The sequence below is a fragment of the Apium graveolens genome, chromosome 3, assembly GCF_009905375.1.
Source record: "Apium graveolens cultivar Ventura chromosome 3, ASM990537v1, whole genome shotgun sequence".
NCBI lineage: Eukaryota > Viridiplantae > Streptophyta > Magnoliopsida > Apiales > Apiaceae > Apium > Apium graveolens.
The window spans coordinates 165,950,775-166,094,953 of NC_133649.1; the positions used below are offsets into that span (position 1 = coordinate 165,950,775).

Here is a 144,179-nt window from a genome sequence, read left to right on the forward strand (position 1 = left end):
TCCAAATCAAAAGACTGTGAAGTAGAAGAAAAGAAGCTTTGCTCCAGAAAGGCAAGAAGCTATTAAATAAGAAGTAGAGAAACTCTTAGAAGCTGGTTTCATTGAGGATATACAGTTTCCGGAATGGTTAGCAAACCATGTGATGGTAAAGAAGGCTAATGGAAAATGGAGGATGTGTGTATATTTCACTGATTTGAATGACGCATGTCCAGAGGACTATTTCCATTGCCAAGGATAGATACATTAATAGATGCTACTGCTGGTCATGAGATGCTGAGCTTCATGAATGGATTCAATGGGTACAATCAGATCAAGATGCACAAGGATGACATCCCAAAGGTATCATTCATTAATGGCTTTGGTGTTTTTTGTTATCTTGTTATGGCGTTTGGTCTCAAGAATGCAGGAGCCACCTATCAAAGGCTGGTAAATAATATTTTCAAGGATCTTATCGGCAAGATCATGGAAGTTTATGTCGATGACATGTTAGTCAAGAGTCTAGTGAAGACTAACCATATAACCCATTTGAGAGAAGCTTTTGAGGTCCTGAGATACCACAAAATGATGCTAAATCCTGCAAAGTATGCTTTCGGAGTGGGGTCTAGAAAATTTTTGGGACTGATGGTCTCCAAGAGAGGAATCGAGGCCAATCCCGATAAAATAAAGGCAATTTTGGACATGGAGCCCCCTAAGACTATCAAAGATGTTCAAAACCTCACTAGAAGGGTTGCTGCATTAGGGCGATTCATCTCCAAATCTGGAGACAAGTGTTTGTCATTCTTCAAATCCTTGAAAAGGGTTAAGGATTTTGTATGGACTGAGGAAAGCCAGAAGGCATTCAAAGAATTAAAGAAATATATGGCTCAGGCCCCGTTATTGGCTAAGCCAGCTCTGAATGAAACTTTATACTTGTACCTGGCCATTTTAGAAAATGTCTTGAGCGCTGTATTGGTTAAGGAGGAACTTAAAATCCAGAAACCCGTATACTATGTTAGCAAAATTCTGCATAGAGTTGAGTTGAATTATTCAACTATTGAGAAGTTTGTTTTAGCCTTAATAATGGCTTCAAGGAAGTTGCGTCCTTACTTTCAGGCTCATAAAATTAAAGTGCTAACAAATCAGCCCTTGAGAAATATTATTCATAGTCCCAAAGCTAGTGGGAGGCTTATTAAGTGGGCAATGGAATTGGGAGAATTTGATATCAAGTACAAGCCACGAACGGCAATAAAAGCCCAGACATTGGCATACTTCATGGTGGAATATAACATAACCAACCAAGAAGTCGGGGGGCAGGAAGATACTATACCACAAGGTACAGAAAGTGATAAAGGAGACAAAGAAAAGGACGTTAAGGAGAAGGAATATTGGGTTCTCTATTTTGATGGGGCATCAAAAACAAATTTAAGCGGAGCAGGGCTAGTTTTGTAAAGCCCCGATGGGTTTTTGATTGAATATGCTATGAAGCTAGACTTCCCAACTACAAACAATGAAGCAGAGTATGAAGCTCTGATAGCTGGGCTCGGCCTAGCAGGAACACTGAGAGTCAAGAACTTAAAAGTCTGTGGAGACTCGAAGTTGGTCATATCCCAGGTCAAGGGAGAGTTTGAGGTAAGGGATGATACAATGGCTAAGTATGTCCACCTAGTAAGGGCAGTGATGACTCAATTCGATGAATGCCATGTTGAGCACATCCCAAGAGAGGAAAATACTAAGGCGGATGCACTATCAAAGTTTGCTTGATCTGAGATAAAGGAAAGTTCAGGAAGTGTACACTTCCGCGTTTTCAAGACACGGAGCATTTATGTTAAGCTTGTAGCTCCTAGAGGGCTGAGGATATCATAGATACATCCCATTAAGGTTCATATTCAAACTGGTTGGCTGCCAAATAACGTGACTAAAGCACAAAAGTTGGCTGTTCGAGCACTGAGATACTCCTTGATCGATGGGATTTTGTATAAAAGATCTTATGTGGTTCCTTACTTAAGATGTCTCAGGCCCGATGAGGCACGCTTGGCTATTAAGAAGTACACGAAGGTATCTGTGGGCAACACCTGGGGGCAGAGCACTGGCTCATAAGATAACCCGTTTAGGCTTATATTGGCCAGAGATGATGGCCGATGCCAATGAGTATGTAAAGAAGTGTGATCGCTGTCAGAAATGTGCACATGTTGTTCGACAACCCCCCGAGATTTTAACCTCCATCAACTCTCCCATCCCCTTTGCCATATGGGGAATGGATATACTTGGACCCTTCCCCATGGCCACGCATAAAGGAAGTTCCTGATTGTAGCCATTGATTATTTTACTAAGTAGATTAAAGCCAAGCCTTTGGCCAAGATCACAACTAAGCAGGTTGCCCAATTCCTGTGGGAAAACATCATGTGCCGATATGGAATTCCCCGTATCCTAGTTACCGATAATGGAACACAATTCAATAATGAGGGATTCAAGAAGTATTGTGAGGAGAATAGGATCGAGTTGCGATTTACCTCCGTAGCTCACCCGCAAGCCAATGGGCAGGCTGAAGGGCAAATTGAATAATCCTAGATGGACTAAAGAAGAGGATCGAGAAGTAGAGGAATAACTGGGTGGATGAAATACTCCCAATTTTATGGGCCTATAGAACTACTTGTAGAGTCACAACTGGAGCAACTCCCTTCATGTTAGCATATGGGGTAGAAGCGGTTATTCCTGTAGAGATATCACATTCATCTCCCAGGGTCCCAGCTTTTAATGCTGAGGAAAATAAGGAGGGGCAAAGATTAGCCGTAGATCTAATTGATGAAGTGCGAAATGAGGCACATGCGAAGATAGTGGAATACCCAGAAAAAGGCTTTATTCTACTACAACCTAAGGGTTAAAGAAAGGTTCTTCAAGCAAGGAGACTTAGTTTTGAGGAAGGTGGAAGCTTCCGGTGTTGGGAAGAAGGGAAAACTTGCCCCGAGTTGGGAAGGGCCATACAAGGTCAAAAGTGTTCAAGGAAGAGGAACCTACAAGCTGGAGACTATGGATGGTTTTGAAGTCCCGGGAACTTGGCATGCATAAAATCTAAAGATTTACTATGTGTAAGATGGTTGATCAAGATTCTCACTTGTCAAAATAACAAGTAAGTTGAAAAGCACCTGGAAGCTTTGCTCGCTTAAGATTATTATGTTTTAGTTTTATCAGGGCTGAACCTATTTCATGTAAGGCGCTAAAAATAACAAGTTATAATGGAAAATGTTCAGTTTAATCAAAGTATTGTTGTATTGTTAGATTCTGAAAAGCAAACCAAGTTATAAACTTGAGTTCAGGAACTTGAAAGGTTAAACTATGATAATACTTGATTACTAGACAAGACAAGAAACATGCAAAGTCTATGACAAAGTCTGAAAATGTCTGAAGAAAATTAAAATACATAAGGCAAGGGAGTTAGGCCTTACAAGGCTCATATTCTTTGGAACCACTATTTGAAGTTTCCTCAGACGTCTCCTGAGTTGGCCCCTCAGAAGTTTCTTCAGAAGTTTCCATAGAGGTCTCCTCGGAACTACCCTCAGACGCCTCAGATCCTTAGGGGACGCTGGTTTTGGAGGCTCTTCCACCCTGTCCTTCTTCACATTAGGCTCGACCACTTCCTCAGAAGAACATTCCTCCTTTCCGGAGCTGGACTCAGGCTCCTTCCTCTTCTGACCTTAGCCCTGACTCCCTGATGGCACTTTGGCTGGGGACGCATAAGTACCCTCCTTAATGAGATCCTCTAGCTTGTTAACAATGCCTCCAAGTGTTGGTACCTTTACAGGATAGGGGAAGGGAGCTTTTTCAAGAATTTCAGGAAACTCGTCCTGGATAGCCTCTACGGCAGCATCCCAGCCTTCCTTATAACTAACCGGCTGAAGGAGGGCGTCATGCTCCACCATCAAGTCTTGAAACTCCTTAGTGACCATCCAGGTGTCAAAGGCTTTCTCTTTTTTATTTTTGAGAATCACAATATCAGCCCGAGCCGTTTCCAAGTCAGAGGTTGAGGAGGCAAGTTGGGCCTTGAGATGTTCAATTTCTTGGTTGACCTCTTCCAATCTCTTGGTTGTATCCTTTAGGCCAACCTTCCAAGCCTTAGCTTGGTGAAGCTCCCCTTGGAAATGGACGTTCGCCTATAAGAGATAAAGAGAAAGTGAAAAATAAGGAAAATCATGACAAAAAGCTATGGATAACAAAAGGAAAAAGATGTACCATCCCTAGGGCCTGACCACCGAAAAGCTCATTAGCCTCCAAGTCCTGTTGGAGGACAAGATCATGATAGTCTGTAGGGGAAATATACTGGATGGACCATTCCTTGGTGAGTTTTGTATTGCCAACAATCGAGTCCTTTCCCCAGATTCCCCAGGAAGGCTGGAAGAAGGCCCCTGGTTTGTGTTTTGTACGCGAGGGTTCGATGGGGCCTCCCTCGTCTCCTTCCTTTACCTGAAGAAGGAACTCCGGGAAGCAATCCCAAGGTGCGGGTCCTTGAAGACCTTTCCAGCGCGCTTCATCCTGGTTATTTCCAGGTTTTTAGGCTTGGTAGCCTCTTCGATCTTCTCATCCACTGTTCAAATTAAAGGAAAAGAGATTGAAAAGATAATAAAAGGCAAGGGAAACAGAAAACAACTAAAGTGAAGGAAACATACCTTGTTTAGAAATAGGAGAAAGACCGCGTTCAACAAGAACCGTCTCTCTAATAAGGTCCCAGGAATGTGATGCTACATTATCCTGGGTAAGGAGGTTGAAAGCCCTGGTCTTCTCCTCAGTCAAAACAATGTCGTTCGGGCTCCCATCCACAGCTTGCCCAAAGGACGAGCAAAAGAGAGTCCCCCAGTCGTTGCCTTCCTAGGGGACATAAAGAAACTCTTTTTTCCACCCCCAAGTTGTTGTTAGGGATGGACTTCCCATTCACTATGTGAGGGACAGTGGGGCACTGGTTTAAAGAAACCCACCCCGGATTCTTGTCAGGGCTATTTTTGAACTGGAATATCTTTCTAAACACGGCGACCGTAAGAGGAACGTCATGCTTGGCACATTGCGATAAATAGTAGAGTATCAACCTCCTTGGGAGGAAGTTGGCAAGGGCCGATGCCCACATCTGTGAGTAAGACTGGAATGAAAGGATGAAAAGGAAGTCTAATACCTGCCCTCAATGTGTCTCTAAAGACGCATAAGGCGTCCTTCTTCCAATAGCAAGCCCTGTTAGCTGGACCTGCGGGAATCAGCTTGTACGGCTCCTTGATCTTGAAGAAAGATTTCTTTTTGTCCAACTCCTTTGGATCCCGAAAAATATTGACGTGATCAAACGCATCCAGATGTACGTCTGGCGGGTACTAATCCTCTCGGGTATTAATCATGTCTATTAAGTAAGTATACCTGGACCGGATGGGGAACTTGTTAGACTTTTTGGCCACATTCATCTTGGCCAAATGGGTCATTCTCTTATCTGCCATCTGAAAAAGGGTGGAAAAGAAAACAATTTTAAACACAAACTTTATACAAAGGCGTGCATGAAAATAAAAGTAAGAAAGAGGGTATTTACCTGAAATAATGCTGGAGACTGGTTTGCTAAAAGCGGAAGCTTCCAGGCTCAAAAACTCCGACCTGCAGTTATACTTTTAGCTCTAAGATCTTTGAGAGAATAAGAGAGAAAGAATTTGGAAATGAGAAGTGAGGAGTGATTGACTCTACCCACTCCTTTATATAGGGAAGGAAGTGAAGATGAAGAGGCGAAAAGGCCCAATAAGTTGCAAGCCCAAAAGAAAAGGCCCACATTCCAGAACCTTCTGGAATGTCCTTGGAAATTCTTAAGGAATTATAAAATAATTAGAGGAAAATATAAATCCAAATAGAATTTGGAAAAAGCCCAAGAAAAAGCCCAATATAAATCCAAATATAATTTGGAAAAGACCTAATTCAAAGTCCAAATCCAAATCAAATTTGGAAAAAGCCCAAGCAAAGGCCGAAATCAAATTAGGGAAGGCCTGGTGAAATCAACTCGCCAGACAGATCAAAATTAAGGTCGAATATGAGGTCATGAAACCTTGTTAGGAATATATTGTGTACTTGATGATAAGCTAAACAAAAGACATTAGTAGATTTAACTTAGTGAATTTTGTAGCACTCGATGGATGATCAATTATAGTCCCAACGGATGATTCAATATAGTCCCGATAGATGACTAATTGATATCCACCGGGTGAGTAGCTTATGTAACAATAAGTATTGTAGCACATTTCTGCAAACAACTTTGTATAGATTCTGTAGTAGCTTATGAATCATGTAGACTGCTAGTAGATGTGCAGAATAGGTTGATTAAATGTATATATAAGATGTCTTGTAATTCTGCATAAACGAAATAGAGTCAAGTGATAAATTGCTAGCCGACGGATGATCAACAAAGCTTACCCGACGGATGATCAACAAGGCTACCCGCGGATAACAAGCATGTACCCGACGAATTATCAATTTAAATATCTGTTGACAGTGACAACACTGTCACATGCGTCGAGTGTTTGCAAAAGGAATGTGGCAGCCTGTTTAGCAGGGTTTTGAGAACAAAGAAGCATTACCATTTCCATGCTATTATGAGGATATTCAAAGATGCTGGAATAGAGTAGTGAAGCAGCATGGAGTTAAACTTGATAGGTTTTGTTTTATTATCTTGTCTTATTATCATGTAAACTTGGTGATATATAAACCAAGTGTAGCTAGTAGAACAAATTAACTAAGCAAACACATTTTCAGCAGAGAAACATTTGTAAGCTGTATTCTGTAGAATTTCTCTGTAGTTTGTTTGTTCACTTATAAAGCAGATGTGAGTATTCAAGCTTCACAGGGTTTTCTTGATATATAAATATATATATATATATATATATATATCTGGTGGATACATTCAAATCCACCAGAAAGTTTTAAAGACCTGAGTTTTTATTACTTCATGTTTGATTAACTTAACTCTGTATTCCGCACTTTGCAAATCAAACAGTTAGATATAAATTGAGTTAGAACCATTTTTCATAAATCCCAAAAAGAAGCTAGAATTATATTCAACCCCCCTTCTGTAATTCTTGTTGTTTTGTTAGGGAATAACATTTGGTATCAGAGCAAGCTCTTGAAGTACAAAGAGTTTAAATATCACAACAAAATAGCAAGATGAACAAGAAGGATGTTGGAGTCAAGATTCCATTTCTGGACAAAGACAATTATCACCACTGGAAGGTGAAGATGCACCTACACCTTCTTTCTCAAGATGAGGCCTATGTGGATTGTATAGAGAGAGGTCCTCATGTACCAATGAGAGCTGCAACAGGGAATGAACCATTTGTTTCCAAGCCCAGGCATGAATGGTCAGATCCTGATATTGAGCAAGTCAGGAAAGACAAGAAGGCCATGAATATATTGTTCAATGTAGTTGATGGTGATATGTTTGATAACATCATTAACTCCAAAACGGCCGAGGAAGTTTGGGACACAATTCAGATTATCTGTGATGGTACTGAGCAAGTAAGGGAGAATAAGATGCAGCTGCTAATTCAGCAATATGAGCATATGCATTGTGAAGATCGTGAGTCTCTCACTGAGATTTTTAGTAGGTTTCAAAAACTACTAAACGCTCTGAAGTTGCATGGAAGAGTTTATCAGGAAAAAGACTCCAATCTCAAGTTCCTTAGATCTCTTCCAAAGGAATGAAAACCAATGACAGTCTCACTGAGAAACTCTCAAGATTACAAGGAGTTTACTTTGGAGAGACTGTGTGGCATCCTGAAAACTTATGAGCTTGAAATAGAGCAAGATGAGAAGATGGAGAGAGGAAGGAAGAAATGAGGGTCCATAGCACTGGTTGCTGAGTTGGAGAAAGAGAAAGAGGTGAAGGTAGAAGTTGTTGAGTCTACTACAAAGGTCTGTGAGAATAAGGGCAAGGGGCTGGTAGCTGAAATTGAAGATCATTTGAGCCAAGATGATATGGATGATATTGATGAACATCTTGCAAAAGGAAAGGGCTTTCATTACACAAGAAAATGATTGGGCAGCAAATGCACTGGATGAGGATGAAGATGTCAGCTATGTAAATCTAGCTCTAATGGCCAAATATGATGAAACAGAAACAAGTTTTCAAGTAATCAGGTAATCACCACTAACCTAGCATATTTATCTAAAGCTGAGTGTAATGATGCAATTAATGAAATGTCTACAGAATTATATCATTTGCGTGTTACACTTAAGTCTTTCACTAAGGAAAATGCTAAAATCAAAGAAAACAATATGTTTTTAAGTGAGAGGAATAATGTGCTAGAGTCTCAGTTTATTGAATTTGAGAAATTGAGAATAGAATGTAAGATTTCTAAGGAGGAATTAACTGAGTCCTTGAAGAAAGAAGAGATTTTGAAGAAGCAAATTGAACGAGAACATGAGGTGATTAAGGCATGGAAATCATCTAGAGATGTTCATGCTCAAATCACCAAAGTTCAAGGTATTGAGTCCTTTTGTGATGCAGCCTGGAAAAAGAGTAAGGAGAAGCTGGAATCCAATTTGGTTGAAGGATTGCTAACAGATGTGGACTCGACGGATGATGGGAGTCATCCGTCGGATAATCAAAAGGATTATCCATCGAGTGACACAAATCTTCATCCGCCGGCTGTGAGCAAACCTGTGAGCAAAGCCAAACTTTTCAAGTTAAATGTAAAGTATGGACCAGTTTCCAAAAACTTTGTTCCAGGAGAATCAAGTCAAGTGAAGAAGGAGAAGAAAGTGAATGTTGGACATCTGTCTATCAAGCAATTGAATGACAGATTAGAAAAGATTAGAGTTAAAATAAAAAAGAAAAACAATAGAAATTGGAAAGTAGGGATTAATAAACATAACAACTACAAACCTGATAAATATGCTCCAAGAAAAATCTGTGTTAAGTGTGGTAGTGTTAATCATTTGTCTGTTAATTGCAAACTTGCTATGTCTACTCCTGTATCTGTACCATCTTCTTTTCCCAACGTGAATGTCATGCATTCTATGCCTATGAATGCTATGTCTGCACAGAATATGAATGCACAATTTGCTAATATGCCATTTGCACCTAATCCTTATTATGCTGCATTTAGTATGCCTCAAATGCCATTTAGAATGCCTTACTGGAATAACATGTTTGCAAACAGCATGCCTTTTTCTGTTAATCAAAATGTGCATGATAATTTTATTTTAATGACTGGTTTCAAAGGTCCAACTCAGATGACTAAGGATGAATCTGATATCCCCAAGTCAAATGAGATTAAACCTAAGAAACAAAAGAAGAAAGCTAACAAGGTAGGATCCAAGGAAACTTGGGTACCAAAATCAACTTGATTTGGTTTTGATGTGTGTAGGGAAACAGAAAGAATCTGTGGTGCCTGGATAGTGGTTGTTCAAGAAACATGACTGGAGATTCTACCTTCTCGCAGAGTTCAAGGAGAGAGCTGGCCCAAGTATTACTTTTGAAGATGACAGCAAGGGTTATACTGTGGGATATGGCTTGATTTCTAAAGGCAATGTCATCATTGAGGAGGTTGCCTTAGTGGATGGTCTCAAGCACAATTTGTTGAGTATAAGCCAGCTTTGTGATAAAGGCAATTCAGAAGCATGTGTTGTGAAAAACAAAAGGAGCAACAAAGTGGTTCTCACTGGAGTGAGAAAAGAAAATGTGTACCTAGTTGACTTCAACTCATCAAATGCAGAATCTGTCACTTGTCTTCTCATTAAAGCAAGTCAAGATGAAAGTTGGTTGTGGCACAAGAAGCTGTCCTATCTAAACTTCAAGACTATGAATGAGCTTGTCAAGAAAGAACTGGTTAGAGGTATTCCTCAAGTGGAGTTTTCTAAGGATGGACTGTGTGATGCCTGCCAGAAAGGAAAGCAGATTAAAGCATCATTCAGGAAGAAGCTTGATTCAACAATTGAATAACCTCTGCAATTGCTACACATGGATTTGTTTGGACCAGTCAATGTGTTGTCCATCTCAAGGAAAAGATTTTTCCTAATAATTGTAGATGATTTCTTAAAGTTCTCTTAGACATATTTCCTAAAGTCTAAAGATGAGGCTAGTGAAATCATCATCAATCACATAAGGCAAGCCAACAATCATCCTGATTTCAAACTTAGAAGAATCAGGAGTGACAATGGAACTGAGTTCAAGAATTCTGTTATGAGAGCATTTTGTGAAGAGAATGGGATTATGCATGAGTTTTCAGCAGCAAGAACTCCATAACAAAATGGAGTAGTGGAAAGAAAGAACATATCACTTATTGAAGCTGCAATGACAATGCTTGAAGAATCAAAGTTACCAACATACTTCTGGGATGAAGCTGTAAATACTGCATGCTACACTCAGAATATTTCTTTGGTTAATCAAGCAAAGTGTATGACACCCAACCAGTTGTTCAAGAATAAGAAGCCAACTCTAAATTTTCTTCATGTCTTTGGCTGCAAATGTTATATCTTGAGAAATCAAACTGATCAAAATGGAAAGTTTGATGCTAAAGCAGATGAAGGAATTTTTGTTGGATATGTTGTTGGTAAAGTATATAGAGTCTACAATCTAAGAACCAACATTGTTATGGAATCAATATATGTTGTGTTTGATAATAAGAAGATTGAAGGACTGCAAGATGGAGATTACCATGAGAGCCTCAAATTTGTTAATGTGGAGATGATTAGTGATGACAATGATACTCAAGAAGAATGTCTATATAGCAGCTTCCTATCTAAGTAAGCACCAAAGAAGGTAGAAGAAGCTTTATTAGATCCTGATTGGATTTTAGCTATGCAGGAGGAGCTAAACCAATTTGAAAGGAATAAGGTATGGAAGCTGGTACCCAAGCCTAAAGGAAAGAATCCAATTGACACCAAATGGGTATTCAGAAACAAGATGGATGAAAATGGCATAGTGGTCAGGAACAAAGCTAGATTGGTTGTTAAGGGCTATTTTCAACAAGAAGGAATAGATTTTGATGAAACGTTTGCTCCTGTTGCAAGACTTGAAGCCATCATAATTTTCTTAGCCTATGCAGCTCATGCCAATTTCAAGGTCTATCAAATGGATGTCAAAAGTGCATTTCTGAATGGAGATTTGGAAGAGGAAGTCTATCTTAGTCAGCCTCTTGGTTTTGAAGATCCAAATTTTCAAAATCATATCTACTATCTTTTGAAAGCACTTTATGGACTGAAGCAAGCACTTAGAGCCTGGTATGACACTTCATCAAAGTTTCTTTTGCAAAATCACTTTACAAGAGGTACTGTTAATAAGACTTTATTCTTTAGAAATGTTAATGGCTCTAGAATACTTGTTCAAATTTATGTAGATGATATTATATTTGGCTCTACAGATGAAAAACTTTGCAAAAAGTTTGCCAAATTGATGCAAAGTAAGCATGAAATGAGCATAATGGGAGAACTAACTTACTTTCTTGGTTGGCAAGTTAAGCAAGTTAGTGATGGAATATTCATTAGTCAGACTAAATACATTCATGATCTTTTAAAGAAGTTTGAACTAATTGATTGCACATCTGCAAAAACTCCCATGGCCACTCCAACTAAGCTTGAATTAAACACTACTTAAAAGTCTGTGGATATTTCAAGTTATAGGTATAACGACTCGTGTAATTCTGTATTATTTAAATACGTAATTATGGAATTATTAAATAAGCAAAATATGTGTATAGCTTCTGTCAGCTATGTGTTGTTTTATTATTATGTATGTGTGATTTTTGATGTACTGGAATTGTCCTCGTAATTAATTATGGACTTGTATTGAATTATTTTCACTTTTAAAAGTGGATTCATATACAAGATTATTTGTGTAAATATAAGGATTGTCTCTAAAATTGTTTTCATGACTTTATAATCGCAATATTTATTTTTAGGATTTTATAAAATTTAGAAATTAATATTTTATTAATTATTTAGCCCTGTATGATTTTCTGAGTGCATTTATTTGTAAAATCTGTATTTAATTCTAGAATTCTTCAAAAATTATGAAACTCATATTTATTTAGGTTTGGAATATTCTGAGAATTTTAAAATTATTTTGGGAATTTTCGGGATTAATTTCACCCGCGTGTTATTTCGTTAATTGTTAAAAAGTGGGTACCAGTTGCGTTTTAGAAATTGTTAAAAATTTCAAAATTTATGTTTTATAAACTTCAGAATATTTATAACATTTTAAGACTCTTTTCGTAATTTTCTAAAATTGTTTAGAGAGCGGCTCGGTCCATAAATTTGCGAGATTCGGGGCACTCGGGCCTTAAAAGCTCGTAATTATCCTTACAAACACACGCGTCAGTTTTTCAGATTAGGGGGGGACACGTATTGCTTCTCAATTGCACCATCTGTCAACCAACAAATAAAACAAAAACATAAAAAAAATAGAAAGAGATGAGAGGGGAGGAAGAGGGGATGGAAGAAGGGGGGTTCGATCGCGTGGTCTCCCTCTCAGCCCTTAATCTCTCTTATATTCTCGATCATTTCTTCCTCCTCCATGTTCTTTATTTTTCTCCCGACTGTCCTGTGACTCCCTTTATTTTTCGACGGGTTTCCGACCGCCTGGTTCAGGTTGGTTATGGTAGCTGTTGATTCTATGCCTGTTTGTTAATCCACATATATATATACTTGCTGGGTGTATGTGAAGGAATTAACGGATGAGCGGAAGCGTGAAATAACATTTATTCCGTAAAAACCATATACCGCACATATAGAAAAATGTATAAAAAGGAAAAATTGGGCAATCGTAACCATACCTTGTGAATCGAAGCTTTATAAAAATTGAGTGCTAGCAGTTGCTCCTCAGTGTGTGAAGCACTCTACCGGTATCCACCAAGAACGATCCTCTTCGATGAACCTTTTTATAAAACCGAGCTTTTATAAAAATGGAGTTTTTGGGAGAGAAAGAGAGGAAGAAGATGGAGGCTAGGGTTTTCATAAAACCAAAATTGTGTAAACTATTTTAATGATTATTCCTTTTTCTAAACTATTTAGAAAATAATTCTCTCTCTCATTATTTCATCATAGAAAATATTCTTTTATGGTGTGACCCTGTAGGTTCAATATTATTTCGGTAGTAGAAATAAATAATAATAAACTTTTATTAATTATTTATATGAATACTAAAATTCACTAAATATAATTAACTGATTAATTATATTTATTCTATATCGTGAGTGATGCTTCTCAACATATCGCGACTATCCGGATAATATGAATTCACTGCTTAGAATACCAAGAACCTGTCAGTGACTAGTTACCGTACAATGAATTCCTTCTACCCTTATAATATCGCGATTAAATACAAGGCATGGATCTTGTGTCAGGCCTATCAAATTTAATCATATGATTTCTTATTCATAATGCAAAGTTCATATTAATGCAAATTAGAAACTCCTTTCTAATTTCATACACTCTGGCCAGAGATTCCAGAACTCGCATACTAAGAATAACATAAGATATTCTCTTCCTATACTGGAAGGGGTAGATCCTTTATTGACGTTAACTTTCTCTGTACATAAATCCCTATGCCTAGAATAGACCTAATGGATGTCCTTGAGACAAAGGACTAAACCAAAGCACAGTTCATTATATACAAGATAACTTTAACGATCTCAAGTCTAAGGACACTTGTACAACTATTACTCAGTGAACCACTATTGACACGTGAGTAATCTCCATTAGTTGTTCAACTTATCGAGTCATGTTCACTGAACTTATTCCCTAATAAGTACCTACATACTAGCTATAGTGTCACCACACAAATGCCTATAAGACCAGACATCCTCCTGAAGGGAGCAAGCATAATATGTACCAATCTTTGCGGATCCACTAACATCCGATTAGTTATCCTATGATCAGGAACTGTTTAAGTCTAGAGTTGTCGTCTTCTAGATCTCACTATTATAATCTCATTATAATTCTAGAAGCTTTACTCTAAACTAAGGAACATCTTATTTAATACACTTTAAATAGATAAAGCCCATAATAAAAACATAATAAGTCTTTTATTAATTTCAATGAAATCAAATAGGAATACAAGAAAGTTCTTCCTAACTCATCATACATGATTGGATTTAGGACAAACACTTTCAATCGCCCACTTGAACTAAAGCCAATCACCCTGGTATATGATACCCATCTTCTCTTTATGATGATCAAAGTGAATCTGAGACAATGATTTTGTGAGTGGGTCTGCTACGTTGTTATGTGTGTCAACTCTCTCAATCTTGACATCTCCTCTTTCAATGATTTCCCTAATCAAATGAAAGCGTCACAAAACATGTTTGGAATTTTTATGAGACCTAGGTTCATTGGCTTGTGCTATTGCTGCATTGTTATCACAATATAACACAATAGGCTCCTCAATGCTAGGAACAACTCCCAACTCAGAAACAAATTTCCTCAACCAAACGGCTTCTTTTGCAGCCTCACTTGCAGCTATATACTCTGCTTCCGCTGTGGAGTCAGCCGTTGTAGACTGTTGGGAACTCTTCCAACTAATCGCACCACCATTCAGAGTAAACACGTACCCTAACATGGACTTGCTATCATCACTTTCTGATTGAAAACTAGGGTCAGTATAACCCTCTATTTTCAACTCAGATCCACCACCAAAAACAAGAAAAATATCCTTAGTCCTTCGCAAGTACTTAAGGATGTTCTTCACTGTTTTCCAGTGGTCTCCACCTGGATTGGACTGATATCTGATATCTGCTCGTCACACTAATTGAATAAGCAACATCAGGCCTAGTACATAACATCGCGTACATGATAGATCCTATTGCTGAAGCATAAGGAATCTTACTCATACGCTCTCTTTCCTCAGGTGTCTTAGGAGACATCTTTTCGGAAAGGGACATTCCATGGCTCATCGGTATGAGACCTCTTTTGGAGTTTTCCATGCTAAACCTTTTAAGCACTTTCTGGATGTATGTACCATGGGTAAGACCTATCATTCTTCTAGATCTATCTATATATATCTTCATACCGAGAATGTAGGATGCTTCTCCCAAGTCCTTCATAGTGAAGTTCTTTGATAGCCACACTTTGACTGACTGTAGCATCGGTATATCATTTCTTATAAGAAGTATGTCATCCACATACAATACAAGAAATGTTACCGCGCTCCCACTAACCTTCTTGTAGACACATGGTTCGTCTATGTTTTTGATAAAACCAAACTATTTGATTGTCTCATCAAAATGGATGTTCCATCTACGAGAAGCTTGCTTTAAACCATATATGGTTCGTAGCAGCTTACACACTAGGTGTTCATTTCCCTTGGAAAGAAAACCCTCTAGCTGTGTCATATACACTTCCTCTTCAAGTTTCCCATTGAGGAAGGCCGTTTTCACGTCCATTTGCCAGATCTCATAGTCGTAGTAAGCAGCAATCGCAAGCAAAATCCGAATTGATTTTAACAGGACTACAGGCAAAAAAGTTTCATCAAAGTCAATCCCTTGCCTTTGTCTGAATCCTTTTGCCACGAGCCTGGCCTTATAGGTCTCCACCTGGCCATCTACTCCAATATTTCTCTTGTATACCCATTTGCACTCAATAGGCTTCACACCCTCAGTTGCTTCAACCAAAGTCCATACTTGGTTGGTATACATAGATTCCATTTCGGATTTCATGGCACTTTGCCATTTCTCTGAGTCAACACTACTCATAGCCTCATTATAGGTCATAGGGTCGTCATCATCAATGATTGACAACTCATTGTCATTCTCAATGACAAGGCCATAATATCTCTCAGGTTGGCGAGACACTCTCCCTGACCTACGAATGGGCTGTTCCTCAGAAGGTTGTTCAGTCTGAACAGGTGTTTCCACTTGAACTGTAGTAGTTTGTGCTTCTTGAACTTCATCAAGTTTAATTTTTCTCACACTGTTTCCTTCAAGGATAAACTGCTTTTCCAAGAAGGTATCATGTCTGGAGACACACACCCTATGATCGGTGTAAAAGTAATACCCTAAAGTCTCTTTAGGATATCCCACAAAACTACATTTTATGGATCGAGATTCCAGCTTATCTGGGTCAACTTTCTTGACATAAGCTGGACATCCCCAAATCTTAACGTGTTTAAGACTTGGTTTCCTTTCTTTCCATATCTCATATGGAGTTTGAGAAACAGATTTGGAAGGCACCTTATTCAGTAAATATGTTGAGGTTTCCAATGCATAACCCCACAGGAATACTGAAAGATCCGCATAGCTCATCATGGACCGAACCATGTCTAACAAAGTTCGATTTCTCCTTTCAGATACCCCATTCAACTATGGAGTATATGGAGGAGTCCACTGAGAGACTATACTATTTTCTTTGAGATAATGTAGAAACTCTCCATTCAAGTATTCACCACCTCGATCTGATCGAAGAGTTATAATACTATGTTTGGTTTGTTTCTCTACTTCATGCTTATATTCTTTGAACTTTTCAAAGGCTTCAGACTTGTGTTTCATCAAATACACATATCCGAATCTAGATCGATCATCTATGAAAGTAATGAAGTATGAAAATCCACCCATGGCTTGCGTAGACATTGGGCCACATACATCTGTGTGTACCAATCCTAGCAAATCTGCAGCCCTCTCTCCATGTCCACTAAATGGAGATTTGGTCATTTTACCCAATAGACAAGACTCGCATGTAGGATATGATTCAAAATCAAAGGGGTCAAGTAACCCTTCCTTATACAATGTCCACAGTCTATTTTCACTAATGTGACCAAGTCTGCAGTGCCACAAAAAGGTGAGATTTTCATCATCCCTTTTTCTTTTATTAGTATATTCAATTTGTAGTAAATTATGCTCTACGTCACATACATACAGACCATTATTTAAAATACCACTTCCATAAAGAACGTTATCTCTAAGAATTGAACATTTATTATTCTGAATAACAAACGAAAATCCAGCCAAGTCTAACATGGGAATAGAAATAATATTCCTCACAATCAAGGGAACAAAATAACAATTATTTAAAACAATAGTCTTGCCCGTAGGCATATGTAAATGAAATGATCCTACAGCTTCAGTAGCAACTCTTGCTCCATTTCCCATCCGTAGAATCACCTCTTCTTCCTCATGAGTCATACTTCTCCTTAGTCCCTGCAACGAATTGCAAATGTGAGAACCACAGGCGGTATCTAATACCCAAGTAGAAATTTGATTTAATGACATATTCACTTCAATCATGAACATACCTGAAATAGAAGCAGTAGTCTCACTACCCTTCTTCTTTAATTCTGCAAGGTAAACCTTGCAGTTCCTCTTCCAGTGCCCCCACCTTGTTACAGTAGAAGTAAACAGATTTGCTCTTGGGGTCTTCAGCTTTTGGTGGAACATGATTTTTCTCACCTACTTTCTTCTTCTTGGAAGGGTTCTTTTTCCTTTTCTTAGGATTGGAACCTTCACCAATTAGCAGAACAGAGCTCTTCTTAGGGAGAAAATTCGATTCCACAGTCTTCAACATGTTGTGGAGTTCAGCCAGGCTGACATCCAGCTTATTCATGTGAAAGTTCGCAACAAACTGCGAAAACAAACCCGGAAGTGATTGCAAGACCAAGTCTTGGCTCAGCTCCCCATCCATGGCAAAACCAAGTTATCCAAGACGTTCAATCAAATTGATCATCTTAAGTACATAGTCATTCACAGATGATCCCTCAGACATCCTACAACCGAACAGCTCTTTCGATATCTCATATCGAGCTGTCTTCCCTGCCACATCATACAACTCTTGTAGATGCATAAGGATAGTGTGAGCATCCATATGCTCATGCTGCTTCTGTAGCTCAATGTTCATGGAAGCTAGCATGATGCATTGAACAACATTTGTATCATCTATCCACTTACAATACACAACATGTTCATCATTATGTGCATCGTTAGCAGGTTCAGTAGGCTTAGGTGAGTCAAGCACATATTCCAGCTTCTCAACCCTGAGAACAATTCTCAAGTTTCGAAGCCAGTCAGCAAAATTAGGACCAGTCAACTTGTGAGCATCTAGTATGCTCCAGAGTGATAGTGCAGAAGACATAACGTATATAGTAAATCTATAAATGATGAACACATAACAACACTTAGAAAATATTCAATTTCATTTTAAAATACTATATGAATCGGGTCTTTATTCATAAGTGGTTCCCACTAGTTAATCTAATTTATACAACCCCCTAAGTGAAAAATTAAGCATTCATAATGCTAGTGGGAATAGGGATCCTACATTCCATCACACAACCTCGGCTGTAGCACGAAATGTCATGTGATGTTCAATAGGCAGACAACTCTTGTCAATTACATCTTATGTTATTTCCTAATAAAACTTTAGCCTCTTGAATAATTGAGTCAGCGCTGTAGCACAACATACTCAATATTCTCAGTCAAGTCTAACCCAACATTTTGTACAATTGAATCAGTTTCCAACGGCCCACGGCTGCAGCACGTAACGACCTTTAGATTCTAATTCAATGTACACATCTCTATATAATAGACAAGTATTTCTTATTTCGAAATCAAAGCCCTTGGCTGTAGCATGAAATGACAATGATTTAAAAATAAGAACTACTTTCTACCATATTGGAAGGCTATGACCGACACAAGCTCGTTGTGTCATTGGCCAATTACTACTTGATATTATTTAATTTTAGAGGGATTATATTATGTTACAATCATAATCATATTATAAAGATATTCTTTCTTTTAAATTAAATATTTCAAATCAATAATCGATAATCAGATGATTCCTAGATCGGGGGGAGCATTGTCAAGAGGCGTCACTTAATACCCCTTTCTTACAGATCGAAATCTGCTTTTGACAGAATCATCCTTTCTCTCAAATTGAAAATTCATATTTAATTACGTGTTTCATAAACACAAGAATCTCATGATTGTATTCATAATATTATTATTAAGGCAAGAAACGATTCATATTCTAGATTTTCTAGAGCACGCCTTATATTGATTTAAGTTCACCTAAATCTATCATCGCATGGTAAACATAGGCATATATCTCATATATAAAAATAAATAAACAAGTAATCATGCAAGTAATATCATGTCACACATTGATATAATGATGTATGGATTTATTATAGCATTTAAAAGCAATTAAAATAATTAAAACATGCTTTAAAACACTTTCGGGAATATAAACAGTTCAAAAATTTTATATAAAAAATATTTGACCAGTTCATTAGATCCGTCTCGGAAAAACGAATCCAACAATATATTGCACGCCCAAAACAGAGTTACGAAACTCCCAAAAAATCAAATTTAATATGGACAGACAGGCTGTAACGCAGTACAGGAACGCGTTACAAGGGGTGTAACGCATTCCGTTAATGCATTACAGCACGGTTAGGCTAATATGTGTAACGCATTCCGTGAATGCGTAACAAGGTGTAACGCATTCCCGGAATGCGCAACACCCCCTGCGCGTGCGCTACACGCGCCTGCGCCTAGCCGACCGTTGCTGTAGCAGTTTTTTTTTCATCTCCTGCCAACCGTTAGTAAGCGTACACCCGTTAAAAAAAACTGAAATCCCCCCTTTTTTTCTTTACTCCCTTATTAATAACACTTTATTAATATATTATTATTTTAATTTTATTATTAATAAATTAATTAACATTTAATTAATAAATTAATAAAAATCAAAATAATATGATTTCTTAAATCAGGGAGTAGCAGAAAATTATCAAATCAGGCATGGGTCCTTGTGCAAATTTTAATCATAATTATTCACATGCATAATTATTTCATGAATTTTTAATTAAAACAATTTAAAAAAATTCATAACAAATAATCTACACATCACAAAATTATGAAAAAAATACCAAGATGATCTACAACACTTGTAGAACCCAGATCAGTAGTCAAGATATTATGCAAAAATTATTTCGAAATAATTCATAATTAAATCTAAATAAACTTGCAAAAATCATAACAAATTCATACATGCATTAAAAAATCTGAAAGTTTTTTATATGAATCTCTATATGCAGAACCTGGCTCTTGTACCATTGAAGGAATTAACGGATGAGCGGAAGCATGAAATAACATTTATTCCGTAAAAATCAAATACCGCACATATAGAAAAACATATAAAAAGGAAAAACTGAGCAATCGTAACCATACCTTGTGAATCGAAGCTTTATAAAATGGAGTGCTAGCAGTTGCTCCTCAGTGTGTGAAGCACTCTACCGGTATCCACCAAGAACGATCCTCTTCGATGAACCTTTTTATAAAACCGAACTTTTATAAAAATGGAGTTTTTGGGAGAGAGAGAGAGAGGAAGAAGATGGAGGCTAGGGTTTTCACAAAACCAAAATTGTGTAAATAGAATGAGCCATCTCATTCTATTTATAGGGCTCTCCTAGGGTTATAAAATATATCTTTATATATATATTAACCCCCACATTTTATCTTTATAAAATACTTTAATAATAATTAAAACTATTTTAATCATTATTCCTTTTTCTAAACTATTTAGAAAATAATTCTCTCTCTCATTATTTCATCAAAGAAAATATTCTTTTATGGTGTGACCCTGTCGGTTCAATATTGTTCCGATAGTAGAAATAAATAATAATAAACTTTTATTAATTATTTATATGATTACTAAAATTCACTAAATATAATTAACTGATTAATTATATTTATTCTACATCGTGAGTGATGCTTCTCAACATATCGCGACTATCCGGATAATATGAATTCACTGCTTAGAATACCAAGAACCTGTCAGTGACTAGTTACCGTACAATGAATTCCTTCTACCCTTATAATATCCCGATTAAATACAAGGCATGGATCTTGTGTCAGGCCTATCAAATTTAATCATATGATTTCTTATTCATAATGCAAAGTTCATATTGATGCAAATTAGAAACTCCTTTCTAATTTCATACACTCTGGCCAGAGATTTCAGAACTCGCATACTAAGAATAATATAGGATATTCTCTTCCTATACTGGAAGGGGTAAATCCTCTATTGGCGTTAACTATCTCTGTACACAAATCCCTATGCCCAGAATAGACCTAATGGATGTCCTTGAGACAAAGGACTAAACCAAAGCACAGTTCATTATATACAAGATAACTTTAACGATCTCAAGTCTAAGGACACTTGTACAACTATCACTCAGTGAACCACTATTGACACGTGAGTAATCTCGATTAGTTGTTCAACTTATCGAGTCATGTTCAGTAAACTTATTCCCTAATAAGCACCTACATACTAGCTGTAGTATCACCACACAAATGCCTATGAGAACAGACATCCTCCTGAAGGGAGCAAGCATAGTATGTACCAAACTTTGCGGATCCACTAACATCCGATTAGTTATCCTATGATCAGGAACTGTTTAAGTCTAGAGTTGTCGTCTTCTAGTTCTCACTATTATAATCTCATTATAATTCTAGAAGCTTTACTCTAATCTAAGGAACATCTTATTTAATACACTTTAAATAGATAAAGCCCATAATAAAAACATAACAAGTCTTTTATTAATTTCAATGAAATCAAATAGGAATACAAGAAAGTTCTTCCTAACTCATCATACATGATTGGATATAGGACAAACACTTTCATTATGTATGTCAGTATGTGGGTGATGGTGTTGTTGGTCCTGTTCTGGTTGCCGCCTGCGTTTTTTTCCCCTGTTCGATTTTCGGTTGTGTTTTGATGTTCCGATTGTTTTGTGCGGTTTCTTTTGGTTTGAATGGGATTATTATTAAATTTAAAATTCCATTCTGCAGGAATTAGCTGATTAAAGATTCGTGAAGTAAAATTTGTGTTGGAAATTTATGAATTGTAATCGGTGAATTACGCGTAGGAAACCCGAATTAATCGGGTACCCGCGGATTTACCGCCGTCCGCGATGAATTTCGACGAGCGGACGGTGGACGATGATGATGTATATATGAGTCTTAATATTTTAAAATAAATATTTTAGTTCGTATATTAATATTCGAATTGAAATAGAGTTAATTATTTTAGAAATTATATTGGCGTTCGGGTTATGAATTTGGTTTGGATTGTGAGTTGTAATTGAGAATTATGAACTGTAATGATTGATTATTGTGATTGACATCGAATTGCTTCGACGGGTAGTCCGATAAACAAAGGAGACGCTACCCAAATTCCGGGAGCATATCCTGTAAATTATCGGGGGATATTCGTCGAGTGTGTATAGTTATATACCTATAAATAAATATTGTACATGCCTATCTGCATATTGTAATAAGGGTTAATAACCTTGTTTTTACGAAGCGTATCTGCGTGTTGTTGTAATAATATATATTATAAGTTATAACTGACAACCCTATTTCGTAAAGCGACAAGTATATGTGATTTCTGAAAATGAATATTGAGCCAAGTCTGAGTACGTGAAACTTGAGAACTATATGTATCGAATTAATATGTATAATTATGAGACGGGATTTGATATCGAATGGGTAGGTTATAGCGAGGATATGTCAAGCATACCAAGACGTCTAACATAGGGTACTTCGGCTCTGTAGGTTCTAATCGAAGGACTCAAGAATTGATATCGAACTAAGATAATCTAGTGATCAGTTGAGAAGTGCCTCGAGGTTCCCAAGTGAAGAACCCTGAGAGTCTTGGATACTATATTGAGATAGATTGCTGCGAAGCAGAGATGTCTTCTAGTGAGACAATCATTTTTCCATGAGAGCCCAAACGTTCAAGTCTATCAAACCAGTCAGTGATAATTGTAAAGCTCTGCAAGGCAAGTACCCCTGGCCATTCTTTTATGGTTCAGTGCATATGAATAGCTAAATGCTTTATTTTCGTAATGGAACAGAAATGTTTTAAGTTACGTATCCCCGTAGTTATAAATCACTATTTTTAAATTGTTTTGGGAGAAAAGTAACTTCGAAAGGTACCTATCTCGAATGAAATGATTTGCGAAATGGATTTTATATGTGTGCTGGTTAAATAAATGATTTTGAAAATGAGATAGGTACAAGTGTTTTGAAAACTGGATAAAACGGTCAGATATGGGATATATTGGGGCCAGAGTAGGCCTATTAAAGTGGCGTAAGAGGCTAATTCGGTTGCGCGTACTATAAAACCGATTAGTCCAGTAGGTCAGAGACCTAGCTAGTCTCTGAGTTCCGGAACAGGTATATAGGATGGCAGTAAGAGCCGTCCAGTGTGGATAGCCTGATCAGCTGTCTTCACATATCCACTACATATCTGATTTGGGTTTTGTGGTTCCCGTAACGGAACAAGTGGTTTATATAGTGGATTTGGAAATGTAGATAGCATGCTAATATTAAACTCTGGTATTTATACACAGCACACTACTGATGATATTGTTTTATAGAGCATGCTAGTTTTGATATCCAGTTTATACCTGTTTTACATGTTTTTTGCAAGTTATGAATTCTGTTCCTATAACTGCTTTACTTTAAACTGTTCTACTTGTTATTCATATAGTGGTGCTGCTGAGCAAGCAATTGCTCACCCTTGCAGAATATCTTATATGTATTGCAGATGCCTAGGAGATTCTTATATGGTAGTCAGGGCAGAGTTCCAGCTCCTTTCGTGTTAGGCTCCTTTGAGTTAGTTGTATTCAGACCAGATGAGGTATGGTGAGTTGCTGCATTAAATTATTGGTCAGGATTGTGTAAGGTAATTTGAGTTGTGTTAGTTGAGTAACCTAAGTCATACTTAAACCTGGAAAAGGTCTTGGTAAAGGGATCTTAGTTATGTATTATTAATGAGTTGGACTGAATTATGATTGTTATTACTGTTATTGATGACGTCAACTCTGACCCCGGGGTTGAGGCCATCACAGTTGGTATCAGAGCTACAGGTTTGAGTCCCTGATTTAGGTTAAGAGTGGAGTCAGAAGTGTGCAATAAGGGTTATGTGTAGATGTGAGTCAGCAACTCAATCAGAGGAGCGAGTCTATGAGTTTAGTCAAGGGTTTCGGAAGCGTAACGCTGACGTTTGTTGAGGATTGACTGGAGCTGCCCTAACCTAGAGTACGTTCCCTTCGTATATATATTATTAGTAACGTTCGGTAGAGATTTCTAGTTTTCCCTCGAGAAAACGAGTCTGATTGCGAAGATTCAGCATTGAGCGGGCTCTTGTTGTGTCAGCTGAGAAGACGCCAACGTTATTTCTAGATATTTCCTTTTCTATGTCAAAGAATGTTATTGGCCCGGTTGTGTGACCTTGGTGAGTTCGGATAGCATGATAATAGCCTGTGGCCACTATAATAGCCAAGTGTGATAGTCAATGTGGATCAGAACGAGAGGTGGTATCTTTGAACCCTTCCATTTCTTTCTTGAAATGTAATTTTGTTCCAGAATAATTGTTTCCTATTCCCTAAGTTGTTTATTTTTCCTGTGCGAAAGTTGTAAGCCCGAAGTAAGCTACTTAGGGTTCTGTTGATCTCATTATAAATCAGGTTCACCCCTTCCTATTTGTGAATTTTCTTTTCAACATTGTTTTTTCTCTCGGAAGTTCTATCGGTTGGTTGGGGGCAAACAATGTATATGAGTTGACCATTTGTCTGTGTGGCAAAAGGGTCTGGTGGGACGCCACCGAGTTATGTGTTGTGACTGTGCGGTACTAAGACTGGCCATCTTATGTACTTGTATGGTTGCTCTCAGTCATGCTTATATCTTCCCCACTATTCTATTGATTTATTGGCTTTGAAATTTCATTTGAATCCCGAGGCAGTAAATTGTCAGTAGCTTTTGTAATTAGACAGTCCTGGTTATTGAAAGTAATTAAGAGTTGACCGTCTAGAGGAAATAAAATATTTACACCGGATTGCTAGCTATCTCAGAAATGATGATAGTAGAGAGGATTCATGATTCGATATTGTAGGTCGCAGCTTTAGAAAAGTTAACCCTGTGAAAGATAGGTTAATGGTAGGAGATAAGAAGTCGCCTTGGGAAGGAAAGGTAATTCAGTGATTGATGAATCACTTGAGGGTTATAAGAAATCATCCCTGGAGAAAAGTTGGTTGATATAGCCAGATAAGTCTCGTAGTATATCTGATTGGTGTTAACGTGATAATTAAGTAGGGGGCGGAAAGTTGGTCAGTTGTTGTTGTATCGAGGAGCTATGCTATGGTATTTGGTTTCTTTGTATTTTAGTTCCCTGAACTGTTGTTGATTCTGCTACTATCATTGTTACTGTGATTGCTAGTGCTATTAATCTAGATTTATTTGGTAAATGGGCCCTGGTATTAAAGACATAAGTATTTTATTGGGCAGCATTTTCCTGATACAGGTGCACTGTTTAAACGGTGATATCTTTTGTTAAACATTTTTCTATGTTTTAAATAAATTCATTTATATATTCCAGGAAAATGCCACCCAAGAAAGTTACCCAGTCTAAAGAAAATAGTAGTAGTTTTGTAGAGGGTCCAATTATAAATGAAATTCTAGACTTATTGCGCAAGCAGCAACAACAACAGTTGCAGCTAATCCAACAGGTTCAGCAACAGCAACTACAGTTACAGTAGCAACAGCAATGAGTGAACCCAAGTGTTTGTTTCAAATCTTATCAAAATGTTAACCTCTCTGAGTTTAAAAGTGAACCTAATCCAGTAACTGCTGGAGCATGGTTAAAAGAAATGGAGGAAGTTTTTAACCTCGTTCTAGTAAGTGATAACCTTAAGACGGATTATGCAAGCTATTTCTTGAAAAATGAAGTGAATTATTGGTGGGAGTCAATCAGAGTGTTAGAAGGAGAAGGCTCTGTTCTATGGGCTAGGTTTACTAAGTTATTCTTGGAAAAGTATTTCCCAGATTGTTTGCAGAGTCAAATGAAAATTGAGTTTCTAGAACTGAAACAAGGTGAAAGAAGTGTGTTGGAATTTGAGGCCAAATTTACAGAATTGGCCCGATTAGTTCCTGAGTATGTAAGCACAGAGAGTAAGAAGGCAAGGAGGTTCCAACAAGGGTTGAAGCCTGAAACTCGTTGAGGAGTTGTGGCATTGCAACTCAAGATATACTCCTCTATGGTTCAAGTCGCCCTGGTAATGGAAAGTGACCATAAATTGACTGTTAAGGACGAAAGTGATAAGAAAGGAAGTCGGAAAGTGTTAAGGATAAGGCAAACCAAGGAGAATCCACTTAGGGATTTGAGAATTAGTTTGGTCGGAATAGGAGTAAAAGATTACGGAGACAGAGTTTCTCTCAAGCTAGGTCTAGTGCTATTTCAGTTGCTTCCACTCCAGCCCAGTCAGTTAAGTGAGCAGTGGATTGCAAGTCCTGTGAAAGGAGACGCCGTGGTGCGTGCAAGAAGAATGTGCGATGTTTCAAGCGTGGACATAAGCGTCATCATGCATCGGAATGTAATCCAGAAAATTCAGGAGTTATGTATCGCAATTGTGGAGAGAGTGGCCATATGGCAAGGAATGGTTTAGAAGAAGTGAAGTATAAAGTGTACAGAAGCCAATAGTAAGGTAAGTTTCTGGATGCAATGTGGAACATCCGTTGAAATACAAAGTGCAGCATCTATTGAAAGACAAGGTACTACATTCGTTGAAAGACAAAGTGCATCATCCATTGAAAGATATAATACAACATCTGTTGATGATCATTCTTCAATAGGCACTGAAGGTCATTTTAGATCACTGTTTGACAGAATCCCATCTTCAAATAAAAGATCAACAAACTCAAGAGGAATATCAACTAGTCAAAACTCATTCACACATTAAGACAACAATGAGGCCACTTCATCTAGAGAAAATCTACCACCTCAAAGAAAATGGATTAAGAGTCATCCATTTGAACTTATCATTGGTGATATAACATCTAGAGTGCAAACAAGGAGAGCAACTCAAGATGAATGTCTGTACAGTAGCTTTCTATCACAGGAAGAACCGATAAAGGTAGAAGAGGCTCTAATGGATCCATCTTGGGTTTTAGCTATGCAGGAAGAGCTAAACTAATTTCAAAGAAATAAAGTATGTAAGCTGGTACCCAAACCTAAAAATAAGAATTCTATTGATACTAAGTGGGTATTCAGAAACAAAATGGATGAAAATGGCATAATCATAAGGAACAAAGATAGATTGGTTGCAAAAGGGTACTCTCAGTAAGAGGGAATAGATTTTGATGAGACATTTGCTTTAGTTGCAAGACTTGAAGCTATCAGAATCTTTCTAGCCTATGCAGCCCATGCCAATTTCAAAGTCTATTAAATGGATGTGAAAAGTGCATTTCTAAATGGAGAATTAGAGGAGGAAGTCTATGTTAGTCAACCTCCAAGTTTTGAAGATCCCAAATTTTTAGGCTATATATACTATCTATTGAAAGCACTTTATGGATTGAAGGAAGGACCTAGAGCATGCTATGAAACCTTGTCAAAGTTCCTTCTAGAAAATCACTTCAGTAGAGGTACTGTTGACAAAACTCTTTTCTTTATAATTATAAATGGCTCTGGTATACTTGTTCAAATTTATGTTTATGATATAATATTTGGCTCTATAGATGATAAACTTTGCAAAATGTTTGACAAATTGATGCAAAGCAAATATGAAATGAGCATGATGGGATAACTAACTTATTTTATTAGTTTACAAATTAAGCAAGTTAGTGATGGAATATTCATTAGTCAAACTAAATATATTTATGATCTTGTAAAGAATTTTGACTTAATGGATTGCACATCTGCAAAAACTCCCATGGCCACTGCCCTAAACTTAAATTGAACATAACTAAAAAGTCTGGGGACATTACAAGTTATAGAGGTATGGTTGGCTTACTTTTATATTTGATAGCTAGTAGGCCAGATACTATGTTTTCTACATGTGTTTGTGCTAGATTCTAAGCTAATCCTAGGGAATCTCATTTAGTAGCTATTAAGAGGATTTTCAGATATCTCAAAGGGATACCAAAACTTGGCATTTTGTACCCTAGAGATTCTGGTTTTGATCTAATTGGCTATTCAGATGTAGATTATGTAGGTTGCAAGATTGACAGATTAAGTACAACAGGGATATGTCAATTTCTAGGAAATAAGTTGGTGTCCTGGTTTAGTAAGAAATAAAACTCAGTTTCTACTTCTATAGTTGAAGTTGAATACATTGTTGCTGACAGCTGTTGTGCACAAATTCTATGGATGAGAAATTAATTATTGGATTATGGTCTACATGTGGATAAAATTACAATCTTCTGTGACAACACAAGTGCCATTGCCATTACTGAAAATCCTGTGCAACATTCAAGGAGAAAGCACAGTGACATCAAGTATCATTTCAAAAGAGAACATGTTATGAATGGTACTGTGGAACTACATTTTGTTCCTAGTGAGCAGCAACTTGCAGACATCTTTACCAAGCCACTTGATGAATCAACTTTTACTAGGTTGGTAATTTAGTTAGGTATTCTAAATTACTCTTAATTTACTATTATTTATTTCAATGCAATTTGTAATGCAGCTAGAAATAAATTTGATTTTCTTGATCAAGTCATGAAAATCTAAAATTTCGGCTAAGTCAAAATTACTCTTTCAATGGATAAGGATTATCCGTTGAAGGACATAAATATTTCTAGATACATTGTCCCATGATGGATAATGGTGTATTTGACATCCATTGATCAATTATAACCATTGATTCTAAAACATCATTCGTTAAAATATACTCACAGTCGTGTATGTATACGTTGATGGATAATTTTAGAATTTCTACAATTTACTTTATTTTTTAAACGGTTATTTTTGGAAAAAATCATTGGTTATTTATTTTTATTTTAATCATTTGTTTTTCTTAATTTGGGAAAGTATAAAAGCCAATTTCATTTACATATCTCACTTTTATCTTTCTCTAATTTTTCAAGGCAAATTTTACTCTCTCTTTCTTCCCCAAAACCCTCTTTCTCTTTGTAACTGCAAACTCAGCAAGAATGGCAAAAATTGTGAAGATTATGTCTCAGACAGGGTTCGTGTATAAGAAGAACAATTTCGTTGCTCTTGTGGACAAGAGTGTTGTTCATAAAGACTATCACATAATGATGTAGTTCATTAGCAACTGCAAGCTCAAGTATTTTATGCTCGAAGCACCAGTCATCTATTGTGAAGTGGTAGAAGAGATTTGGATCTTTGATGTCTTTGACTTTAAAGACATGACAATTGCCTTTACTCTCAAAAGTAACAATTACTATATCAATTCTAATGAGATCCAATGATGCTTTAAATTGTCTGAAAATAACACAGTTACTCCACACACTAACACTAATGTTATTAACATGCTTAAGTCCAATGGGTTATGCTTTAGACATTGCTATTCTAGGTAGCATTAAAATAAAAGGGCTTAAGAAAGAATGAAGTTACTTGTGTGATGCTTTTATTAAAGTATTTTCTGGTAAAATTAGCAATTTTGATGTTATTCCTTCTACTTTAATCAACATGCTTTATATGCTCTTTTCTGATAAGTACTATGATTTTAGCAACTATGTCATGTTAGAGATAAGGTATAAATTAGGGGATATTCAAAAGAGGCTTAGAAAGGTCTATTATGCTAGATTTTTCATGACGCTGGCTAACCATATTTCTAAGGATTTAAAAATTGAGAACCCAAATAACAAATTAGATTGTTGGGTTAAAGAGAAAAGGGTGCTTGCAGACCTTATCAGCAACAACCTCAACAGTGAGGTGCCTTTAAATTATCTTCCAATCTTTGAGGAACCTCAGGTAAGTCAGATAAACACCTCTATATCTGTTATAGATAAAAACTTAGGTTATATTTAATGCTAGGCATCGTGAGCTTCGAGGCTCGATTTGACTGCTCTTGTGTTTCGTGACTCGATCTGCCTTAACAAGATGCCTACGTACCTTGATGTATGCCAAGGATCAGGTCAAAAATATAGTTCTGATTGATGGGGGTGAGACCCTTTATATAGGTGTGGAACACCTTAAATTAGATTAGATTTAGGAGACTTAGTGGGCAAGTCTCAGAAGTAGAATGAACTTTGAAGTTCTAGGAAGTAGGAATCTGATTCCTTATCCTTCTAGGCCTCTTGAAGGCTAATCCACAAGGTTTCATACCTTTATCAGGACTTTTCTCAATAGATGATTTTTCCATGGTTTAGTAATTACGAAAATAATAAATATTTATGGTTATTGGGCCTTCTTTGTTCCATCAGGCCTGATCAATGTGTTAACCTTCTTGGGCCTAATCTAAGTGTTAACCTTCTTGGTTTGAATGTCATACACATGGCCTTCTTTAATGGGCCTTACAGCCCTAGATGTAATTAATGCAGAATTAATGACATAATTAAGGTTTATTTTATCCCCTATCATTTACCTCCCAACTTCTGGGAAACCGTAAAAGATTTTGCAGAAGTTAGGTTCATTTGTCCCCTTTCAGGGTATCGTTTTTGCGCAAAGTGTGGAGCGACCTACACATTCACAACAATTTTCCTTGTATGTGGCTTTAGGTTTATTTTGGAACCCCTCAATTATTTTCCTTACATCATTCCTAATTTTTAGGAGTTTTCTGGTATTATACCTTAATTTTTGGGATTTTCCCTCATTTTTAGGAATATTCCCTTAATTTTCAGGAATTTTTCCTTAACTTCTGGGATTTTTCCAATTTTTCAAGAATTTTTCCTTAATTTCTGGGATTTTCCTTTTTTCAGGAATTTTTCCTTAATTTCTGGGATTTTTCCAATTTTTCAGCTTTTTTCAACCAGGATTCTGCCTTAATCGACTAGGATTCCAGATTGATTTCAACCAGGATTCTGGTCGATTTTAGCTTAATTTTCCCCCCCTGGTCGATGAAAATTTCGACCAGGATTCTGCCTTAATCGACCAGGATTCCTGATCGATTTTGACCAGGACTCTGATTGACCTATACTTATGTTTGACACTGAGGTCTATCTAAAATTCGATCAGGAATATTCTCTCCATCGATCAGGACTCTGATCGACTTAAGTGAATTTCTATCCCTTTAATCAAATGAAAATTCGATCAGAATTCTTTCTTTTTTATCAGGACTCTGATCGACTTAAATGATTTTTTACCCCTCTAATCGAATGAAAATTTGACCAGGGTTCCCTTCACCATCGATCATGACTCTGCTCGATTCAAACACTTTTTTACCACTCTAATCGAATGAAATTTCAACCAAGATTCCCCTTTTTAGCCGAAATTCTGGTCAAAATCTGACCTTTCAGATTCTTTTTCACCTTCTAGATTGTCCTAGAAATATATTTTCTAGTGGGATTTCCTTGATTGGGCCTCGCCTTCATGGGCTTTTAGTCGATTCACTTTCCTAAGCTTCGGCTATATAAGCGTAGTGAGAAGTGAGAATTCTCATTTCATTTCTCACTCTCAAATTTCTCTCAAGTTTCTCTCAAGATCCTTTCTAAAGAAGGCGATTTCCGGCATTGTCTGCCACCGTAGCTTCATCAACTTCAAACTTTTTCCGGGTTTCAAGCCTCCTTCCCAAGAACATCAATAGCGGATCGCGACCTTTCTATGATGGCCAAGATGTACTCTTCAAAAAAAGGTACCGCCATTCAAATACGTTCTCCTTATACTTCTCTTACAAACATGATAAACACCAGAGGGGATGAATATCCATCTTTGTCTGATTTAGATTCTTACAATAATGGTAAAACATTTCATGAGCTAGATGGTAGGATAGAAGCTTTTAACACCATGTACAGACTCCCCCCTAACCTTAGAATTACTCTGGCTGCCCCTAGGGATAGAACCTACAACTGGGAGGGGGATACAATCTTTATTTATCGAGGAGCCTTAATCGCAGGTCTTAGGTTCCCCTTCCACGAATTCATTCTGCGTCTGCTTGCAGATGTGCAAATAAACCCATGTCAGCTCCCTCCTAATGCATGGAGGAATATTATTTTTTTTATGGTTTTATGTCTTAGGAATAAATTTCCTCTTTCAGTCGCTATTTTTAGAAAAAAAATTTAGTTCTATAACAGTTCTCTAACTCAACCGGGTTGGGTTTTTATTCGCCAACGGCCCAGAATCCCTCATATTTTTTATGGTGACTCTATTGTGAAAAATAACACAAAATGGAGAGACGAGTTTGTTAGGTTAACATGGGTTGAAGGCAATTGGGCTACCCTTTTTCGTAGGCCCTTTTGCAAGGTAGTAGATGGTAGCCCTGCTAGTATTAGGCTTACCAACGAGGAGGAGGTTGTTTATCAAACCCTCATTTCGGATGATGGCAAAATAGACACTTAGACTCTCTTAGAGGAGTTCTCCTTGAAGAAAGTGGGCCTTTCTCAGGCCAGTGATAGGGGTAGTCTTAACCTATTTTTTCCTTGTTCTTCCTTCATAATCTGCCAACATTTATAAATGTTAACTCCTTCCTTCTTTTATTTCAGCTTGCGAGGCCATCAACAATATGAAAAGGCCTAAGGAAGGGGAATCTGGCCGCCAGAAGAGGGCCAAGCTCAATAAGGACCCCAGGAGCAAGCCTGATGCTCCTTCTTTTCTTAAGCCCCATGTTCTGGTAGTGGAACTGGGATTTGATGTGGACTCTGAAGGCGCATTCCTTTAGGCCCAACTGGGGCTTTAGGAGAAGTGACACGGTGATTGGATCCACCAAACATGCTAAGGACTGGTCCTATCACTCCATCACTCCCCACGATTTTACTGATATCGCGACGGGGAGTGACATTGAGACCATCGAGCTTCTAGGTTCGAAGGCCTAGGCTTCGGTAATATTTCTATCTTTATCTTTTAACTTCAACTTCTTTTTCTTCTAGACACCTTTAATAAATCCTTCTCTCTTTGTGCAGAGTAACACTTACTTCCAGTCGGACCTTCATTAGGCTAGGTCCTTGAAGGAGAACTGTTAGGTCACACAATGCTGTAGAAGGGGGTTAAATACAGTATAGAATATAATCAAATCGATTTAGAACACAAGTAACAGAAAACATATGTATTCGATATAATAAACTCTGTTACAATGGAACTGTTCTCTCTCAGTGATGAACAAATATCACGGGAGCTACTAGGTTACAATGTATGATCTTCTCGATGATCGTAACATATATAGTGTAAACCTATGTCTGTGTTTATATAGACACACAGTTATAATATAACTTCTAATTGATATGGAATATAATTATATCTCCTAAAATACATCAATCAGATATCTTATATAATTCTTATAGTCCTCTAACTCTTTTCATGCATATCTTCTTATGTATTAGTCTCGATCTTCTTTCCTGTAAATCAGCTTCCTTCCTTAATTGTTAGTCCTCCGGTACTTAAGTTCTGATATCCATCTTCTGATATTATCTTCTGATAATCTAAGTCCTGATATCCTTAAGTCCTGACTTCCAGTAAGTCCTGATTCCAGTAAGAACTCATATTTCCTGTTTGTTAAGATCTGAAAACTAAACATGAAACATATTAGACATGACATCTCAAATATATCCAACAATCTCCCCCAACTTGTAAATTATGCAAGAATGTACAAGTTAATAGATTTGATGATGTCAAAAACATTTAAGTTCAAATGTAGTAAGAGTTTAATAAGACTATTAACTACAACTTATAAAACATCCAGCTTTACCAACATCACAGAATCAATCTGAATCATAATGATTCTTAACAAAATCATTTATCAGATTATCTTCAGCTTTCCTCAGAACTTCAGCTAACTATGCTTTGACCTGCATCAGTTCTTCTTCTTTACTATCACCAATTTGATAAATGGCTGTTCTGAGAGCTTGAATGGATGTTCTTTCAAGTCCATCACCAAGTCTGATAACCTTCGGATGTGAAGAGTTTTCATTATAACATAAGCATCTTCCTTTCAGAATAACTTCCACCTTAGCAGAATTCTTCAGCATAGGAATTTCTCTTCCATCACCTTCAGTAATCATTGGACTGTAATGAGAAGTCTTTGTAACAGAGATTCTGAATAGATCTCTTATAGTCTTCAAAATGTATTCTGACCATCTTCTTGTAACATCAGATTTTACTTCCAGAAGATAGTGAATATGTTGAAGCTCTCTGACACGCTTTTTTAGTACATCAGTATCAGCTAGTCTATAAGTCCTTCCATCATTGAGAAATAAGATCAATTTCTCATTTAGATTCTCTTTGTCATGAGCATCTATCACAATTTGAGCAGACAACACCTTGTCAAGGTGCCTTTGTTTGATTTGTTCATATGGTTTGTCTGTCAACATGAAATGATCTCTTAGAGTAACCTCTACTCCTGTTCGAATCTTCTCTTCATCAGAACCTAATCCAGCTCTATCTCTAGGTTGCTTGGCTCTTAACCCAAATGTAGCGAGTTGATTAATCATGATCTTGATTTTGGTTCAACTGGAGTAGCTTTCTTCCACAACAGCTTCTTCTTATCAGCAATTGTCATTTTATTCAAATCAACTTGAGCATTGTCAGTAGTTGATCTCTTGATAGCTTGATCAGAATTTGTTGTTTCTTCTGTACCTTGCTGTCCTTTATTCTGAACAACAACTTGAGCAGTGTCAGAGGTTGTTTTAGATTCTTCAATTATCTTTCTTCTTTTCAGAATTTGAACAGTTTCATCTTTAACAAGATTATCATCAGTTACTTGAACCATTTTGCACACTAGTTTCATCAGATCTTGAGAGGTTTTCAAGTCCAGTGACTTGGTTGGTTCATCAACTTTTCCTTTCCCTTTATCTTTGGGATCACTCTCAGTTTGTGATCTAGTCTTGAACTTTGAATTTTCAGAATTTGACTTTTCCTTGATCATAATGCCTTTTTCCTTAGGCCTTGGAGGTTTTTTTGCATCAGAAGCTTTAGACTTAAGATTTGTCTTCTCAGCAGTAAATCTAGCTTCTTCCTCCTTGAGAATTTCTAAATCCATTCCTGGACTGTGTTTCAGAAATAATCTGCTCGCTATCTCCTCATCAAGTGTCTGGATTTTAGGATCTTTGTAATAAACAGTAGTCTGCTTCCCCTTTAACTTCAGAGTTTATAAAAACTTCTGAGAGTCTTCAGATCCTGACTAAATCAAAATATCAGAATTTGACATCAGACTTTGTTTATCAGCACTTGACTTCAGTCTTTGAGCATTCACAGCATCAGAACTTGACTTCTTCTGAATAGAAGATTTTCCTTGAACTTTTCTTTGACCTCTGCTCTTTTCAGAGTTTCCCTGGTCATCACCTTTATCATCCTTTTTCTTCAGTTCATAAGTAGGTGAGCATTTGGACTTAACTACCTTCTCCTCCTTTTTGGCATCATTAGGAAGTAAGAGAAAATGAAGAAATTCAACTGAATATTGGATTTCATCCAATTGAGCTTTCTGAGAAGCTTGATTAACCAGGACCTCAGCAATTTTGGCATGTTGCTTCTCTTGAGTTTTCTCAATGGCTTCAACGTTTTCAGAAATAGGTCTGATATACCTGTTCTTGTCAAGCTTGAGCTTTAGATCGAGCTTATCAGCTTGTTCTCTGAGTGTATCAACCTTTTCATGAGTAGAAGTATGTAAACCTTGAAGATGTTTTGTAGACAGAGCTGTAATCTTGAGTTGTGTCATAAAATCAGCATTTGTGAGCAACTCATCAGCTTTTGCAATATGCTCTGTCAGAACTTTAGAACATGGAATAAAATCTGATTCATTCCACTTCTTAGTCCACTCAACACCTCTGTGAGTAGGGCTGAGCATTCGGTCGGTTCGGTCAGAAATCGAACCGAACCGAATTAACCGAAAACCGAATTGATAAATTTTTTGTAACCGAACTGAACCGATTTGATGCATAAACCGAACCGAAAACTGAACCAAATTATTTCAGTTTATTCGGTTCGGTTTATGAAAACTAAAATATTTAAAAAAAATATTTCTACAACACAAATAAAGTTGCACATTAGTTCTTATAGTCACTTCAAATTTTTTTTAAAAAAAATAAGATAAATTAAAGATAATTTACACGGCTTAATAAAAAGGAAATTAAAACAAAATTGTGATTTTAAAATTAAAAATATGCGAATTGAATTCACAGGTCACGGCCATTAAGTTTTAGTTTACAAACTAAAACATGTACTGACTACTTAATGTGTTCTATGGTTCAGTTATTCACCAATACAAACACAAAAGTTAATTTCCTGCACTCTTGTTCAATTACTATATTATATATATATATATAATTTATTTGAAAAATATATGTATGGATAATTCGGTTAATTCTGTTAAACCGAAATATTTTTTTGACAAACCGAACCGAACCGATATTATTTCGGTTTAAACTGAAAAAACTGAATTAACCAAAATTTTTGAAAAAACTCAAACCAAACTAAACCATAATTATACGGTTTGGTTCGGTTTTTCGGTTTCGATTCGGTTTTGCTCAGCCCTATCTGTGAATATCCTCCCAAGGAATAGGTGCTTCCTTTTCAACAAATTTCTTCACCAATTCTTCCTTGCCTAGAATAGAAACTGGATGCTCAGCAGAAACACTGTTATCAGAACTTGAGGAAGACTCATACTGTTCTAATAGCTCAACAGTGTGTGAAGCAACTGGAGATTCAGGAATATCATCATCTAAATTCTGAGGATCAGAATTTATCTCCAGAGCTGGTGTCTTTGATGTAGATGGAGCTTCCAGATAAAGAACTTCAGGTATATTCAAATTATGAATATCTATTTCAGAATTTTCAGTTTGTTCTTTAGCATCATCTGTAGCTTTAATATGAGAGACAGGAGGGGTAACAACTGTATCATTAGCAGTGTCTTTGGCTTGAGCTGGAAGAGCTTCAATGATAATTAGTTCTTGTGAGATTAGAGATTCCTGATCCCCTACCTCAGCTTCTTCAGTATCTTCTGATGGAGCCTTAGCCAAATACCTCCTAGCCTTCATTTTCTTCAATCTCCTTTCCAATGAAGGAGTTGCTTCAGCAGCAACAGAACTTACAGATTTCTTTATATTCAAAGTATCAGAACTTTGAGCTGCTGTTTCTTTCAGAGAAGTAACATTCTCAGCTTCATTTATCACAGGTTCAGATGCATGAACCCATGCTTCAATAGTTTCCTCAAATCATCAAAAATTGAATCAAAATATTCATCACAAGATAAAGTTAAAAATCGATGAAGTAAAGATTAACAAATTGCAATTAAAACATGCACAGTCATATAATTTGAGAAACAAAGACCAAATCTTGCAATTAAAGGAAATTTCGTTAATATATCAGATGAGTACATTTCATGAAATTTATCAATTACATGCAAAAATTACAAGATAGTCCTATTCTAAGATTCTTAACATCAACAGCCTTAGTCCTAGTCTAAGAAGCCTAACGACTAGTCCCTTCTGCTGCTGACCAAGAGCACTGCAAGACGGATGATCCGTTCTTCCTGACGGAGAGCTTCTCTCCTTTCCTCTTCCAAATGATAAAGATGGAGGTGGTAGTCCATCGAAAAGAACAAGAGGTCTGTGTGAACCTCTTGTGGAACTGAGTTCCAGAGCTCTTCAGGAATGGCGGTGACATGCCACTCCTGTTTCTAGTCATCACAACTCAACTCTATATTGAAGGTTTCATAGTTCATGAACAAGTTGAAACGAACCATTTTTATTGGTGAGAATAAAAAGAGAGTCAGTTTGTGAGAAAATGAAACATGACTTTTGCTTTGATGAGTAATCGGTTTAAATAGCCAATGGAAGACCAAGGGACGCGAGGACTGTTTAACTATTGAGAGTAAAAATAATGATGCCTCTTCTCCCTAGATCGATGTGTAATAATAACAGTCAGTAAAAGGTTAAAGTAGGAGTTAATGGGCACGGGAAATAATTAACAATTACTATGCACATGCAGTTTTTCAAGACATACACGTTTACCACTAACCCAAAATGATTATGACTGTTTTTATCTTACCCAAATATATTTTGATTTAAATATGAATGTTTCAGATTTTACCATAAATAAGTCAAGTAAAGAATAATGCCACGTAAGCATCAAGGATTCCATCAGGATTTAATATCAGAACTTAACTTATATCAGATGTTAACAGTCATCAGAACATGGCTTCTGTACTCAAAAAGTGAATATCTTTTTCTGTAATTCTTCATACAAATACTGACTTATTTTCTTCAGAGTTTAATCATCAAAACTTGTCCTCATAATTTATGCAAATGATACTTAATTGTTTGTTAACGACAACTTAATCACCACAGTAATTTTCATCATTCATATGGAGTGAAAGTGTGTGCATTCAGCAAAATATCAGATAAAGATTAAAGTCTAATAAACTTCAGTACATCTTAGAAATAAGGCATAACTCAGAAAAATGCTTAAAATCTGTCATCAGTCATGATGTCTACTATAGAACAAATTTATGCAAGAGTACACCTCAACTGTTTGTGCTCATTTTATGCATCTTTTGAAATTCGTTTTTACAGTGGCTTCTCAGTGTAAGTGAGTCACGACTGCTTATCAGAATTTATGATGTTATCAGAGTATTTCTCCAGTAATCATAGAATGTGAAAAGTCACCAAGAAAATTTTTTGCTTTTCTAATGCATATTACTTAATACCAGCAATGCACTTGGGTCTTCCCTTCCACATATTTACTCTAGATCTCAAAGGAGTACCTGATTTTTATTCTTTTCTTTTCTTTTCTTTTGATAAGTGAGGCTTATCAGCACTTAGTTCATTTTTAAGATTTACTGACATCAGAATTTTGACAGATAAGAAACAAGAATCTAGTTTGTGACTTAGTAATAAGATACACAAAGTAAACTTGACTAAGCTCAATATCAGAATCTGCTTGTGTTAATGAGTTTCCATATAAACAACTAATTCAAACATGGGATTTCTAGCATGTTAAAGACTACTAGGTCAGCATCTAGCACAGTTATCCTCATTGGATTGAATAGTCACAGATCATTCAAAACACTTCTCAGAGTATATAGATCCACATCAGATAACAATCAGCATTTAATGAATTTTCAAATTAAGCACAGATTACATACAGATAATACAATATGTAAACACTGATCATAAAGTCTGATGCATGAGAACAAAAACTAAGCAGATTTAGAGAAAGAACTTGAAACTATTCCAAGTTCATTTACCAATCTTATAAAAGTAGCTTCACATAGGGGTTTTGTGAAGATATCTGCTAGGTGTTGATCTGTTGGAACAAAATGCAATTCCACTGTACCTTCATCCACATATATGAAATAGTACCTAATGCTAATATGCTTTATCATTGAGTGTTGAACTGGATTACCTGTCATAGCAATTATACTTTGATTATCATAGTAAATAGGGATCTTAGAAAATTCTAACCCATAATCCAGTAACTAATTCTTCATTTAAAGAATCTGTGCACAACAGCTTCCTGCAGCAATATATTCTGCTTCTGCAGTTGATATGGAAATTGATTTCTGTTTCTTGCTAAACTAAGAAACCAATCTGCCTCCAAGAAATTGGCAGCTTCCACTAGTGCTTTTCCTGTCTATTTTGCATCCTGCAAAATCTGCATCTGAGTAACCAATTAGCTTAAAATCTGATTCCCTAGGATACCACAATCCTAGATCAGCTACACCCTTAAGGTACTTGAAAATTCTTTTCACAGCTATTAAGTGAGGTTCTCTTGGATCAGCCTGAAATCTTGCACAAAGACAGGTAGCATACATGATATCAGGTCTACTTGCAGTTAGATAGAGTAAGGAGCCAATCATACCTGTGTAGTTAGTAATATCTACTGATTTACCAGTATCCTTATCTAACTTGGTTGCAGTGGCCATGGGAGTGGATGCAGTTGAACAATCTTGCATTCCAAATTTCTTCAGTAAATTTCTGGTGTACTTGGATTGACAGATAAAAGTTCCTTCTTCATATTTCTTGACTTGAAGGCCCAGAAAATAGCTGAGTTCTCCCATCATACTCATTTGATATCTTGACTGCATTAGCTTTGCAAACTTCTCACAAAGTTTGGAATTTGTAGAACCAAATATGACATCATCAACATATATGTGTACCAAAAGTAAGTCCTTTCCATGGTTGAGGTAGAATAAAATCTTGTCAATTGTGCCTCTGTGAAATCCACTTTCCAGAAGGAATTGAGCTAAAGTCTCATACCATGCTCTTGGAGCTTGCTTAAGGCCATAAAGTGCTTTGTCAAGCCTGTAGACATGATTGGGAAATTTAGGATCTACAAAGCTTGGAGGTTGTTCAACATATACCTCTTCTTCCGATTCTCCGTTGAGAAAAGCACTTTTCACATCCATTTGAAAGACTTTAAACTTCTTGTGAGCAACATAAGCCAAAAAGATCCTTATGGCTTCTAATCTAGCAACTGGTGCAAATGTTTCATCATAATCAATACCCTCTTGTTGAGAGTAGCCTTTAGCAACCAGTCTTGCTTTATTCCTTATAATTATGCCATCACTGTCAGTTTTATTTCTGAATACCCATTTTGTGCCTACAACAGATCTGTTCTTTGGTCTTGGCACTAGGGTCCAAACTTTATTTCTTTCAAATTTATTTAACTCTTCCTGCATTGCTTGCACCCAATCAGCATCTTGAAGAGCTTATTCCACTTTCTTTGGTTCAGTCTGAGATAGAAAAGAATGATAGAGACATTCATTTGAAGTTGCATTTCTAGTTCTGACACCTGCTTCAGGATCTCCAATGATTAAATCAGGTGTGTGTGCTTTAGTCCATTTCCTTGCAGATGGAAGTTGATCTCTCGAACTGGATCCTCCCCCATGATCCATGTTGTCTCCATCAGCATTTTCTGATGCTCCCCCTGTAGTTATGCTCTCTGAGACTTTAGAATTTAAGTTTGATTTTTCAGGAGTTGAAGAATCAGAGCTTCCAGAATTATCAGTACTTGGCTCATCAGAACTAGATGAATCAGAACTTGAAGAGTCAGTGACAGGTTCTGATGCTTTTCGAGAGTCTTGAGATGTGGTAGGATCTTCAGCTTGCTCCCCCTGGATAGGTGCATTTTCCTTTGGAGTTGTTACCACAGTTTCAATGACATCAGAACTTAATCCAGCAGAACTTACAGGATCAGGATTTAAGTCATCAGAACTTCCAGAATCAGAGTTTAAATCTTCATTCTCAAATCTCAGATGATCATGATCATCGAAATCTTCAAGTCCAGTAATCTTTTTATCATCAAAAGAGACATTGATAGATTCCATGACAAACCTTGTTCTTAAATTGTAGACTCTGAAGGCTTTTGTGGAAAGTGGATATCCAACAAAGATTCCTTCATCAGCTTTTAGATTAAATTTTGACAGCTGTTTAGGATGAGTCTTAAGAACAAAACACTTGCAACTAAATACATGAAAGTATTTCAGATTTGGCTTCTTTTTCTTCACCATCTCATATGGTATTTTTCCATGCTTGTTTATGAGTGTAGCATTTTGTGTAAAACAAGCAGCCTGCACAGCTTCAGCCCAAAAATAGGTTGGCAGCTTTTCTTCATCGAGCATAGTTTGTGCAGCTTCAATTTGAGTCATGTAGTTTCTTTCTACAACTCCATTTTGCTGTGGAGTTCCAGGTGCAGAAAATCCCTGTTTGATTACATACTTTTTGCAGAACTCTTCCATAATTGAATTCTTGAATTCTGTGCCATTATCACTCCTTATTATTTTAACAGAATCTTTGACCAACTTATCCAGTTGTCTGACATAATCAGTTAGAGTAAATGCAATTTCATTCTTCTTGTGCAAGAAGTACACCTTAGTGTACCCTTTGAACTCATCCACTATAACCATTGCATATTTCTTCTTTGCGATAGACATGACATTGACTGGACCAAATAGATCAACATGCAGTAGGTGATAAGGCTCAAGAATTGATGACTCAGTTTTGCTCTTGAAAGAAGATTTTCTTTGTTTTGCCTTCTGACATGAATCACAAAGGCCATCAGGAGCAAATACTATTTTTGGCAGTCCTCTCACAAGATCTTTCTTTACAAGCTCATTTATATTGTTGAAATTTAAATGAGAGAGTTTCTTGTGCCAATTCCAGCTTTCTTCAATTGATGCTCTACTCAACAGACAGATAGCAGAACCATCAGTACTTGTTGAAAGTCTATCTTCATAAATGTTATCATGCCTGTAACCTTTCAGAACCACTTTGCCTGGAGAATTACTTATAACTTCACAGTGTTCTTCAAAGAAATCCACATAATAACCTCTGTCACAGATTTGACTTATACTCAACAGATTATGTTTAAGTCCTGAGACTAGAGCTACTGATTCAATAATGACATTCATAAGATTGATCTTGCCATATCCCGGAGTTTTCCCAATGTTGCCATCTCCATAAGAAACTCCTGGGCCAGCTTTCTCCACAAAGTCTAATAGCAGGGCTTTATTTCCAGTCATATGTCCTGAACATCCACTATTCATAACTAGGATGTTCTTCCTGTTGCCCTGCAATCACAAAGACCACCAATGGTTAGTTTTAAGGACCCATACTTGCTTGGATCCTTTGGCCTTATTAAGTTTGTTAACATTTGCAGCGGATTTAACATCAGAGTTTATGCTAACATTTTTCTTATCAGATTTAACAGTATCAGACTTTGCATCATACTTTATACTAGAAGGAATTAAAGCAACTTTCTTCAACGAAGGTTTTATCTGATAATAATCATAGTACAAACTATGATATTCCTTACAAGTATAAATGGAATGCCATATACTACCACAATGAAAACAAGGATTTTGTGGCTTAAACCTAACAGACTGACTCTTAACTCCTGACTTAGGAGGTAAAGAGTTTATATTCTTATTCATCCTGCAAAAAGAAGCAAGATGGTTAGAGTTTCCACAGTTATAGCATTTCTTTCTAGGAGCATTAGGAACAGGCATATAATTGTTGCTTTTATTCACACCTTTCTTTCCATTCCTATTTTTCCTAGCTTCCTTTACCTTGTTCACACTGGTAATTTCTTTCAGCTTATGTTTAAGTTGCTTCTTTGTCATTAAGCCTATGTTAACTTCAGTTGGTTTATCCTATTCTAATTTGTCAGAAGTTGACTCTGCTATCGCTTCTGTCTTAATATCTTTCATCTTTTCAGAATCAGACTTTATAGTTTTAGCTACAAATTTAACAGGATTTACCTTTTGCTTAGTAGTTTGGTTAACAATAATTGGCTTAACTTGTTCAGTTCCTTTTTCAATTTTCTCATCTCCATAACCTAAGCCCTATTTTCAGTTTCCACTACTTAATATATCCTGAGTTGCTCTACCAGAGTTAGTCCAAATCCTGATAATCTCTCTCTCCTTTTCTAACTCAGTTTTTAGATATTTATTCATTTTCAGCAATTCATCTCTAACATAAAAGGCATCATCTCTTTCTTTCTGAGTTTCATCGAACATGACTAACTCTTTTTCTAAATAATCATTCCTCTTTTTAAAAGCAAGATTTTCAGAAGTTAATCTTTCACATGTTAAAGTTTGATATATGTAACTAACAAACATGGTTTTAAGATATAATCTCAACTCAATAATATCATCAGTATGAAAGGCATAAGTTGTTTGAGGTACCTTTAACTCAGCAGCATCAGAATTGCTATCAGCATTTGCCATCAAGGCATAGTTCTCCTCATCTTTAGAATCTGAAGTGTCTGTCCAGCTTTTCTTCTTTGTGACAAGAGCCTTGCCTTGGTCACTCTTTCCTTTCTTGTAGTCAGGAGATATGTGGCATTTCTCACCACAGTTGTAGCATTTGACATTTGAGTAATCTCCTATATCAGACTTTCCTCCTTTTCCTTCAGATTTTCTGAAGCCCTTCTTATCAGGACTTCTACCTTTCCTGGAAAACTTCTTTCCCCTTCTGAATTTCCTGTAGGTTATCTTTGTGATACCCTTCACCATAAGAGAACACAATTTCATCATCTCTTCATCAGCATCTGCTTCAGGTAGACTTTCAGTTTCTGAATCATCATCATCAGAACTTGATGATTCTGAATCGGATTTTATGAAGAGAGCCTTTCCTTTGCCTTTCTTTGAGACAGCCACTTTGGGGGATTCCTCCTCGCCTTAAGAGCAACTGTCCTTAACTTTCTCCCATGTCTCTTGCTTCTTTGATCCATCTCAAGTTCATAAATCTTGAGCATACCATAAATTTCATCAAGAGTAGTTTCATCAAGAGCATAGTTGTCTCTTATAATAGTAGCTTTCAAATCCCAACTTTCGGGAAGAGCTAAAAGGAATTTTAGATTTGAGTCTTTAATATCATATTCCTTGTCCACCAGTGACAGATCATTCAAGAGTTTGACAAACCTGTCATATAAGTCAGTTAATGACTCATCACTTTTTGAGTCAAAGTGCTCATACTCTTGAGTGAGTATAGTCCTCCTGTTTTTCTTGATTGCATTAGTTCCCTGACACCTTGTTTCCAAAGCATCCTATATCTCCTTTGCAGTCTTGCATTGAATTACCATGTTTGACATAACATTATCAATGGCACTATGCAGCAAATGCCTTACCTTTGCATCCTTGGCAATAGATGAGATATCTTCAGCTGTGTATTCACTTTTCTCCTTTGTTATGGTATTTGCTGGTTGATCTGTAACTACAATAGAGAGCTTGGTTGGCTTATACGGTCCCTCATAAATTCTGTCAAGGTATTCTGGATCTGTAGCTTCCACAAACATAGCCATCTTCACTTTCCATATGGGATACTCAGAAGGTCTCAGCATGGGAATCCTGATAGTCTCATATCGACTCTGGATTTGAGTCTTTGGGTTTTCTTCAGTTTTTGCGGGCTTGGTTGGATTTTCTGCTTCTTCAAACATGATTGTTTTGGATCTTTACTGTATGTGTGTTAACAGATAGGCTCTGATACCACTTGTTAGGTCACACAACACTGTAGAAGGGGGTTGAATATAGTGTAGAATACAATCAAATCGATTTAGAACAGAAGTAACAGAAAACAGATGTATTCGATATCATAAACTCTGTTACAATGGAACTGTTCTCTCTCAGTGATGAACAAATATCACGAAAGCTGCTAGGTTATAATGTATGATCTTCTCGATGATCGTAACACATATAGTGTAAACCTATGTCTGTGTTTATATAGACACACATTTACAAGATAACTTCTAATTAATATGGAATATAATTATGTCTTCTAAAATATATCAATCAGATATCTTATATAATTCTTCTAGTCCTCTAACTCTTTCCATGCATATCTTCTTCTGTATTAGTCTCGACCTTCTTTCCTGTAAATCAGCTTCCTTCCTTAACTATTAGTCCTTCAGTACTTAAATTCTGATATCCATCTTCTGATATTATCTTCTGATAATCTAAGTCTTGATATCCTTAAGTCCTGACTTCCAGTAAGTCCTGATTCCAGTAAGAACTGATATTTCCTGTTTGTTAAGATCTAAAAACTAAACATGAAAAATATTAGACATGACATCTCAAATATATCCAACAAGAACTCTGATACTTATAAGAAGGAGATGAACAAATGGAAGGAGAGGGATGGGGTCTTGGATAAGAAGCTGAAGACAAAGGGGGAGGAGCTGTCAAAAGCCCATGATGAGCTGGTTAAGCTCATAAGTGATAAAGAAACCATCATTGATGACTACATGGATTCTAAAAAATTTAAGGATATTATGGATATTCATGATGAGGGTCTTTATCCTCTTCAGTTTACCCAAGGTTGGGATGCGGCGGTGAAGGCAATGTCTGAGAAGATAGATCCGAAGGACTTTATAAGTCCTGGACAGCCAGAGATCGAAGATAGCCTGGATGCTCTCTTCAATTCTCCCCCGAATGATGATCGCATCTTAGACCCTAGCACTACCTCTTCTCCAGCCTCTCCTGCAAAGGATATCGAGCCTTCTGTTAATGCTAAGAAGGGAGATACTGAGAAGGAGCAGGGGAAGGATGGCTCCAACATGGAGAAGTAATACTTTTAGTCTTTTCTGACTTTATGTTTGTCATTTTTATCCTAACTTATTATACTCTGAACTTATCTCCCTTCGGGGATTATTTATGTTACCCTAAGTTGTTTGCTTGCTTTTCTACTATTTTTTCTAAGTACTTGTACTATTTCATGGGAGTTAGATGGTTTACTAGCCTTTTCATAGCTTTCCTTTATATTTCTTCATACTTGTACTAAAATAGATAAGCAAACTCAACCATACACACTATGAACCATGTAATAACCCCAATTTTTGGGAAATTTTTGAAACCCTTATGAATAGTGTTTTTGCTGAATGAGAAAACTTTTCATGCCACACTATGTAGGGGTTCTGATATGGATATTCTGAGATTTTATTAGTACTTTATATGGGATATAAGTGTATGTAAAGATCGTCAGAATCCAAATCCGAACACTTTGATTTTTCCCGGAAATACACTAGATACGGAAAGATTTGAGAAAAAGGTAACAGGATAAAAATGATTTAAATTAAAGGATTATAGGAGAGGATCATAAAAGGAATATAATATATTGAGAAAGGTTAAGGGAACCTAATTAATAAGATCCCAGGTATGATCCCTCAAACGATAAACGAAAACGAAAGTTAAGCGAACCGTATAACAGATCAGCGGTCATTAGGCAAACGATTAGGAAGTTAATCAAGGGGATTAGTGGGGATGATGTCATCCAACCAATAGAAAGAGGACAAGGAGGGGAGGATGACATCATGAGGATGACACAAGCATGACATGGGAAGGAAGGAGATGTGGTGGCTTTTTAACCACACAAAATCAAGGGCAACTAGGTAATTTACTAAAACAAACACAAAAATCAAACCAACCAAGCCAAGCAAATCATTTTTCATCAAAATCAAAAAGAAACCAAGGCATTGTTCTTCATGCTCTCGGCCAAAACAGAACCAGAACACTAAAACTGCTGTATCTCCTTCATTTCTCACTCAAATATTGTGTTCTATAGCTCATTGGAAAGGTATTGAGATGGCCTACAACTCTTGTTCACAAGTCTCGTCCAAATAATCATGGTAAGACCCTCATTTTTACAGTTCTTTAAATCGGACTTTTAGAAACTTCAAAGCCTAACTTTGTGTTCTTGATTTCTTTGGAAAGATCAAGCTTGTAGGAGGCTCCCTAAGGCTTCCTAGCAACTTAACACCTCCCAAGGAAGGTATAAACTTCAAACCCTAGCCTTTACTTTATTTGTTAGTAAGTTTAATGGTTGGTGTTGTGAAATGAGAAGCATGGATTGTGATTATTAGTAGTTTGGTTTGATTTGGAAGTGTTTTTGGTAATTGAAGCTTGATTATAGTTCATAGGTCTTGATTGTGGTTGTTTGAGTTGAAAACCTTGGAGATTATGGACTGATGTGGTATGGTTTAGGTGAAGTTTTGTTGTATTGATGGTTATGAGTTGGTTGGTGGTTAATTGGAGTAGTTTAAACATTGGTAATCGCGTAAACATAGCCGTCGTAACGTCCGATTTTCTTTGGACTGTTTTTGTGCATAACATTAGGACCCGAGAACCCCCTGCTAGATTATGACCACTGCCATATTTAGATAGCTCATGTTACGATCTTCGTTTTGATATGTAGTTCGTTCGATTCCGATGCACGGTTTAGGAGAAACGACCGTTTCAAGTAACGGTGTTTCGCGAACGAAACTTTTCCCCTCGCCTTACTTTGAAACATAGGTTAAAGACCAAAAAGGGTTAATTAATGCATGAAACATTTATGGTAAGTGTGTTAGGCAGTTGGTAAAACACTCGCGAAGGAATCGCCTTAAAATTCGTAAAGGTTAAATTATTAAAAATGGTGGAGCTGAGGGTACTCGAGTGACTTAAGAGAATCAGTAAGCGCAAAACAAGCGTTAGAGTCTAAGTTAGTTAAAGTATAGATTTACAAGTGACTTTGGTTTAATTCCAACTTACTTGTTGTTTATAGGTTACCAGACTCGTCCCGAGCCATTCGTAACCCCCAGTCGCTCAGGCAAGTTTTCTACCCGTTATACTGTTGTGGTGATGTATATGTGTATATGCATGATCTTGCGATAAATGCATATTTGTTATTAGCAAATTCTTGCGATATATTGTAGCATGTGATATGGTATATATGCATGCCTGATTTATATTCTTGGTTTATATATCTGTTGGTTCAAATGCTTATAGTTGCATAATACCTATGCTAGAGATAAGCGGTATTTGAGTTTACCCTTAGTATAGGGGATAAAAGGTGAACATATTTCTAAACCGGGAGGCGAGGCTCCCGAGTATAATATATATTTATATATATATATATTGATATAGTTTTTAAAACTATTAATCGAATAAGGTTTATTCGATAACTTTATTTTATTTAATGAATATTATTACGAATATTCATTCGAGGACTTATGACTCCTTTTATTTTATTATTTGAATATTATTCGAATATTCATTCGAGGACTTATGACTCCTTTTATTTTATTATTTGAATATTATTTGAATATTCATTCGAGGGCTTATGACTCTTTTATATTATTTATTGAATATTATTTGAATATTCATTCGAGGGCTTATGACTCAGTTTATATTATTTAATGAATATTATTTGAATATTCATTTGAGGATCTATGACTCCGATTATTTGCTGAGATATATTCTGTATTTTATTAAAGAATAATGTTTCGATAATCAAACTTATTTTCGATTATTCAAATAAAGATAGTACTTTCATATAAGTATATCTTTGGTTATTTAATACTCATTTCAAGTATAAGTCTTACAACTTCTACTTCAATTATTTGTATAAAGATTATTCTTTATGGGAATATTATTTAAATAATAATATTCAGACATTTTCTAAATATATTGGGACTGATTTACTTCATTAAATCAGCATTACTCCAAACACTCTTTAAAGTATTTTCGAGTCTTCAAAATGATTTTTAAAAGTTAGAGCGGATCCCAAAACTCATTTTTATATTTAAGATCTTCCTTTTAAAGGGGATTTAAATACTCGTTCAAAACCTGAGGGATCCGGCTCTATGGTGTATTTTATATTCGCAACAAGGTTGCTGTTTTGATAAATGAATTGATTACTTGCCCAATGTTCGGGAAGTAAGCCCATCTAATTGAGTCGGCATAAGCGACAGGCCGGGGTACGGTCTATCAAAGTGTAAGTGGCTGGGTGGCAGTCCATCAACGCGTGAGTGGCCGGGTAACGATCTAGCGCGAGGTCCTAATGCGGCCAGGGTGATGACCGGTGAGGAATTCATCCATCTACAGTAGAAAAGGTTACTTATTGGTATCTTTGCCTGATCAGCAAGATATCTGGTTTATGCCAAAATTCTTTTCCTTTCCAAAATTCATTGGATATTATAACTCTGTTCATACTTTACATGACAGAGATTTTCAGGAAATGTATGAGATATATATATATATATATATATGGATATATATCAGGACTTAATGAAGTATCTCGTAACTTCATTATTTATAATGATATTTCAAAGATTGAATCTATTCAAGTCTTATCTTGTAGTCTCATCTGGGTGATGAACTTTGAAACTGATTATAACTTGAACGGTGGTAGTTCAAGTAGTATGTGGATATAAAGTATATTGGAGTATCTTGTAACTTCATTTTTTTTTTAAACTTATATCTAGTAAATGATTATCTTATGCATGACAAAGATTTTCAGAAAAACGTTGAGACAAGGTTAGATATATGAGATCACCTTGCAACGGTATTTTTATACAGTTATACACTGGAACTCTGTGTGTATTATGCATGGAAGAGGACTTCTAATATTTTGAAAAGTATATATATATATATACTGAATATTTTGCGACTTCATCGCATTAAGATATCAAACTTGGTTCATTTCTTTTGACCAAGACTTTCATGAGTACTATGAGAAGGCTCATATACTATTAATCATTATACATATTATTTTGGTGGGCTTGCTGCTCACCCTTGCTTTCTTCTTTCATCACACAACAACAGATAGAAAAGATGAACAGAACCAAGCTCCCGATTCGCAAGCGATTAGGAGACATTCCGCAGTTTTCTAGAAGCATTGATGCCGCCGTAGTTGAGGTAGGAACTACCAATAGGCTAGGCTTTTAACTTTTGATGTACCAGATTTATTTATATTTATGAATTGTAATAATGGCAAAGAAATGTAAATTTATTCAGAAAACCTTTTAAGGTGTATTGGCAGATAATTGTGGAATAAAATGACTTGTGGTTATTTTTGGATGTTCATCTCTGAGACTATAACGTGTGGTGTGTGTGTTTATTGTGGGGTCACAGTACAGAGTAGTTGAGTAATTATTAAGATTGGGTGTTATTAAGGGAAATGGAACTCGTAACGACCCGGATCCCCGACCCCGGATCTGGGGGTGTTACAGAAATGGTATCAGAGCTAAGCGTTATAAACCTCAGAGATGATGGGACGTTAAGATAATAAGTTCACTAAGATAATAAGAACTCTTGCCAAGTTCATAGTCGGACTACCTAACGTAGTACTGACAGTTAAAACCCTTATGGGAACCCTTATAAATGTAGCGATAGAAGCGTAGTTCGTTATCGTATATGGTAGCGGGACTCCGAACCCTGAAGTTGAGGAACATCAACGCGATGATGTTTTATTACTAATTGGAGATCAGATTATGGATCCAATAGAGCGTCCTAACGCAGGACCGGATGATGTTGATATTGAGGATGTAGCGGTTGAGGATGTTGTCCTAGAAGGGATAGTTGCTGAGGAGGATCCCATGGAGGATCCTGACGAGATTGGATAAAGGACCACTGATGAATTGATGACCCTGGTTGGGTCAACTACCAGAGGTAGGATTGGCCGGTCACTACCAGAGGTTCGTTCAAGTTTGTAAAGATAGTAGCCCCTTTAACGTGGCTTACTCATAAGACTGAGAAGTTCGAATAGACAGAGAAATGCGAGAAAAGCTTTTAAGAACTGAAGCAAAGGTTGGTGACGGCCCCTATGTTGGCGTTGCCGGATGGAAAAATGAGATTTTGTGATTTGTAAGTGACGCTTCGCATAAGGAATTAGGGTGCTTCTTATATAGCACAGCAAGATAATCGCGTCTGCGTTAAGACAATTAAGGGAATTTAAAATTCGATATCCCCACCCATGAGCTTGGGCTCGTGGCAATAGTTTTGCCCTAAAGATTTGAGGCACTACTTATATGGAGAGAAGTGTGAGATTCACAAACCATAGGAGCTCTAGTACATTCTTACGTAGAAAGAGCTCAACATACGCCAGAGGAGGCGGTTAGAGCTAATCAAGAATTATGATTGGGAGATTCTTTATCATTCGGGGAAAGCCAATATGGTGGCTGATGCCCTTAGTAAAAAGGAGAGACTCAAGATGATAATGTCTTTTGGAGAGTTTATAAGAGATTTTGAGAAAATGGAAATAGTAGTGAAGGTAACCGGAGCCGGTACCGAAAAGCTGTTTGAGATAGCAATACAGCCCGAAGTATTGGAAAAGAACATATTGTGCCAGTAAAAGTGATGAATGAAGGCAGAGAGCCAACAAATAGGTATGAGATTAATACCGAGAGAGATGATAAGGGAATAATGAGGTATTCCTATAGAATTTGGGTTCCAAAGGTTTAAGAGCTTAAAGATGGAATCTTAGATGAAAGCTAGTTTGAGGAATAAGAGTTAGAGCAAACCCTGAACGTGATAGTCAGGGAGGTTGCCACCAAGACAAAAGGAACCCATAACATGATGAAGTGGAAAATGAGGATTTAAATTATGTAAGATGACCCCAATTATGGGGAGTAGGAAGAAATATTTAGACTGAGGAAACAAAAGTCGAGTAAGGACAGGAGACCCGAGATGGTACCCCTATACGGCAATTTATGGACCTGTCTAAAGAGAACTTAGACTATTATCCCCAACCACCACCCTGAGGAGACAGTGCGGTGGGAAATTCTTTCATGACCTTTAAGTCGCTAAGCTCTCAGAGTTCCAAGGAACAAGCTGACCCAGTCGAGGCAAGAGCCTGGCTAAAGGAAATAGATGAATCATTTGAGATTCTAAATGATTGACGAACCACAAAAGACTGTTTTGTCACTTACCCTCCTAAGAGAGAGACCACCCGCTGGTGAAAGGCCAAGGAAGGCACGGAGCAAGAGATTATAATAAACTGATTTAAGTTCAGTCAATTGTTTTCAGGAAAGTACTTCCCAAGGTTATGGAGATAGTGTAAAAGCTTAAGAGCCAGAACAAAGGCAGACGAGTATGATGAATTATGAATCTAAGTTGTAAAAGTTATCAAGATTCGTTCTGAAGACACGAATCCAGAATGACGGGATGTTTGAAATCAATGCTTATGTTGTGTTGGTTCATGAAATAATGATAAGAGAAAGGAATATAAAGGCAAGAGAGTTTGAGGAATGATAAGGGAGTTGGGTATGAGGAAACCCTAAAGACTCGTAGAAATAGAAATAGAAAAGTAGGTAATCGTCCGGATGAGAGTGATACACCATGAGTTAAATTGATGGTTGAAGGTATAAGAGATACATATATTTTATCCCCTGTAAGTTGGGAAGATTCGAGGAAACCTTGAGATAATTCGAAGGATAAATAATGAGACGCGGATAGACTGAGGAGACAAGAAAGTAAGAAATTAAGAAAATTGGGTGAAGGAAGTGACCTTCAAGAAGGTAAAGTGTAAGACCGGTGGCATGATACCCAGAAAGGGAGACGCCGGATATGAAAGATATCCCAACATTGAGATGACTGTTGAGATAAACAACAAAAGTAAATAAGGAATTATTAAGAAGAAGTTCACGTTGAACATGACCAATATCTTCCAGAACATCCATGTTATCATTACCAAATCAAGAAAGAAAAGTGGATGACCATTGTTATCTTTTGGAGGCCATATGGATTGACCTCAATTTGAATAAGGATGCTATTATGAAGTTAGGTATAGACTATCGAGGTGGGAATGATTGAATAAGACACCCTTATCAGGGATATATGACTTGATTTATCCATGGAAGGATGCAGGTACCTTTTAAAGGTGGAATTAAGGATAGAACATCGGTAACTTAAAATGAATCCTAGGGGAATGCATAAAGGTTGGAATTTCACCCTTAATAGGGACAGTATGAGTTTTGACAGTATGATTTGGAAAGGGTTAATGTAGCAACAACCTTTAAGAATCAGTGGAGAAATTTTTCAGAAGTATATAGACAATGGTTCTAGTAATATTAAATGGTATTTTAATATGCCCTGTATCTAGGGAATACAGGAGGAACGATTGAAGGATAACCTTAGAGGTTTTACAAGGAGAAAGGTAATATTCAAAATTTTCAAGAATAAAAATGTTGATAAAGGAAATATGACGTAATTATAATGTTGCCAAGTGGGGCACGTGTTAAACCACAAGAAAGTATGGATCGAACCAGTAATGGTCGAAATTATTCAGGGCAATTAGGACTTAAGATAAAAGATGTTCTAATTATGATTGAGAGTCAGTCATGATAGTGATTAACCTCTAAAGACTGAGGCAATAACTTATGGAAAAATGGTGATTTTTTTTTACTCATCAGATTTTAAGGAAAGCATTTTCACATAAGCTGTGATTGAAATAAGGTAGAAAATTTATTTGGAGATGGTTAAAGTGACATTGACTGTAAGGAAATTTTACTATCAGGAAAGGCCAAAGAGGTGGCCGACACTTTAAAGGTAAGAGGATAATTATAGGCGCTTGTGCCAAAAGAATACAGTGATGATGGTTAAAACTGTGAAGGTTGTATTATGGTTTGGAAGATTGACATTCCTTCTGATGACTGTGCAATACCCAGCCGTAATAGTAGTTGGTAAAGGTTTAATTCGTGTAATCGCCATGAGCGGGCTATCTATCTTAGAAGGTACTATCTTGAGAATGAGCCTGGACCATGTTTCAAAAGGACTTAACGAACCTTTGAGATCAGGAGTGTTCTTCATGAATCAGAAATGGTGATTATGTTACCTCCTTAGAAGGATTTGATACGACATGTATGGACTTCGTATGGTTAGCTATTAAGATTTCATGGAAAGTGAATGATGACAGTGGGTCAGTGGTGGACCATAGTAAGGCAGCAATGATTCTGCGAGTAACGAGCTGATTACAACCGTGAGAGTTGTATTGGAATGGATGTTGAGATTGAGTACCACTAAACGGGTCGTGGTAGTGTATAAGTTATCATTGATAGACTAATTAAGTAGAGTATCTACCTATTGAATATTTATTCCCTCTTATGAAAAGAGAGTCGTATTACTATATGAGGAAGGTTGCGGTGCAAGCATAGAACTCTAGTAACGGTGATGTCTAAAATGAGATCCCAGGTTCGATTTTCGAAATCGAGGGAGTTTCAAAGGTGATTGTGTATAAGCTCGAGGAAGAGCATGGGTCCATAGAATGATGGACGGAATAGAAATATTTAGGCATGGGAAATACGATGCTATAATACTTGATGCTGATATAAATACGTATATGTTTTGTTCTCCTATGACAAACCTCTATAGTTCAGAGGTAGGTTCCAAGCCAGATATTTTGTGGCAGTATATATATATATATATTTTTTTTATATATACAATTCTCTTCAGTTCGTTCTTTTCTCTTCTTTTCACTTCATGTAATCTGAGAAGAACAACCCTTCCAGAAGGGGAGGTATTGCCGAATGACTATCTATCTGTGTGATAGAAGCCTAGTAGGATACCATCTATTGTTTAATTGCTTGTCAAGTACTAAAGGCTGGCCACCTTCTGTACTAACTATGCAATATAACAAGTGTTCATGATCATAGTGATCTCTCAACAAATTCCTTTACTTCTATTTGATTGATCAAATTTTGGAAAATAGAAACAACTGAAAAAGGAGTAATAAAGTAGTGGTAGTATGCGGAATGGAAACACATTCGTGATACTAAGGTTGTCGTGGTCATTAAAAGGTTATAGAACGCTAACGAGCAAAAGTATAACTAGTATAATATTAGGAACGGAAGGTTGTAGCGATTACGAACTAGAAAAGAATGGGTATTGAGAAGCAAAAGCTCTAATGCTAAACGCTATAATGAGAGTCTGTGCAATAGACTTGAGAGAATTTGGAATGATCACTTAACGCGGATTTAGTTATATCACGAAAATAGATCATATGTCATTATCGAGGTGTCACCTTATGAGATCCTTGAGGGAAGATAATGTCGATCTCCCTTATGTTAGGATGAAGTTGTAGAGCGCAAGATGCTCGGACCCGCAGTAGTCCAAAGGACCAGGGATATAATAGATCTAATCAGAGGACGGCTGGTAGTAACCCAAGATGGACATAAGAGGTATGCTGATTTGACTCAAAAAGGACAAAGAGTATGAAATAGGGGGCCTAGTAATGTTATAGGTATCCCCTTGGAAACCCTTGAAAAAGGATTGATGAGGTTCGGAAAGAAAGGAAAGCTAAGTCTACAATTTGTTGGACCCTTGGATATATTAAGACGTTTGGGAAGTTAGCATAGGAGCTAGCCCTACCCCCGAACCTGTAGCAAGTTCATAACGTGTTCCACGTATCAATGTTAAGGAAGTGTAATTCGGATGCCATACAAATAGGGGCATATGAGCGCATAGACATGCAACCAGACGTAACCTATATGGAGCAACCAGGAAGGGTATAGAGTAAAAAGGAACGAGTGCTTAGGAGAAGGGTTATCAAACTAGTAAGAGTTTGATGGTAGAACCACAATGTGGGAAAATTTACTCGAGAGTTAGAAAGTGCAATGCTAAGAGAGTATCCCTATTCACTTTCTATCTGATTCCGGGATGGAATCCTTTTAAGGAGGGGAGACTGTAATAACCCCAATTTTTGGGAAATTTTTGAAACCCTTATGAATAGTGTTTTTGCTGAATGAGAAAACTTTTCATGCCACACTATGTAGGGGTTCTGATATGGATATTCTGAGATTTTATTAGTACTTTATATGGGATATAAGTGTATGTAAAGATCGTCAGAATCCAAATCCGAACACTTTGATTTTTCCCGGAAATACACTAGATACGGAAAGATTTGAGAAAAAGGTAACAGGATAAAAATGATTTAAATTAAAGGATTATAGGAGAGGATCATAAAAGGAATATAATATATTGAGAAAGGTTAAGGGAACCTAATTAATAAGATCCCAGGTATGATCCCTCAAACGATAAACGAAAACGAAAGTTAAGCGAACCGTATAACAGATCAGCGGTCATTAGGCAAACGATTAGGAAGTTAATCAAGGGGATTAGTGGGGATGATGTCATCCAACCAATAGAAAGAGGACAAGGAGGGGAGGATGACATCATGAGGATGACACAAGCATGACATGGGAAGGAAGGAGATGTGGTGGCTTTTTAACCACACAAAATCAAGGGCAACTAGGTAATTTACTAAAACAAACACAAAAATCAAACCAACCAAGCCAAGCAAATCATTTTTCATCAAAATCAAAAAGAAACCAAGGCATTGTTCTTCATGCTCTCGGCCAAAACAGAACCAGAACACTAAAACTGCTGTATCTCCTTCATTTCTCACTCAAATATTGTGTTCTATAGCTCATTGGAAAGGTATTGAGATGGCCTACAACTCTTGTTCACAAGTCTCGTCCAAATAATCATGGTAAGACCCTCATTTTTACAGTTCTTTAAATCGGACTTTTAGAAACTTCAAAGCCTAACTTTGTGTTCTTGATTTCTTTGGAAAGATCAAGCTTGTAGGAGGCTCCCTAAGGCTTCCTAGCAACTTAACACCTCCCAAGGAAGGTATAAACTTCAAACCCTAGCCTTTACTTTATTTGTTAGTAAGTTTAATGGTTGGTGTTGTGAAATGAGAAGCATGGATTGTGATTATTAGTAGTTTGGTTTGATTTGGAAGTGTTTTTGGTAATTGAAGCTTGATTATAGTTCATAGGTCTTGATTGTGGTTGTTTGAGTTGAAAACCTTGGAGATTATGGACTGATGTGGTATGGTTTAGGTGAAGTTTTGTTGTATTGATGGTTATGAGTTGGTTGGTGGTTAATTGGAGTAGTTTAAACATTGGTAATCGCGTAAACATAGCCGTCGTAACGTCCGATTTTCTTTGGACTGTTTTTGTGCATAACATTAGGACCCGAGAACCCCCTGCTAGATTATGACCACTGCCATACTTAGATAGCTCATGTTACGAGCTTCGTTTTGATATGTAGTTCGTTCGATTCCGATGCACGGTTTAGGAGAAACGACCGTTTCAAGTAACGGTGTTTCGCGAACGAAACTTTTCCCCTCGCCTTACTTTGAAACATAGGTTAAAGACCAAAAAGGGTTAATTAATGCATGAAACATTTATGGTAAGTGTGTTAGGCAGTTGGTAAGACACTCGCGAAGGAATCGCCTTAAAACTCGTAAAGGTTAAATTATTAAAAATGGTGGAGCCGAGGGTACTCGAGTGACTTAAGAGAATCAGTAAGCGCAAAACAAGCGTTAGAGTCTAAGTTAGTTAAAGTATAGATTTACAAGTGACTTTGGTTTAATTCCAACTTACTTGTTGTTTATAGGTTACCAGACTCGTCCCGAGCCATTCGTAACCCCCAGTCGCTCAGGCAAGTTTTCTACCCGTTATACTGTTGTGGTGATGTATATGTGTATATGCATGATCTTGCGATAAATGCATATTTGTTATTAGCAAATTCTTGGGATATATTGTAGCATGTGATATGGTATATATGCATGCCTGATTTATATTCTTGGTTTATATATCTGTTGGTTCAAATGCTTATAGTTGCATAATACCTATGCTAGAGATAAGCGGTATTTGAGTTTACCCTTAATATAGGGGATAAAAGGTGAACATATTTCTAAACCGGGAGGCGAGGCTCCCGAGTATAATATATATTTATATATATATATTGATATAGTTTTTAAAACTATTAATCGAATAAGGTTTATTCGATAACTTTATTTTATTTAATGAATATTATTACGAATATTCATTCGAGGACTTATGACTCCTTTTATTTTATTATTTGAATATTATTCGAATATTCATTTGAGGACTTATGACTCCTTTTATTTTATTATTTGAATATTATTTGAATATTCATTCGAGGGCTTATGACTCTTTTATATTATTTATTGAATATTATTTGAATATTCATTCGAGGGCTTATGACTCAGTTTATATTATTTAATGAATATTATTTGAATATTCATTTGAGGATCTATGACTCCGATTATTTGCTGAGATATATTCTGTATTTTATTAAAGAATAATGTTTCGATAATCAAACTTATTTTCGATTATTCAAATAAAGATAGTACTTTCATATAAGTATATCTTTGGTTATTTAATACTCATTTCAAGTATAAGTCTTACAACTTCTACTTCAATTATTTGTATAAAGATTATTCTTTATGGGAATATTATTTAAATAATAATATTCAGACATTTTCTAAATATATTGGGACTGATTTACTTCATTAAATCAGCATTACTCCAAACACTCTTTAAAGTATTTTCGAGTCTTCAAAATGATTTTTAAAAGTTAGAGCGGATCCCAAAACTCATTTTTATATTTAAGATCTTCCTTTTAAAGGGGATTTAAATACTCGTTCAAAACCTGAGGGATCCGGCTCTATGGTGTATTTTATATTCGCAACAAGGTTGCTGTTTTGATAAATGAATTGATTACTTGCCCAATGTTCGGGAAGTAAGCCCATCTAATTGAGTCGGCATAAGCGACAGGCCGGGGTACGGTCTATCAAAGTGTAAGTGGCTGGGTGGCAGTCCATCAACGCGTGAGTGGCCGGGTAACGGTCTAGCGCGAGGTCCTAATGCGGCCAGGGTGATGACCGGTGAGGAATTCATCCATCTACAGTAGAAAAGGTTACTTATTGGTATCTTTGCCTGATCAGCAAGATATCTGGTTTATGCCAAAATTCTTTTCCTTTCCAAAATTCATTGGATATTATAACTCTGTTCATACTTTACATGACAGAGATTTTCAGGAAATGTATGAGATATATATATATATATGGATATATATATCAGGACTTAATGAAGTATCTCGTAACTTCATTATTTATAATGATATTTCAAAGATTGAATCTATTCAAGTCTTATCTTGTAGTCTCATCTGGGTGATGAACTTTGAAACTGATTATAACTTGAACGGTGGTAGTTCAAGTAGTATGTGGATATAAAGTATATTGGAGTATCTTGTAACTTCATTTTTTTTTTAAACTTATATCTAGTAAATGATTATCTTATGCATGACTGTAAGTCATATGTCATAGCCTATTTGTATATTCGAGGATTCAACTCAACTCAAATAAGAATGTAATAAGTAAATAGTGGATCGACCGTCAGAGAGATCTCGCAAAGTAATATCTGTCAAAGGATTCAGAGACAAGGTTCATCTACAGACTTGAGGAGTTAATTCACTGGAAGAAGTTCAAGAAGTTGATCATGCCTCAGTGATATAAATCAAGATCGTGGATTTAATCAAGTGACAGAGATCTCGTCAGAGTATCATTAATTACAAGGATTCAATATGAAGAAAATCAGAGTATCAAAGTCAAGACATGAAGAAACGTCACGGAAGTTAGTCACTCATGAACCAGACAGTACATCGAGTGTCAACATTGAAGTGACGGAATTGATTCATAAGTCTCAGTGATTTTCAGAAGATTATCAGAAGATTGGATGCTGCTCAAGGTTAGTATTAATTCTCTATTAATTAATTAAGTCATATAATTTAATTAAGAAAATAAATTATATCTGCAAAGATTAATTTATTGATTAATTAAATTAATTGATTAATTAATTCAGAATTAATATTAAGGATTTTCAGGTTTTTAATTGGTTTAAAAATCTATTTAAATTGAAACAAGGCAAACTGATTGTATTAGTATGACAATCTGTATGACAATCAATAGTCATACCGAAAGTCATGCTAATTCATTTAATTGTCTTGTTAGAATTTTTATTAGATTAAAAATCTGTTATTAATCTTTGCAAGACAATCTGAATTGTACTTATGTGACAATCGGTATGACAATCAATTGTCATACCGAAAGTCATGCCAGTTCAAATAGATTGTCCTGCCGAAAGTCATGCTGGTTCAAATGATTGTCTTGCTAATTCAAAAGGATAGTCTCACCGATTGTCATGCAAGCTTACAGGATTGTCATTGCAGTTCATTTGCATTCGGCTGTTTACTTAAAAAGAAAAAGAAGCAGCAGAAGTTCATCTATCAATACACAAGTCAAAGAACAAACAGAGAGAAAAAGCAGCCAAATATTTCATCTTATCTGCTAATTCAAGATCACAATTTCTAGCTTGTAAAGTTAAATCCAATCAACTAGAAATCATTCTTTTGTTCGTGTGTATCAATCTAGCGGATCAAAATCCCTAGAACTTAATCTCAAATCGCGTTTAGCATTTGATTCTAATTATTGCAAAAATAGAAAAAGTTCATGTCGAATTTATTCTAGATTTGTGATAATTGATTTGAGATTAATACCTTGTAATCGATACAGTTGTTGTAACACCTTTCAAGTTTAATAATATTTTTATTTAACTTGAATTTTGTTTCACATTTTTTATTCCGCATTTTATTCGATTAGTTGGTAACGTTTGTATTCAACCCCCCCTTCTACAAACACATTGGGACCCAACAATTGGTATCAGAGCCTTCTGATTAACGAACAAATCAAGATCCTAGACTTTTGTGATTTTTCAACTCTTTGAATTTTTATTCATTCAAAAATTCATAATGACTTCACATAAAGTTGGAACCGTTAAAATTCCACAATTTGATAAAGAGAATTATATCATGTGGAAGAAGAAGATGCTATTATTTTTACAAGTTGCAAATCCCAAATATTCAAACTTGTTAAAGAAGGGTATAAAAACTCCGATGGTTATTGAACCGGAGGTAATAATAAATGGTGTGGTGACTACTGAAGCTAGAACCTATCCAAAAGAGCCTGAAGATTTTACTCCTGCTGAGAAGGAAGAAGCCTCCTTGGATGCCAGCCTTCAATTAATATTAATTGATTCCCTTGATCCTTTGATGAACAGACATGTGATGAACTGTAAAAATTCTAAACACGTGTGGGAAACTATTGAGGTGATTAATGAAGGCACAGAGGAAGTTAGGGAGAACAAGTTGGAAATCCTAACCTCTGAATATGAACATTTCAAATCAAATCCAGGAGAAGGAATTACTGAAGTGTTTGAGAGGTACAATGCGTTGATCAACAACCTGAACATCAATGGAAAGTATTATTCAATCAGGGAGGTCAACAAAAAGTTCCTTTTAACACTGCCAGCTCATCTTGAACATAGAATCACTGCCATTAGAGAAGCTAGAGATCTGAGTGAGATTTCTTTGGACAGGCTCTATGGAGTGTTAAAAACCTATGAGTTGGAGCAGATTCAACAGAAGGAAGTCTACGGGAAGGATAGAATGGTCAGCACATCTACTGCACTTGTAGCTGAAGGTCAACAACAACAACAATCTCAACAGTTAGAAAGAATGGTACAGTTTTCCAAGGGTGAGGAAAATGAGTTAGTAGCAGAATATGATCCTCCTACTACAAATCAATCAAGTGATGATTTTTATTCCTTGGAAGAGCTGGAGCAATTGGAAGACGAGTCAATGGCCCAAATTGTCAAGAGATTCTCCCATATCAGATTCAAGAGGAATCCCAAGCTTAAGTACAAGTCCAACTACAACAAATTCCAGAAAGGTGGATCTTCATCCTCTAACACCAGCAGTGGTGGATACAAAACAGGGATGGTTGATCGGAGCACCATTAGATGCTATAACTGCAATGAGTTGGGACACTTTGCCACAGAATGCAGGAAGCCAAAGCAAGTAAGAAAGAACTCTGAAAGGGCTTATCTGGCAAAGGGAAGAAGCTGGGATGATACTGACAGTGAAGATGAAGATGAAGGAAATCTTGCTCTTATGGCTATTGATGGAAAAGCTTCATCGTCAAGAATAGAGGTAAAACTTTCTGATGCTGAAATGGTTTATCATCTAAGAGGTAACTTAGATTGTGCACGTCGTGATAATGAACTGTTAAGTTTAAAGATCACAGACCTTGAGAAAGAGGTCAATGAATTAAGACTTGTGCACATTAATCAAGACAAATTAAAAGAACAGGTATCTTTTCTAGAGAATAGAGTTGACTGTTATAGAAAACTCGAAACTATTCTCAAAGACAAGATCACCGGTCTTGAGACTAAGGTTAGAGCCTACTTCAATTCTTGTTCGAAGGCTAAAGAGTTCTACAGTAAGCAAGCTGTTAATCAAACATCTGGAATAGGTTATGATTACAATGCTGCTATTGGAGAATTAGGCATAAATTCCCCTCCTCATGTATGTGCTAAAGGGAGGGAAGTACCACATGTGCTTAAGGGTGTTGATGAACCCCTCTATAAAGCATCAATTGCTGAACCATTTGATGCGACCTCTTCTGTTATTCAAGAAGAAATACGTGCTGAAGATCATGCTTATGAGAAGATTGTTTCCAAGTCAAGTGAGTCGAAAGTTCCAGTCAAAGTTGTGAAAGCAACTGAGACTAACTCAGACACACATGAGTTGGATAACAATAATGCCATGTCTACCATGCATAAATTGCCTGCTGTTAATCACTCTCATAAAGCATGTGGTGTTGCTAATTGTATGTCTTGTGCTTTTAATATGATGTATGCTTATTTTAATGGTAAGCATGTGTCTAATGATAAGACTACTCCTCGTCAGCATGTGAATAACAAGAAGCATGATAGGTCTAAGACTGCTAGTCCTTCTAAGGATAGAAAGGAGACATTTGTGCCTAAGCTTAAACAGAAATTTGTTAAGGCTGTTAACAAGGTCAAATGTTCAGTCATTGAGAATGTTGAGACCATTAAAATTAAAAATGTTGTTTTGTCTGACAAAGGACAGTTCTACAAGTATGCCGGGCCCAACCAAGTTTGGGTTCCGAAGAAGGTCTAATCCATTTGAAGTGCAGGGCAGTATACAGGTGTAACCGGTAGTGTGGATTCTTGACAAGTGGATCATCAAGACATATGACCGGAGATAGAGCCCTGCTATCAAATGTGGTTGAGAAAGCTGGCCCCCTGATTACCTTTGGAGATAACAGCAAAGGTTTATCTGAGGGATATGGCTGTTTGCAAGCTGGGAATGTTATCATTGTAATTTTGTATATTGTGCTAGGTTATTATCAGGAAGCAGTATCTAACATATAGCACCAGTGACGAGACTTGAGAATATTACGACATATCAGGCACCTGCTGCACATTACACTTGGAATTGGACTCTAGTAAGATGTGTACAAGTGTACTCCTGGTTGGTGAGTCAAAAGAGGAAGTCAATGCACCACAGTTCATGGACTTTGCAGCTGCAGATCTATTGGACTATGCAATCTCTTCTTCACAGTCTCACTTCAGGTTGGTATGAACTAGTATACTGCTCAAGCAATCGTAAAGGACATGGTATGGCACTCTAACAGAAGTTATAATGTTATATGAATAAGTAGAGTCGTCATACTAATAACTATCTTATCACTAAGCACAATCATAGTGTTTTATATGTGCAGTGGTATATTGATTATGCAACATAACAATTAGTATCTAAAGTACTTGACAAGTATCGATCAATGATATGTTGTTAACATTATGTTGCAGATATTTGTAAGCTTTTGATATGAATGAGAATTACTTAGACTTTACCCTAAGTGATCAATGTTTTATCAAAAACTCATTCATATTGAAAAACAAAATCAAACTTCTTTCTACATTAGTGATTTCTTATTTCATGTAAAATCTTTTGAAATCACTATTGTAAATCATTTTCTCTCTATTACCATTTATTCTGTGTTACAGGTTCAGTCTCCAATGACTTTCTTTCATTGACAGTCATGAGGTTGAAAACCCACAACGTCTATCCCAGACTGTAAAGACAAACACAAAAATAGAACCAACCAACACTCTCTTACCACTAAATGTAGTATGAATGAGCGTGAGGGAGATAGTGCCTAGTGCACCAAATAAGGAAGGTTCTGTAGTCAACCCAGTAGCTCTGTCTCATACATAGATGAGTAGTATTTAAACCGAGACAACTGCTAGCCCCCATACATCTTCTCAAAAAGATGTAATGGCTGAAAAGGCACAAAAACAGTTACTAGATTCGTTCTCTCAACAGGGTAAGTCTATTGAATTTTGCCTGTCGGCCAAGGTATCCGATGTAGTGTCACCACTTCAAACATAAACAATTCTTGATGCACAAGGAGAGGTTACACACTCAAAGGATGAGTTGACGGAAACAAGAGTTTCGACCATTTTAAGGTCAGATTCGATTGTTCAAGGTTCGTTAGTGGACTAATTGCCTTTACAGGTGTTAGGAGAGGATACTGATCCAAAAGCCATATGTCAGTGGTCAGTATCTACCTCCCCAGGCTTAAATCCCCTGGATGCATCTGCGGATAGTGGATCTGACATAGGTGCAGATCGGCAACTTGTTGACAATGATTCAGATATTACCTGATAAGTCACAAGGAAATGTCTTCACAGACATTAGAAGGGAACTTTGATCTTTATGCTAAATTCGTTGGATCATTGTTTACCTTCCCAGAATTCAAATCTGGAACCCTAAAAGGGAAACTAGCAACTTGTAAATTATGACTCAGATTCATCTGACGAGTTTAACAAGGATGGGGATTTGTGAACTCCCATTGCACCACTTGTGACCTCCTTAAGGATGGCTAAGGTGATTTTTCTTGCAGGTACAGCTGATTTTTGGAGCTATGAGAGGAGTGATACACTTGTGAGAATGAGTGTAAACACGAGTGGAGAGAAGAGTGAAACACATGTGAGGTACACTAAAACAGGATCACACACTCACAGTGAGGAAGAAAGAGAAACTACTTGTTATTTCTTTTCCAACCAAGTGAAATATGAGAACTCCTTCAGACGACGGCATACATTCCTTCTTTAAGGGGGAGATAGAAGCTTAAGTAATAGTTTGGAGGATTCCTCAACTAAGGGGGAGAAATAGCAGGGAGGAAGAAAAAGATCCTAAAAATGTACACTACACCACACCATTATTGTTTTTAACTACGGATCCTATTGTACGGGAGAGGTGGTAAACACAAGGTGATTTCCTAGTAAGGGAAGAAGCTGTTAGGGGAGTACCATTGGTTTTTATCTGCGGATCCTATTGTACGGGAGAGGTGGTAAAACGAAGGTGATCTTCTTTAATCAGTTGATTCTCATAGGGGGAGAAGCAAGAGAGATATGTTCTTCTCAACAGGAAATGTGGTTGTACAAATGAAGATGAAACTACTTGAAGATATGTTCAGTCTAGAGGAACATCTACTTGGAATCTGGAAAATGTTAAATCTCATCCAGAAATTTTCTGCTATTTACTTTGCATGTATGTTTATATCTTTTTCTTATTTGTTAGTTGAGTTATCCTCTAGGTATTTGTGTGTTATTGTCTAACAAACAAATAGGGGGAGATTGTAAGTCATATGTCATAGCCTATTTGTATATTCGAGGATTCAACTCAACTCAAATAAGAATGTAATAAGTAAATAGTGGATCGACCGTCAGAGAGATCTCGCAAAGTAATATCTGTCAAAGGATTCAGAGACAAGGTTCATCTACAGACTTGAGGAGTTAATTCACTGGAAGAAGTTCAAGAAGTTGATCATGCCTCAGTGATATAAATCAAGATCGTGGATTTAATCAAGTGACAGAGATCTCGTCAGAGTATCATTAATTACAAGGATTCAATATGAAGAAAATCAGAGTATCAAAGTCAAGACATGAAGAAACGTCACGGAAGTTAGTCACTCATGAACCAGACAGTACATCGAGTGTCAACATTGAAGTGACGGAATTGATTCATAAGTCTCAGTGATTTTCAGAAGATTATCAGAAGATTGGATGCTGCTCAAGGTTAGTATTAATTCTCTATTAATTAATTAAGTCATATAATTTAATTAAGAAAATAAATTATATCTGCAAAGATTAATTTATTGATTAATTAAATTAATTGATTAATTAATTCAGAATTAATATTAAGGATTTTCAGGTTTTTAATTGGTTTAAAAATCTATTTAAATTGAAACAAGGCAAACTGATTGTATTAGTATGACAATCTGTATGACAATCAATAGTCATACCGAAAGTCATGCTAATTCATTTAATTGTCTTGTTAGAATTTTTATTAGATTAAAAATCTGTTATTAATCTTTGCAAGACAATCTGAATTGTACTTATGTGACAATCGGTATGACAATCAATTGTCATACCGAAAGTCATGCCAGTTCAAATAGATTGTCCTGCCGAAAGTCATGCTGGTTCAAATGATTGTCTTGCTAATTCAAAAGGATAGTCTCACCGATTGTCATGCAAGCTTACAGGATTGTCATTGCAGTTCATTTGCATTCGGCTGTTTACTTAAAAAGAAAAAGAAGCAGCAGAAGTTCATCTATCAATACACAAGTCAAAGAACAAACAGAGAGAAAAAGCAGCCAAATATTTCATCTTATCTGCTAATTCAAGATCACAATTTCTAGCTTGTAAAGTTAAATCCAATCAACTAGAAATCATTCTTTTGTTCGTGTGTATCAATCTAGCGGATCAAAATCCCTAGAACTTAATCTCAAATCGCGTTTAGCATTTGATTCTAATTATTGCAAAAATAGAAAAAGTTCATGTCGAATTTATTCTAGATTTGTGATAATTGATTTGAGATTAATACCTTGTAATCGATACAGTTGTTGTAACACCTTTCAAGTTTAATAATATTTTTATTTAACTTGAATTTTGTTTCACATTTTTTATTCCGCATTTTATTCGATTAGTTGGTAACGTTTGTATTCAACCCCCCCTTCTACAAACACATTGGGACCCAACAATGACAAAGATTTTCAGAAAAACGTTGAGACAAGGTTAGATATATGAGATCACCTTGCAACGGTATTTTTATACAGTTATACACTGGAACTCTGTGTGTATTATGCATGGAAGAGGACTTCTAATATTTTGAAAAGTATATATATATATACTGAATATTTTGCGACTTCATCGCATTAAGATATCAAACTTGGTTCATTTCTTTTGACCAAGACTTTCATGAGTACTATGAGAAGGCTCATATACTATTAATCATTATACATATTATTTTGGTGGGCTTGCTGCTCACCCTTGCTTTCTTCTTTCATCACACAACAACAGATAGAAAAGATGAACAGAACCAAGCTCCCGATTCGCAAGCGATTAGGAGACATTCCGCAGTTTTCTAGAAGCATTGATGCCGCCGTAGCTGAGGTAGGAACTACCAATAGGCTAGGCTTTCAACTTTTGATGTACCAGATTTATTTATATTTATGAATTGTAATAATGGCAAAGAAATGTAAATTTATTCAGAAAACCTTTTAAGGTGTATTGGCAGATAATTGTGGAATAAAATGACTTGTGGTTATTTTTGGATGTTCATCTCTGAGACTATAACGTGTGGTGTGTGTGTTTATTGTGGGGTCACAGTACAGAGTAGTTGAGTAATTATTAAGATTGGGTGTTATTAAGGGAAATGGAACTCGTAACGACCCGGATCCCCGACCCCGGATCTGGGGGTGTTACAAACCAAACAGTTCTAGGATAAGTTTATGGAAACTTTATAAATGTAAACTCGTGGGATTCATCCCTTATATAATTCTTTGTAGAACTATAATTTGTAATAATAGTCTTATAAAACTAAACACTTTTTAAGCTCTTTAACCAAACTCAAACGGCTCTAGCAGTTACTTCTAATGTTGGTACAAAGTCACTTTTGCAAGTCCATCTAAAGTCCCTCCAACTTCACAGAATTCAACACCTCAAACAGGCTCCAGATTTGGATGATCTCAAACTATCAGTTGGTGAAGTCAAGAAGGACATGTACATCAAGCTGGATGGGAAGCTTCCTGAAGCCACAGTGAGAGAACTATACCAAAAACTCAGGAAGGAAAGTGACCTATGAAGAAAAGTTGAGGCCTTGAACAAAAGAATGATTAATGTTGAAGATTCCTTGGCCAGGATACTTCAAGGTCAAGAAATTCACACTCGGTTGCTCCAACAATTGGTGGCTGCACAGACTTCATACTCTATACTTTAAATTGATGATAACAAAAAGGGGGAGAAGGATGTACAAGTCTCTAAGGTAATAGTTCCATCTATTACTTTTCTAAAGCCACCAGTAAAAGGGGAGTTGGACACCATAGACCTCATCAACCTAGCAGCAGTTGAGTTAAAGCTTAAAGAAATGAAGAAGAAGATAGATGAAAGAATTTCTCAAGTATTTGCTCAACTGTAAAACAATCAGAATCAGTGAAATATTTCACACAGTTGAAGTCTCCTACAATAGATGAATTGAAGTTGGGAAAGGGTGACAGGGGAGGAACATCACTTGAAGATGAACTAAAGCCCATTGTGGTTCTCAAGCCTAAACCTTCAACTTTTAAATTTACAAGCAAACACCCAATGCAGCTAGATTATTCACCTCTCAGGCCTGATGAGCAGAAACTCATGGGCAAAACAGTTGCTAGCTACAAGAAAACTAAGGATGCAACTTTGAGGAAGAGAATATCAAGAATCTACAGACATGGAAAAATGATATGTGTAATGAGTGCGCATCCTAAGTTTGTGGAAGCAAAGAAAGAGGAAGACATGAGAATTAAGCCACAGCCAAAGCCAAAGAAAAAGTAGTCTATTAAGGAAGCTCAAAAGAAGATTGAGAAGCCTGCTACCAAAACTGAAAAGGAAATGGCTTATGAAAAGGAAGAGAAGCATGAGTGGAAAACAGGCAAAAGAGTGGAGGTGAGAGCAAAAAGGCCAAATAAAATTGAAGAGAAGAGTGAGCAATCTCAGTCTATTCTTGCAACTCAACCAACTGTGCCCATTATGAAAACAGCTGAAATCAAGGTAAATCCCGAGGTAAAATTTCATGGTGAACCAATAGTGGCCAAGGATGAACCTATAGGTTGTGATAGTTTACCAATTCCTGATTTAAATATCCCTTTACCTACCAAGAAGAGGACTCAAAGAAAGAAGAACAAGCCAACCTTGCCTAAAATTAAAGCCATCTTTAAATCACAGAAGCCTACTGTCAACAAAGATGATCAACTCCATCTATGACATCAAAGAATTTTCTGATATTGAGCTCTATCTAGATGAATTGGAAGAAGTGAGAGGAATTGATGCTACGTATAGACTTCAAGAAAGATTGGTCTTCAGATACAAGGGTGGTAAGGAGATAATATGGCCATTTTATAGGATTCTTGAGGAAAGCTACAATGTCTTAGTCAAGGTATTCTCTGCAATGAAGAACAACTTTGGATTGACAAAGGTTGCTAAATTAGAAATACTCAATAAGATAAGTCAAATCAGACAAAGCTGCAGAGATCCTAGTGCACTACCGAGGGTCCTAACTATTCCAAATACTGAAGATAGAGTGCACATGAAACCTTACTGGATTATGGAGTTTAGAGATGAAAATTATGTCAGAAGGAATTTCAAAATTGAAGACCAGCTTAAAATCTCAAGTAATGAAACTTTCAAGTAAATACAGGAGATATTGGATATCAATGAAGAAAAATAAAGCTGAATTTTACAGAAAACTCCAACTTGAGATTGAGGAAAACAATGAGAAGTTTGGAATGAAAACAAGGGAATCAAGAAAATGGAAGTAATATGCTCAGACTAGAGGAGCACCTTGATAATGGCATGTAAACTTCTATCAACCATCTTTGTACATTTCTATTTTAAATGCAGCACTTTATAAATTATCTACATTTCATTGTAATATCTTTAGGGTGCTTTGTTATCATCAAGTCAACCTGAATTTATGCCTATAATTTCATTAAACATAAATTGGGGGAGATTGTTAGGAATATATTGTAGTCTTGATGATAACTCACCAAAATACCTTAAGTAGATTTAGTAAATGTCATTTTGTAGCTTCAACGGATAACCACGGTTATCTATCCGTTGAAGGAGTAGTTTATATTAATAAGTATGTGGAAAATTCTGTACACTGTGATAGCTGGGGGATTTGGTAGTTTTAGTAGTTTCTAAGTCATATTGACTACTAGCAAGATATACAAAATAAGTGGGCTAGGTGTAAATATAAAATGCCTTGTAATTTTGTATAAGTGAAAGAGTATCAACTGCTAAGGAAACATCTTCAACTGCTTAACTACAAGCTTCAACGGATGACTCTACAAGCTTCAACGGATAACACAATATGCCTTCAACGGATAAGCTAGTCAAGAGGCCTTCAACGCATATCAGATAAAGCTGTCAACGGATGCTATCAAGAAAGCTTCAACGGATGACACTAATATAGTGTCAACGGATAACATCTATGAATCTTCAACGGATAATCAATAAGATAGTAGTTGATAGTGACTTGACAGAAGCTGAAAGAGTCACATGAGTTGATAGTGTACAAAAGGAATGTGGCAGTCTGATTACATGTTTTAGAAGAAAATGAAGCATTTCCATTTCTATAACGACTCGTGTATTTTTGAATTATTTAGATATGTGATTATGGAAATTATTAAATGAATAAGATATGTGTATTGGTTTTAACCGCTATGTGTTGTTTGATTATTATCTATGTGTGATTTATGGTGTACCGGGTTGACCGCGTGATTAATTAAGAAATTGTATTAAATTATTTCACTTTTAAAAATGGATTTAGTGCAAATTTATTTGCATAAATATCTGGAATGTCTCTAAAATTATTTTAATGGTTTTACAATTACATTAATTATTTTTAGAATTTTATAAAATTGAAAAATCAATATTTTATTAAATTATTTATCTTTAAATAATTTTCTGATTACTTTTATTTGTAAAATCCATATTTAATTCTAGAATTCTTAAAAAATTACGAAATTCATATTTATTTAAGTTGGGAATATTCTGGAAATTTTAAAATTATTTTGGGGATTTTTGAGATTAATTTCACCTACACGTGATTCGTTTATTTGTTAAAAGCGGGTATAAATTGCATTTTAAATATTGTTCTAAAATTTCAAAAGTTATGTTTTTAGTTACTTCGGGATATTTATAACATTTTAAGACTATTTTCGTGATTTTCTGAATTTGTTTTAAGTGCAGCTCGGTTCGTTAATCATTAAATGGAAGTACTAGAAGCGTTTCAAAAATACTTTAAAAATCATGAAATTCTATTTTGTTAGTTTCGGGATTTTTACAATTTTTTAAAATTTGTTTGGCAATTTTCCGAGTTATTTTTTTTACAAGTTTATCCGATAAAAATGAATTGCGGGTCATAAATCGGGTCGCAGTCAGATAAGGAACACGTGTCAAATAGTTGGACACGTGTTATGCAAAGCAGATATACACGACTCCCCTCCCTGTTCTTTTATTCCCGATCAAAACAATCTCTCTCTCTCGATTTATTTTTCTCTCTACAGTCTCTCTTCTCTCACTCTCCCAATCCATCTCTCTCTCTCCCTTACTTTCCCTCTCCTTTCTCCTCTATTTTATTTCCTTTTCATTACCGGATTTTCCCCGGCTTCCGGTTGGTTCATGGCCGACTCAAATTCCGGCCGCCTTTATTGATTTCCGACTCGTTTCTGTGTTCATATGTGTGTGTGAGTATGAGTGTGTGTAGCTTTGATTCCAGGCTGTGTTCCTGGTGTCCGGTTCATGTGCTCAGTTTTCCGATTGGTTTCTGTGTGTTGTTGGTGTACTGTTAGGCTGGATTATTGATGTGTTGTGTAATTAATTCGATCATTTTTATTTTAATGGTTCGAATTATGGAGTAATTTGTGGGAAAAAAAATTCTAATGAAAAATTTTTGATTTTCGACTTTTTATTATTACTTTGAAATGATTTAATTGGTGGAATTCATGTCGGAAACCCGAATTAATCGGGTACCCGCGAGTTTTGCCGCCGTCAACGGTGAACATCGGTGAGTCGACGGTGGACTGTGATGATGTAATCTGAGTCCTAAAATTTTTTTAAAAAAAATAATATTTAGTGCGTGAAATTAATTTTTGGAGCGAAAATTTTATGTTATATCGAAGTGGGGGAGATAATTGGATTGTGATTGGATAATTGGATTGTGATTGGATTGTTGGATTGTGATTGTTGTGAATTTGATTATTATTGGTTGACGTCGAATTGTTTCGACGGGTAGTCCGATGAACAAAGGAGACGCTGCCCGATTCCGGGAAATCAAACTACGGAAACACGGGAGTGTATCCGGGGATTATCGGGACGTCGAGCGAGTATACAAAACCTAATTGTACATTGTAGTGAAACGTTTTTCCAAAACCAATAACCCTAATTTTGTACGATAACAAGTATACATACTTTCTGAAAACGAACACTGGATCGATTTTCGAGAACATGAACCCTAACTGATGACTGTATTACAATATTGTATGTGTTACGAGTCGGGTTTTGTTAACGTTCGGGTAGATTGTTAGCGAGGATATGTCAAGCATAATCGAATGTCTAAGTTAGGGTGTTTCGACCTTGTAGGTTCAAGTCGGAATGCCCAAGAATTGGCATTGGACGAAAGATAGTTGGTGGTCAGTCGAAAAGCTTAGTAAGGTTCCAATTAAAGGACTTAAGTGTTGAGGTCGAATCCAGAGTGATCTAGTGGTTAGACGTTAATGCCTGAGCGGCAGAGTCGGCTCAGAGTTGATCAGTAATAGTGTAAAGCCCTGTAAGGCAAGTACTTCTGAACTTTTCTTCAAGATATATCGTAAATATTTTCGAACTGTTTCTTAACATTTCGCCATCATTCAAAATAACTCATGTTTTATATTGCGAGTGCTTTAAACTATTTACCCTTGAACCCTGATTTTTCTTGATCTTGAGCCGTAAGCCTTATTCTTTGTAAACCATCATTTGTTGAACCTCAGACACCAAATCACCCAAATATGATACTACTCCCCAAATGTATAACTACCAAACACCAAACACTGGAACAAAATTGTTTAAAAACACATAAACTTTTATACTCCAACCACTCTTTATAACATCAAAGAACTATACCTTGAAAATCCATTATTTGTCTAATACCTGATCCTTTTACAGATTGAAAACTGTTTCTTATACATACCCTGATATACCCTTGAGATATCCATGAGTTTCCTTACATTTTTATTCAAGTGTTTAACCATCATTGATTATGATCTTATTTTATCGAATTATATTGTTTATCATATTGAACTGCTTTAGGATTGGATATTTTTTATATATATGGACCAGATTCGTGGTCAGACCATACCAATGGTCAAGTTAGGCCAATCTGTGCCTTGGATCCAGTAATTAAAGCAGTGTTGTGTGCTTGCTCGGGGTTAGTGCGTGACTGATCAGCAGCCTAACCTTGGTTTTAAAACTTAAAATGAATATCCAATTATAATGATTGTTTAACAATAAACTTGATTCTTCTGAATCATTCCATTTGAACATTGCTTAACCTCAGTTATCACTGTTATGACTTGCTGAGCTAGTTAGCTCACCCTTGCGATTCTTTTTATATATTTTACAGTTGAAAAGGATATGGATGATAGTAAAGTTCCTCAGTCCAAAGTGCGGCTAAGGTTCCAGTTTGAGTTGGATCGAGCTAGCAAGGAGCTTCATATGGTAGAGAGATAGTAAGATTGTAAGAATAATTTTATTATCAGTTGGAAGTTAAATTAGTTGGGATTTGATACGCTGTAATAAAAGTTAAGGTTGTGGCTTGTTTTCATACTTTAACCTGTTGCAATCCGTGATTATGTAAAGCAGGGTCATTGCAAATAATATTTCTTATACAGGTTTATATATTGTATATATGTTGTGGACCCCAAACTTGTGACCCGGGTTTGGAGGGCGCCACAGGTTGGTATCAGAGCTACAGGTTATAAGTCACTGAAACAAGCCTAGATTGTCGGGATTGGGTAGAGGGTTAGGGTTAGGAATAGGAAGTAGGAAGGTAAGTCATCGTGAGGTTGAGTGCGATTGTATAGTAGGTCTCCGGCACGGTTCGTATTACGATTCGGGATTCTTAGCTTGCGACGTGATTTCCAGGCAACGGCAATGGCAGATCCTGATTTCCCTGTATCATCTGATCACTTGGAGCCTTCTGTTCGAGGATCATCATCTTTTATAATATTTGACTTGCACCTTGTTCCTCCATCAGTATTAATGGTACTACCTTTCGTTATGACAGTTGCATCTCTTCAAGCTATTCTATACTATTCTACCACCTCTTGATGCGAGACTACCTATTTAAGAATCTCCATCTGTTTATTCTTGTTCTACTGGACATTCGGTTTTGAGTGTATCTCTTTAGTTTACCCTACACCATGTTCTATACCCTCAGTTAAAAACCTATCTTATGGAACAACAGTATTTACGAGGATGGATTCGATAGCAACAGTAAATGGTAAGTACATGAGATATTAATAAAGGTCAGAAGGAGTTTAGAAAGAAGATTCCCATATTTCGGAGGATAGCTGCTACCAGATTAAATGAGGCCACTAGTGAATAGACCACCCGTGATTAGCTTGTGGGATGGACTAGAGGAGTTTTGAAAGAATTAGAGAGAAAAGTATAGATCTGGAATTTTTGTAGAATTAGATGATGGTGCTATGATAAATGTGATATATAAAGTAATGATGTGAAGTGATATAAGAAACTTTGTTCTATAAAATAGACTTGTTGGCTGTTGGATAGAGCTGTTCCATTTAATGACTGTAAGGATGATGATGGGAGTATTACCAGTATGGAAGCTTTGAAAGGAAGCTACAAACAAGCTAATATGCAACGATGGCTAAAGTTTTCACCGATTAAGGAAGGTAATAGACCCAATGAAGGAGAGAAGATAAATGGAAGTAAATGAACCTTTGTGTGATCGTTTCTTTAACTTGGTATCTTGTTATAGGAAGGACAACAACCAACTCATACAGTAAGGACAACCAGATTTGTGATTTTCCAAAATTCTTAAATAAGTTTTCGAAAAAGGTTTTTCCCTTACAAAATTTCTAAAAGCCTTTTTGAATAAAATGATTTTTAAACATTGGTTGTCAAGTTACTACTTGAGTTTCTTTTTTTGTTAGAAGACCCGGATTACCTGGAAAGGTGCTGTTTCAGACCTAGTATTGCTAATTCCGAGAATGAAGTAACCTGCGATTATGAAGAAGTTGATTAATCCTAACAGTAAGGTGCAAGTATTGTTTGATAAGATTAACAACAGAATCAGCGTACGGAGTAACTATTCATCCAATTACTGGGACTATCAGAGTTCAAGGAATTCATTGATTTAGCAGGAGCCTGGGCATGACCGAAGAAGCTTGGGAAGACTTCCAGAATTTTTAAAAGAAGAGTATAATAACAAAAGGATCGTTATGTTGAATGATTCACGGTTATTCTAAATTAAAAAGAGGAAACTCGAAGTTATCTGGTAGGAACGCCATTATGATCGAACAAGCTCGAAAGATGAACACAAGTGAAATGTGGATGGTGACCAATTGTATTATTCTTGGCCTCAATATTACAGCGTATATTCCTATTTAATTCCTAAAATACATGAACTTCTTTTCTTAATAAACTCCTTATGATGATATCAAAAAGGAGGATATTACATTCCTTTCAAATTCAATTGTTCCCTTCAAGTTTTGCTTTCTGATTGAGACAAATAGTGTTATGATGAGACACTTTGTCAGAATGACGAAGAGTCGGGTGGGACGCCACCTAATCATGTGCGGTATGCCATATGGTACGAAAGACTGGCCATCTTAAGTAACAATATGGTTGTCTCATTCATATTCAAATACTTATTTCTTCTTTCTTTTCAACTATAATTTTTGTTGAATTGTGAATCCTTCTAGTTGTTTCCTTGTACTATCATTCTTTGCAAGAGTTTTTCAAACAAAAATCAACGTATTATGAGCCAAGCGGGAAAACTTCCATCTACCTCTCACGCATGGAAAGAAAACAAAGGTATATGGCGAGAATCATAAATCACTAGCCCAGTCAGGGATGCACTAGGAGTCGAAGGAATCTACTCTAATAAGGAATACGTCTCCAAGAACGAGAGTTTGTGAGTTGTCTGTAAAATATGTTATTCAGAATACGGACGTGATGATATAGATGATCATGGTGAATACCTTAGGCGTTAAAGTATTGAGAGATGTGGAAGCAACTTGATTGTTTATTTCCCCCAAGGAATCATCGATAAGATGATTTACCCCGTTGAATTAATAAGATTATGACTAAAGGACTAGCAAATTTAAGAATATGTGTTTGTTAAATAAGTGAGTACCAATGGTGGAATTGAGATTTCTGGAAATAAGTTGTGAAGAACCGATATCATTTAAGATAAGAGGATTTGACATTATTCTAAGAAATGGATCAACTATTTAAGCGTGATGTCCAGATAGATCGTCGTGATGAAAAGATAAGTCTGAGAACGCCAGATGAGAAGGTGATAAGGTTCAGAAGATGAAAGAAGGTAAAGGATTTGTTAACGATGATTACGGTGATTATGATGTGGGTATTATGGTGATTATGAGATAAATAAAAGTCAGAAGCAAACAAAATTTGAAGATTTTATAACAATTAAGGAGTTTCAAGATATGTTTCCAGATGAGTTATCAACATTTCCTTCAGATAGAGAAATGAAGCTCGCGATTGACATAGCACTTGAGCGAAGCCAGTGACCAAGGCCATACACAAAATGGCACTAGTTAAAATGAGGAAGTTAGCAAAGCAGATGCAAGAGATGTTCGAAAAAGAAGCGATTAGACCCAGTGTATCCCATGAGGTGCACCAATACTAATTATTAATAAGAAAATGGAAATATGAGATTATGCGTCGACTAAAGAAAGCTCAACAAGTTTACTATCAAGAGTAAGTATATGTTACCTCGAACTACTGATTTGTTTGATCAAACAGGAGAAGCATAGTATTTTCTAAAATTGATTTAAGATTTGGGCGTTACCAATTGGAGATTGAGCCTATGGACATATCAAGGATAAATTTTTAGAACTAAGTACTACTGCTATAAAGTTCTAGTGATGTCATTTGAATTAACCAATATACCAATAATATTTAAACTTGATGGACATAATCTTTAAGGAATATCTGGATGAGTTGTAGTTGTGTTACTTAAAGTCAACGAAGGACCATGCGAAGCATTTAATGACAACTGGGGAGTTGGAGAAGAAAGAAGTTGTATGTAAAGTTTACCAGGTGAAAGTTTTGATGGTAGAAAGCATAAGTAACCAGTGAGGAAGAGGCAAAAGGAGATCCAACAGGAATTAAAGTTACTATAAATGAAGGAAGACCAAAAGCAAAAGTAAGAAGTGTTACCATGGGCTGGTTATTATCGAAAATATATACAAGATTTCTTGAAAGTTGCAACACTTTTGGCGAAGCTAACCAGGAAAAGTAAGAAGTTTATAGGAAATAAAGTAGGATGAAGAAAGTTTTGCGGAGTTAAAGGAGGGAATGGTTACAGCACCTGCTTTATCACTTTGAAAGTATCAAAGAGATTTTGTAGTTTATAGTGATACTTCTCATAAAGGAATAGGATGTGTGTTGATGCAGTACAATGAAGTTATTGTATATGCATCCAGACAACCAAAAGCATATGAGCAGAAGTATCCTACTCATAATTGGGACTAGCAGTAATAATATTTTCTTTGTAATATTAGGAAACATGATATGTATGAAGAAAGGTGTAAGATATATACGGACCCTAAGAGTTTGAAATATGTATTCACGAGGAAAAGCAAATGTAGTAGCAAGCGATAAGTAAAAAGGAGAGAACGAACATAGAGACTACACCAGAAGAATTATCTATGGAATTTTAAAAGTTGGAATTGGAAGTCAGAGTTTATAATCCAAAAGGAGCAAGGACGGATAGTATAACCTTTCAGTCGGAGTTGTTAAGGGAAAGATAAGGAGATTTCAAGAGAAGATAATGGATCACGATGTTAGCAGTTAGTAAGAGGAAATTTATGCACCCAGGAGAACGATCACGATATCCCCAGGTTTTCTTCCAGCACTTAGATGCTATAAGTAAAAGGATTAAAAAATGAGATCCCACAGGGAATTCACAATATAAAGAATTTTATTTACTGAAGAAATGCCAAGATATACGAGAATTTAAATAAAAATAGTGATAACCAGGTACAAGAAGGAAATTTCAAAATAGATTAGGAAGTGATGGATATGTCAAAGAATTAAGGCGAAGTATCGAAGGCCTAGTGGAAAAGGCAGACCAAAGAGTGGTTTTACAAGAAGCGAATCGTAAAGTGTACCAGTAATGTTGATGGAGAAAAGGAATGAAATTGTGAGATTATGTACTGATTATTGGGAGTTGGACAAAACAACAAATAAGAATAAGTGACCCCTATAAAGAATTAATTACTTACGAGACATAATTCACGAAGTATGTTACGTTTCGAGGATTAACTTAAGATCCAACCTGAGAACATATCAGAGATTACGATTAAAGTGAGTTATGATCATTGCATGCTCCAGTGATATTATGTGAAATAACAAGTGTATCAGTTGTCTATAAGGAATTAAGGAACATGTTGTATAAGGAATACTCAGATAAGTAAATTGTATTTATTGATAACATCTTCAGCTATTCAGGGAACTATACGTTGAGTCTTCAAGAATGAAATTTTGACTAAAGTTAACAAAAGATTCTGAATTAATCCATTAAAAAATACCTAAGCAAAGCCGTATGATAACAGATGCCTTATGCCGACAGAAAGGATTGGATGTAATTAAGACCACCGAGGTGTTAATAAACGAACTGGAAAGAGTGGAACCTAAAGTTCAAATACTTAAAGGTGATAATACGTGAATCTATGAGATTACTTTTCAGCCTTAACTGATGAAAAAGAGTAAGAGATGTTTAAATGTTTGGAAACCAAGTTGAAAACGAGCACCGCCTATCAACCTTAAACGGAGAGTCAAAGTACGGAAGTGATTCAGGAAATGTAAGATATGTTGAGAGGTTGAGTTTTAAGGAAACACTGGAATGATCATTTATCATCGATGTCAGTTTTGGAATGCCACTTTACCAAGCTTCATGTGAACGCAAGTGTAGGTCCCCATTTTTATTGAGATAAAGTGGGAGAAAAAAAGTTGTCAAATTCTAAGTTAATTCAGCACACCAAGAGCGTAGTGATATTGATTGAAGTAGCTAGGAGTAGACAAAGAAAGAAGACGAAATTGTATCGAGAGAGAATATGAGTATAGAAATAGGACCAGTAGTGTTAGTACAAGTTTCATCTTGAAAGAGACTGGATAAGTCTAAGTAGAAGGGACAGGTCAATCCTAAAATTAGTGAACCATTCGAGGTATTGATAAATATAGATAAAGTTGTTCATGAGTTGATGTTACCATCACAACAGTGTGTACGTATAATGTGTTTGGCCTGTTAAGGTTAAAGCGATAAGTATCTAATTTGAATTAAGTGATTAGGAGCCAATGGGCTCTTGTCCAAGTTTGCTCTGCATATAGTGATCGATCCAAATTCTTGATCGTTAAAGGCGAGTCCTTGGAAATAAGGATATATCTATAATAAGTACGTTTGAAATCCTCGAGTACAAGATCTACTTGGAAACTAGAGTCAGATATGCTTGACAAATATCCTCATTTAGTTAGACCAGATTCTGAGGATAAAATCTTTTTAAGGGGGGAGGATATAACGACTCGTGTATTTTTGAATTATTTAAATATGTGATTATGGAAATTATTAAATGAATAAGATATGTGTATTGGTTTTAACCGCTATATGTTGTTTGATTATTATCTATGTGTGATTTATTGGTGTATCGGGTTCACCGCGTGATTAATTAAGGAATTGTATTGAATTGTTTCACTTTTAAAAATGGACTTAGTGCAAATTTATTTGCATAAATATCTGGAATGCCTCTAAAATTGTTTTTATGGTTTTACAATTGCATTAATTATTTTTAGGATTTTACAAAATTGAAAATCAATTTTTTATTAATTATTTATCTTTAAATGATTTTATGATTACTATTATTTATAAAATCCATATTTAATTCTAGAATTCTTCAAAAATTACGAAATTCATATTTATTTAAGTTGGGAATATTCCAGAAATTTTAAAATTATTTTGGGGATTTTTGAGATTAATTTCACCCGCACGTTGATTCGTTTATTTGTTAAAAGTGGGTATAAATTGCATTTTAAAAATTGTTCTAAAATTTCGAAAGTTATGTTTTTAGTTACTTCGGGATATTTATAACATTTTAAGACTATTTTCGTGATTTTCTGAATTTATTTTAAGTATAGCTCGGTTCGTTAATCATTAAATGCGAGTACTAGAAGCGTTTCAAAAATACTATAAAAATCATGAAAATTCTATTTTGTTAGTTTCGGGATTTTTACAAATTTTTTAAATTTTTTTGGAAATTTTCCGAGTTATTTTTTTTACAAGTTTATCCGATAAAAATGAATTGCGGGTCATAAATCGGGTCGCAGTCAGATAAGGAACACGTGTCAAATAGTTGGACACGTGTTATGCAAAGCAAATATACACGACTCCCCTCCCTGTTCTTTTATTCCCGATCAAAACAATCTCTCTCTCTCGATTTATTTTTCTCTCTACAGTCTCTCTTCTCTCACTCTCCCAATCCATCTCTCTCTCTCCCTTACTTTCCCTCTCCTTTCTCCTCTGTTTTATTTCCTTTTCATTCCCGGATTTGCCCCGGATTCCGGTAAGTTCATGGCCGACTCAAATTCCGGCCGCCTTTATTGATTTTCGGCTCATTTCTGTGTTAATATGTGTGTGTGAGTATGAGTGTGTGTGTGGGTACTCGTGTGTGTACGTATATATGTGTATCACTGCTGCTTGTAGCTTTGATTCCGGGCTGTGTTCCTGATGTCCGGTTCGTGTGCTCAGTTTTTCAATTGGTTTCTGTGTGTTGTTGGTGTACTGTTGGGCTGGATTATTGATGTGTTGTGTAAGTAATTCGATCATTTTTATTTTAATGGTTCGAATTATGGAGTAATTTGTGAGAAAAAAAATTCTAATGAAACATTTTTGATTTTCGACTTTTTATTATTACTTCGAAATAATTTAATTGGTGGAATTCGTGTCAGAAACTCGAATTAATCGGGTACCCGTGAGTTTTTCCGCCGTTGACGGTGAACTTCAATGAGTCAACGGTGGACTGTGATGATGTAATCTGAGTCCTAAAATTTTTTTTAAAAAAATTATATTTAGTGCGTGAAATTAATTTTTGGAGCAAAAATTTTTTGTTATATCGAAGTGGGGAGATAATTGGATTGTTGGATTGTGATTGTTGTGAATTTGATTATTGTTAGTTGACGTCAAATTGTTTCGACGGGTAGTCCGATAAACAAAGGAGACGCTGCCCGATTTCTGGGAAATCGAACTACGGAAACACGGGAGCGTATCCGGGGATTATCGGGACGTCGAGCGAGTATAAGTATATACATAAACATATGTTTTATACAAAACCTAATTGTACATTATAGTGAAACGTTTTGCCAAAACCAATAACCCTAATTTCATACGATAACAAGTATACGTACTTTCTGAAAACGAAAACCGAATCGATTTTCGAGAACGTGACCCCCAACTGATGCCTGTATTGCAATAATGTATGTGTTACGAGTCGGGTTTTGTTAACGTTCGGGTAGATTGTTAGCGAAGATATGTCAAGCATAATCGAATGTCTAAGTTAGGGTGTTTCGACCTTGTAGGTTCTAGTCATAATGCCTAAGAATTGGCATTGGACGAAAGATAGTTGGTGGTCAGTCGAAAAGCTCAATAAGGTTCCAATCAAAGGACTTAAGTGTTGAGGTCAAATCCAGAGTGATCTAGTGGTTAGACGTTAAAGCCTGAGCGGCAGAGTCGACTCGGAGTTGATCAATAATAGTGTAAATCCCTGTAAGGCAAGTACTTCTGAACTTTTCTTCAAGATATATCGTAAATATTTTCGAACTGTTTCTTAACATGTCACCATCATTCAAAATAACTCATGTTTTATATTGCGAGTGCTTTAAACTATTTACCCTTGAACCCTGATTTTTCTTGATCTTGAGTCGTAAGCCTTATTCTTTGTAAACCATCCTTTGTTGAACCTCATACACCAAATCACCCAAATATGATACTACTCCCCAAATGTATAACTACCAAACACCAAACACTGGAACAAAATTGTTTGAAAACACAGAAACTTTTATACTCCAACCACTCTTTATAACATCAAAGAACTATACCTTGAAAAATCATTATTTGTCTAATACCTGATCCTTTTACAGATTGAAAACCGTTTCTTATGCAAACCCTGATATACCCTTGAGATATCCATGAGTTTCCTTACATTTTTATTCAAGTGTTTAACCATCATTGATTATGATCTGTTTTATCGAATTATATTGTTTATCATATTGAACTGCTTTAGGATTGGATAGTTTTTATATATATGGACCAGATTCGTGGTCAGACCATACCAATGGTCAAGTTAGGCCAATGTGTTCCTTGGATCCAGTAATTAGAGCAGTGATGTGTGCTTGCTCGGGGTTAGTGCGTGACTGATCAGCAGCCTAACCTTGGTTTTAAAACTTAAAATGAATATCCAATTCTAATGATTGTTTAACAATAAACTTGATTCTTCTGAAGCATTCCATTTGAACATTGCTTAATCTCAGTTATCACTGTTATGACTTGTTGAGCTAGTTAGCTCACCCTTCCGATTCTTTTTATATATTTTACAGTTGAAAAGGATATGGATGATAGTAAAGTTCCTCAGTCCAAAGTGCGGCTAAGGTTCCAGTTTGAATTGGATCGAGCTAGCAAGGAGCTTCATACAGTAGAGAGATAGTAAGATTGTAAAAATAATTTTATTATCAGTTGGAAGTTAAATTAGTTGGGATTTGATACATTGTAATAAAAGTTAATGTTGTGGCTTGTTTTCATACTTTAACCTGTTGCGATCCGTGCTTATGTAAAGCAGGATCATTACAAATAATATTTCTTGTACAGGTTTATATATTGTGTATGTGTTGTGGACCCCAAACATCTGACCCGGGTTTGGAGGGCGCCACAATTTCCAAGCAAAACAAGCTCGTTCAAAGATTCTATATCTAACTAAGATTGCATTGGATAGAGAAATGAAGAAGCATGTGCATGGACCCAGCTTATAGGAATATTATTCTTGTCTTATTGCACATGTAAATTGGTGAATATATAAACCAAGTGTAGCAAGCATTTTAAAAAGACTAGAACAACAAGTAGAACAAGCAAGCTGTATCTTTAGAAACACAATCAAGTTCTAAGTTGTAAGATATACTTGTAAGCAGCTGTGTGCAATTTGCATAACACAGAGATTTCTTCAATATATATCTCTGGTGAAAAGATAAATCCACCAGAAAGTTTTTAAACTTTGTGTTTATTTACTTTGTCTTAGTAGAATACTTCAAAAACTTTATCCGCATTCTTGCTTATTTAAAAACACGGTTATATATTTTACAAAGAGTTTTCATAAAATTAAAAAGAAATAAGAATTCCATTCAACCCCCCCCCTGTAATTCTGTTGTTACATTGTTGGGAAATAACATAAACAAACAATACATAATAAATATGTTTAGGAAGATTTAACAATGAAAAGATTTAAAAAATTAGAAGCTGAAGATTACCTAATGATATGAAATTGATGTACAAAAATTGAATACTAAAATGAGGTTCTGAGTCTTTTCTAGAATGTTCTGCGCCTGTGTCTCCTTTGGCTAGCAAATTAGGAACAAATATATAAAAATTAAAAGAGAGAAAAGAAAAGACTCGGGGTATAAGTAGATATTTTTAATTTAGTACTATAAAATATATGGGTCTAACATAAAAAATATTTTTTTAAGTCATGGGGGCACATGCACCCCTATGCCCCATCCCCTCCGCCACTGCATCAACATTAAATTTTTAGTGAAACACTTCTCCCCTGGTACACATAATCACCCACACTTCTAAAATAAATTTTCTTCTACAACTACTTGTGACATGATATCTTTCTCATTATCTTTAAACCTGCAATTCTTAGAAATATACCCAAATTTTTTACATTTAAATATTTTAGTTTTCACTTGTGCCAACAATTATTTTTTCATGACCAAGTTTTTGACAATTGTTGCAGTGGAGAAATTTTCCATTCCCTTTTTGTTAAAAAGACTTGGCTAATAAAACACTTTCAACCTTGCATCATCTTCATTTTTCATGTTCATCCTTTAATCGATAACATGGAGATGATTGATTAATTCTGAAATTGTTAATTTTCAGAGATCTTTCGTATCCTCAAGTGAATAAATTAAGTCTCATACCTCTTTTGAAGAGTTACCAAAAACTTATCCACGACTCTTTGACTTCAACAATTTTCACCAGGAAATTTTATTTGATTGACAAAAGACATCAACTTACCCCCATATTCTTTAACACCTTGGTCGCCTTCAAACTCCTTATTGATTTTTTTCATGCTTCTTTTGGAGATTCACAACTAATGATTGTTGTGAAAATCTCTTCACACTGCCGAATGGATACATGAAAGTGTCTTTGGCTTTCTTGCCATTTCTTATTCGTGTTTCTTGATTTGGACTAGTATAGAATTTTCTGGAAGAGGAGTAGACTCGGTTTCCTTCACAATAACTTCCCATAAACTCAGAATTTTCATGTACGCTTTCATCTTGATGGCCCATGAATGATAGTTATCTCATTTGAATGTTGGCATAGAGATGGAGAAATTATTTGATGCCGCTGAATACTAAAGATAAATACGTTATATATATACATACTGCTTTTCATACCATGTGGGATAAAGAATATGTGTATTAGTTTGATGATAAGTTAAACAAAACACTTAAGTAGAAATCTAGTGTTTGTAGCCTCAACGGATAAGACCATCTTGGCTATCCGTTGAAGGAGTAGCTTTACTTAGCAATAAGTTTAGTATTGTAGCACATTTCATTCTCTGGATTCAAGTTGTAATTCTTAGATGTTGTAGGAAAGTATCAGTCATGTTGACTACTAGTGGATATGCAAATAGGAGGGCTAATTGTAAATATTTCATGCCTTGTAATTTTGTATAAGTGAAGAAGTATCAACTGATATTGAAGACCTTCAACGGATAAGAAACAAAGCTTCAACGGATGTCTCTAATGCTTCAATGGATAATATCCATCAACGGCTAAGTGCTTCAACGGATAAAGACTTCAACTGATAATGCATCAACGGATAAAGCTTCAACGGATAAAGCCTCAACGGATAAGGCATCAACGGATGAAAGCTTCAACGGATGCTTAGTTCATTAGCAGTTGATAGTGACAATTCATAAGCTGACAGAGGCACATGGGTTGACAGAGACAAACTGGAATGTGGAAGCCTCTTGGAGGAATCAAGAAAATGCAGCATTTCCATTCTGGTGCAAACAAGGAAGTGTTCAAAGATTCACAGATTATCCTAGATTGCATTGGATAGAGAAATGAAGAAGAAACATGTGAAGAGCCTTTTTAATTGTATTTTACAGTTTTGTCTTCACTTGTAAACTTGGTGATATATAAACCAAGTAGCAGCTAGTAATTAGATATGAATTTTCCAGAGCTGTTTAGAAAAATTCAGAGAGAAAATCATCTAGTTTGTACTAGGAAGCAGTTGTGATTTAATTCTTTGAATCACAGATTTTCTGAAATAACACATCTCTGATGGAACAACAAATCCACCAGAAAAGTTTTTAAGTTCTCTGTCTTCCTTACATTTGTGTTTGAATATATATCTGTCTGCATTGGCTTCAAGCAATTCACACACACTTGTTCTCAGAAACACTTAGCCTTAGAAACTGCTCAAAACTTGAAAAAGTTTTGAGATTTACATTCAACCCCCCTTCTGTAAATCTCATTGTTAGTCCACTGGGAATAACAATTGGTATCAGAGCCTGCTCTTAACATACAAAGAGTTTAAAGATCTATTCTGCTAACATCATGAGTAAGAAGGATATTGGTGTAAAGATTCCAATCCTGGAAAGAGATAACTATCATCACTGGAAGCTGAAGATGCATTTACATCTTCTCTCTCAAGATGAAAGCTACATCAACTGCATTGAAAATGGTCCTCACATCCCACACAAGGTGGCCACAGCTGCTACTGCAACAGTTGCTGTTGGACAGTCTATTCCCAAGCCATAGGCAGAATGGACTGTTGAAGATATTGAAGAGGTCCACAAGGATAAGAAAGCCATGAACATTCTGTTTAATGGCCTGGATCAAGATATGTTTGACAATGTCATCAACAGCCAAACTGCTAAGGAAATTTGGGATACTGTGCAGCTTATCTGTGAAGGCACTGAGCAAGTTAGAGAAAACAAAATGCAGCTTCTCATTCAACAGTATGAATATTTTCACTTTGAAGAAGGAGAATCATTGAATGATACCTTCAACAGATTTCAGAAACTGTTGAATGGATTGAAGCTGTATGGGAGAGTGTACCAAGTCAAGGACTCCAATTTAAAATTTCTAAGGTCTCTACCAAAGGAATGGAAGCCTATGACTGTTCCTCTAAGAAATTCTCAAGATTATAAGGACTTCACACTTGAAAGATTATATAGAATTTTGACATATGAACTTGAGATGGAGCAAGATGAGCTGTTGGAAAAGGGAAAGAGAAAAGGAGGATCAATTGCACTTGTAGCTGACAGTGAGAAGGTTAAAGCCGGGAATGAGGAAAAGACAATGCCAAGTCTCAAAATTGGCACAAGCAAATCAGAATCAAACAAGGGTAAAGAGCAAGTAGCTGAGGATGAAGACAATTCCAGTCAGGATGACTCCGATGATATTGATGAACATCTGGCTTTTCTGTCCAGGAGGTTTGCAAAGATGAAGTTCAGGAAAAATACAAAATTCACTAAGCCAAACAAAAACATGGTGGACAAATCCAAGTTCAAATGTTATAAATGTGGCATGAGTGGACACTTTGCAAGTGAGTGTAGGAAGCCAACCTCTGATAAAAAGAAATTTGAGCAAGTTGATTACAAAAAGAAGTATTTTGATTTGCTCAAACAAAAGGAAAGAGCTTTTCTCACTCAAGATGATTGGGCAGCAGATGGGGTCAATGAAGATGATGATATGGAATATGTCAACCTAGCCCTGATGGCTAATTCTGATGAAAATGAAACTAGTTCATCAAGCAACCAGGTAATTACTACTGATCTCTCTCAGCTTTCTAAACATGAATGCAAGGAAGCCATAAATGATATGTCCAATGAATTATATCATTTGCGTGTTTCCCTGAAATCACTAGCTAAAGAAAACACTAGGATCAAAGAGAATAATGTGTTTTTAAGTGATAGGAATGCTGTGTTAGAGGATCAGGTAATTGAGCTTGAAAAGATAAAGCTTAAATGCTTGACTGTTGAGAGTGAACTAGAAGAAGCTGTTAAGAAAGTAGAAATTCTTTCTAAACAATTAGAAAGTGAGCAAGAGGTAATCAAGGCCTGGAAAACATCTAGGGATGTTAGTGTTCAGATTGCCAAGGTTCAGGGAATTGAATCATTCTGTGAGAGTGCCTGGAAGAAAAACAAAAAGGAGTTAGAATTAATTGATGGATTGTCAACGGATGTGGAATCAACGGATGATGAAAGTTATCCGTTGAAGGAAGAAAAGGAGCATCCGTTGAAGGCTCATCAATTAAAACAGGCAAGTAATTTTAAAAATAAAAATCTCAATAAGAAGGATGATTCAACTTTCAAGAACTTTGTCAAAGAAGGAGCCAGCACATCCAAAGATGCCAGTAAGGTGAATATAGGACACATGACTTTAGATCAGCTGAAAAATAGGCTTAAGTTGGTTGAGGATAAGAAGGAAACTAAAAGAAAATCTAAAAGAAATGGGAAGGTAGGGATTAATAAACATAACAATTACACACCTGATAGGTATGCTCCTAGAAAAAGCTGTGTGCATTGTAAAAGTGTTAATCACCTATCTGATAATTGCAAATCTGTTAAAAATACTCCCATGCCTTCAAATCCCTCCATGCCTAACATATCTATGTCACCTATGCATGCCACGCCTGTTATGTCTCATCAGAATCCCCATGCACATTTTGCAAACATGCCATATATTAATAATCCTTATTTTACTGCATTTAGTATGCCTCAAATGCCATACAATATGCCTATGTGGAATAACATGTTTGCACAATCTATGCCTTATCAAATTCAATCAAATGTGCTAAATGATTATGTGACTAACCCTACACTTCAACCAACCACATCCGAGATCAAGGTTGATCCAAAGTTACCTAAGTCAAAAGATGCAGGAGGAATGAAGTCTAGGAAAAAGACTAACAAGGCTGGACCCAAGGAAACTTGGGTACCAAAATCAACTTGATTGATTTTGTTGTGTGCAGGGAAAAAGAAGGAATCTATGGTACTTGGACAGTGGTTGTTCAAGACACATGACAGGAGATTTCACCCTGCTCACAGAGTTTAAGGAGAGAGCTGGCCCTAGCATAACCTTTGGAGATGACAGCAAAGGATTCACTATGGGATATGACTTGATTTCAAAAGAAAATGTCATCATTGATGAAGTTACATTGGTTGATGGTCTCAAACACAACTTATTGAGCATCAGTCAACTATGTGACAGAGGGAATACTATTTCCTTCAATTCTGAATCCTGTATTGTCACAAGTAAAAAGGACAATAAAGTGGTTCTAATTGGAGTTAGAAAAGGGAATGTGTACTTAGCTGACTTCAACTCTACAGATGCAGAATCCATTACTTGTCTTTTCAGCAAAGTAAGTGCAGTTGAAAGTTGGCTATGGCACAAGAAGCTGTCCCATTTGAATTTTAAGACAATGAATGATCTAGTCAAAAAGGAGTTAGTTAGAGGAATACCTCTAGTTGAATTCACAAGGGATGGACTGTGTGATGCTTGTCAGAAAGGAAAGCAAAAGAAAGTATCATTCAGTAAGAAGCTTGAATCTGCAATTGATGAACCATTACAACTGCTACACATGGATCTCTTTGGACCAGTCAATGTATTGTCAATTTCAAGAAAAAGATATTGCCTAGTGATTGTAGATGATTTCTCAAAGTTTTCTTGGGTTTATTTTCTTGGATCAAAGGATGAAGCCAGTGAAATCATTATCAATCATATCAAGCAAGTCAACAATCATCCTGATTTCATAGTAAGGAATATTAGGAGTGATAATGGAACTGAGTTCAAAAATTCAACCATGAAGTTGTTCTGTGAAGAAAATGGGATCATGCATGAGTTCTCAGCTCCAAGGACCCCACAACAAAATGGTGTGGTGGAAAGGAAGAACAGATCACTAATTGAAGCTGCAAGGACAATGCTTGAAGAGTCAAAACTCCCAACTTACTTTTGGGCTGAGGCTGTTAACTGTGCATGTTACACTCAGAATATTTCTCTAATCAATCAGGCAAAAGGCATGACTCCCTATCAATTATTCAAGAGAAGAAAACCAACTTTAAACTTTCTGCATGTCTTTGGTTACAAATGTTACATCTTAAGGAATCAATCTGATCACAAAGGAAAGTTTGATGCAAAGGCTGATAAAGGAATATTTGTTGGTTATTCTGCTGGAAAATCATATAGGGTCTACAATCTAAGAACCAACATTGTCATGGAATCTGTGCATGTTGTGTTTGATGATAAAAAGATTGATGGACTAACAGATGAGGGACATCATGAAGGACTCAAATTTGACAACATTGAGATATATTGTGATGATAGTGAAGACGAGAATGATGAAGAAGGCATCTCAAGAAGAATTCAGAATCTGCCTTTGGATAATGCACAGAATGCTGCATCCGTTGAAAGTCATAATTCAGCTTCCGTTGAAAGAAGCAATGCAGCATCCGTTGAAAGACAAAATGCATCATCCGTTAAAGTTCATAATGAAGCATCCGTTGATCACAGTCTGTCAACAGATAATCAATTCACTTCATCAGTTGATAGAGCTCCCAATTCCTTTCAAAGGATCAGCAACTCATGGGGAGTTTCAACCAATCAACATTCTATCTCACATCATGATAATACTGAGGCAACCTCATCTAGAGCTAATCTACCACCTCAAAGGAAATGGACCAAGAATTACCCTTTTGAACTGATCATTGGTGATGCTACATCTAAAGTGCAAACTAGAAGGGCTACTCAAGATGAATGTCTGTATAGTAGCTTTCTATCACAGGAGGAACCTAAGAGAGTGGAAGAAGCTCTATTGGATCCAGATTGGATTTTAGCAATGCAAGAGGAGCTAAACCAATTTGAGAGGAACAAAGTATGGAAGCTGGTACCCAAGCCAAAGAACAAGAGTTCTATTGACACAAAATGGGTATTCAGAAACAAGATGGATGAAAATGGCATTGTCATAAGGAATAAAGCCAGATTGGTTGCTAAAGGCTATTCTCAACAAGAAGGAATAGATTTTGATGAAACATTTGCTCCAGTTGCCAGACTTGAGGCCATCAGAATCTTTCTAGCCTATGCAGCCCATGCCAATTTCAAAGTCTATCAAATGGATGTCAAGAGTGCATTTCTAAATGGGGAATTGGAGGAAGAAGTTTATGTAAGCCAACCTCCAGGATTTGAAGATCCAAACTTTCCAGACTATGTGTATTATCTGTTGAAAGCACTCTATGGACTAAAGCAAACACCTAGAGCCTGGTATGAGACTTTGTCAAAATTTCTTCTAGATAATCGCTTCACAAGAGGTACTGTTGACAAAACTCTCTTCTTTAGAAATGTTAATGGCTCTAAAATACTTGTTCAAATTTATGTAGATGATATTATATTTGGATCTACAGATGATAAGCTTTGTAAAAAGTTTGCTAAGTTAATGCAAAGTAAATATGAAATGAGCATGATGGGAGAGCTAACTTATTTTCTTGGTTTACAAGTTAAACAAGTTAGTGGTGGAATTTTCATTAGTCAAACTAAATACATTTATGATCTTTTAAAGAAGTTTGACTTAATGGATTGTTCATCTGCAAAAACTCCCATGGCCACTGCCACCAAGCTTGAATTAAACAAGGCTGAAAAGTCTGTGGATATTTCAAGTTATAGAGCCATGGTTGGCTCACTTTTATATTTAACTGCTAGTAGACCTGATATAATGTTTTCTACATATCTCTATGCTAGATTTCAAGTTGACCCTAAAGAATCTCACTTAGTGGCTATTAAAAGAATTTTCAGATATCTCAAAGGAACTCCAAATCTAGGAATTTGGTACCCTAGAGAGTCTGGTTTTGATCTAATTGGCTACTCAGATGCAGATTATGCAGGCTGTAAAACAGACAGGAAAAGCACAACTGGCACCTGTCAATTTCTAGGTAACAAGTGTAACACCCCCAAATCCGGGGTCGGGGATCCGGGTTGTCACGAGTTCCATTACCCTTAATAACACCCAATCTCAATAAATAATCAACTACTCTGTGCTGTGACCCCACAATAAACACACACACCACAAGTTATAGTCTCAGAGATGAATATCCAAAAATAATCACAAGTCATTTTATTCCACAATAATCTGCCAATACACCTTAAAAGGGTTTCTGAATAATTAACATTTCTTTGCCATTATTACATTTAATAAAGATACATAAGTCTGGTACATCAAAAGTTGAAAGCCTAGCCTATTGGTAGTTCCTACCTCAGCTACAGCGACATCAACGCCTATAGGAAACTGCGGAACGTTTCCTATCCGCTCGCGAATTGGGAGCTTGGTCCTGTTCATCTTTTCTATCTGTTGTTGTGTGATGAAAGAAGAAAGCAAGGGTGAGCAGCAAGCCCACCAAAATAATATGTATAATGATTAACAATATATGAGCCTTCTCATAGTACTCATGAAAGTCTTGGTCAAAAGAAATGGACCAAGTTTGATATCTTACCGTGACCAAGTCGCAAAATATTCAGTATATATGTACATATATACTTTTCACAATCTTTGAAATCCTATGACATGTATAATATACACAGAGTTCCCGTTTATAACTGTATAAAATATCGTTGCAAGGTGATATCATATATTTAACCTTGTCTCAACGTTTTTCCGAAAATCTTTGACATGCACAAGATAATCATTTACTAGATAAAAGTTTAAAAGATGAAGTTACAAGATACTCCAATATACTTATATCCGAATACTACTTGAACTACCACCGTTCAAGTTATAATCAGTTTCAAAAGTTCATCACCCAGAGGAGACTACAAGATAAGACTTGAATATATTCAATCTTTGAAATATTATTGAATGAAATGAAGTTACGAGATACTTCATTAAGTCCCGATATATATATACACCTATATATATCTCCCATACATTTCCTGAAAACCTCTAGTCATGTAAAGTATGAACAGAGTTGCAATATCCAATGAATTTGGAAAGAAAAGAAATTTTGGCATAAACCTGATATCTTGCTGATCAGGAAAAGATACCAATAAGTAACCTTTTCTACTAGTAGATGGATGAATCCCCCATCGGTCATCACCCTGGCCACATAAGGACCTTGTGCTGGACCGCCACCCGGCCTCTTACGCGTTGATGGACTGCCACCCAGCCACTTACACTTTGATAGACCGTACCCCGGCCTGTCGCTTATGCCGACTCAGTTAGATAGACTTACTTCCCGAATGTTGGGCAAGTAATCAATTGATTTATCAAAACCGCAACCTCGTTGCGAATATAAAATACACCACAGAGCCGGATCCCTCAGGTTTTGAGCGAGTATTTAAATCCCCTTTAAAAGGAAGATCTTAAATATAAAAATGAGTTTTGGGATCCGCTCTAACTTTTAAAATCATTTTGAAGACTCGAAAACATTTTTAAGAATGTTTGGAGTACTGCTGATTTATTAAAATAAATCAGTCCCGATATATTAGAGATATCTGAATATTATTATTTAAATAATATTCTCATAAAGATAATCCTTATAAAAATAATCGAAGTAGAAGTTTTAAAACTCATACTTGAAATGAATATTAAATAACCAAAGATATACTTATACGAAAGTACTATCTTTATTTGAATAATCGAAAATAAGTTTGATTATCGAAACATTATTCTTTAATAAAATAAAGAATATTATTAAATAATAAGCGGAGTCATACATCCTCAAATGAATATTCAAATAATATTCAGTAAATAATATAACCGAGTCATAAGCACTCGAATGAATGAATATTATAAATAATATTCATTAAATAAAATAAAGTTAAAGTTATCGAATAAACCTTATTCGATTAATAGTTTTGAAAACTATAACCATATATATATAAATATATATATATTATACTCGGGAACATCGACTCCCGGTTTAGAAATATGTTCACCTTTGGGTCCCCTATACTAAGGGTAAACTCAAATACCGCTTATCTCTAGCATAGGTATTATGCAACTTATAAGCATTGAATCAACAATTAGATATCAAGATTATGAAACAAGCATACATATAAATATCATATTACATGCTCCAATATATCGCAATATTTGCTAATAACAATCATGCACTTATCACAAGATAATGCATATACATATATACATCACAGCAACAGTATAACGGGTAGAAAACTTGCCTGAGCGCTCCCGGATAGGCTTAAGCTTAGAGTGGGTCCGATAACCTATGAACAACAACATAAGTCGGAATTAAACCCCGGTCGCTTAAGAAACTAGACTTTAAACAATGAGAGTCCTAACGTTCGCTTTCGCGCTTAGCAATTTACTTAAGTCGCTCGAGTATCCTCGGCTCCACCATTTTTAATAAATTAACCATTAAGGGTTTTAAGACGATTCTTTCGCGAGTGTCTTACCAACTGCCTAATACACTTTACATAAATGATTCATACTCCCATTTAGTCCTTTAAGGTCTTTAACCTATGTTTCAAAGTAAGGCGAGTGGTAATGGTTCGGTCGCGAAACACCGTTACTTAAAACGGTCGTTTCTCCTAAACCGTACATCGGAATCAAACGAACTACATATCAAAATGAAGCTCGTTGCATGAACTATCTAATCATGGCAATGGTCAAAATCTAGCAGTGAGTTCACGGGTCCTAATGTTAAGAACAAAAACAGCCTAAAGTAAATCGGACATTACGACGGCTATGTTTACGCGATTTCCCAAAATTTTACCAACCAATTCAACACCAAATCATCACCAATCAATCCCAATACAACCATATGACCATATCACTCATCAACCACTTTAAACCATTTAAACCAAGCTTAAATCATACCATGAACCATCAAGAACAACTAGTGCTACTTTTTAACTCCAAAATCAACAAAAGCACTTAACCACTAAGATCTCAACATGACAAAACAACTACTACACTTAATCTCTCATTCCATCATCATAATCATTTATACCAAACAACTAAATGCTAAGATAATGAAGAGTTATACCTTCCTTGAAGCTTTTAATCCATGAAAGATCCTTGGAATGCCCATGGAAGCCTTAATCTAACCTCCTACAAGCTTGTTCTTTCAAAGAAATTAAGAACACAAAAATTAATTTCAAGAGAGTACTATTCACCATATTCTTGAATGATTTATAGGAAATGCTAGGAAAGGATTTTGAAGCTAAGATTTCTAGGAAGTATGTAACTTAACTAGGAGAAGCTAGGATAATTACCTTGTAAATTAGCAAGTGGAGGAGCTTGGCCTTCCCTTTTGCTAAGAAAGAAGCCGAGAGCTTCATGAAGAAAATGGAGTATTTTGTGTTTTTTGTGATTTGTTTTGATTTGCCTTGGTTGTTTTTGTTTTGATTTTGGTTAATTACCTTATTAACCTTGAACTTTGTGTGGTTATCATTCATCCACACCTCCTTCCCCCCTATGTCATGCTTATGTCACCTTGTGATGTCATCATCCCTTACTTGCCCTCTTCTTATTGGTTGGATGACCTCATCATCCCTAACCTCCTTGATTAACTCCTAATTGTTTGTCTAATGACCGCTGATCTGTTATACGGTTCGCTTAACTTTCGTTCTCGTTTCTCGTTTGAGGGATCATACCCGGGATCTTATTACTTAGGTTCCCTTAACCTTTCTCAATACATTATCTCCCTTTTATGATCCTCTCTTATAATCCTTGAATTTAGATCCTTTTTATCATGTTACCTTATACTCAATTCTTTCGGTATCTGGTGGATTTTCAGGAAAAATCAAAGTGTTCGGATTCGGATTCTGACGATCTTTACATACACTTATATCCCATATAAAGTACTAATAAGATCTCAGAATAACAATAGAAGAACCCTACATAGTGTGGCATGAAAAGTTTTCTCATTCAGCATAATCTGCAAAATCACTATTCATAAGGGTTTCAAAAATTCCAAAATTTGGGGTTATTACAACAAGCTTGTGTCATGGTTCAGCAAGAAGCAAAATTATGTTTCTACATCAACAGCTGAAGCTGAGTACATTGCTGCTAGTAGTTGTTGTGCACAGATAATATGGATGAGGAATCAACTATTTGACTATGGTTTGACTGTTGACAAAATTCCCATATTCTGTGACAACACAAGTGCCATTGCCATTACTGAAAATCCAGTGCAGCACTCAAGAACCAAGCACATTGACATCAAGTATCATTTTATTAGGGAACATATGATGAAAGGTACAGTGGAACTTCATTTTGTTCCAAGTGAAAAGCAGATTACAGACATATTTACCAAGCCACTTGATGAATCATCATTCACAAGATTAGTAAGTGAGCTAGGTATGCTTAATTATTCATAAATTTATGTCCTCTATATAATCTGTCTTGAAGCCTGAAATGAATTTGCTGCAAGAACAAAGTTGGCTTTTAGTAAAACTTATTCTATCAACGGATATTCCCTATCCGTTGAAAGCCAAAATTGTTCTATCAACGGATAATCATTATCCGTTGAAAGACAAATACATTTCTGGTAATTTTATCCCTCAACGGATAAAATAGTGTTGATCATCAACGGATAACTATTTACCTTATCCGTTGAAGTGTCACATCAGTTACTTTAAGTAAGTCACAGCCGTTGATTCTTTTACTTAACCGCTGATACAGATATACCCTATTGTATATATTTGTATTAAAGGCAGTTTTCAGAATTTCTACAGTTTTCTTTATTCTTAAACGGCTGTAATTTTCTTGAAAGTATCATTTAATCATTTTATTTACGTTTTAATTCAAGAAAGTATAAAAGCCCATTGAATTCTAATTTTCACTTTACGCTTTCTTGTAATTTTTATTCTCCTTCTCTCCCAAAATTCTCAAGTTTTTCTCTGCAACCTCTACTCACAACAATGGCACTAGTAGTCAAAATTATGTCTCAAACAAGATTTGTTTATGAAAAGAATAATTTTGTAGCCTTGGTTGAAAAGAACGAAGCCCATTCTGATTATCACAAGATGATGGACTTCATCAAAAACTGCAAACTAATCTATGCAATGTTGGAAGCCCCAACCATCTACTGTGAGGTGATTGAGGAGATTTGGACAACTGCAGAGTTCAACTCCACAGATATGACTATTGCCTTCTCTCTCAAAGGTAAGGATTATTGCATTAACTGTGATGATATATAGTCTTGCTTTAAGTTTCCTGAGAATAATGCCATGACACCACACACTGATAAAGATGTATCTGCTATGTTAGATTCCATAGGCTATGCTTTTGATTCTACTAGTTTAGGTAGTATTAGAAGGAAAGGGCTTAGGAAAGAATGGAGTTTTCTTGGAGATGCCTTTATTAAGGTTTTCTCTGGGAAGATTAGCAATTTTGATGCCATAACTTCATCTCTTGTTAATATGCTTTATATGCTAGTTTCTGATAGGTACTTTAATTTTAGCAACTGTGTCATGCTAGAATTAGGTTCCAGATTAGGTAACAAAGCTAATAGACCACATAACATCTACTATGCTAGATTCTTTATGTTATTGGCTAACCATGTTGCTGAAGGATTGGTTATATCAAATGAGAATAATAAACTCAAATGCTGGGCACAAGAGAAAAGGGTCCTTGCAGACCTTTTGAGAATGAACCTAACAGCCAGGTGCCATTGGTATATTTGCCAATCATGAATGCACCACAGGTAAGTGAGGTAAACACTTCTATAACTCGTACTATTTCCAACCCCATTGTTTCTTTGTCTTCCAGTGTGGCAATGGAATCTGTGTCTTTGTCCAAACAGGTTCCTACCAAAGCCACCAAAACTAAAGTTTCAAAACTCAAGTCAAAGAAAACTACCTCTGTTGTTTCTCAAAAGACAGCAGTTGTAACAACTACCATAAATCCTGAAGGGAGTGAACAGGGTGTGAGTGGTGAGGGGAGGGGTGAACATCAAGAAACCCCCCAGGATAAGGTGGGAGAGGTGAGTGGTACCCAAGCCAGCCAAGCCACAGTCTCTCAAAAGACTGTGGTGGTTCAAAAGGAGTCAAACACATCCCTAGTTGCATCCTCCCAAAAGGGTGCAACTATTGAAAATAGTCCCCAACCAGGGACACAGACCAAAAGAGGGAGGGACACTGAAGCCACATATTCACCAATTAAAGCCTTTTCAAGGAAGAAAAAGGCCAAGACCCTAGTTTCCACACAAGAGGCACACACAGCACAGATACATCCACCTGTATCTGTGCCTTCTCAAATTCAGCTTGATGTGATTCCAGCAAATGTGGAGTCACAGCCCCATTCTCTCATAATAGAAACACACCAATCATCAAACTCTCCATCACCCTCTCTGGATGTGGATATAATATTCACATCAATTCCTGATTCTCCCTCATTAAAACTCAAGGAGGAGCTCCACTCAAAACCTGATGATCATCATCTTTTAGATGATTTGTTGGATCATCAGCCAATTCTTTCAGATGTAATTGAAGAATTTGTGTCACCTCACTTAAAATCAATTCACACAGATTCAACAATTATGTCACTTTCTATATCTACATCTTTTCCTTCTTCAACGGATATCTCTCATCCGTTGACAAGTGGTTGTTCTTCAACGGATAAGCTTAACAGCAGTTATCCGTTGATACCATCAGTTTCCACTTCAACGGATACTCCCTATCCGTTAATGGTCTCTACACACATAACAGAAACAATTCCAACTGTAGAGGACATGGTTACTGTACAATCACTTTTAGGTTTGAGGGAAGGGAGTGATCTTTTGAGTGAGAGGCTGGGTTGCTCCCAGGCAAAAGGAGAGGTTGAGAGTCACCATATGCATGCTATTTCTTCCAGCATGGCAAAAGTAAGTGAGAGGAGTGCCACCTTAGCAGGTGAGGGTGAGGGTGTGAGGGTGTATGTGAGCCAAGGGGAGCCCCTGATGCAAGAAAATAGAGAAAATGAGAGAAAGGCAGGTACAAAAGCTATAAGGGTGGATCCAGCCATTGCTAGTGAGTCAATGAAAGTGGATAATGCAGAAAAGGAAAGACAATTTCAGCAATATTACAAAGCTGTAATTGATAACATTTCCTTGGATGTTGACACTTTTACTCATCCTGTTTCAGCCTATCAATTATTGGCTGCTCAGGGCAATGTGGAGGCAGAACGGACTTTAAACATTGTACACACTTCAGAATCTCTTCTCAGAGACAAAGCTGCTGTTAACAGGCTGCCTTCTCAAGCTGGTGAGCCATCTGAAGAATTTGGAGTAAATTCTAATGATGATGACTCTGATTCTTTGGATGAGAGCATAAACTTAGGGGGAGTAGCAGGCCCAAGTTCTGTTCCAGATCTTCCTGAATGGGCATGGGAAAAAGCATCAACACCAGGAGAGTTTGGTGTCACTTTGGTCAGACAAGTCATGACAATTCAGAAGGCCCTTCAGGAGACTACAGATGCTGGTACCAAGGCAATTCTTCAAGCTCATCTAGACTCTCTGCATCTCTTGCAGTTGTAGCAATTCAAACAGAATCTAAGTGTGGATGAACTCAAGCAGGACATTGCTGATCTGAAATCCTACAATGCTGAGAAGTTGGATTCAGTCATACCTTATGGTACTATACAAGATTTGTTGGGGAGACTGAGGAAAGAATCTGATGCTGACAAGAGGCTGGCCAGATTGGAAACCAGAGTTTAGATCATTGAAGACTCTATGGTCACCATTCTTCATAATCAACAAACTCAAACAAATCTACTCATGCAGCTGGAAAAAGCACAAGGCTTGACCCCTACCCTTGATGATAACAAAAAGGGGGAGAATAAAGGGAAAGGGGAAGGAGAGCCATCAACAACAGTTCAAATATCTCAAGTGCTAGTTCCTGCCATCACCACTTCTCCAACTATTCAAATCAAAGGAAAGCTTGATGGAATTGATCTAATCCAGATAGCAGCAGCTGAATTGCAAGTCAAAGAGCAAAGGAAGAAGATTGATGAAAAGATGCAACAAATTTTTGGTTCTAAAACTTTTCAATCACAATCTGTGAAGCATAGCATAAAAGTGGAATCAATTATTATGGAGCTCAAGCCAGTAGGGAGGAATAAGGTTGGAGAGACTTCTTCCAAGAATCAGAAATCTATGGTTCTCAAGCCCAACAACAGATCCAATAAGGACTCTACAAAGAATCCTCTAAGCCTTGCTCAGATGAAAGGAGTGGATTTTCCACTTCCAAAGCCTAATGAAGACAGGCTTTTGGGTAGAAGTATCACAAAGCACAAAGAGACCATGGATGTGGCTGTAAGGAGGAACATGGCTATTATCTTCAGAGAGGGAAAGAGCATATGTGTGATACAAGGACATCCCAAATTCTCAATAGCCAAGAGGGAAGAAACCAGAAGGTTGAAGGAAGAAGCCAAACAGCTAAAGGCTGACAAAAGAGCACAAGCAAAGTTTGAAAAACAGCTAAAGTCAAGTCAGGCTGAAGAACAAAAAGAAATTGAAGACAAAAGTGAAGATGAAGCTATGGGGGACATGGTTGATACTGATATGGAAGAGAGAAGTAAGGAAAGAGAAGAATGGCAGAAAGGGAACAGAAAGAAGGCCAATGCAAAGAGAAAGATGGTAGATAAGACTGAAGAAACCCAATCAAAATCCAAACCACTACCCTCTATTCCTGAACCCATTGTGCCTGACCCCTTCATGAACATTCATGGTGAAACAATCATTCCCAAGAAGGAACCAATTGATTGGGACACCATCAAATTGCCCACCTTCCTAACCTCTTCTCCACCATCAAAGAAGCAGAAAAGAAGAATCAAATCAACACCCTCTAAAGCCTCAATCAAATTCACACAGAAGCCTAAGCCTAAGCCTCAAGCCTCTAAGGATGATTATGTTCACATCTGTGACATAAAAGAATTTTCAGACATTGAACTCTATCTGGATGAGCTAGAGGAAGTAAGGGGAATAGCTGCCTACAGATAGCTACCAGAAAGACTAGTGTTCAAATACAAAGGAGATGGGGAAAGAACTTGGCCTCTTTACAGAATTCTGAATGAAGGCTACTCTACCTTGATTAGAGTCTACTCAGCCATATAAAGGGATTTTGGCTTTACCAGGACTGCCAAGACTGAGATTCTCAACAAGATTGCCAACATAAGGAAAACTTGGAGGGAGCCCAATGCTTTGCCTAGAACATTACTCATTCAAGAAAGAGGAATTACAGTTCACAAATCACCTCATTGGTTGATGGAGTTCAGAGACAACAAAGGAGTCAGAAGATTTTTCAGAATTGAAGATCAGCTCAAGATTGCCAGTAATGAAACTCTCAAGGATATGCAATCTAAGTTGGACATCAATGAAGAAGATGAAGTTGAATTCTACAGACAACTTCAACTTCAAATAGAGGAGAATGACAGGAGGCTAGGAAAGAAAACAAGGAATCAAAGGAAAAGAAATTAATCTGCTCAGGCTAAAGGAGCACCCTTGGAAACAATGTAATTCTTCAATTTCATCTCAGTATACACATTTTTGTAGCACTTTTGAATCTGCTTTATTACAGTTTATATATTTGTCAAGTGTTTTGTTATCATCAAGCTAAACCCAAATTTATGCCTACAGTTCTAGTAGACATAAATAGGGGAGATTGTTAGGAATATGTGTATTAGTTTGATGATAAGTTAAAAAAAACACTTAAGTAGAAATCTAGTGTTTGTAGCCTCAACGGATAAGACCATCTTGGCTATCCGTTGAAGGAGTAGCTTTACTTAGCAATAAGTTAAGTATTGTAGCACATTTCATTCTCTGGATTCAAGTTGTAATTCTTAGATGTTGTAGGAAAGTATCAGTCATGTTGACTACTAGTGGATATGCAAATAGGAGGGCTAATTGTAAATATTTCATGCCTTGTAATTTTGTATAAGTGAAGAAGTATCAACTGATATTGAAGACCTTCAACGGATAAGAAACAAAGCTTCAATGGATGTCTCTAATGCTTCAACGGATAATATCCATCAACGGATAAGTGCTTCAACGGATAAAGACTTCAACTGATGATGCATCAACGGATAAAGCTTCAACGGATAAAGCCTCAACGGATAAGGCATCAACGGATGAAAGCTTCAACGGATGCTTAGTTCATTAGCAGTTGATAGTGACAATTCATAAGCTGACAGAGGCACATGGGTTGACAGAGACAAACTGGAATGTGGAAGCCTCTTGGAGGAATCAAGAAAATGCAGCATTTCCATTCTGGTGCAAACAAGGAAGTGTTCAAAGATTCACAGATTATCCTAGATTGCATTGGATAGAGAAATGAAGAAGAAACATGTGAAGAGCCTTTTAATTGTATTTTACAGTTTTGTCTTCACTTGTAAACTTGGTGATATATAAACCAAGTAGCAGCTAGTAATTAGATATGAATTTTCCAGAGCTGTTTAGAAAAATTCAGAGAGAAAATCATCTAGTTTGTACTAGGAAGCAGCTGTGATTTAATTCTTTGAATCACAGATTTTCTGAAATAACACATCTCTGGTGGAACAACAAATCCACCAGAAAAGTTTTTAAGTTCTCTGTGTTCTTTACATTTGTGTTTGAATATATATCTGTCTGCATTGGCTTCAAGCAATTCACACACACTTGTTCTCAGAAACACTTAGCCTTAGAAACTGCTCAAAACTTGAAAAAGTTTTGAGATTTACATTCAACCCCCCTTCTGTAAATCTCATTGTTAGTCCACTGGGAATAACAATAAACTTACTGTAAAAGATACTTACTTTGTAGAGAACATGCGCTGCTTTTTCATATATTAAACTCAAAAATATTAGCCTATATATAGGATTTACAAAACACATGTAAATACTATTTTGTGGGTAAATACATGAACATCATTTACTCCACAACTCCAATATCCCACTACATCACTAAATTCTTAAATTAATAATTTTTTCATATAATGAATTTATCACTAACAATTAATAAATAAATACAACTAAATAAATATTATTTGAAGTATATTATCTAATATGGTGCTATTAAAATAGCAGTATGTCTAGCTATTTCATGTGACTGGTATTTATTAAAAGAACAACATCTCTAATTATTTCATATGAACGGTCTTCTATTCGAGGAGAAAGAAATAATGTAACTCATGAATTAGGTGTTTGGGCTGTTTGAGAAAATTAAAATTGGTGCTTGGTGCTCGTGGATAAGCTCCCCAGGGTGGTTGAAGAAACTGTTATTTCTGATTTAGTTGGTTTATAGCTTTACTTCTGTACTGGTGAGAAAAAAAGAACTTTATTAATCTTTTTATTTTTGATAAAACCTAATTACATGATGTTTTGAAAAGAGTTTGGAATTAGGAAAGGGTTATGCTAATCTGTGGTTGAGAAATTGACTACTGTAAAAAATTTGTTCAATTTAAAATTCATTTGATAATTCAATTTTTGTTATAATATTATGTATAATACATTTAAAGTTACCTTATTATAAACTTCACAAATAAAAATTTACAATAAATATATAGGATTGGTAAAATATAGTTTAATCAACTAAATAGTAATTTAATATTCTTATAAGAAAAAATATATTACTAACTAGTATTTGTTATGGGTAAAAAATTAGGGTGTATTAAATGCAAGGGTTCGTGAGCTCCAAGACTCTTTTTGACTGCTCTCAAGTTTCGTTACTCAATATGCCTTCACAAGATGCCTACGTACCTTGCTCTGTGTTAGGGCAAAAACACGCGCTAAAATTCACGCAAGTATACGCGTTCGCAAGTAGTATAAGATATAAATCAGATTCGTTCTTACAGAGACCGGTTTAGGTTAAGTTCAATTTATGCACCTATGCAACAATGTATGGTTATCGCTCAATGCTAAGACAATTAACAAATCGGGTTTTGATTAAACTAAGAATTAAACTAACAATTATAACTAAGAGAACAAGAATGGTTGAATTAATATATATGACAAACATGGGATTCTAACTTTAATAAATACTTCATTCAATAGCCTTTTTGTTCTTAACCTCAGCATGCGATGGTGATGACACTAATCAGATAACACGAAACTGCTAAACGCCAACTTTCGTTGCACGAATAACATAATACCAGACATCCACAAAAGAGATAGAAGCTGAATAGACACTAATTATATTGAGACCCTATATGTCTATAGAATTTGACAACATAACGGTTTAACGCGCAAGTTAATTATCGTGATTACATAGGGCAAGTAAGATGGTTAAAATTACTTACGAATCATGCATAACAATAACACATGAACCTATGCTAGCATGACAAGTTCTAAACCTCTAAATTCATTTTCGCTTCAATAGAGATTAACACGTTATCTTATATGTTAGCTACGCACATAAGACGAATAAGCACAGCCAATAATAAGATATCAATCAATCACCACACACCAAGATATTGAAACAAATTAACTATAGAAATCCATAAGTAAATCCGTTAGAACCCCACGATAACGATTAGTTCATAATCGAACTCATCGTCACTATGGGTTCCAATGACAGCATGATAATAAACAATATAAGAGTGCTAGGGTTCAAGAACAAATCGAAAACAAGCATCCAAGTAGTGACTATATTAAAGAAAATAAAAGTCTTCTTCTCCGTAGCCTTCTCGTGCTCTCTAGGTCTTCTTATTGCTCTCCCAGGCCTCCTTGGTGTTAAAAATGTCTTTTTATTGATATACATAGGCTCTAGGATGACCAGGACCCTTAATATATTAAATTTCTACTAAAATCAGGATTTTGGGTCAAAAATTGGGGCGGCGCGGCCGCGTTGATGGCGGGGCGGCCGCGCTGTTTTGGCAGAAAGTCAGCACGGGTGCGCTGGTTTTTGGGGCGGTCGCGCCTGACTTCTATACTTTTCTGCTGATTCTTTTGGCCATAACTTGAGTTCTACTCGTCGGAATTAGGCAATTCAACTTCCCACGCGAAGCTAACGAGATTTTCTACAACTTGAGAATGGCCTAGGCTTCCAATTCTGACCTCTTTTCAGTATAATTCTTTGAAAAGCTTCTTTCTTCCTTTAACTGATGCCTGAAATGTAATAACGCAAAAACACATCAAAAATACCAAAAACTTGGGTCCAAAACACCGACTTAAGCTTGTAATGAAGCATTCTACGTAGATATAAAATCCACTTATCACACCCCCAAACTTGAATCGATGCTTGTCCTCAAGCTTAAACAAACTCAAAACTACAAAATAAACCTAATGCATGAATGCAACTACGTAAATGCAACTAAATGATAATGATATTGATCCCCTCAGAATAACCATAAACAAATGAATAAGCCAATGTCTCTAAGAATACAATGACTCAAAAAAGAGCTCGAATAAATCTCACAAATCAACTCACAAACCAGAACGTGCGTGTGTGGATGCTTAACAGATATACTCTCAAAACTAGATCAATAACCATAACTTATATTTCATCAAAACAATCACAAGTTTATATATAAAATAGACGTTAAACACATAATGACTCTCAACACCTTATTTCTACTAGAGTTATAAAAGGATTCACGCTATTATTGAACACATAACAACATGCTTATTTGACCGTGCAATGAATGAGGTCCCAAAAGACTTATACAAGAATACCCATGTAGCGAGCGTTAGGTTAGCGGATCCCAGACTATGAAAATCCTTAGGTCACTAGGCACAAAGTCCCCTAAGAACTTAATAACTCGAGTATTAAAGAGCTCACTCTTGATCAATTATGCATAACACATACTTTTTTTTCTCTTTTCTTTTTTTCTTTTCTCTTTTTTTTCTTTTCTTATTTCAACAATTTTTGAATGAGTGCATTTTACTCCATCTTACTCAACTCTAGACTACTCATAAAATTATGAGCCGGCTACTAGCCATTTGACGCCTAGCTTACGATAACTAGCAATGAAATCCAAGTTTTTCTCCAGATAAAAAAAATCAGTGTTTTTACGTCATTACGAGAAGATCACAAATTCTAAATATAACCAAGTGATTAAATCTCAACAACAAATAAGTATAATCATGATCTTGATCAAAAGCAACCCTATAAGACTTTGTGAAAATATTTGTTTCTGACATGCAAATCAATTCATTAGGACTTAAACATCCCTCTATTCATCATCACTACACTCACATCAACATCAACCAATCAATCAGAAATAGCTCAACCTAAGGGGTCATGTTATATGCATGCAAATGCAACTACATGGACTCTCATAATAACACGAACAAAAATGCAACAAATATGACCTAAATGAACAATCATGCAAAAATATGAATGAACTTCAACTAAACATGCAATATGAATCTATATGAACTATATGGACACACACACACTAATCCTTACATTATCACCCCCAAACTTAAAATTTTTAATGTCCTCATTGAAGGTAATAATAATGATTTCAGGCATACATAGTTAGCAGAAAGATTACCCTCCTCAGGCGGAGGATCAGGTGGCCAATCAACCTCGACACCAGTGGCTCGGAAAATAGTGCCCAAAGCCTGTGTCAAATCTGCAGCAAAATGACGGTGAATGTCGTGCATGGCCTCCATACACCTAGTCACTCGCCTTTACTGCTCATCATCAATGCCAGTTCTATCAACTACCTGCTACACATGAGAAGAACCCTCTATAGGCACGGGTTGATCTGTCCAGCCACTATCTACATTATCAAAAATATATCCCAATCCCTTATCATGGGGTGTACCTAAGAATGAATAACTCAAGTGATCTGGAAGTCGGTTGAGCTCAATTGTGGGAGCTTTTTCAATAGATGGTTCAAAATGCTCCTGAAAAATTTTCAGCTCTGCTAACCCAAGAGAATCGAATGGCATATCAAACTTCCTCTTCCACGGAGGTGCATTCAAAACCTGCATTTGCTCTGCTTCTTCTTCATTTTCAATAACTGATTCCCCTATTAAGGCTCTCCCTAAGGTATCTGACTTTGGCAATTGCTCAAGTTCCGAATTTACTATAGAGTCGACCCACTCTACTTTAAAGCACTGTTCTTTATCTGTGGGTAACTTTATTGCTTTGAACACATTAAAAGTGACCTTTTAATCATGAATCTTCATCGTAAGCTCTCCTTTTTGCACTTCGATCATAGTTCGGCCTGTAGCCAAGAATGGTCTTCCCAAGATGATGGGAATCTTCTTAACTTCCTCGAAATCAAGAATTATAAAGTCGGCAGGGAAGATGAGTTTAACCACCTTGACCAAGACATCCTCCACTATACCTCATGGATAAGCGATGGAAAGATCAGCTAGTTGCAATGACATGTATGCTGGTTTCGGATCAGGCAGACCAAGCTTCTTGAAGATAGATAAGGGCATCAGATTGATGCTAGCTCCCAAGTCGCATAAACACTTGTCGAAAGACAAGTTTCTAATAGTGTAAGGAATAGTGAAGCTTCCACGATCTTTAAGTTTCGGAGGCAACTTCTGTTGCAGCACAACACTGCATTCCTCCGTAAGAGCAACGGTCTCTAAGTCATCGAGCTTCACTTTCCAAGAGAGAATACCTTTCATAAACCTTGCATGGCTAGGAATATGTTCAAGAGCTTCAGCGAAAGGTATGTTGATATAAAATTTCTTGAACACCTCCAGAAACTTAGCAAATTGCTTATCCAACTTCTGCTTCTACAGCCTTTTAGGAAAAGGGGGTGGAGGATAGATTTGTTTCTCCCCTGTATTACCCTCAGGAGGAGTGTGTTCCACAGTAGTCTTCCTTGGTTCCACCTCTGCTTCCTTCTGCACTTTTTCTTCAGCCATAATCTCATTTTCTGGAATTGGCAAGGGTGCAGATGCACCTACATTCTGGACAGAATTTTCAGACTCTTTATCTTGCTGAATTTGGGGACTTGCGACCCTTCCAGACCTCAAGGTGATGGCGTTCACCTGTTCTTCAACTTCCCTCTCACCTGGATTTGCTTCTGTATCACTAGGAAGCATTCCTGGTGGTCGATTTAATAAGGCGTTAGCAATTTGCCCTATTTGGTTCTCCAGATTCTGGATAGAAACAGCCTGGCTTTGGCATATAAGAGCCTGGTTTTTGCACATAAGCCGCAACTCCTCCAATTCAGATTTTTCAGTCGAAGATAGACCTGCACCTCCATGAGTTTGTTATTGAAGTTGGAGTTGTTGTCTTGGTGCGAATTGTTGCTGAAAACCATGAAGATTGAATTGCTCGTTTCCAAACTGCTGGAACGGCTGTTGCATCGCATTCTAATTGTTGCTCCATCTGAAGTTAGGACGATTCCAGTTGTCAGGATGATAAGTGTCTGGAACCGGTTGTTGCGATGTCTGAAAGTTACTCATAAACTGAGTTGATTCACTAGATATAGCGCATTGCTCCATCTCATGTGAACCTGCACATAGCTCACAAACACTGGTTATCTGATTAATACCATAGTTAGCCAGAAAATCGATCTTTATAGACAACTCCTTTAGTTGAGCAGTGATAGCCGTAGTTGTATCCACTTGAAGAACTCCTGCTACCTTGCCCTATGGCAATCTCTGAGTTGGATACTGATATTCATTAACAGCCATCAGTTCAATTAGATCATAAGCTTCATCATAGCTTTTAGCCCATAAGGCTCCACCTGATGCTGCATCGCATGGGTCTGGACTGTGCTCCCAAACCATTATAAAAATAATTGATGATCAACCAATCAGGAATTCTATGATGAGAACACTTCCTAAGCATCTCCTTGTAGCGCTCCCAAGCTTCATATAAAGATTCTCCTGATTGTTGAGCAAATTGAGTAAGAGCATTCTTGATTGCAGCTGTCTTTGCCATAGGGAAGAATTTAGTGAGAAACTTTTGAGCAAGATCTTCCCAAGTAGTAATCGAACCAGCTGGTAGAGAGTGTAACCAGCTCTTAGCCTTGTCCCTCAGAGAGAATGGGAACAGTCTCAGCTTCACAGCATCTTCAAAAACACCGTTGAACTCGAAGGTGTCGCATATCTCAATGAAATCCCTAATGTGCATATTGGGATCTTCCGTTGGAGAACCCCCAAACTGGATTGAATTCTGCACCCATTGAATTATGCCAGGCTTGATCTCGAAGGTATTAGCTGTGATAGCTGGCCTGACAATGCTAGATTGAATGTCATTGATCTTGGGTTGAGAAAAATCCATCAAGGCTTTCGTTCGTGCTGCTGGGTCTCCCATTGTAATGAGTACCTGAAACACAACAAGTAAACCGTGAAAGTAAAAAAGTCTGAGTCCATGAACTTTAACGACCACTGATGAGAAGCACATAAACTAAAAATTAACACCGAGTCCCCGGTAGCGGCGCCAAAAACTTGTTAGGGCGAAAACACGCGCTAAAATTCACGCAAGTATACACATTCGCAAGTAGTATCAGATATAAATCAGATTCGTTCCCACAGAGACTGGTTTAGGTTAAGTTCAATTTATGCACCTATGCAACAATGTATGGTTATCGCTCAATGCTAAGACAAATAACAAATTGGGTTTTGATTAAACTAAGAATTAAACTAACAATTATAACTAAGAGAACAAGAATGGTTGAATTAATATATATGACAAACATGGGATTCTAACTTCATTAAATACTTCATTCAATAGCCTTTTTATTCTTAACCTTAGCATGTGATGGTGATGACACTTATCAGATAATACAAAACTGCTAAACGCCAACTTTCGTTGCACGAATAACATACTACCAGACATCCATAAAAGTGATAGAAGCTGAATGGACACCAATTATATTGAGACCCTATATGTCTATAGAATTTGACAACATAACGGTTTAACGCGCAAGTTAGATATCGTGATTACATAGGGCAAGTAAGATGATTAAAATTACCTACGAATCATGCATAACAATAACACATGAACCTATGCTAGCAAGGCAAGTTCTAAACCTCTATATTCACTTTCGGTTCAATAGATATTAACACATTATCTTATATGTTAGCTACGCACATAAGATGAATAAGCACAACCAATACTAGGATATCAATCAATCACCACACACCAAGATATTGAAACAAATTAACTATAGAAATCCATAAGTAAATCCGTTAGAACCCCACGATAACGATTAGTACATAATCGAACTCATCGTCACTATGGGTTCCAATGAAAGCATGATAATAATAATATAAGAGTGTTAGGTTTCAAGAATAAATCGAAAACAGGCATCCAAGTATCGACTATATTAAAGAAAATAAAAGTCTTCTTCTCCGTATCCTTCTCGTGCTCTCTAGGTCTTCTTATTGCTCTCCCAGGCCTCCTTGATGTTCAAAACGTCTTTTTATTGATATATATAGGCTTCAAGATGACCAGGACCCTTAATATATTAACATTCTACTAAAATCAGGATTTTGGGTCAAAAATCGGGGTGGCGCAGCCGCGCTAATGGCAGGGCGGCCGTGCTGTTTTTGCAGAAAGTCAGCGCGGGCACGCTGGTTTCTGGGGCGGCCGCGTGTGACTTCTGTACTTTTCTGCTGATTCTTCTTTTGGCCATTACTTGAGTTCTACTCGTCAGAATTAGGCGATTCAACTGCCCACGCGAAGCTAACGAGATTCTATACAACTTGAGAATGGCCTAGGCTTCCAATTCTGACTTCTTTTCAGCATAATTATTTTAAAAGCTTCTTTCTTCCTTTAACTGATGCCTGAAATGTAATAACGCAAAAACACATCAAAAATACCAACAACTTGAGTCCAAAACACCAACTTAAATTTGTAATGAAGCGTTCTAAGTAGATATAAAATCCATTTATCATATAGGCATATGATGCCTTGAATTAGATTAGGGTTAGGAGATTTGGTGGGCAAGTCTCTGATTTGGAATAAACTTTGGAGTCCTAGAATGTAGGGATTTGCTTCTTTATAGGATTGTGTGGCTTGAGGACTACTCTTTTGAGAGTTTGATTCTAATTTGAACTTGTTTTATCAACCTCAGTTTGGGATGATTCATGACCTACAAATTTAATAATAAATTCTTTATATATGGGCCCCTTTAGCCCAATTAATGATATTAATTATCGGGCCTTAACAACCGGGTTTCGTATTTGGACCGAATTGGGCCTAATTAATGTGCTTATTTATTACGCAATCACGATTATTTTTATCCCCTATCATTTTCCCCCAACTTCTAGGAAACCGTACAAGATTTCATAGAAGTTAAGTTTTTGATTCCCTTACAGGTTATCCTTTCTAGCGTAAAGTGTGGAGCGACCTATACTCTTCCAATGATTTTCCCTTTTCGAGGTTTCAAACTATTTTATGAAAATTTTCCATACTCATTTTACTTACATACTTCCTTTACTTTAATATGCCTTGAATCGGTTAATGCCCCGACCTTTAGTAATTTTCAAGAATTACTCATTTAATTCCTTAATTTTCGGGATTTTTTTCTTCGAATTTTTTGCTATTTTCGACCAGGATCCACAATTTGGAATTCGACTAGGATCCTGGTCAAAATTCTAGTCAATTGTTGTACCCCAGTCGAATGATTTTGACCAGGAATCTCGACTTAGATTTCGACTTCAATCCTAGTCAAATTTATGGTTCAATTTCAATAGCCTAGTCGAAGTTTATTGACCAGAATCCATGACCTGGAATTTGACCTCAATCCTGATCTTATGCATGGTCTCTTTTGGGGCGACTAGTCGAAGAAATTCGACTAGGATCTATTACCTGGATTTCGACCTCAATCCTGTTCTTATACATGGTTTATTTTAGGGCCTCTGGTAGAAGTTTTTCGACTAGAATCCACGACCTGAAATACGACCTCAATCGTGGTCTTAGTTGCTCTGGAATTTGTTCTTCCAATTTTTATAATTGGGTCTACGGGCCTTTAGTTTTTCAAATTCCCATTTGGATTGGGCCAATGGGTCTTTAATTTTCCAAATACAACTTGGATTTTCTTTTGGAAGATTCAAGAACATTCCAAAAAATGGGCCTCATTTTTGGGCCTTTGGCTTATGGGCCATTGGCCTATAGGCTTTTGATTCACTTTTCTTCACTTCAACTCAAGAATATAACTTGGTCTTTCAAAGCTCAGCAAAACTTATAGAACATAACTTGGTCTTTCAAAACCTTATATTAAACTGGGTCCAACCCTTACAGTTCTTATCATAAATTGAAATATAAATCCTAGGAAACTATAATATAAATCATATGGGACAACTGTTCACGATATTTTTCATTCAACATGGCCACTGTATGTAGTAAACCTTTGAGTTCTGTGCATGCCAAGTTCTTGGCATCTATTCTCCTTCTATTATCTCTAATCTGTAAGATCCTCATCCTTGAACACTTTTGACTTTTAACGGCCCTTCCCAGTTTGGGGCTAGCTTTCCTTTCTGCCCAACTCCTGATACTTCAACCTTCCTTAGAACTAGATCTCCTTGATTAAAGAACATTTCCTTTACTCTCAGATTATAATAAAAAGAAGCATTTTCTGATATTCCACGATCTTCGTATGAGCTTGATCTCGAACGTCATCAATTAAGTCCAAGGCTAATCTTTTCCCTTCATCATTTTCTTCAACATTGTAAGCTTGAACCCTCGGGGATGAATGTGATATTTCCACAGGAATAATAGATTCATCTCCATAGGCCAACATGAGTGGGGTTTCCCCTGTTATAACTCTGCATGTGGTCCTGTAGGCAAAGTATTGGTAATATATCATCCACCCAATTATTCCTGGACTTTTCAATATTCTTCTTCAATCCGTCTAAAATAATCTGATTTGCAACTTTGCTTGGCCATTGGCTTGAGGGTGAGCGACAGAAGTGAATTACAGCTCAATTTCATTCTCTTTACAATACTTCTTGAACTCCTCATTATTGAACTGTGTTCTGTTATCAGTGACCAAGATACGAGGAATTCCATATCTACACATTATATTTTCCCACAAAAATTGGGCAACTTGTTTGGTTGTAATCTTGGCAAAGGGCTTGGCTTCGATCCACTTGGTAAAGTAATCAATTGCTACAATTGAAAACTTCCTTTGGGTTGTAGCCATTGGGAACGGTCCAAGAATATCCATTCCCCACATAGCAAACGGGATAGGGGCATTTTTGGAAGTTAGCATTTTTGGTGGCTGCCTTACTATTGGGGTATGTTTCTGATAGTGATCACACCTCTTCATATAATCTTTGGCATATGCCATCATTTATGGCCAGTAGAAGCCTAAACAAGTAATCTTGTGAGCTAAAGCCCTTCCCCGCAAGTGTTGGCCACATATGCCTCCATAAACTTCTTCCAAAACAAGGCGGGCCTCATCAGGCCTCAGGCACCTTAGATAGGGAATCACAAAGGATATTTTATAGAGAATCCCATCAATCAAAAAATATCTCAAGGTCCGTACAGATAATTTTCGTGCCTCTAATGCATCACTAGGAAGCCATCCGGTTTGCAAATGAGTCTTAATGGGATCAATCCAAGATTTTCCAAGCCCGAGCCAACTTAACATCTCAAAAGAGGTGAATTTGGATAACGCATCTGCCTTAGAATTCTCTTCTCTCGAGATGTATTTGACATGACATCGTCAAACTGAGTCATCACAAATTTTACAAGCCATATTAATTTGGCCATGGTTTTATCTCTAGCCTCAAACTCTCCATTGACTTGGGATACCACCAATTTTGAATCTCCGTAAACTTTCAAATGTTTAACTCTCAGTGTCCCAGCTAGGCCCAGGCCTGTTATTAAGGCTTTATATTATGCTTCGTTATTTGTAGTGGAGAAATCTAACTTCATATCATACTCAATAAAGAATCCATCGGGACTTTTTAAAACTAAACCAGCTCCACTCGAATTTGTTTTTGATGCCCCATCAAAATAGAGTACCCGAAATTTATTGTCCTTGATTTGATCTCCTTCATTCTCCTCTTTAACCTCCATGCCTTGAGGTATATCTATTCCCCCCTTGACTTTTTGGTTGGCGATGGTACATTCAACCACAAAGTCAGCCAAGGCCCTAGCTTTATCGTCGTCCGGGGTTTATACTTAATATCAAATTTCCCCAGCTCTATGGCCCATTTGATGAGCCTCCCACTGGCTTTTGGACTGTGAATGATATTTCTCAAAGGCCGGTTTGTTAATACCTCAATTTTATGAGCTTGGAAGTAGGGACGCAACTTCCTTGAGGCCATAACCAAGGCAAAAATGAATTTTTCTATAGTTGAATAGTTCAACTCAGCCCCATATAGAATCTTGTTGACATAATATATAGGTTTCTAGACTTTAAGCTCCTCCTTTACCAACACGGTGCTCAAGGCATTTTTAGAAATGGCCAAATATAAGCACAGGGTTTCATCAAAGACCGGCTTAGCCAACAGAGGGCTTGAACCATGTATTTCTTCAATTTCTCGAACATCATTTGACTTTCTTCAGTCCATGCAAAGTCTTTTACTTTCTTCAAAGCTTTGAAGAATGGTAAGCACTTGTCCCCAAACTTAGAGATAAAATGTCTCAAAGCTGCAACCCTCCCGGTAAGTTTCTGTACATCCTTTATGAAATACAGAGATTCCATGTCTAAGATAGCCTTTATCTTGTCTGGATTGGTCTCAATTCCCCTCTTAGAGACCATCAATCCTAAAAAATTTCTAGGTCCAACTCCAAAAGCACACTTGGAGGGATTTAACATCATTTTGTGGTATCGCAGGACCTCAACAGCTTCCCTCAAATGGGATATATGATCATTCTTTACAAGACTCTTGAATAATATTTCATCTACATAAACTTCTATAGTTTTCCCAATAAAATCTTTAAAGATTTTAGTTACCAATCTTTGGTATGTGGCTTCTGCATTCTTGAGTCCAAATGTCATAACAAGGTAACAAAAAACACCAAAGTTTGTGATAAATGATACCTTGGGGATGTCATCCTTATGCATTTTGATCTGATTGTATCCTCTAAATCCATCCATGAAACTCAGCATCTCGTGCCCCGTGGTAGCGTCTATTAAAGTGTCTATTCTTGGAAGAGAAAAACAATCCTTAGGGCATGCGTCATTTAAATCAGTTAAATCAACACACATTCTCCACTTTCTATTAGCCTTCTTTACCATTACAGGATTTTCTAACCATTATGGAAACTGTATCTCTTCAATAAAACCAACCTCTAAGAGGTCCTCAACTTCTTGCTTGATAGCTTTATGCCTTTCAGGAGCAAAACTCCTTTTCTTTTGCTTTACGATCTTTCGATTTGGATCCACGTTCAACTTGTGGGTGATTAACTCAAGGTCTATACACTACAAGAAAAACGTCAATAGACATCAGTTAAAAATTGATGTCTATGAAAAACAGAAACCAATCTCTTCATGGGTGATGTTAAAGACCCCCTCATTTAACATCGGTTTTAAACTGATGTGAAAAAGGACATATAACATCATTTTTAATATGAAACTGATATCTATATCTTGATGTTAAATTTCTAATGCACATCTATCATTTATATATTATTATAATATAATATTTTTATCAATTTAAACATATGCCAGATAAGCAATAATTTTGCCCTTGTCTATTAAACTGATGTTACTAATAATTTTAACATCAGTTTTTCAAAAAAACTGATGTTAATAATTACTGTAACAACGGTTTCTGTCGAGGAACCGCTTTCTATAGCAGAAGAACTGATGTCTATAAGAATAAGTAACATCATTTCCTTTTAAATAAATATTGTCTAAATTCCTCTTTAACATCAGTTCTGTATTCTTAAACCTTTATCTGATGTGATATTTAACATCGATATTTCTTGATAAACTGATGTAAATGCACTACTAAAACTAATGTATTAAGCCTTGATATATATCCATTTTTATATTATAACAGATGTTACAATTTTAAATTAACATCATTTTTAATTGAAATAAAAAATGATAAATATGTTTGTTTTAACATTATTTGCTTGTATAAATGATGTCTGATTAACTTTTTTATTCATGCACAATTTAAAAACATAGATTCCAAAAAATTGTCAAACCAAAAAACTTCCAATCCAACAAACTCCCAAAATAAGCTCCCAATTACCAATTTTTTATATCATTCTCACCAACTTCTATTCCACCTTCAAACATTCACCAATATCCAAACATCAACACAAATATATCCAAATATAGTTATAGGTATATTACAGTCTCATCTAGACCAAATATCAATTACTACTAGAAATTCATCCATAATCTTTTATACCTGGAAGCAACTGTTATATCCACTATGTCCCGCATGTAGCCTAGCCAAAAGTCCAAGAAGAGGAGCATTGTTGTATGTAGATGGCTCAGTTTGCTCATAGTTGTTTCGTTCATCCGCAATATTGTCATAGGCTTCAGGTCCTCCAACAATGGCACCAACAAGAAGATTAAGATCGCTTCCCTTCCTACTGAACTATGTGGCATAGCCTCCTCGGCACGTAACAAATGAAGGGTTAACCTTGATTGAAACTATTGAGGAACTGCGATGATGAACTTGTTACGGATATTTATTTCCATAACCCACCATTGTGGCTTTTGGGTTGTCTCCAAGAATATAATCCACCTAATATACAAAATTTTTGACTGCATCACCAAAATGCATAGCCAGAAAGGAGACTTGTTTTATTAGTTTTTGCATTTAAGGTTACCCGAGACTTGGCGAATGAAAGCAGTTCAGATGGTTGCACACTTTCAGATGGACACCTAAGGGTTTTCCTAGTAGAAGTCAGGTAATCGGACTGTCACGGGGAAGGAAGCACTTGTAACAAATTGTAAGTTATTCCATCTCCGTCGAAAAATTAGGCCTCTTGGAGTTTTCTGAACATTGTGGCTACCTTTTTCAAGACATGACCACATGAAAAATTCTAGCTTCTCTTGATACTTGCCAAAAACTGATGCATGATGTCCATCTTTTCTTTCCTTTAAAAATTTCATAAAAGAAATTAATCACATAATCTAACAACGAAGAACAATAATAGTAATTAAAAAGTATCTAAATCACAATGGACCTCTATTAGTTAGCTCTGTCTCTTATCACACTTTATAAAATCTTAAATTATAACAACAATTTGAACTTCAAATTAGCATAAAAACAACTATGACTTCAATGCCATTTCCTTTGATTCAGTTTTAAACATTTATATAACATACAAGCCGAACCAGAATTCTGTATAAGCCGGGTGCTAAAATAATTTAAGAATGAAATAAACATAATATTAGTAATGTGATTTCTGCATTTTACAGGACTAGAGTAATAAAATTTTATATTGATATTGGAAAACCCCGGACTTCAGCGTAGGTTGCTATTATGGACAAATATGTGGGTGACTTCACTAATCTCTAATAAAATAGTGAGGGGCCAATGTATGAGCTAATTAAGGCAATGGAAAAATATGATGATGGTGGAAGATGGTGGAAACTGGCTTTATATGTAAACTATTAAGTCATTGTTCAACAGACCAATCACTCTATTTATTTAATATTTAATCTACTGTATAAATTACACGACAAGGCTTGCAATGCATTGCACAAGAAAAGAATTTTAGATACATAAAATAATATATAGAACCCATGTTCTGGTCTTAAGAAAGGAATTTATATATATCTTGTTAAAAAAAGAAGGAATAATCTAATCTCATTTTCATGCATAAATATTATGATTAGCTCTTTTTCCTAACTTTTACCATGTTTTCAGTATCTTATTCTCAACGTTTAAACATTTAAAAAATGTCTAACAGATCGACAGAAATATCTCAGCGTTTGCATAATATCATGTATTATCCAAAAATTTATAGCATATCCGCTGGCAGAACGGTAGTACTTCTGAGCAACTGTAATACTACTATCATATTTTCCCTTGTATTTGTCTGCAAAGTCGAACAGTTGAAGACGAAACAAAATTATCATCAGAGGTCACATATTTTCTTATGCAAAGAAAATTTTTACTTTGATAAACATATGCGTACATCTAAAAGTTTACTCTTTTTTGGAAGTTAAACACACTCATGCGTAAGTTCAAACTTGGAATACATTTGAACTAACTGCTGATTTGAATCACTAAATATGGAGTGCCATGTGATAACCAACACAAAATAGTGACACACAACAAATCAACAACCTCATAGTTTATGGACCCATCAAACTTTATGGTTGAGATTTGATTTAATCTAGTCTAGATTTGTAAGGCCCATTATAAATGATTCCACTTGGTCCCCTAAATAATAAATATCATATTATTACATATAACATATGGCATATGGCTCTTGATGATGCATCTTTGTCCATTTGGTGTTATATTTATTGCATCATAAATAATATTGTGACTCCGGGGAATTAAAAGTATGAAAGCGCAAGATCTTGGATAAACAAACATCACTTTATCAACTTTAATTTTACTACCAACATTTAGAATCCATAACCAGCTGATTTAAAACTCAATAGAAAGCTGATTTGGGCAAAAATTACACATAGACAAGACTGAATTCGTTAATACTTTTACAGGTCCCTAACAAGGCTCATCAATCATGTAAAGTAGTAAGTACAGGCCAAAATTTATTTTCCAACTTAATTATAATAAAGCTAATTATATTACATGTATTTCAGAAGGTCTATCACTTACCAATGTAGCTCTTCCGCTAATTATCATCCACAAATCACCATCATTCTCCGAGTTCAGGTCTACAGTCACATTATTACAAATAGAATTTTAGTTGTTCACCTGTTCAAAGCCTAACAACATCCTCTTTATAAGAAAATAAGGGTTTATCAATTGCAATTGGGGAAGTGGGACGGACTCACAAATTGATTTTCACACCCAAGGTTAATCACATATACTTTTACAATTACAAGTTTTCATTTTAGTTGGTAAATTGATTGGGACAATCACTCAACTAATTGAAAAAATAAAAAATTAGGGTTTCAAATTGAAACCCCCAATTCTAAATTAGGGTTTAAATCTTTCCTAATTCAAGCTTCGATCTCCGACTTATAGCATTTTAACCTCCGACTTAGTTTTAAACTTAAACTTGAGCTTTAAACTCTGACTTGATAGATTTAGACTTCGACTTTAACAAACTACGTCGACCCTTTAAACTTCGACGAGAACACATAGAGAGAGAATTCGAGTAGAGAGAGAGATAGAGAGAGAGAGAGAGCAGTTGACAAAAGAGAGAGATGGAGCTATTTTCAGTCGACGAAAGAGGAGAGAGGAGAGTTTTTGATTTGTTTGATTTTATGTTTTAGGTTTCATGTTTAAAGAGTGTATAAATTTTAATTTTTAATTTTGGTTTACTTTTATGTTGAAAAGAGGGGGAAGATCTGTGACTTGAAATTTTGGCTAGGGAAAAACTGAAGGGGGAATTTTTAGGAGGGAATGAATTATTGGCTAGGGAGGGAAATTGGGGGAAGCGTGCTGGATCAATTTTTTTAAAACAGACTTTAATATCGGTTGGGCTAACAAACTGATGTCTATCTTATAAAAATACATATGTTGAATAAAACTGATGTAAAAGATACCTTTTACATCGGTGCCAACAACAACCGATGTCTAAGAGGCAATATATATTGTAATTTTTCTAATAGTGATACTGGGCATATCGGTTGCCGACCATGCAAACACGCCATTATTTTCTTGCAAGAACCTTATTAGCTTCTCTCTAAGGGGCTCCTTCAATGATGCTCCAATAAAAGTTACTTTCTCAGGATCCTCGGGAACCAAAGGAATCGGGACTAAGCCCTCTGCCGATTTTCCCCGTTTCTCATCATTCTCACGGATATCCATGTGCCCTCAACGAGGCTACATAACAGCTTCTAGCCATCTTCTAGTCTCCTCTTTCCTCTCCTATTCCATCTCTGGTTGGAAACTTGATTATTAAATTATAGGATGAGGGGACTGCTTTCAAGCATATGTTAGATATATTTGATAATGTCATGGCTAATATAATTTATGTTTAGATTTCAGATCTTACTTAACAGGACAAATCAGTACTTAACTGTTGATCAGTACTTATACTGGAAGTCAGCACTTAAGGATATCAGTACTTATATTATCAGGAGATAATCATCAGAAGTTAGATATCAGAACTTAAGTGCTGAAGGATGATCAGAGTAGGACAGTAGCTGATTAAAGGAAAGAAGATCGAGATAAACATAAGAAGAGATATGCATGAAGAAGGAATTCCGTGAAGAATGGAATACTTGGAAGAAAAGATATCTGATTGATATATTTTAGGAAGCAGAATTATATTCCATATCAATTAGCGATTATCTTGTAACTGTGTAGTATATAAACATAGACATAGGGTTTATGCTATAAGTGTTATCATTATTCGAGAAGATTATTCATTGTAACCCTAGCAGCTCTCGTGATATTGTTCATCACTGAGAGGTAACAATTCCATACTGTAACAGAGTTTATTGTTTCAATAAAGTTTGTTTTCTGTTACTTAATATATTAAAGTTCGATTTGATTGTATTATACACTGTATTCACCCCCTCTACAGTGTGTGTGACCTAACAAGTGATATCAGAGCCTATCTGTTAACACACATACAGTTAAAGATCCAAACACAATCATGTCGGACACAGAAACTCCAACTAAGCCTACCAAAACTGAGGAACCACCAAAGACACAAATTCAGAGTCGGTATGAGACCATCAGAGTTCCCATACTGAGACCATCTGAATATCCCATATGGAAGGTAAGGATGACCATGTTCCTGGAAGCAACAGATCCAGAATACCTTGATAGAATCAAGGAAGGCCCTCACAAACCAACCAAGCTCGCGGTTGCAGTTGCAGGTGAAGCAACAAAGACCGTACCAAAGGAGAAGAGTGATTATACTGCTGAAGATATAGCATCAATTGCTAAGGATGCCAAGGTACGACACTTACTGCATAGTGCCATTGATAATGTAATGTCAAACAGGGTAATCAACTGCAAGACTGCTAAGGAGATATGGGATGCTCTGGAAACAAGGTGTCAGGGAACGGAGACAATTAAGAAGAACAGGAAGACAATACTCACTCAAGAGTATGAACACTTTGACTCAAAGACTAATGAGTCATTGAATGATTTATATGATAGATTTGTCAAACTTTTGAATGATTTGTCATTGATTAATAAAGAGTATGATCTTGAAGATTCAAACCTTAAGTTCCTGTTAGCTCTTCCTGAATGCTGGGATTTGAAGGCAACGATAATAAGAGATAACTATAATCTTGATGAAACAACTCTTGACGAAATCTATGGTATGCTCAAGACTCATGAGCTTGAGATGGAACAAAGAAGCGAGAGGAAAGGAGGAAAGTCAAGGACAGTTGCTCTTAAGGCTGAAGAAGAATCCCCCAAAGCAGCTTCCTCAAAGAAAGACAAGGGTAAAGCTCTTTTCATAAAGTCTGATACTGAGTCATCAAGTTCTAAGAGTGATGATGACTCAGATTCTGAAAGCTTGCCTGAGACTGATGCTGATGAGGAGATGATGAAGCCGTGTGCTCTTATGGTGAAAGGAATCACAAAGATTGCATACAGGAAGTTCAGGGAGGGAAAGAAGTTTTCCAGGAAAGGCATAAGTCCTGATAAGAAGAATTTCAGAAGATCTGAAGGCAGAGGAGGAAAGTCTGACAGAGGAGATTACACCAATATTAAATGCTATAACTGTGGTGAGAAAGGCCACATATCTCCTGATTGCAAGAAGGTAAAGGGTGACAAAGGCAAGGCTCTTGTCACAAAGCAGAAAAGCTGGACAGACACCTCAGACTCTGAAAGTGAGGAAAACTATGCATTGATGGCAAATGCTGATAAAGAAAGTGTTGAGAGCAGTTCTGAAGCTGCTGAAACAAAGGTACCTCAGACTACTTATGCTTTTCATACTGATGATATTAATGAGTTGAAAAGATATCTTAAAACCATGTTTGTTAGTTATAGAGATCAAACTTTAACATGTGAAAGATTAACTTCTGAAAATCTTGCATTTAAGAAAAGAAATGATTTCTTAGAAAAAGAGTTAGTCATGTTCCATCAAACTCAGAAGGATAGAGATGATGCTTTTTATGTTAGGGATGAAGTGCTAAAAATGAATGAATCTCTAAAAACTGAGTTAGAAAAGGAAAGAGAGATTATCAGGACTTGGACTAACTCTGGCAAAACAACTCAAAATTTGCTAAGTAGTGGAAACTGGAAAGAGGGCTTAGGTTATGGAGAAGATAAGAATGATAAAGGAACTGAAGAAATTAAGCCTGTTGATAAGCAAAAGCCAAAGTTAAAACCTGTTAAGTTTGTAACTGTAAAGTCTGAAAATGAGAAATCAGAAGTTATAAAGGAATTAACTTCTGACAAACTAAAACAGGACAAGACAGCTGAAGTGAACATAGGCTTAATGACAAAGAAGCATCTTAAGCATAAGCTGAAAGATGTTAAGAATGCAAACAAGGTAAAATCACCTATAAAAAATAGGAATGGAAAGGAAGGTGTGAATAAAAGCAATAATTATAAACCTGTTCCTGATGCTTCTAGGAAAACATGTCATAACTGTGGAAGTTCTAACCATCTGGCTTCTTTTTGCAGGAAGAATAAGAATATTAACTCCTTACCTTCAAAATCAGGAGTTAAGAGTCAGTCTGTTAGATACAAACCACAAAATCCTTGTTTTCATTATGGTAGTTTATAGCATTCCATTTATACTTGTAAGGAATATCATAGCTTGTACTATGATTATTATCAAATAAAACCTTCTTTGAAGAAAGTTTCCATTATTCCTTCTAGTGTAAATTCTGATTCAAAGTCTGATAGTGTAAGTTCTGATAAGAAAAATGTTTAACATAAACTCTGATGCTAAATCCGCTGCAAATGTTAACAAACTTAAAAAGGTCAAAGGATCCAAGCAAGTCTAGGTCCTTAAAACTAATAATTAGTGGTCTTTGTGATTGCAGGGCAACAGGAAAAATATTCTAGTTCTGGAAAGTGGATGTTCAGGACATATGACTGGAAATAAGGCCCTGCTATCAGACTTTGTGGAGAAAGCTGGCCCAAGTGTTTCTTATGGAGATGGCAACATTGGAAAAACATTGGGATATGGCAATATCAATCTTGGAAATGTCATAATTAAAGAAGTAGCTCTGGTCTCAAGACTTAAACACAACCTACTGAGTATAAGTCAAATTTGTGACAGAGGTTATCATGTTGATTTCTTTGAAGAACACTGTGAAATTGTGAGTAAATCTAAAGGCAAAGTTGTTCTGAAAGGATACAGGCGTGGTAACATTTATGAAGCTAAGCTTTCAACAAGTACTGATGGTTCTGCAATCTGTCTGATGAGTAGAGCATCAATTGAAGAAAGCTGGAATTGGCACAAGAAACTCTCTCATTTAAATTTCAACAATATAAATGAACTGGTCAAGAAAGATCTTGTGAGAGGATTGCCAAAAACAGTATTTGCTCCTGATGGTCTTTGTGATTCCTGTCAGAAGGCCAAACAAAGAAAATCTTCATTCAAGAGCAAGACTGAATCATCAATTCTTGAGCCTTATCATCTACTACATGTTGATCTATTTGGTCCAGTAAATGTCATGTCTGTTGCAAAGAAGAAGTATGCGTTGGTCATAGTGGATGAGTTCACAGATACACATGGGTGTATTTCTTGCACACAAAAAGTGAAACTGCATCTATCTTGATTGATCATGTCAAACATCTGGATAAAATGGTCAAAGATTCTGTGAAAGTTTTAAGGAGTGATAATGGCACTGAGTTCAAGAATTTGACAATGGAAGAGTTCTGCAAAAACCATGGAATAAAGCAGGAATTTTCTGCTCCTGGAACTCCACAGCAAAATGGAGTTGTTGAAAGGAAGAATAGAACTCTCAATGAAGCTACACGTACAATGCTTGAAGAAGCAAAGCTTCCAACCTATTTCTGGGCTGAAGCTGTGGAGACTGCTTGTTTTACTCAAAATGCAACACTCATTAACAAGCATGGAAAAACACCATATGAGATGGTGAAGAAAAAGAAGCCAGATCTGAAATACTTTCATGTATTTGGATGCAAGTGTTTTGTTCTCAAGACTCATCCTGAACAGCTATCAAAGTTTGATCTAAAAGCTGATGAAAGAATCTTTGTTGGATATCCACTTTCCACAAAAGCCTTCAGAGTCTATAATTTGAGAACAAAAGTGGTCATGGAATCTATCAATGTCTCTTTTGATGACAAGAAGATTACTGGTCTTGAAAATTTCATTAACCATGATCAGCTGAGATTTGAAAATGAAGACTCAAATTCTGATACTGAAACTCCTGACAGTCTAAGTCCTGATACTGTAAACTCTGATGGAATAAACTCTAATGTTATTGAAACTGTGGTGGCTACGCCAAGGGAAGATGCACCTATGCAGGGGGAGCATACTCAAGATCCTACCACAGCTCAATAAACATCAGAATATACATCCGACTCTTCAAGTTCTGATTCATTAAGTTCTGATAAGCCAAGTTCTGATAGTGCTGAAAATCTAAATACTGAAGAATCCAACTCAGAGAGCACAGTTTCAGGGGGAGCATCAGAAAATGAAGATAGCATGGATCATGGGGGAGCATCCAGTTCTAGAGAAAACCTTCCATCTGCAAGGAAGTGGAGAAAATCACATACACCTGATTTGATAATTGGAAATCCTGATGCAGGTGTCAGAACTAGAACAGGTACTTCAAATGAATGTCTCTACAATTCTTTTCTCTCTCAGACTGAGCCAAAGAAAGTTGAAGAAGCTCTTCAAGATGCTGATTGGGTGCAAGCAATGCAGGATGAGTTAAATGAATTTGAAAGAAACAAAGTCTGGACCCTAGTGCCAAGACCAAAGAATAGATCTGTTGTTGGTACAAAATGGGTATTCAGAAATAAAACTGACAGTGATGGCATAATTACAAGGAATAAGGCAAGACTGGTTGTAAAAGGATATTCTCAACAGGAAGGAATTGATTATGATGAAACATTTGCACCAGTTGCTAGGTTAGACGCCATAAGGATATTTTTGGCTTATGCTGCTCACAAAAAGTTTACTGTCTTTCAAATGGATGTGAAAAGTGCTTTTTTCAATGGAGAATTGGAGGAGGAGGTATATGTTGAACAACCTCCAGGGTTTGTAAATACTAAACATCCAGATTATGTCTACAGGCTTGATAAAGCACTTTATGGACTTAAGCAAGCTCCTAGAGCATGGTATGAGACTTTAGCTCAGTTTCTTCTGGAAAGTGGATTCAACAGAGGAACAATAAACAAAACACTATTCTGCCTCAACCATGGAAAGGACTTACTTCTGGTCCAGATTTATGTTGATGATATCATTTTTGGATCTATAAATGACAAACTTTGCAAGAAGTTTACCAAACTAATGCAGTCAAGATATCAGATGAGTATGATGGGGGAATTTAGCTATTTTCTGGGCCTTCAAGTCAAGCAGAATGAAGAAGGCACTTTTATTTGTCAAACCAAGTACACCAGAAACTTGCTGAAGAAATTTGGAATGCAAGATTGTTCAAGTGCATCCACTCCAATGGCCACTGCAACAAAACTGGATAAGGATACCAGTAAATCAGTAGATATTACTGACTGCAGAGGTATGATTGGCTCTCTACTCTATCAAACTGCTAGTAGACCTGATATCATGTATGCTACCTGTCTTTGTGCAAGATTTCAAGCAGATCCAAGAGAACCTCACTTAACAGCTGTGAAAAGAATCTTTAAGTATCTTAAAGGAACGGCTGTTCTGGGATTATGGTACCCTAGAGAATCAGATTTTAAACTAATAGGTTACTCAGATGCAGATTTTGCAGGTTGCAAAATTGACAGGAAAAGCACAGGTGGAAGCTGCCAATTTCTTGGAGGCAGATTGGTTTCTTGGTACAGCAAGAAACAAAAGTCAATTTCCACATCAACTGCAGAAGCAGAGTATATTGCTGCAGGAAGCTGTTGTGCACAGATTCTTTGGATGAAGAATCAGTTACTGGATTATGGGTTAACATATTTCAAAATCCCTATTTATTGTGATAATCAAAGTGCTATTGCTATGACAGGTAATCCAGTTCAACACTCTATGACAAAGCACATTAGCATCAGGTACCACTTTATAAGGGAACATGTGGATGAAGGTACAGTGGAATTGCACTTTGTTCCAACAGATCAACAACTAGCAGATATCTTCACAAAACCACTATGTGAAGCCACTTTTACAAGATTGGTAAATGAACTTGGAATGGTTTTAGGTTCTTTTTCTAAATCTGTCTAGTTTTGTTCTGATGCATCAGACTTTATGATCAGTATTTACAGAATGTAATCTCTTTGTTTATTCTGTGCTTAATTGAAATACACATTTAAGTACTGATTGTTGTCTGATATATATTTCTAAACTCTGATAAGTGATATGTCTGTTCAAGTAACTATTCAATCCTATGAGGATAACTGTGCTAGATACTGACCTAGTAGTCTTCAATAAACAAATGATTCCATGTAAGAAGTAATTATTTCAGTGGAAATCTTATGACACTAGCAAATTCTGATAATTGAGCTTAGTTAAGTTTACTTTGTATATCTTATTACTAAGTCACAAATTAGAATAATGCTACTCATCTGTTAAGTTTTGATACTAGTAAAACTGTTGAATGTCCTAAGTGCTGATAAACCTCACTTATCAAAAGAAACAGCAAAAAGATCAAAGAATAAAATCAGGTACTCCTTTGAGATCTAGAGTAAAAATGTGGAAGGGACGACCCAAGTGCATTGCTGGTATTAAGTAAATATGCATTAGAAAAGTAAAATATTTTCTTGGTGACTTTTCACACTCTATGATTACTGGAGAAATACTCTGATAATAGCATAATTTCTGATAAGCAGTCGTGACTCACTTACACTGAGAAGCCACTGTAAAATAGAATTTCAAAAGATGCATAAAATTAGCACAAAACAGTTGAGGTGGACTCAAGCATGAACTCATTCATCAGTAGGTTTCAGGACAATGACAGCTCTTTAGAAAATTTTTAGTTATGCCTTATTTCTAAGATGTACTGAAGTGAATCAGACTTTACTCTTTGTCTGTTATTTAGCTTAATACACACACTAATCACTCCATCTGAATGATGAAAATTACTGTGGAGGTCTCTGTTATTCTAGATAAACAGTCATTGTGTCACTTTGCATAAATTCTGAGGACAAGCTCTGGTTTCATATTCTGATGATTAAGTTCTGAAGAGTATAACTCAGAACTTGTATGAGGACTTACTAAGATGGGCATTCCTTCTTCGAGTTAAGAAATTATGTTCTGATGACTGTTAAGTTCTGGTATAGGTCTAAGTTCTGATTTCTCAGTCTAATCCTTTACTTGGCTTAACTGTGAATAAAATTTGGTAACAGTCTCAGTTCGAACTAGAATATGTTGAAGTGGAAGATTAATAGTCACTATGATTAGGATTAATGGTATTCGTACTTGAACAGTCCACTGTTACTTGTTTCGTGTGCGTTTTAAACCATGTTTCCTCTTTCCAATGAATGTTATTCTTTTTCAAAGTCTAGGGAGATGAGGTAGAATTAATTCTACCTGTCAGCATTCAATTTCTTTGCGTCTCCTGGCATTCTCTTGCCTATATAAGCAACCAATTCACATCAGCCTTCCCATCACACTTTTATCACAAACTCACTCTCGTTTTTCATTTATCATTACAAATGGCTGCATTTGGCTGGTTCTACAATTATGGTGATGAGACTGTGCATGTCTTTTTGAATGGAATTCCAACTCCATACCCTATCACCAACATTCCTCACAATCTCTGGATTCAATTTCCAGAGGTTATCAAACGTGATCTGGTGGTCGTTCGAAGAGAACTTCATCTTCATCGTCTCCGCCAGAAAGAGTGAATCATCCGACTCGCCATTCTGTTTGTCGAGAGTAGGAAGAAGAAGATGACTTAATCTCGTCTTCTTCCTGTTTTTCTTCATCATCAGCTTTGTCAGGCTTCTTAGCTCGGACTAAGGCTGTTGATGTTAGGTTTAGAAGCTTAGGGAAAATCTTGTATAAGTATTGATGTAATTTCCATTTCATGAATGTATTGTCTTGATATATTAATGAAAGTTGTTTTTACTTCAAGATTTTGTCTCTGAGTTATTTTATCTTGTGTTGATAAATCCTGATTGATATTCTGATGACCATATAAATTTTGTTTTATATTAAGTTCTGATTCGTTTTCAGCACTTACTTATCTAATTTATCTTGGTCATTTTCATGTGATTTATTTTCAGAATATTAATGATGCAGTGAAAAATAAATTCAATCGGTGATAACGGTTTAAATTTTGAATTAAATTGTTTCTCTTGATAAATGGAACGGTTTTTCCTTGAAACTAGGCAAATGGGTAAGTAATGATTCCTGTTTTCTCGAGCCCAGTAACTGTCCGTTATTACTGCATGTCTGACAGGTGTCCAACGGTAACATTTTTGTTCAGAGTATAAGTACAACAGAGAGAGGATTTCTTTAATCTTTTATTTCCTTCATATTTTTTTTCTCTCTACTTACTTTTACTCTCTTTCTTCTCACGTTGGTTTTTCATACAGACATTTTATCAAACACCTAACAGGCACTTTTGAATCTCAATTTTTCACATGGCACCTAAGGATTTAATCATTGATGGAGCTAAGTTTGTTCCAAACAACTATGCTGCAATTCTTGATCATGCTGAAGCCCCATCTGAATTGCATTTTGTGCAAGATCTTCTTGCACACAGTGAGATTGGGTACGCTTTAACACAGCCTGAAGTCTTTTCGAGTCAACAAGTTCTGACATTTTGGCGGACTGGGCACTTTGATGATGGTGGTAAACATGGCACTCCCAGTATTGTTTTTGAAGTGGGTGATTCATCTTATGTAGTCACTCCTGGTACAATACGCAAAGCTCTACATCTCCCAGAAAATTGTACTTTTTCAACTCCAGAGGAATCAGCACTTCAGGAGTTAATGGCTGATTTGGGATTTGAAAAGAGTTTGGCAAAGCTTGGGTAGTTAAAAAGGGATAATATCAGAAGAGAATGGAGTTGCTTCTTTGACTGCATCACCAAAGCTTTTGGGAACAAATGTTCGAATTTTGATGCTATCCCAATTCTGAGTCAGCACATAGGGTATGCTATTATTCATCAAACTCATTTTGATTTTGAACTGGAATAATTGGTTTTATTGGGGATAGGATGACAGAGGATAGAAATATTGTCTATTTTGCTAGATTCTGTCAACTTCTATATACTTTTTGTACTGATGAACCTCAATTAGTCAGTTCCTCAACCCCACCTTTTAGAGTTGCAAAATGATATTTTAATGATCTGGTAAATGCTGATACTAAGAAAAAAGTGGTTAGACCATTACAGATTCCTCAGTCTGTAAAACAGATCCTAGTAAATGCTGATCCTGATACTTATAGATCTGTTTACTCTGATGTCCAACCAACCACAAACACCCAAAAACCATCATCCTCAGCACCTACCACTCATACTACTCAACCTACCCTCAGGACTTATCTCAAATCCTATCTCTCTACTTCACAGACTGTTCAACCCTCATCCTCCAAGCCAAAGAGGACAAAACCTATTCCTCAAACACCTCAAAAGAGGAGGAGGACTGTACTGAGAGATGAATCTGATACTGAGGAACAGGTTCCTTCTTCAGAACCTGTTGTAGGTGAAGCTGAGAAAGTGACTTCTCAGAAGGATTCTGGAATTGGGGGATCTAGGCTTCTCAAATGGCTTAGAAGAATGACAGTTCCTGAAACTCCCAAGGAATCCAAATCAACAACGAGATACAAGAAACAGAGGGTAAAAAGGCCAGTTTCAGATGATGAAGAGGAAGCAGCTAAGGAAGGGGATCAGGAATCTCTGATCTCACAAGACAAGGAATTTACTCCAGTCACTTCTTCTCCATCAACTCCATCTCAGGAAGCTGTTTCTGAAAAGGCTAACACACCCTCTGTGTCTTCTGTTGATCCAGGCACAAGTGCTGATATTGATGTTCAAAACTTGGTTGTGCCTGCAGTAATTCTCTTAGAAGCTCCAACAGCAAATAATCCTTCCACAACACCTGTTACTGATGCTGTTCAAACTCCAGAGTTATCAACAACACCTACTCTGCATCTAGATACTGATGATCAGACTTTAGGTGAGCATCAGGATATGGCTGTTGATCAGAACTTAGTATCAGATCAGCAATTAGAGGATGCTGAAGCCTCCATTGCTACTCACACTATTGTTTTATCAGAGGATACTGATTCTGTAAGTTATGATGCTGCACATGCTGGAGATACTGGTGATGCTGCTCCAACTGCTCATGTTGTAGATACTGATGCAGCAGGTCCTTCTGGACATACTCCTCAACAGACTCTTTCTAAGTCTGAATTGGTTAACCAGTTTATTACCAGGGAAGCACCAGTACCTTGGAGTGAAACTCCTGCAGGTCAGGAGTGGACTAAGGAATGGAACTCAGTTTCATGTGTTCCAACTGAAAAACATCTTGCTGAGCACTTGACTAAAGCTGATGAAATGTTAAATTCTGATGATTTAAAAATCCAGCTTAGAGTCACTGCATTGAGTACTAAACATTTACAAGGTCTTCATTCAACTACTCATGCAGAGCTACACAAGATTCAGGAGAACTTTATCAAACAGGAACAAGTTTGGAAAATTGATAAGAAAAAGTTCTTCCAACCTACCATTGACAGGATTGCTTATATTGAGAAGACTCAAGATCATCAACAAGCTCAGATTGATGAAATTCTGAAAAATCAAGCTTCTCAGCAATCACAACTAACTGAAATCTAATCCTCAGTGGAATTGCTTATCTCTCTTCTACTACCTGCTGATGCCAAAAAGGGGCAGAAAGTGATTAAGTCCAAATGCAAGACTGACAAGACACTGACAGGAAAGGATAATGAAAAAGATGATCAAGAAAGCTCTGGAATGGGTAGAGGTCATAGTCAAGGTAGAGGATTCACATCAAGACAAGCTAGTCACAGGACAAGTTCTGATACTGGGATAAGAATAAGTTCTGCTGCTGGTAAAAGGATATGTTCTGATGAACTTTTATATCTTGATGAGGAAATGTCAAGACGGTTATTTCTTCAAGAAAATCCAGGAATGGACTTGGAAAGTTTAAAGGAAGAAGAAGCCAGGCTTAAATCAGAGAAAGTAATATCTAAATCTGAAGCTTCTGGTAAAAAGCCACTTCCAAAACTCAAAGGTATTGTGATCAAAGAAAGGACACATACTGAAGCAACATTGGCTAGATCACAACCACAGATAAATCCAAGATCCAAGGGTAAAGAAAAGGTTGGTGAACCTATCAAGGTTTATGTACCTCCTGAGGAAGAAGAAATTACTGATGAAAAGGATAATCTTGCTCTGACTTCAAGAAAAGTTCTCAAAACAACCTCTGACATGGCTCAAGTTGTTCAGAGTCAAGAAATTGTAAGTTCTGATATTCAAAAGAAGCAAGTAACCTCTGACACAGCTCAAGTTAACTTGATATCAGAAGATAGACCAAAGACACTCCTACCAGGATTCACTAAAGCAAAACAGACTCAATCTTTGAAGACTACTGCAAGTGGTTTTGAAGCAAGAGTAGTTACTGGAAAGGAAGTAAGAGATAAAACCGGATTGGGAAGTGCTGATGAAAGAAGAGTACACAACACTACCAATGATCCAACTTCCTTGAGTGAACCAGGTATTGGAGCAACTCCTGAGAGATTGAACCAACTGGAATCTGTACAGATGGTTTACCATACCTACTTGAAAGAATACATCATGTTGTATTTCATGACAGATGGTAGGGTTTATCATATAAGACAAAATGCCATTCCATTGAAGTATTTTGAAGAATTGGAGCATGTACTTTTCTTACTTCAAGTGGATGACAGAATAACAGGGACTGCTGCAAACTACTTAAAAGAACAGATTCAGAGACAGAAAAGGCTTTATTCTGTTAAGTCTGACAGCACATATGTTCCAAAGTACAGAGATCACAATGGTGATATTGTTGATATGAAGCCTAATACTGCACAAATTAGAACATATCTTGGTATTAAGGGACTTGAATTCAATCTGGAGTCTGACAAAGCTTATGTCATAAGACTAGATCAGGAGTTGAGAAAAGCAAAGATCAATGATCTCAGAGCTGCAATCTTTCAAACTGGTGAAGATACTGCAGAGCTTAAAGATATCAAAAGGAGAATGATTGATGAACTCAGATATGCTGAGAAATGTTTGTTGAAGAACTATCTCAGAACAACTCCTGACATCAGAGAGATCAGAAAATGATGAAGCCAAGTCGAAGATCTACAACTGCTTAAATTCTGATATTTATACAGACTGAAGTTGTTATCAGAAGTTGAAATTGGTAAAAGCTTTAAGGACTGTAAGTTGTAGTTATCTAGTCTAATTCTCATGCATTTGTACTTAATGTTTTTGACATCATCAAATATCTGTTAAACTTGTATATTATGCTAATTTACAAGTTGGGGGAGATTGTTAGATATATTTGATAATGTCATGGCTAATATAATTTATGTTTAGATTTCATATCTTACTTAACAGGACAAATCAGTACTTAATTGTTGATCAGTACTTATACTGGAAGTCAGGACTTAAGGATATCAGTACTTATATTATCAGGAGATAATCATCAGAAGTTAGATATCAGAACTTAAGTACTGAAGGATGATCAGAGTAGGACAGTAGCTGATTAAAGGAAAGAAGATCGAGATAAACATAAGAAGAGATATGCATGAAGAATGAATTCCGTGAAGAATGGAATACTTGGAAGAAAAGATATTTGATTGATATATTTTAGGAAGCGGAATTATATTCCATATCAATTAGCGATTATCTTGTAACTGTGTAGTATATAAACACAGACATAGGGTTTACACTATAAGTATTATCATTATTCGAGAAGATTATTCATTGTAACCCTAGCAGCTCTCATGATATTGTTCATCACTGAGAGGTAACAGTTCCATACTATAACAGAGTTTATTGTTTCAATAAAGTTTGTTTTCTGTTACTTAATATATTAAAGTTCGATTTGATTGTATTATACACTGTATTCACCCCCTCTACAGTGTGTGTGACCTAACAGCATATATACTTATTCTTCCCAGAATCGCATTATATGTTGATCCAGCTTTGTCCACTACAAAGTTCAACATCTGTGTGGCCTGTCTTGGCTCTTAGCCCATAGTAAAAGGTAGCTTAATTATCCCTTTAACTATAACGACTCGTACATTTCTCTAATATTTAAATGCGTATTTATTAAATAATTAAATAAATAAATTATGTGTATGGGTTCTGTTAGTTGGATATTAATTTTTGTTAATATTTTATTAATTACGTGTGATTATTGGTGTTCGAGGATCTTTGTATAATTAGTTGTGACGTTGTATTTTTTGTTTATTAGTTCAAGGTGACTTTATTCAAAATTATTTCCATAAATATTTTGATTATCTCTAAAATTATTTTATCGCTTTATAATTTTATTTATTATTTTTAGGAATTTGTAAAATTTAGAAATCAATAATTCACTAATTATTTAGTCATAAATGATTTTCTGATTGTATTTTATTGTAAATTCAATATTAAATTCAGAAATATTTCAAAAATTATAAATTTGTACTTTATTAAGTTTGAAATATTCCTGGAATTTTAAAATTGTTTTGGAGATTTTTAGGATTTATTTGACCCGTGTGTTATTTCGTTTATTTGTAAAATAATGATCCAGTGCACGTTTTAAAAATGATTGAAAAATATTTAAAAAATTTTGTTTAGTTAGTTGTTAGTTATTGTGACAATTCTAAATTATTTTCGTAAAATTTTAGAATTATTATACTCATAATTTGCTCGTCAAGGTACCAGTTTCATGTTTTTACGGGCTTTCAAGATAAGTGTTGCAGATGATAAATAATATTAATACATAATATAAACAACCCCCCCCCCAACCCTGTTTCTCTTACGAGCCCTAATTGCATCTCTAAGGTCAATCTCTCTCTGCCCTGTCTCTCAAATCTTAATCTCTCTCGCTCTCCCTTTAATTATCTCTCTCCCTTCTCATTTTCTTTCTCTTCATTCCCTCCGTTTCTGTTCTCCCCTATTTTTCCCATTTTCTGGTTGTGCCTCCGCGATTCTTCCGGTCGCCGCCTTCATTTTTGGTCATCTGATTCCGGTTGGTTTCAGTAGATATTGAGTCTGTGTTCACTTGTTAATATGTGATTGGGTGCGTGTGTGTTCCGTGTGTGCATACGATCTTGTATGTGTATCTTTGTGTGTTGTGGTGGAATCATTTCCATTTTTATTGTTTTGTTACTTCTCGGCCGTCGCCGTGCGTTTTCCAGCGTGGTGGACGGCGTGCGTGTGATGCACGCGCCCGTGTTCCTGTTGCGTGTATATGTGTTGCCCTGCTGTGTCTTGGCTAATTCGAATTGATTTTTTTAATTAATTATTATTTTCTGCAGAAATTACTCGAGTAGCATTCGTGATATAAAATATATTTTTCGTGCGGAAAATAATTTGAAAAATCAATGAAATTTATGTTGGAAACCCAAAATTAATCGGGTACCCGTAAATTTTATCGCCGTCGGCGATGAGCTTCGGCGATCCGACGGTGGACTATGATGAATATTTCTGAGTCCTACGATTTAAAATATAAAATAAGGTTTAAAATACAAATTGCGAATAAAATTATAAAATACGATTAAAACATGAAAACACGACTAATAATTAATAATTGTATTTAATTGGTAATTGAGAATTGTGGACTAATATTGATGACTGAAATCGGTGGTTGGGTTTTAAATTGTGATTGATTGTGGTTGTGATTATTTTGACGTCGGGATGTTCGACGGGTTAGCCGATAATCAATGGAGGTGCTGCCCGATTTCCGAGAAAATTTAATTACGAAAATACGAGGCCGTACCCAATGGCTATCGGAACATTGATCGGTTATATGTAACTATTTTGTACAAAACCTTATTATGTGTTGCGATGGAATACTTTGCGAAATCGATAACCCTAATTTCGTAAAAGGACAAATATACCTATTTTATGAAAATGAACACCAAACCGGCTTTTGAAGGTGTGAACCCTAATTGATACGTGTATTATTATATTGAGAATGTTACGAGTCGGGTTTGTTAACGTATGGGTAGATTGTTAGCGAGGATAGTCAAGCATATTCGGACGTCTAATTTAGGGTATTTCGGTTCCTGTAGGTTCCAGTCGAAATCCTTAGCATCCCGGACAGTACAAAGCCAGTCAGAAATTGTTATTAAAGCGTATTAAGGCAAATACCCCTGACCATATCTTTATGGTTCAGCATATATGAATATAATATTGTTTTATCCTCGTAGTGGAACAGAACGATTTAAGTTACGTATTCCCTGGTTTTCAAATTGTTTGTTAACTTGTGTTTTGGGGGAAAAGTAACTTCTGAAAATGTCTATCTCTAAATTTTGAATAAAATGAAAATGTTTTGGAAAGTGTGCTGTGATATAATTGTTTTGACAAGAGATAGGTAAGTGATTTGGAAAACTGGATAAAAATGATCAGATAATTGGATGAGGGTGCGCAGGAGGCCCGTAACGGCCTGGAAGTTAGCGTAAGAGGCGAAGTGGTTGCGCACCATATTATAACCACCAGCCCAGCGTGACAGGGACCTAGCTAGTCTCTGAGTTCCGGAACAAGTTTTCATAGGATAGCCAGGCTAGAGTTATCCTATGGAGATAGCCTGATCAGCTGTCTCACCAGGGATCATCCAATATTTTTATATCTGAGCAATTGATTTTGAGGTTCCCGGAGAGGAACAAGTTTTAAAGGTCCTGTGACGGGACAAGTTTTATGGTTCCCGTAACGGAACAAATAGTTTTATGGGTCCTGCGATGGGACGGATGATTTGAAAATGAAAGTAGCATGCTAAAATTTAACTCTGGTATTTACACAACACAGTTAATAAAATGTTTTAGAGAGCATGCTAGCTATTAAGATCCAGTTTTCAACAGTTCATCAGTTTTCATCTGTTTATGCTTGTTTTACTTGTTTTCTACTAACAAGTTGTGATTTATGTTCCTACAATTGTTTATTATAAACGGTTTTAGTTAGTATTCATATAGTGGTACTGCTGAGCGGTTGATCGCTCACTCTTGCAAATATGTTTGTATATTTTCGCATTGCAGATGCCTAGGAGATGTTGTTGTCTTGCTAAGGGCCAGTTTCCAATTCCTCCTGTGTCGAGTTCCTCTGAGTGTGTCGTGTTCGACCAAGTGTGGTCTGTGAGTTGTTGTAGAATAATAGTCATGGCAGGTTGCTTTCAATAAGTTGGTTTGTAATAAGTGTGTAATCTAAATTATACTTGAACCTGGAAAAGATCTTGTGGAAGAGTTGTCTATATTGAAATAAAGTAAGTTAGTTGTATTATAGTTGTAGTTTCATTTTTTTAGTGACGTCAACTCCTGGCCTAGGGTTGAGGCCGTCACAGGTTGGTATCAGAGCTACAGGTTTGAGTCCCTGATTTAGGTTAGGAATAGAGTCGGAAAGGTGTAGAGTTGGTGTATAGGGTGTGAATCAGCAACTCACATCTAGAGGAGCAAATTTAAGAGTCTAGTCGAGGGTTCGAAGGTGTAACCCTGGCATATTTTGAGGATTTTGGAACTGCCTTGATCTTTAGTGTGTTTCCCTGGTATATGTGCCATTGGTAATGGCCAATAGGGATTCCTAGACAGTCTTTCCGCGAGAACGAGTCTGACCATGTGAATTTAGTTAGTAGGTTGCTATATTAGTTGGTGGTTGTTATAGGTATTGTTGCATGCTACTAGTGTCGTGCTATTATTATTGTTGTTATTTTATTGTTGCAATTATTACTGATTTTGTTAAATCTAGCCACTCATTACAGTCGGACCCAACTCAATGAGGGTTGGAATATTTTATTGCGGCAGCATTCTCTTGGCACATGAAAATGTTGCTACCCGGGGGCAATTCTTTTAAATTAAAATCATTTGCTATATTTCAGGAGAATGCCTCCCAAGAAGAATATCCCATCCAATTCCTCTAGCAGAACTTCTGAAGGGGGCCCAGTTATGGGTGAATTGCTAGATTTACTGCGCCAACAGTCTAATCAAATGGCTCAGCAGCAAGAACAATTTCAGCAGCAATTTCTACAACAACAGCAGCAGTTCATACAGCAGCAGCAACAACAAATTCAACAGCAACAGCTGCAGCTTCAGCAACAACCTCAGCAAAGAGAAGTGAACCAAATTGTGAGTTTTAAATCTTTTCAGTCGGTAAAGCCCCCAGACTTTAAGGGCGAGGTGGACCCAGTTGCTGCCAGAATTTGGCTAAAGGAAATAGAGAAAGCTTTCACCCTCACACAAGTAAGTGATAATCTTAGATCAGACTATGCCAGCTATCTTCTCAAGGGTGAACCGAATTATTGGTGGGAATCCACCCGTGCCGTGGAAGGAGAAGGCCCTGTCTCTTGGGCTAGGTTTACAGAGTTGTTCTTAGAAAAATATTTTTCGGATTGTTTGCAGAACCAGTTGGAGGTTGAGTTTTTGGAATTGAAGTAGGATGAAAAGAGTGTGGCCGAGTATAAGGCCAAGTTTACGGAATTGGCCCGATTGGTGCCTGTGTATGTGAGTACTGAAGCTCAAAAAATGAACAGGTTCCAACAAGGACTGAAACCAGAAATTCGCAGTGGGGTTGTAGCCTTACAGCTTAAGACATATCCCTCTGTAGTTCAGGTCGCTCTAGTAATTGAAAGTGATCAGAAGTTGGCTGCCAAAGAAAAGGGTGATAAGAAGCGGAAATCTGAAAGCATCACTGGTGAAATGAATCCAGGAGGATCCAGTCAGAGGTTTCAGAAGAGGCTTGGCCAGAACAGAAATAAAAGATTTAGAAGACAGAATTTTCCTCAGGCTAGGCCTGCTGCCACCTCAGTTGCCTCCACTCCAGCTCAGTCATCAAACTCCGTAATGGATTATAAGGTATGTGGGAAGAGACATAGTGGCCCGTGTAAGAGGGATGTTCAGTGCTTCAAATGTCATCAAAAGGGTCATTACGCATCGGAATGCAATACAGAGAAACTCGCAGTTACCTGTTACAACTGTGGGAAGGTGGGACATGTTGCTCGGAATTGTAAGACAGCTACTCAAGGTACTGCATCTCAAGGATCGGCATCCAGCACAGCTAAAGCTAGAACTTTCAAAATGACGAAAAGGTCCAATGCTCAGGACTCGGATGTAGTGGTAGGTACGCTCTCTCTCAACTCCGTACCTGTTAAAGTTTTATTTGATTCGGGAGCATCTAAGTCTTTTGTATCAAAGGATTGTGTGGTTAAAATGGACTTAATGTTAGAAGATTTGGCTGAACCTTTGACTATAGAAGTAGCCAATCAGGATAGAGTTTCGGTAAGTCAGTTCTGTCCTAAGTGTCAATTGGAAATCCACGGATATTCTTTTTCAGCTAATCTAATATCCTTCAAGCTAGGAGAGTTCGACGTAATTTTAGGGATGGATTGGTTGTCCCAGTATAAGGAAAATATCGACTGTAAGAAGAAGAAAATTTTGATGGTTACCGAGGATAATATTAAGGTGACTTATTGAGGACAAAGGCAAGAAAAGAAATTTCTCTCGATATTACAGACAAAGAAACTGTTAAGACAAGGATGCGAAGCTTACTTAGCACATATGGTAGACGTGGAGAAAGGAGTACCTGATTTAGACAAGATTCCAATAGTAAGGGAATTTCCAGATGTTTTCCCAAATGAGTTGCCCGGATTGCCACCAGATCATGAGATTGAGTTTTCCATTGATTTAGTTCCTGGAGCAGAACTAGTTTCAAAGGCTCCTTATCACATGGCTCCAGTGGAAATGAAAGAGCTAGCTAAGCAACTCCAGGAATTATTGGACAAAGGCGAGATTAGGCCAAGTGTATCTCCGTGGGGTGCTCCAGTACTATTCGTAAAGAAGAAGGATGGAAGTATGAGAATGTGTATCGATTATCCGGAGTTAAACAAGTTGACCATTAAAAATAAATATCCCCTACCAAGGATAGAGGACCTGTTTGACCAACTTAAGGGAGCGTGTTGTTTCTCGAATATTGACTTGAGATCGGGCTACCATCAGTTAAAAATTAAGCCTGAAGACATACCAAAGACTGTATTCAGAACCCGATATGGACATTATGAGTTCTTAGTGATGTCGTTTGGATTGACCAATGCACCAGCTACCTTCATAGATTTAATAAATCGGGTGTATAAAGAATATTTGGATAAGTTTGTGATTGTATTTATTGATGACATCCTCATTTATTCGAAGACTAGAGAAGATCATGCTAATCATCTGAGGATTGCCCTGCAAAGGCTAAGAGAGAAGCAGTTGTACGCAAAGTTTTCGAAGTGCGAATTTTGGTTGGATGAAGTTCAATTCTTAGGTCATGTAGTAGGAAAACATGGAATTAAAGTGGTTCCCGTAAAGATTGAGGTTGTATCCAAGTGGGAACAACCAAGGACCCCAACAGAAGTTAGAAGTTTTCTCGGGTTAGCAGGTTACTATCGAAGATTTGTAAAGGATTTTGCCAAGATTGTGACTCCATTGACCAAACTGACCAGGAAGAATGAGAAGTTTATTTGGACAGAAAAGTGTGAGGAAAGCTTCCAAGAGTTGAAGAGGAGATTAGTAACAGCTCCAGTACTAGCATTGCCAGATGAGACAGGAAACTTCGTAATCTATAGTGAGGAAAGGTTTGGGTTGTGTATTAATGCAACATGATAAAGTCATTGCCTACGCTTCCAAACAATTAAAACCTCATGAGCAAAAGTATCCAGTACATGATCTGGAGTTAGCAGCAATCATGTTCGCGTTGAAGCTATGGAGACATTACTTATACGGAGAAAAATGCGAGATTTACACGGATCATAAAAGTTTAAAGTATATATTCACCCAGAAGGATCTAAACATACGACAACGGAGATGGCTAGAGCTGATTAAGGATTATGATTATTCCATTAATTACCACCCAGGCAAGGCCAATGTAGTGGCAGATGCCCTAAGCAGGAAGGAAAGGTTGAATGCGATCAAAGTTTCCGAAGAACTCGTCCAAGAATTGGAGAAGCTGGAAATTGAAGTTCGAGTGCCAGATTAAAATATAGGAAAATTGTATGAGATCACTTTTCAGCCGGAATTGATGGACAAGATTAGGAAGTGTCAGGAAGAAAGAATGGATCATGGATTAGATAGTTTAACTGGAGAAGAACTTTGCACACAAAAGGATAGCAAGGGTATGTATAGGTTTTCCTCGAGGATATGGATTCCCAATGTGACTGAACTGAGGAATGAGATATTGCGGGAAGCTCATAATTCCAAGTTTTCCATTCATCCGGGAAGTACTAAGATGTACCAAGATTTGAAGACAAACTTTTGGTGGCCAGGAATGAAAAAGGAAATTGCAAATTGGGTTCATAAATGCCATGTATGCCACACAGTGAAGGCGGAACATCAAAGACCAAGTGGATTGTTGCAACCTTTGGAGATTCCACAATGGAAATGGGAGGAAATCACGATGGATTTTGTAGTAGGACTACCAAAGACGAAATCGAACCATGATGCGATTTGGGTAATTATTGATAGATTGACCAAGTCTGCACATTTCCTTCCAATCAATGAAAAGTATTCTTTGGACAGGCTAGTTAAATTGTATTTGGATGAAATTGTGACCAAGCATGGAGTCCCTGTTTCAATCGTGTCTGATCGAGATCCAAGATTTAATTCCAAATTTTGGATGAAATTCCAGGAATGTTTAGGGACTAAATTAAAAATGAGTACCGCCTACCATCCCCAGACAGATGGCCAAAGTGAAAGAACCATTCAGACGATAGAAGATATGTTAAGGGTTTGGGATTTGGATTTTAAAGGAAATTGGGATGAGCACTTGCCACTGATCGAGTTTTCTTATAATAATAGTTGTCATGCCAGTATAGGAATGCCGCCCTACGAAGCTCTGTATGGGCGTAAGTGTAGGTCCCCTCTCTATTGGGATGAAGTAGGAGAAAAGAAATTATTAGGCCCTAAATTGGTTCAACAGACCAAGGACGCAGTTGTATTGATTTGAAAAAGGTTAGAAGCAGCTCAAGATAGATAGAAAAAGAACGCGGACCTTCATTGAAAAGACGTGGATATGGAGATAGGATCGTGGGTGTTACTAAAAGTGTCGCCCTGGAAAGGATTGGTCAGATTTGGGCAGAAAGGCAAGTTAAGTCCTAGATATATCGGACCTTTTGAAATATTGAGGAAAGTTGGTAAACTTGCCTATCAGTTGGCATTGCCACCGCAGTTACAACACATCCACAATATATTCCATATGTCCATGCTGAAGCGTTATATCCCCGATTCAAACCAAGTTACTGAGTATGAACCCATCGATCTTCAGCCAGATTTGTCCTACGTGGAACGGCCGATCCAGATCCTAGATCGTAAAGAGCGAGTTCTTAGAAATAAGTCTATTCCCATAGTTAAAGTACTGTAGCAGAATCCTCGAATGGAGGAGTCCACTTGGGAGTTAGAGTCAGATATGCTTGACAAATATCCTCATTTGTTTAATTAGATCAGATTTTGAGGACAGAATCTTTTTAAGGAGGGAAGGATATAACGACTCGTACATTTCTGTAATATTTAAATGTGTATTTATTAAATAATTAAATAAATAAATTATGTGTATGGGTTCTGTCAGTTGGATATTAATTTTTGTTAATATTTTATTAATTACGTGTGATTATTGGTGCTCGAGGATCCTTTGTATAATTAGTTGTGACGTTGTGTTATTTGTTTATTAGTTCAAGGTGACTTTATTCAAAATTATTTCCATAAATATTTTGATTGTCTCTAAAATTATTTTATCACTTTATAATTTTATTTATTATTTTTAGGAATTTGTAAAATTTAGAAATCAATAATTCACTAATTATTTAGTCCTGAATGATTTTCTGATTGTATTTTATTGTAAATTCAGTATTAAAATCAAATATATTTCAAAAATTATGAAATTTGTAATTTATTAAGTTTGAAATATTCCGGGAATTTTAAAATTGTTTTGGAGATTTTTAGGATTTATTTGACCCGTGCGTTATTTCATTTATTTGTAAAATAATGATCCAGTGCACGTTTTAAAAATGATTTAAAAATATTTAAAAAAAAGTAGTTAGTTGTTAGTTATTGTGATAATTCTAAAGTTATTTTCGTAAAATTTTAGAATTATTTTACTCGTAATTTGCTCGTCAAGGTACCAGTTTCGTGTTTTTGCGGGCTTTCAAGATAAGTGTTGCAGATGATAAATAATATTAATACATAATATAAACAACCCCCCCAACCCTGTTTCTCTTACGAGCCCTAATTGCATCTCTCAGGTCAATCTCTCTCTGCCCTCTCTCAAATCTTAATCTCTCTCGCTCTCCCTTCAATTATCTCTCTCCCTTCTCATTTTTTTTCTCTTATTTTCCTCTGTTTCTGTTCTCCCCTATTATTCCCATTTTCTGGTTGTGCCTCCGCGATTCTTCCCTTCGCCGCCTTCATTTTTGGTCATATGATTCCGGTTGGTTTCAGTAGATGTTGAGTCTGTGTTCACTTGTTAATATGTGATTGGGTGCGTGTGTGTTCCGTGTGTGCATACGGTCTTGTGTGTGTATCTTTGTGTGTTATGGTGGAATCGTTGCCATTTTTATTGTTTTGTTACTTCCCAACCGCCGCCGTGTATTTTTCGGCGTGGTGGTCGGCGTGCATGTGATGCACACGCCCATGTTCCTGTTGCGTGTATATGTGTTGCCCTGCGTTGCCCTGCTGTGTCTTGGCTAATTCGAATTGATTTTTTTAATTAATTATTATTTTCTGCCGAAATTACTCGAGTAGCATTCGTGATATAAAATATATTTTTCGTGCAGAAAATAATTTGAAAAATCAATGAAATTTATGTTGGAAACCTGAAATTAATCGGGTACCCGTAAATTTTATCGTCGTCGGCGATGAGCTTCGGCGAGCCGACGGTGGACTATGATGAATATTTATGAGTCCTACGATTCAAAATATAAAATACGGTTTAAAATACAAATTACGAATAAAATTATAAAATACGATTAAAACATAAAAAAATGACTAATAATTAATAATTGTATTTAATTGGTGATTGAGAATTGTGGACTGATATTGATGACTGAAATCGGTGGTTGGGTTTTAAATTGCCATTGATTGTGGTTGTGATTATTTTGACGTCGGGATGTTCGATAAATTAGCCGATAATCAAAGGAGGTGCTACCCGATTTCCGGGAAAATTTAATTACGGAAATACGAGGCCGTATCCAATGGCTATCGGAACGTCGATCGGTTATATGTAACTATTTTGTACAAAACCTGATTATGTGTTGCGATGGAATACTTTGCGAAACCGATAACCCTAATTTCGTAAAAGGATAAATATACCTATTTTATGAAAATGAACATCGAACCGGCTTTTGAAGATGTGAACCCTAATTGATACGTGTATTATTATATTGAGAATGTTACGAGTCGGGTTTGTTAACGTATGGGTAGATTGTTAGCGAGGATAGTCAAGCATATTCGGACGTCTAATTTAGGGTATTTCGGTTCCTGTAGGTTCCAGTCGAAATCCTTAGCATCCCGGACAGTACAAAGCCAGTCAGAAATTGTTATTAAAGCGTATTAAGGCAAATACCCCTGACCATATCTTTATGGTTCAACATATATGAATATAATGTTGTTTTATCCTCATAGTGGAACCGAACGATTTAAGTTAGGTATTCCCTGGTTTTCAAATTGTTTGTTAACTTGTGTTTTGGGGGAAAAGTAACTTCTGAAAATGTCTATCTCTAAATTTTGAATAAAATGAAAATGTTTTGGAAAGTGTGGTGTGATATAATTGTTTTGACAAGAGATAGGTAAGTGATTTGGAAAACTGGATAAAAATGATCAGATAATTGGATGAGTGTGCGCAGGAGGCCCGTAAGGGCCTGAAAGTTAGCGTAAGAGGCGAAGTGGTTGCGCACCCTATTATAACCACCAGCCCAGCGTGACAGGGACCTAGCTAGTCTCTGAGTTCCGGAACAAGTTTTCATAGGATAGCCGGCTAGAGTTATCCTATGGAAATAGCCTGATCAGCTGTCTCACCAGGGATCATCCAATACTTTTATATCTGAGCAATTGATTTTGAGGTTCCCGAAGAGGAACAAGCTTTAAAGGTCCTGTGATGGGACAAGTTTTATGGTTCCCGTAACGGAACAAATAGTTTTATGGGTCCTGCGATGGGACGGATGATTTGAAAATGAAAGTAGCATGCTAAAATTTAACTCTGGTATTTACACAGCACAGTTAATAAAATGTTTTAGAGAGCATGCTAGCTATTAAGATCCAGTTTTCAACAGTTCATCAGTTTTCATCTATTTACGCTTGTTTTACTTGTTTTCTACTAACAAGTTGTGATTTCTGTTCCTACAATTGTTTATTATAAACTGTTTTAGTTAGTATTCATATAGTGGTACTGCTGAGCGGTTGATCGCTCATTCTTGCAAATATGTTGGTATATTTTCGCATTGCAGATGCCTAGGAGATGTTGTTGTGTTGCTAAGGGCCAGTTCCAATTCCTCCTGTGTCGAGTTCCTCTGAGTGTGTCGTGTTTGACCAAGTGTGGTCTGTGAGTTGCTGTAGAATAATAGTCATGGCAGGTTGATTTCAATAAGTTGGTTTGTTATAAATGTGTAACCTAAATTATACTTGAACCTG

At 36.4% G+C, this 144,179-nt stretch overlaps 1 non-coding gene across 1 annotated transcript; it reads left to right on the plus strand.

Moving 5' to 3' along the window:
• Positions 1-108,063: 108,063 nt before the first annotated feature.
• Positions 108,064-108,168, plus strand: LOC141715404 (small nucleolar RNA R71). The gene has a single exon (XR_012572169.1). It is a non-coding gene; the product is annotated as a small nucleolar RNA R71 (small nucleolar RNA).
• Positions 108,169-144,179: the final 36,011 nt, after the last annotated feature.